General features: G+C 54.4%; 3 protein-coding genes across 6 annotated transcripts; 1 reads left to right on the top strand and 2 right to left on the bottom strand.

The window, feature by feature from the left end:
• Positions 1-33,870: 33,870 nt before the first annotated feature.
• On the top strand, positions 33,871-59,496 carry RCC2 (regulator of chromosome condensation 2). Of its 2 annotated transcripts, XM_048221981.2 has the most exons (13): positions 33,871-34,043; positions 35,083-35,371; positions 40,764-40,857; positions 44,160-44,303; positions 47,333-47,464; positions 48,095-48,183; positions 49,333-49,447; positions 51,406-51,572; positions 53,034-53,214; positions 53,473-53,578; positions 54,472-54,544; positions 56,283-56,360; positions 57,073-59,496. In XM_048221981.2, the coding sequence occupies exons 2-13, from the start codon at positions 35,090-35,092 to the stop codon at positions 57,175-57,177; spliced, it is 1,566 nt and encodes a 521-aa protein (XP_048077938.1). In that variant the 5' UTR covers positions 33,871-34,043; positions 35,083-35,089; the 3' UTR covers positions 57,178-59,496. The 2 variants fall into 2 exon arrangements, with proteins under 2 accessions (XP_048077938.1, XP_048077939.1); XM_048221982.2 differs by lacking the exon at positions 33,871-34,043 and having other exon boundaries at positions 34,962-35,371.
• A 1,275-nt stretch (positions 59,497-60,771) lies between these two features.
• On the bottom strand, positions 60,772-81,216 carry PADI6 (peptidyl arginine deiminase 6). The gene is made up of 16 exons (XM_044391470.2): positions 81,107-81,216; positions 80,121-80,304; positions 78,306-78,378; positions 75,811-75,878; positions 75,242-75,356; positions 74,313-74,438; positions 70,607-70,785; positions 70,253-70,356; positions 67,074-67,185; positions 65,678-65,785; positions 65,308-65,462; positions 64,601-64,757; positions 64,365-64,488; positions 63,251-63,321; positions 61,984-62,145; positions 60,772-61,222 (listed from the first exon to the last, which is right to left on the bottom strand). Exons 1-16 carry the CDS (start codon positions 81,196-81,198, stop codon positions 60,977-60,979), a joined length of 2,076 nt encoding a protein of 691 aa, XP_044247405.2. The 5' UTR covers positions 81,199-81,216; the 3' UTR covers positions 60,772-60,976.
• A 2,732-nt stretch (positions 81,217-83,948) lies between these two features.
• Positions 83,949-118,588, bottom strand: PADI4 (peptidyl arginine deiminase 4). 3 transcript variants are annotated; one of them, XM_057305410.1, is made up of 17 exons: positions 115,252-118,412; positions 114,333-114,463; positions 107,175-107,355; positions 104,990-105,056; positions 102,974-103,041; positions 101,689-101,806; positions 100,103-100,228; positions 98,390-98,568; positions 98,141-98,244; positions 97,074-97,185; positions 95,563-95,670; positions 90,135-90,289; positions 88,952-89,093; positions 88,624-88,726; positions 87,099-87,166; positions 86,337-86,477; positions 83,949-84,436 (listed from the first exon to the last, which is right to left on the bottom strand). In XM_057305410.1, exons 2-17 carry the CDS (start codon positions 114,377-114,379, stop codon positions 84,203-84,205), a joined length of 1,953 nt encoding a protein of 650 aa, XP_057161393.1. In that variant the 5' UTR covers positions 114,380-114,463; positions 115,252-118,412; the 3' UTR covers positions 83,949-84,202. The 3 variants fall into 3 exon arrangements, with proteins under 3 accessions (XP_057161393.1, XP_026375510.2, XP_048077950.1); XM_026519725.4 differs by lacking the exons at positions 114,333-114,463; positions 115,252-118,412 and adding an exon at positions 118,424-118,588; XM_048221993.2 differs by lacking the exon at positions 115,252-118,412 and having other exon boundaries at positions 114,333-114,518.
• Positions 118,589-139,491: the final 20,903 nt, after the last annotated feature.

Here is a 139,491-nt window from a genome sequence, read left to right as displayed (position 1 = left end):
TTGTTACTCCTCTGAGAAGTCCCGGCCTGTTCCCTGGATCTCAGTGCCTCCCGTGGACCCCAGGCCCGATGCCACCAACAGTTCCAATCCAACATGGCGCCCACACGGCAAACAGGGAGCCCCGGGCAGACGCCTCAGTCGAGTGGGGCATTTTGTCAAGACAAGGGGTATTTTCAGAAACCTCACCTCTCAAGAAATTCGGGTGCTCCCTGGAGTTCTGGAAACTAGAGGATCCTGCGGTCCAACCCCCTTCCTCTTGTGTCTGGGAAATCCCAAGTCCAGACCGCGGATTTGCCCAGCCTCACCGTCTGTCCAGCTGCAAAGCCAGTGCCGGCTCCGCGCCCGAGGTGCCCCCCAGCCCGCGGTGCCCCCCGAGGGGCTGCTGCAGGGCTAACGCGGCTGGGGAAAAGCCAGAGAGCCTTCAACAGGCCGTTATGGAGACGGTGGGGCAGGGGCCGACGCAGTGTGGACACAGCTGGAGTCCCCTCGAGGGCTCCCTGCAGGACAGCGGAGGGCGCCGGTGTCCAGAGAGGCTACCAGTGGCCTCCTGCCTGGTCCCCTCCTCACCCGCGGCCGCCAAGGGGTATTGGACGCCCCCTGCTGGCCACCAGGAGCACGTCCTCCAGGATGAGGACAGGAAGCTCCCGGGAACCACAGACACCCAGCGTTTTGCCAAGAGGCAGTGTTGGGATGCCAGGGGTCAATGCTAATGGGAGGGGCGCCTGGGTGGCTCAGTCTGCCTCTGGCTCAGGTCATGATCTCTGGGTCCTGGGATCGAGCCCTGCATCCTGCTCAGCAGGGAGTCACTTCTCTCTCTCTCTCCTCTGCCCCTCCCCACTGCTCGTTCTCTTTCTCTCTCTCAAATAAATAAAATCTTTTTAAAAAATGCTAACCAGAGCCTCTGCCCTATCCCATTAGGGCTCCACACTCTCTGTGCCACCATTTCGTGGCCCTGAGGCTGGCCTTGATGCCAGCCCCCTGGAGCAGTTTGCATCCACGTCCATAAATTCTGACTGTTCTCGTGGAAGGATAGGGTCCGGGCCCAAATCTGGGCAGCTCCTGGCTGGTTCTTGGTGGCAGAATGCCACAGAGTGATACTGCTGCCTTCAGAACAGGCCACGTGACCTCCGTCTTGTCCGCTGGGACGCTCACCTGCGGAGCCGCCGTGTGAGACACCGACAAGCCCGAGGCCACAGGGACGTGAGGAAGCCCAGGCTACAAGTCCAGCCACAGCTGGCACCGAGCGCCGGACAGGGAAGGGAGGATGCTTCCGAGGGATTCCAGGGCCTGGCCGTGGAGACACCCCCAGCTTTGCGTCTTCCAGCCCCTGAGGCCCCAGACATGACAGAGCAGAGACGAGCAGCCCCGCTGTACCTTGTCCAATTCCAGAGCCCGTTAGCATCCCAAAGTAGACGTGTTGGGGGGTTGGTTAGGGAGCAAGAGGTGATTGCCCACACTGCATTGCACCTGAGCCCCCGGGTGTGGAGAGGGTGCTATTCTTAAAACCAGGGGACCAGTCCTATGACCTGGAACTTGTCCCCAGACCTCAGACTCCACACTTGGAGAGTTGCTCTGCTCATCCCTCGGGTTTGGTAGTGGTAGTGGGGTGTATGTGTGCGTGTGCACGCGTGCGTGTGTTGGGGGGAAGGTCAGACAAGCTCGAGGATGTGAAAGCCCTTTATAGCACAGAGGTTACTAGTGAAGACCCGGGGCCAGACTCCCTGGGCTCCAGTCCTGGTCCTCACCAGCTGTGTGCCCTTGGATGGGACACTTCTCTGTGCATCCGTTCCCACCTGTGTAAAATGGGGATGACATGAGAGGGCTGCAGAGAGGCTTCCGTAAGAAAATGCTCAGGAAGAACTCAGTGTATGCGGGTGCGTATGATCCGGCGAGAGTGCGGTCGGTGGCGGTGATTGTCACAAATGGCTTTGCAAAGGGGAAGAGCCCGCATCCAGTCCAAAGGGGGTGAGACCATCCTGAACCTCCTGGCTCACCTCAGACCACACTGGAATCCCTCTGGGGAAAGTTCTTTTATGAAACTAGAGAGGGCAGGGGATTAAAAGTGCAAGGACAGATGGCTTTCCTGATCGTAGCTGACAGAAGTCCAGGCACGGCCTTGACTGGCGGACCCTGTTCATGGAAAGCCCGGTCCGGCTCTGGCTGCACCATCAACCTGGTAACACCAGGCTGGTCCTGGAGCTCTCAGCCACATCCCCTGCCAAATGGAGTTAAGGGCCGAATGACACTAGTAGGTGCTCAATAAATGCTGTATTCCTTCCATTAGCATGGCTCTCAATATTGTTTCAGTTTTCCTGCTCTCAGGACTTGAAAAGCAGAATCGCTAACATGGACACATGCCCTTGACCAGTTATTTCCTAGGCTCTCCTGGGACGAAGGATGGCACTTCCTGACGCCCCGGGCAGGTGGGGGTGGCAAGCTGTGAACGGAAGGGCCGTGTATGTCACTTCCGAGTTAAAGCATTCAGTTGGCAAAAGACCCTGCCCAGTCTCTCCGGCGCACCACTCAGGACAGGGAATGTCACCAGCCCAGGACTCTGCCCAGCCGCGATGAGCGGAGCCCCCAACCCACCTGCCATCCACATGCAGCAAGGGTGAGAAGCCGACCTTTGTTGTTCTAGTCATTAAGATTGGGGAGTGGATGGGCATCTGGGTGGCTCAGTCAGTTGGGTGGCTGACTCTTGATTTCTGCTTAGGTCATGATCTTGGGGGTCGTGGGAGGAGCCCCGGGTCGGGCTCAGCACTGGACATGGAGCCTGCTTGGGGTTCTCTCTCCCTCTCCCTCCGCCCCTCCCCCTGCTCATGCAGGCGCACTCTCTGTCTTTCAAAAAAACCAAAAAACAGATTTGGGAGTTGCCTCTGTGGCAGCACAACAGGCCCTCTTGCAGCCGACCTCTCCATGTCAGGCATCGTGCCAGGTGCTTGAGGTCTGTGAGGTAGCTTCACGCCTCTAGGACACAGGCTGTTCTCATGCCCATTTCACAGATAGAGAAAGTGAGGCTCGGAGAGGAGAAGCATTTAACTATCAACGGCTGTATCAACAAATGATCCCTGCATAAAAAGCACACCCAAACTTAGTGACTTAAGACAAGAAGCCTCTATTAGAGCTCATGGGCAGCTGTGTGGTTCCTCGGGCCGGGGCTACACTGCGGTGATCCCAGCTGGACCTGGCGTGTTCACGAGGCTGCCATCTGCTGGGTTAGGATGGGCCTGCTTGGGCCTCCGTCCTCCACGGGGTGCTCACCCGCCAGCGCTCTAGCATGGGCTCGGGGCTCGTGACGACTACGAGATCCGAAAGAGAACATGCAAGTGGGCAAGGCCTCCTGACACCCTGACTTAGAAGTCACATGTCCTGACTTCCAGCATGTTCTTCCGGTCAGAGCAAAACAGCAGAAAAACAGACGTCACAAGACTCGGAGGAATGAAGCATCATGGCTGTTTCTGTCGCTTATACAGTGGTTGGGCCAGGATTTGAACACAGCCCTGTCCCTTCACTATCCCAGCCTCTGAGTCTCTGTCCCAGCCCGAATCGCCAACGCTCATTTGGGATTGAACTTGAGCTTCTTCCTTTTCCGGCTCAGGCCCTGAAACAGTATTCTAAGGTTGAGGTGCCCCCCTGAGAGGCTCCGAGAAACAACTTATTTACATCAGTTTGCCCAGCCACCCACGTACTTATTAGATTCCTAATGTGCCTGTCTTCTGCCGAGCTCAGGGCCACCCTGGGAATTAAATTCACAGCACAAACAGCTGGGACACACTCAAGACACTGCAGAAACAGAAAGCAAGTTGAAGGCGGGGCTGGAACCAAAGACTTGGAGAGGGGCCCAGTTCCCCAGAGGCCAGCGATGGGCATAATTGGTCATTACCAGCTACAGCGCTGTCCTCACAGAACTGTCTTCACGGAAATCAGGAGTCAGATGCAGCAACAGCTCAATAGGACAGCCCCAGGGGGCCAGGGATCAGCAGGAGGGTTCTGCAATGCTCACAGCGCCCCCTGGCGTGCACTGAGCAGGACATCAGGATGGCGGGCAGTATCAAGGGCAAGACTGTGCATTTTCCCGTGCCCCTCCTCCATGCCAGAGGCAGCAGCTTCTGAGCCACCTGGTCTCGCAGACGGGGATCTTGAACAAGTCACTCCTCCTGGGGCCTCGGTTTTCTCACCTATAAATTGGGATGATGCTGCCATCTCTCCTGGCTGCTACATGCAATGGCTGTAGCCACAGAAGTAAAGGGCTAGCGAGCCAAGCAGCCTCCCCGCCACCCCGAGGGCAGTGGCTCCACCTCTCCACTCGGAGACAGGACCACGTGAAGTCCAGGGTCAGGTCCACAGCTCGATCGAGGCGCTGGCCCGAGAAGATATAATCGACCCTTGAACAACATGGGTTTGAACTGCACGGGTCCAGTTACAAGTGGATTTTTTTTTTCAATAACTACAATCCAGTGCTAGAAATATATTTTTTCTTCTGTCAGGGAGCAAGGATTCCTGTCCCTCTTGCAGAGTCCTTCCAGCTGGACTCAGATCAAACTGACATGAGACAGATTAACGGGAGAAAATCGAATTTAATAGAGTACATACAGGGAATCCACACGGACATGGAAATTCCACAAACAGTCAGGAAAAGGAGGTGTCCATGTCATTCTGAACTATGGAGAAGGGGGTGGGGGTCTGGGATTTCAGAGGAAAGGAGTGCACTTCACAGCGTAGCAAGAAGGGCAGGTGTGGGTAAGTAGATGTCCGTCTTGCTACACAGATGCGTCACTGAGAGAAAATTTATCTCTGATCATTGCCCTTATTCTGGGCAAGAACCTCAACTTGGATTCTTCTGCGTAGTTAAGGGAGGGGCAAGTTTCCCCTGAGCCTACAGGGTCTCAGGCATCTTCAGCTCAAAACACTCTTCATGCCAAAGTGGCCCCCCTTGGGGCAGCCTGCCCACGGCCCCTCCACTTCCTTACGATTTCCTCAACTTTTTCTTTTCTCTGGCTTACTTTATTGTAAGACTACAGTACACGGTACATACAACATACAAAACGTGTGAATCGACCGTTTCATTATCAGTAAGGCTTCTGGTTAACAGTAAGCAATTCGTAGTTAAGTGCCGGGGGGGGGGGAGTCAAAAGTTAAATGCAGATTTTCCACTGAGCAGGGACTCAGCACCCCTACCCGCCCCCTTGTTCAAGGGTCAACCATAATCTTGTATGGTTTGACTGAAGATAACACAGAAGCCCATTTGGTTTCTAACATCAGAAACAACAGCAAGAGTAAAACACACACGGATATAATGTTTTCTATCCTCCCTGCATCACTGAGGTTCAGAGAGCTTCTGTCACTTGCCCAATGTCACACAGCTGGTAGGAAATAAAGTCAGGGTTCACGGCCAGACCATCAGGCTCTAAGATGGACTTTTCGCCTGCATCTAATGGGTGGAGATGTTGCTCTACCAGCCTCCCCTGAGGGGGAAAGAGGAGACAGGGGGTTTTTTTGTCCCCATTATGTAGATGGACAGAGAGCAGCAGTCCAGCCCCACCCCCATCCCCCCAGTTTGGCTGTATGGCTGGCTTGGCCACCAGCCTCTCTGCGGCTTATTGCCTCCCTTCCCATCACAGAGAGTATGGCTTGCTCAGGGATCCAGGGCAGTCTTTGTTTTCTGGGGGGTAGGCTTGGGGGCATCCTGGGGGCACCCCAGACTCCCACTCCTGCAGTGAACGGCAGCCTGGCTCAGGGGAGCCAAGTTTCCAGATGCCAGATGCCACCTGGCACCCCAGCTCAGGCCAAAAGCCTCAACCAACCCTTCCCAGAAAAAGTTGGGACACAGATCCCAACCCCACCAGGAGCATTAGCTTGGGGGGAGCCGGGGAGCTTAGGAACACAGGGTAGCGCTGCCTTTCCTCTGGACCCATCATCGGCTAGAATGTGACAGGTGAAAACAGGGGCTTGATCTTCACCTTCAGCACCAAGTAATTATAATAATAAAGGGAAATGATCATATGGCACGACCATGCGCCCCGCACTGTCGTCAGTGTTCTCCATCTATATTAACTCAGTTTTCACAACAGCCCTGTGAAGAAGTGGTTAAAATTATCCCCATGCCACACATAAGGAAACTGAGGCACAGAGAGGTGAAGTCACTGGTTCATGGTCACCCAGCTAGTCCGCGGCAGACGCGCTAATCCTGAGCCAGGCTGGGCTAAGGCTTTCCCGGGATCGCTTTATTTAAACACAAACTCCTAAGACGCATTATTATACCCAATTCATAGAAGAGAAAATTGAGGGTCTGATGGGCAAATCACCAAGGCCACGATCACACAGTTAGTAATGTCTGGGCCAAGGCCTGGGCTCCTAACCACAGGTGACCTGATTCTCAAAGAACAAGGGAAGCCTCGCCTTCGTCCAGAGGCGTCCTGAGGTCAGGGCTCTGCCCACCGAAGGCTGAATCATGGAGCTGAGGCGCCCTCTGCTGGCCTCAGTGAAAAGGACACAAAGAGGACTGGGGACGCTGAGCAGCCCTCTAAGACATCATCCCGTCCCTAATGGGCTCACAGTCCCTTCATAAGAAATGGACTGTTTGTGAGAGGGGTAAGCACAGGGCTCAGGAGAAATACTTGACCAAGCCTGGGAGGTCTGGGAAGGCTTCCTGGAGAAGGTGCTCTGCATTGAGAGATGGGTAGCCCGATTCAGGAGGAGTTCAATTCACTGAGGCTAAAACGATCTAGGTCTGAGTAGCCAGAACAATTGGCAAGGCCACCCTGGGAAGAACGAGAAGGCATCCGTGGGGCCAGAAGGGTGAGAAGAACCCCATGTGTAAAGGTTCTTTGAAGACGAAAGGCAAAATCCGGGTCCGGTTGGGGAGGGTGGAGGACGCAGGTAGAAACTGGAACCACGAGTTGGAAGTAGCCTCTGAAGTCAGCAAAGGCGGAGACAGAGAAGTAGGTGCTGGGCTGGGAGCTGGGATGGCTGCTCGCCTCCGGCCACCGCGGAACTTGGTAGAAATGCAGATAATTAAACCCCCAGGTGCTCTCACAACTTGAGCACCACTGCTCCAGCCATCCCTGAGAGTCCTGGCTCTGCTCCAGACCTACACACCAATTCCCTGCCTGCTCCCTGCAAAAGCCAGGCACTGGCCCGCTCCGTGGGTGGAGCATTCGACGCTTGATCTCAGGGTCATGAGTTCAAGCCCCGCGTTGGGCGTGGAGCCTACTTAAAAGTGAATGAATGACCAGGCGAGCTCCAGAGAACACAGCCCGCCCACATTCTGAGAACCATATGGCCCTATTTCACGGTTTTGCGGGTTCCTAATAACATGCCGGCATTTGTTACAGTGTCATCTTGCGGGGCATTCACCCCCATCCCTTCACCAAGCGCCAGCAACGGCACACCTGCTTTCCAGACCGGGAGACAGAGACTCACCAAGCTGGGAACTCGGTCCAGTGGCACAGAGCGAGCCCTGAGGCCAGCAGCAGTTTCTAGAACACAGGCCTCCCCACCACTTCCCACCACCCAGCCCCGAACTGGACCCACTGCGCGATGGTGACGAGCTCTTCTCTCCTCTGCTCTGGGTTTCCTTGTTCTTACAATGATGGGGAGCCAGAGAGATCCTAATCCCACCTCCAGTTCTAAAAATAGTGTGAGTCCTACTGCCCGGGACTTAGAGCTCCATCCCTCCCTCCACCACCTGCAGAGCGGGAGACAGGCTGACAGGGTTGACAAGGAAATGCAGAGGGTCCGTGCAGAGCTGCAGAGCGGGAGACAGGCTGACAGGGTTGACAAGGAAATGCAGAGGGTGCCGGCTAATGGTAAGTGCTGGAGAGAAAGATATAGCAGGCAAGGGAACAGGTGGGAGCAGTTATGTTGTGTGGGCTGCCTGGAGGAGGTGACATCTGAGCAGACGCAGATGAGGGATCTGAGGAGCTCAGGGTATCTGGGAGCTGCATGTTCAGGCGGGACGGCAAGCTCTGAGGCAAGAGTTTAACCTGCTTAATGGACAGAAGGAGGCCCTGTGGCTGGGACAGAGTGAGCAGGGGTCCAGGGAAGAGGGAGGACCACAGAAGTATAGGGGGAAATGACAGAAGACTGAAATCCTGGGAGTCTTAACTAGCTGCCTACCTACACCTTTCTGACTGCTAAGGCAACTGGACAACTCGATCATAACACAGATTACTCGTGCACTCAAATGTAAGCTGTGTCCTGGGGATGCCATTGATTTAAAGGGTCAATGGCATAGAAGTTGGGCAGGAGCAACTGGGTCGTACGGAACTCGTTAGCAGGTGTTTTGCCCGGATAATACCACTGGATGGATGAATGGATGGATGGAAGGAAAGGAGGGAGGAAGGAGGGAAGGGAGGGAGGCAGAAAGGAAGGAGGGGCGGAGGGAAGGAAGGAAGGAAGGAAGGAAGGAAGGAAGGAAGGAAGGAGGGAGGGAGGGAAGGGAGGAAGGAAGGATGGAAGGAAGGAAGGAAGGAAGGAAGGGAGGGAGGGAGGGAGGGAGGGAGGAAGGGAGGGAGGGAGGGAGGGAGGGAGGGAGGGAGGGAGGGAGGGAAGGGAGGGAGGGAGGGAGGGAGGGAGGGAGGAAGGAAGGAAGGAAGGAAGGAAGGAAGGAAGGAAAAATTTGGCTCTTCAGATCTTCAAATCCATTCTCTTTCAGAACAAACTAGAACACTGGGCCATTTCTCAGAACCCAAAGGAGAAGAGGCCTCTCAGACAGACCAGCCCTGGGTGGCTAATTATTCAGTGGGTCTCACTCCCTTCTCTCAGTCAATATTAGTCAGGTGGAGACCCAACTTGTCTCTTTGCTACTTGTTCAAAGCAACTTCCACTCTTTTCTATGGCCACTGTGCCTCCTGCAAATCTAGGTGTGACACCCCCACCCAGAACCCCCGGGGGACCCTGCGTCGCAGTATAAGGAAAGGACGGGAAGTCCGGCACTTAAGCTCCTTTCTTCGGAAGCTCCCGCGTGTGCGTTCATGTGCGTGTGCTCGTGCGTGTGTGTTCCTTTAATCTTCCCCAGACATTACTGAGAAAACATCCAACTTTCTAAGAACGCTGGAGCCGGTCCAGCACGAAGCAACAAGTCATCAAAGGACCTCTCTGGAGTCTAACCCTTGGCTTCGTCTTCCTTCCAGAATTGGGCGCCTTGCTGGCTCTCAGCGCGGCCTGCACAGCGTCACTACCTGACATTAATTTGACCTCACGTCTGCACGGGGTGGGTGATCTTTCTGTTTGGCTCTGTCTTTGCAGAGTTCAACATCAGGAGGCTGTTAGACCTGCAGTCAGGCTCAGCATCATGATTCAGAGTTAAAACGGAGAGTTTGCATTCACTGGCCGGGCCAGCTGCAGGCCACACACACACACACGCACACACACACACACACACGCACACACACACACACACACACACGCACACGGTCTTCCGGGCACCTCCCATCCCCGGGGGCATGGGATCCTCGCTACCCGGAGAGGTTAAGTGGCCAGCTTGAGGTCACACAGCCATCTCCTACCAGCCAGGATTAGATGCCAGACTCGCCCCTCTTTCCCCTTCCCTGGGTAGACTGGGATCTTTCTTCGTCTACCAAGACAGCATTCCACGTCATCACCTTTCGCTGTATGGAGGGAGCCAGGTAACTCCCTTAGAATCCGCCCCCGCCCCGGACAGTTTGCAACAGTGAGAAAAAGCTGTCTCTGGGGCCCCTCTAGATATGAAACACGTGGCCATAAAGTAGGCTTCAGTGTAGTAATCAAAGTCTCACATCTGGTTCTGGTCACCTCCCCCACAGGGGCCCCTCGCTAGCACCCCCTTCCCGCTGCCCCACATGAAAACCATCCTGTCCAGTAACTCAGCGGTTCTCAGCTGGGGGCAGGCAATTTAGCTCCCAGGGAACATCTGGCAACGTCTGGAGACGTCTTGGTCGTCCTGAGAGGGGGAGGGAGGTGCTACCAGCATCTGGCGGGTGGAGGCCAGGGAAGCTGTTCCCCAGCCTCCAGGGCACGGCATGGCCCTCACAATGAAGGCTCGCCCAGCCCCCACTGTCCATGGGGCCCCCAAACCCTGCACTGCCCAGGCACATGAGTTCGGGCTGTCGGCACACCCAGGAAAGATGGTAATTTTCAGGAGCTAAGTGGGGAGGAAACATCCTTAGCAAAGAGAATGGTTTTGAGTGAAGACAAGCTTATCCAGTTTTATCCACAGGAAGAGGCTCAAATCCCTACCCTCACACCCACCCCTTGGCCTCGGGGTTGGGGAAAACCAGTGGACATCGCCTCCTTTACTTTCGGCTACAGATGCAGCATGGCCAAGACAAGAATGCGCGGCGTGAGATCCCATAGGCCGGGGCCATGCACCTGTCACCTTCCAAATCCTCCTGGGTCACTTGCGTGTCCCTGGTGCTGGGCTCGGCCTGGCACCATCGACAGAAATGACGAAGCTCAGGCATCCCACCCCCCGGGGAGGTTATTCCTTCAAGAAGATGGTCACGGAGAGACACCCGTCCTACAAGATGGTTTCTCCTGTAAAAGAAAAAAAATTATCCACGACACTCGTCAAAGAGCAGCAAAGCAGACTTTATTCAGGGCACTGCTGCTGTGAATGGAGGGCCCGGAACGCAGGGCTCTGCCACAGGGGACAGAGACTTGGCTCAACTCTGACACAGCAAGGGAAGGTAGACAGGTATAGACAAGGCACAGGGTGGGTGTAGACGGATGGGGAATTTCCAAGAGGAAACATGGGGGGAGTGGCGGGGCGGATTCTGGCTAAAGCCGCCATGAAGAAAAAACACACACTTGTTTCCGTTTACACACGATACCCTGAACCCTTCTGTGCTCTGGGCCCCAAACGTGTGGGGTGTTCCCCACGCCAAGCCACTCTGCGACGCCAGCTCTATGTCCTGCCACATAACTGGGTTCTGACACCAGCTACCTGGATGGCATGGCCTCCCAGGGTGAAGGGCTCTGTCCTACGAGACCACGCCCACTTCGGAAGCCCATGGCAGGCCAGGTTGTCCCCTGTGCTCCCGACCCGACTGGCTGCAGATTGGAGGTGCCTGCCGCCCCCTCCCTGGGTTGGGTCCATCGGCTAGAGGGGCTCACAGGAAGAGTTACTGTAACAGGATGCATCTCCGAAGAGCCAGAGGGGAGGGACGCACAGGGCAGGGTGTGTGGGAAGGGGTCCCTCTTCCCGCGGGCCGTCCTCCCAGCACCTCCAAGCCCACCAACCCGGGAGCTCTCTGAACCCCCGAGCTCCGAGCCCTGTCCTTTGAGGGGGCTATGGAGGCTTCGAGCCCTGTCCTTTGAGGGGGCTATGGAGGCTTCATTGCATTGGCCACGGGTGATTGAATTCCATCTCTAGTCCTTCTCCCCCGCTGAGGTTGTGGGGGCGGGGCTGAAAGTTCCAACATTCCCATCCTGGTTGGTTCCCCCCCAGCCACCAGCCCCCCTCTCAGCGGCTTTCCAAAAGTCACCTCATTAACATACACTCAGGTGTGGCTGCAAAACCCCGTTTCACCTGCATTGCTCTGACGTCACCTCAGGAGCCAAGGACGAAAGTAAATACAACCACAACAAAGAAACTGCAAGGGTTTCAGGGTCTCTGAGCCTGAACCAGAGGAAAACCAAGTACATTTCTCTCTCTCTCTTTTTTTTTTTTAAATATTTATTCATTTAAGTCATCTCTACACCCAACGTGGGGCTCGAACTCACAACCCTGAGATCAAGAGTTGCACGCTCTACCAACTGAGCGAGCCAGGTGCCCCAACATTTCCTATTATATGTCGCACTATCACACCCGCCAAAGAGTCCCACTGAAGGCAGGCCGGGGTGACCAGACATCACCTGGGTGGTGGCGGGGGAGGAGGGGGCGATCAGACATGCAGGATGGGGGCTCCTGGCTGAGCCAGCTCAGCGGGGTTCTCGCAGACAATGCGGGACAGCGCAGAGACCAACATGGCAGAACGCAGAGGTCAGGGCCTCATGCAGAAGAAAGTTCGGAGGAACCCGAGTAGAGTCTGGGCAAGGCGAGACTCTTTGTCACTAAGAGACGGGACACTAAGCGGCAAAGACCCAGAGCCCAGAGCCTGGTGAAAGGGGCAGAAGACAAAGGAGAGACTGGCTTCCTGGACAAGGTGGCACAGATGGGAGCGGGAAGCAAAGAGCAGAAGTCCTCATGCCTTCACCGGCCATGTGGCTGGTGGCGGCCATCCCAGCTCTCTCCGCTGACCCAGTGAGCATGTCGTGGTGTCAGATGACAAAGTGTTAGAGCCCCCTGGCCTTGTTCATCATAAAAAGGCACTGAGAAGGCTGGATGCAGGAAAGGATGCTGATCTTAGCAAACAGGGAATCGAGGTCTTAGTCCTAATTTTGCCCTCAGCTGGCTGTGCGACCTTGGAGCAGAAACCTGCCCTCTCTGGACCTCACTTTTTCTCCTGTGACATGTGAGCCCCGAGTGGGCGGAGCTGTGAGCGGCTGTCCGGAGCCACTATTGGAGATGCTGTTCCCTGGAAGATCCTATGTGGTTTCAAGGCTCTAATAACACGTCTACCCTGAAGCGGCTGACTCACATAGTTCTACCTCCAAGCCAGCCCTCTTCCCAACTCCAGACTCAAAGCCAGCTGCCTGCTCCCCATCTCCACGTGGATGTCTGGGGACATCTCATGTCCACATGTTCCAAACTGAGCTCCCCGGTGGTCCCGCCCCTCTTCTCATCTGCTGCCCTGCCGCCACCACTCCAACCTGCTTCTACCCAGTGGGTCTCCCCTGTCCTCTGATGACAGTGACTTCGTGCTTCTAGTTGCTTAGGCTGGAGATTATAGAGTCAGCTTTTTGCTTTTCTCCCACACCCCGCGATCAGTGAATCCAGTGGCCCCTCCTTCAAAATATATCTGAATGCAACCATTTCTCACCACCTGCCCCAAGCTCATTTCATGGTCACATTGGAATCCTAACTGATGGTCACATTGGAATCCTAACTGATTTCCCCGCTGCCTCCCTTGGCCCCTTCTCAACAGAGTTGAGCAAAGTGATCCATTTTTTAAAAGTAGGAAGAATCATGTCCCTCCTCTACTCAGGGCCCTCAGGGTTCCAGCTCAAGCCCTATATGACCTCCCCTATACCTCTTTTCTGTCCCACCTCATTTCCTTACCTCTCTCCCTCCGTGCCAGCCACACCAGCCTCCCTGACTGTGCATCCTTAATACAGTAGGCATTTACCTACCTCAGGGCCTTTGCACCTGCTTTTCTCACTGCCCAGTGTTTTCACCCTAGGTATCCTCCTGTCTCCCAGCTCGCTCCCTATCCAGAATGCCTCCTTCCCCGTGAAACCTCTCCTGCCGACCCCCTGTGTGCAACTGCAAACCTTCCAGCTGGCACGCTGTCTCCCCTTCCCTGCTATGGCACCCTTCCCTAATAGATGTCATAATTCACCTCCTTGTCTGGTTTAATGCGTGTCTCCCTTCAATAGAATGGAAGCCCCAGAAGGACGGGATCTGAGTCTGAATTGGTCCCTGCCATATCCCCAGTGCCAGGAACAGTCCCTGGTTCAGTCAACGCTCAGTAAATATTTGTAAAAGGAACACTTCCAAAAGGTGGCTCTTTGGAAGAATGGAACACTAGGGTGGGTATCTGAAGGAAAGCAAGATCAAATTAATTCTGAGATAGTCACCTTCGCCCTGAAGGAGAGCTTTCGGGTTCTGCCCTCTACTTTCCCCTCCCCCTGTCATTGCCTCCCAGCTTCCCCCCAAAAAACCAATTTACAAATGGGATCACCCCTCCCCCATTTGTAAAAAAACGTGCTAGATCCATCTCCCTGATCTGGCCTTGGGCAAATAAACGTCAGGAATAAATCAGCCGAGCCGCTCCCTCCCCGTCGGGCACTGATAAAGTAACGCCATTCACCCCCCTCGCTCTGCTTCTTGGCTGTAAATCCCCAACTGTCTGCAGGGTCCTGGGAGCTCGGCTGCTTCTCTCCCTACTGGTGCGACTGTCTCTCCCCACCTGCAATCGTCCGGAATAACCTTCCTCGCAGCTCTTAACAAGTGTCCAGCGCAACCCTTTTATCTTTCCCGGCGCACGTCGTCATGGTTGGGATTTACAAACAGACACACACACACTCCCGAGCAGCTAGACTGGGGGCGGGGGGGGGGGCGCTCCTCCACAGCCCCTGTAACTGGGAAGGCCCTCCGCTGGCTATTTCCATCTCTCAGAGCCGCCTGTCTCATTACCCGAGTCCCCACCCCAGGAAATGACCTGTTCCCTCACGGCTATGCCCTTAGCCTGCTGACTCCACGAAGGCCAAGACGGGTGTCCCTCTGCCTGGGGGGCCCTGGAGAAACGGTGTCCACCCCAGGGCCAAGCACTCAGCCTTAGGGCTGATTTAGCACCAGGCATCCCGTGAGTTTCATTGTATGCGAATTACACTTCAACGAACGAAGTCTTAAGGAAAAAATGATGGGGGGGGGGGACAAAAGAAAGAGTCCATTGTAAGAGGGATGGGTAGAGGGGCGCCGGAGTGGCTCAGTCGATTAAGCAGCTGACTTGGGTTCAGATCGTGATCCCAGGGATCGAGTAGTCCGCCGTGTCCAGTGTCCACCTCCCGCCCTGCATTGGGCTCCTTGCTCAACCCAGAGCCTGCTTCTCCTACTGCCTCTGCCCCTCCCCCCTGCTTGCACGCTGCTCTCTGTTTCTCTCTCAAGTAAATAAAATCTGTAAAAAAAAAAAAAAAAAAAGAGGATAAGTAGAACAAAGGGTTAACTTCACAGCCAGCCTGAAGGAACGGGAAGGTAGAAAAAGCTGTTTCCAAAAAGAGCTAAAACTTCTCTTAATGAGAAAGCACACATAAAATTCACATATGGGGGCCTGTGTTTTCACCAGTCCCGAACAGAGATTGTGGCCAAACTTGCAAACGTCTGTGAACCAAGCGCACACAATCTGGAGGACTCTGCCAAAAGATAACTGGTCCCCCCCTCCACGGAGGGGGGGGAGACAGGAAGGGAAGGGGGAGGGGAGGGGCGGGGTCCAGTGCCATTCTCCAGACAGGTGGCATGGTCTGCAGGGATCAAAGACGAATCCCAAAGGCCCCCTGTCCCAGTGCCCACCTGAGATCAGATAGTATCATTTCAAACCCCAGCCCCCAAGTCTGCATGTAATGAAATGGCTAATGTCCCCCGTGTACAGGGCAGCTGTGAATCAGCAAGCCGGTGGTGTGGAAGACCTGGGTTCAAGTCCTGAGTCCCCCACGGACTGGCTAGGCTGCTGTGAGAGAGAATGTTCCTCAGTTTCATCATCTATAAAATGGGGATGATCGTGAAAGTCACCCTCCCCTCCTAGCACTATAACGAGAATTATGTAACATTATATATACCTAGAGTGCATAAATCTTCGCCAGCACCTACTAAATGCTCAATACATGCTAGCTATAATAATAGTTAATAATAATAACAGTAATAAACTGGCATTATCTGAGCTTTACCACATACCAACTGCAGGAGCTAAAGCGAATCCATTCACCTCTTCCAGCTTCCTGCGGAGGGACGTAACAATGCCTACTCCCGAGAAGGAATAAAATCATGTGTGCTAAGTACCCAATTGTCCCTAGAAAAAGCACAAGAAATGGTAACTCTAATTATGATGATTTCTCCAAGCTGGTCTTTGTATGCCAGCTTTCTCTCTGGCCAAAAAAATACCCATGTTTAGATTTTAGATTCCTTGGGGGCGGGGACTCAATTGTTTGCCAGACAAGGGGCTCAGCCCCAGGGCTGTGATAATGCCCGGTTTACAGCAGCTGCTCTGGCCGGGATCAGCTCCTAAAGGTCCCCACCAAAGCAGAATCCCCCAAAACGGGGACTGGTTGTGTTAAAAATAAATAAATAAAGGCCACCCGAGAAAAAACATTGCCTGGCTGAGTTGATGAGGGAACAGAAGGCAAGCCGAGGACAAAGCAGAAACTGACACCCCACAACCCCCCCCCCATGGGATATTTGTGACATTCCTCTTGCACTCCTGGCTACCCTGAAGCGAATTGGAAAAGAAAAACAAAGAGTTAAACTTACAAAGATCACAATCCTGCAAGACAGGAATCTCCCTCAGTTCACAAATGTCTTAGCAATCGACACGAACAAAGCATTTCTATCGATAACTCAGCTTCCAGAAGGAAATGTTGATACAATTAAATGTCCTTATAATCTGCAGCCCATTGACAGATACTTGAGGCGGGCAGAATGTAATGCTCTTCCAGGAAGTTCCCCACTATCTTCACGTGAATGCCTTGCCAGAGGGAAAAACAAACCCTCACTTGACAATGGCGAGGACTCCGGTATCCTCGAGTCTTCTTTAGCATATGAAAATCCTTTCAAAACCTCCCTTTTTCCTTACCGCCCCCAACCCCACAGTATATAATCAGCCACCCCTCACAACCCGGGGCAGCAGCTCTTTCTGCCCTCGGGTCCTGTCCCCGTGCTTTAATAAACCACCGTTTTGCACCAAAGACACCGCAAGAATTCTTTCTTAGTCTTTGGCTCCGGACCTCACCCCCACGGGACCTCACCTGTATTCCAAAACGACATCACTTAGACAGTTTCCCCCTCCTTTCCTGAATGTCTCTACCTTTCCTTCAGTGACCCTCTGTGTTGTTTTCATGTTTTTCAAAAGACACTCGGGAAACAGCACCATGCCCGCGTCTACAGGTGGTTAGGGCAGTCAAACTCACGCGAAGGAGCAGGGTGGCCGCCAGGGGTGGAGGAGGGGGAGTGGGAAGTGGTGTTCTTGGGCTCTGAGTTTCCCTGCAGGGATCTTGACAAAGTTCTGGAGGTGGACGGTGGCCGTGGCTGCCACTGAACTGCACACCTAAAAACAGTTCGAGTGGTAGGGCACTGTTGGATAAGCGTCCAACTCTTGATTTGGCCTCAGGTCATGATCTCTGGGTCGGCAGGTCGACCCCGGGCTCTACACTCAGCGGGGAGTCTGCTTGGGCTTCTCTCTTGCCCTCAGCCCTTTGCCTCTCCCCACACTCACACTGCCTCTAAATAAGTAAATTAAACTAAAACAGTTTAAGTGGTATATTTTATGTTATGTATATTTTACCGCAATTTAAAACTTGTAATGAAAAAGAAAACACCATGAGCCAGCAAGGTGGAGTAATTGCTATCACGGTATAAGCCCCCATCATAAACAATCATAAAATTGAACAAAATACCCAAAGCCATGGTTTTCGGGCATTGAGCCACAGGCAGCATGAGCTTCGGTCCCCGAGACCCCGGGGAGCGACACGCACAGGGTGAGCCCCGCCCCTTGCCACCCCCACCTTCTCCCTGGGGACAGCTCCCCAAACACCAGACAGCAGCCTGTAGCCAGGCAAAGCCCAGAGGTCCTACTGAATGGAGATGAGTCTTTGGGGGCAGCAGAAACGGTTGGAAGTGGTGGGGCAGGGTGCCACAGAGGCACTCTCCCCGACCAAGCCTCTCAGCGCCTGTGCCTCGGTTTCCTGATCTGTAAATGGGGACAACAAGAGTCCCCACCTTTTAAACCTGTAAGTTAAAATACGCAAAGTATCAAGACCTGTACACGGCACGTGCTGAGCGTCATAGAGCTGCCCTCCGCGTGATGCATAAAGACGAGCCGAGTGGCGTGGGACCCAGCATGGTGGGGCTTAGGAGTCTGAAACACACCTGCCCAACCCAGGAAGTGAGGACGGTCGCGGTGTGCATGCTTCCGGCAGGGCCCGCAGCACCTCTGTTCTTCTGACGGACAGTTCGTGTCCACAGCCTCAGAACTGTTCCTGCCCTTTGCCTCAGTCACTCTACTAAGGGGAAACAGGCCTGAGATTATAACTAGCGAATAAAATACTCCTAAAGCCAAAAAGTTCCATGATTTGTTTAGTCCTTGATTCAGAAACCATTTTTAATACGTGCACGAAATGGTTTGGACAGGATGCAAGATGTAGTAAGGATTCGTGGCCAGGTTGAAGGACGTCCGCATTTTGGGTTGAGGTTCTTGTTGCAAGATGAACGCGAGGACGGAGAGATTTTCAGGCCTTCTCTGAGCAGAGCTGCGGGCGGCCTCAGGTGTCCACCCTCCGGGGCACGCCTTTCCCAAGCTCGGCTCCCCCGTGCAGGGGTTTTGTCTGAAGCATCCTGCTTGGCCCCTTGGCGTGGCCAGGTTGGCAGCTGGGAAGCCGGGGCCGCCCAGGGAGGGCCATGCCAGGCAAAGCAGGTTTGAACTTGGTGCCTCTCCAAAGGCCCCTCCCTTCCACTCTCAAAGGCCCACGCAACTCTCAGGGGCCAGGACCCAGAGTGTTCTGGGATGAGCTGGGCAGGAGGAGGGCACGGCTCCTGGGAAGCTGATTGGTTGCAGAGGATCTGGTAACCCCGGGAGCCACCTCGTGGATGGTGGAGGGCCCCATGGACCATGTTACACTGGAGAACCCTCCCAGGGAGGTTTCACAGGGATCTGGGGTTGATCTGGCTCGGCTGCCTAAGTGATTTCTGAACCTCTTGCTCACTTTCTGAGCGCCAATAAAGTTGCCAAGGTACCGAGAGTAAGACCTGCCTCTCGGGTTGTCAGGAAGAGTACATGCCATGTACTTGGTGAGGCATCTGGTAGGAACGTGGAACTTTTGAACACAGAGGCAGGAAAGGATTCATTCTTACTCTGGAAGCAGTAGAGTGTGTGGTTGAGATTGCTGACTCTGGAATCACCAGAAATTATGCTCAAATCCTGCATTACTAGCTGTTCAACTTTGGACTACTCACTTCACCTCTCTGGGCTTCAGTTGCTGTTCAACCTTGGACTACTTACTTCACCTCTCTGGGCTTCGGTTGCTGTTCAACCTTGGACTACTTACTTCACCTCTCTGGGCTTCAGTTGCCTCCTCTGTAAACTGAGGTTGGTAACAACAGTGTCTGGCCAAGGGGGCTGTTGTGGACATTCAACGCAAAAACTACACGGAACACACTGGACCTGCTCCATCACTACCCCCACCATCGTCATGGCCATCACTGGTACACCAGAGAATGCTTTTGGAAAGATGTGACCTTGGAAAAGGCTTTGAAGGGTGAATAGGAGTTTGAAGGACTCAACACAATCCTGGGCACATGGCGGGCACCAAAGAAGTATTTGTGGTTGCAAAACAGAGCGGATCAGGTTCCGTAGGACTGGGGGTATTGGGGAGAGGGGGACATCCCCACCTTCTAGAGACAGCCTGGTGTCCAGGAGAGAGATGGCTTGGATGTTGGTCAGCCTTGGGTTATAATCTGTATGAGGTTCTCCAGCGAAACAGAACCGATAGGCTGTACATCGATATACGGAAGGATTTATTGGGAAGGGTTGGCTCACTTGATCACAGAGGCTGGGAAGCACGGTGCTCTGCTGTCTGCATGCTGGAAAAACCGGCAGGATAGTGTCCAAACGCAAAGGCTGAGAACTAGGGGACCAACCGTGTGAGTCCCGGTCCGAGTCCAAAGGCCCAAGAACCAGGAGCGCTGATCACCGAGGGTGGGAGAAGACGGATGTCCCACTCAAACAGAGAATTCGCCCTTCCTCTGCCTTTCATTCGATCCGGGCCCTCTAGGGTTTGGATGATGCCTACCCGCACTGGTGAGGGTCCCCTTTACTCAGTCTGCCTATGCAAATGCGAATCTTCCCCAGAGTCGTGCTCACAAACACAGCTGGAAATAAAGTTTTACCAGCTCTCTGGGCCTGCCTCAGCCCAGTCGAGTTGACGCATAAAAGTAACCATCTTGGATTCCTAGCTCTGCCTCCTGCTGGCTGAGAGACCTTTCTCAGCCTCAGTTTCCTCATAGGAAAGCCAGGTACGGTACGAACAACACTCCCATTGCCTGCCAGGTGTCTGTAGAAGGCCCCCGGCAAGTGGTGGGTGCTGCGTAAATGTCGGTCACCGTGTAGGGTCCTTGGGAACGTGACAATGTCCTCCCCGCTGCCATCCTGCTCGCCTCCCCTGGCCACACCGTCCTCCCCTGCCCGGGGACACAGGATCTGCCCCCCGCCCCCGCGTCCTTATCGCTTTCTCCAGCCGCCCTCCCATCACCCCCACACTTGCACTGAGCTCCGATTTCCCTCCCTCTAGAGCCGGGATGGCAAACCTTCTCTGTAAAGGCCCAGACAGTAAATATTTCAGGCTTGGCCAGCCAAGAGGCACGGTGGCAGGTACCATGTGGCTACTTACATAACAAGGGATAACATGAATTTTCATAAATGCTTCCATTTGTTGTCCCTACATTTATAATCAAGGAGAATTTTTTTGTCCCACATGTCTACCAGAGAGCAGAATGACGGTCCTCCGGGGAGGGCATAACATTTTTGCTCAACTGAGGTTCAAATGTAAAACCCCCCCCCTTTTTTTTTTAAGATTTTATTTGTTTGAGAGAGAAAGAGAGAGAGCAAGCAGGGGGGAGGGGCAGAGGGAGAGGGAGAAGCAGGCTCCCCGCTGAGCAGGAAGCCTGACATGGGGCTCGATCTAAGGACCCTGGGATCATGACCTGAGCCTAAGGCAGGGGCTTAACCGACTGAGCCACCCAGGCGTCCCTATAAAAATTGTTCTTAACTCACCAGCTGGATCTGGCCTCTTGGTGCTTCTCTTTTTTGTTTCAGAAGGTCTCGGACCGCTCACTGATCACACACTCCTCCCTGTCGTTGGTTGTGATTTCTAAGATCTCGTTGCAAAAGGAGAATTGCCAGGACGCTTTGCCTGAGCTCTGCTGCCCGGTACTGTGCGAACCTACAGAGCCTTGACCGAGCATCTGCTAGGCTCTGGAAGCTGTGCAGAGAGCTGGGGAGGCAGGGTAAGCAAGCCAAACTTAAGGCATCCCTCTCAGCCTTTGGCTCTGGTCGAGGGAGACAGCCAAGTGAACAGGCAAGTCACTTGACCTTTCTGAGCCTCAGTCTCCCCTGCTATACTAGGGGCATAATAATCGGTGACCCGTGGCCTCCCCAGGCGGTGGGCAGGCCCAAGACAGAGGACAAACATGCTTTGCTCACTGAAAGACCCCAGCTGATGAGGGAAGGGATCTTCCGCATGCTACTATTTGTAGCTGCTTTTTCTCGTCTAAAACAAGAGATTTTGACAAGCGACCTTCAGGTCTCATTGCAGTGGGTAGGGATGGCAGAGAGTGGAGAGAGACATCAGTTCATCAAGGAGTCCGGGAGGTTAATCCTGTGCGGACACGTGCTGGGGGTGGGAGTGCAGGGGGAGCGCTCCTCATGCCCCTGCAGCCCTCAGCAGCTTCCCCTGCAACATCTGGGGGCATTCTGTCCCAGCAGCAGAGGGCAAGTATTTGAATTTGCATTGTGAAGCCACCCCCCCACGTCCTCAAGGCAGGAATGCCCTTGTGCATTCTTCCCCCTTAATGTTCACCCCCTCCTCCCAGTCCCCATTGCCAGCTCCTAATTGCTCCCCACAAGGGGGCTGCCTGCCTCCCCACAGGCCCATGCCCCCTGGCCAGGGGTGTCATTTGTCCCACTAATGAGTCTCCGGGCAGAGAGGATCACTCCTTCTGTGGTGAGAGGCCCCATCTGGGGAGGAGAGCCCAGATGGTGAGAGAGGGCCCGGGAGGGGCCTGATGCTGCGGCCGGAACCGGGAGTCCCTTCTCTGGGGGGCTCTCAAGCCGCTGCTGAGCTCCACGCAAACCTCCCCCAAGGCTTCGAACTAACAAGATACTAGAGCCAGGAGAGCATCTGCACCCTCTCGTTGCACACTTTTCAAACTATTTTAGCCACGACATTTTTTTCTTCAAACAAAATCCTGCAGGGAACACAAATACATAAAGCATCGAGGTGGCCAAGTGTCCGGTTACAAGTCCACGTTTAAAGAGGAAGGATGGCCTTTTGAACAAATGGCACCTGAGCGATTGGGGAGCCACAGGCTGAAGTGTGAACTTGACTTAAACCTTCTATCTCACATAAAAATTAACTCCAAATGGATCACAGACTTCAAAGTAAAACATAAAGCTATCAAACACTTAGAAGAAAATGGAGAAGAATGTCTTTGGACCCTAGGGCTAGGGTTGTTTTCCTCCCTTCCCCTGTCCCCCTCCCCCTCCTCCTCTTCCTTCCCTCCTCCTCCTCCTCCTCCTCCTCCTCCTCCTCTTTCTTCCCCTCCTCTCCCCTTCCTCCTTCCAATTCTTCCTCTTCCTCTTCTTCTTCCCCACCTCCCCCTCCTCTCCCACCTTCGCCCCCCTTCTCTTCTCTTCTTCCTCCTCCTTCTTCTTCTTCCTCTCTTCCCAGATCACTGGTTGATCATAAAAGGATATAACTCAAAAAAAAAAAAAAAAAAAAAAGATATAACTCAGAAACAGCCAGATGGCAGAGACGCACAGGGCAAGGGATGTGGGAAAGGCATGGGGCTTCACCGCCCTCCCTCAGACCTCCTGTTCTCCCCAGATCTCCACTTTTTCACACACCGGGGAGGGAGCTCCAGGCTAGGGACACGATGCGAAAGCATGACCCACAAAAGAAACAATCGGTAAACTGGACTGCATCAAAATTAGGAAATTTTGCTCTATGAAAAAACCCCGTTAGGAGGATGGAAAAATGAGCTACCCACCGGGAGAAAATATTGTTACCCCCCACACCTGACGAAGGACTCAGATCTAAAATATAAAAGGAACTCTCAAACCTCAACGTTGAGTCAAAAAAAAAAAATGCAATTAGGAAATGGGCCAAAGACATGAGCCATTTCAGGGACGAGGGCCCACAGGTGCCAAACGGGTACATGAAAAGACGTTCAACATCACCAGTCTCAAGGGAAATGCAAATCAAGACCCCAGTGGGACGTCACGACACACCTGTTAGAACACCTAACATACAGAAGACAGTGCCCGGCCAGACGCTGGCGAGCACGTGGAGAAACCGGATGTCCCGTACACGGCGGCGGGAGCATAACATGCTACAGCCACTCTCAAAAATAGTTTGGCAGCTTCTTTAACAAAACTAAATATACACTTACCCTATGACCCAGCGATGACACACTTGGGCATTTATCCCAGAGAAACAAAAACTTACATGCACACGAAAACCAATCTACGGATATTCGTAGCAACTTTACCTGTAGTAGCCCAAACGTGGAAACAACCAAAATGTCCTCTAATTGGACAAATGGTTAAGCGAGCTGTGACAGGTCACATCACGGAACAGAATGCAAGAAGAGGACAGAACAAACCACTGATACCCACAGCAGTGTGCACAGATCACAAGGGATTAGGCGGAGTGAAAAAGTCAACCTTAGAAGTGTACGATTCCATTTACGAAACAGTTCTCGAAATGACAAAATTACAGAGATGGAGAACAGACCGGTGGTTGCCGAGAGTTAGGGATGGCAGGTTGGAGGGAAGGCGGGGAGGGGGGCAGGCAGGGTGACTTTCAAGGACAGCCCCCAGGAGATCTTTGGGATGAGGGAGCAGCTGGGGGTCTGCACTGTGGCCGTGGTCACACAGCTCTGCACAAGTGACGTAAAAACGCCAGAGGACGACACGATACATCGTTGCCATGTCAACTTCCTGATTTTGATATTGTACCCTAGTTGTGTAAATATAACTATTTTGGGCAACGGGGCGAAGGGTATGGTATGTGGAAGAGCCGCTCTGTGCTATGTATGCAATCGCCCAGGAATCTATGATGATTTCAAAATGAAAGGATAAATAAGTAAATGTCCAGGTTCAGAAGTCACTCAGAATGGGGTTCAAATCCCAGCTCTGCAGTTAGCTTGCTGCGTGACCTCAGGCAGATTGCATCACTTCTCTGTGCTTTCCTGTCCCCTTCTGTAACATGTCCCCACCTCAGGAATTTGTAAGCATTAACTGAGCTAATGCACACATGCATAGAAAGTACTTGGCAGGTGGTTACGGGCCCAACAGAAGTGTGTAAGTATTAATTTAAAAATCTGATCGAAGTGGGCTGGGGGAGCTTAGGCACTGGGCACCTCCAAGGAAGCCTCATGGGAAGACCACCAATGAGGTTCCACTCCTCTCTCTACGGTTGCTGCAGCAGAGAACCCCGGAAGAGGGAGGGACTGGGAGCCTCAGACCCAGTGCTCCTGGCTCCTCACCCTGGGTCTTTCCCACTCTGCTCTTCCGCCGCCCCCTCCCTGCCCATGTAGCCATAGGCATTCACTCCTGTGGGTCCATCCTGAGCGCTCCTTGTGTGAGGTCCACAGGATCCCCACGATAGGTGGACAGACATCTTAGCTAACGCAAGCTCCTCTTTCTCGAGGGCTCCTTCTGGGCCAGGCTCTGGGTTCGTGTCCTTGACAGCTCCTAAGTCCCACCAAGTGAGCGCCGTCATCGCCCTGATTTTACCCTAGGTAACTGAGGGCCGGAGGAACGCAGGAAATGGCCCAAGGTCCTGGCCTGAGTACAATCGCAGCTGTGGTCTGACCGGGGTCTATGGATCCAGAAGCCACCCTCCTAAGATCTAGGATATGAGTAACCCAACTTGCTACATGCTGGGTACCATTCTAAGACCAGCCCACTCGGGCCACAGAATGAGGCTTTAAGGTAGATTTTATTGTTAAAATCCCCACTTTCAGAGGAGGGAAGTGAAGCCCAGAGAGGCTCTTTAACTTGTCCAAGGTCACACAGCAAGCAACAGGGCTGGGATGTAGACCTGAGCAGGCCGGTTCCAGAGTCTGTGCTCCCCATGTCCCTCCCTCGCTGTCTTTCACTGGGGTCCACCCTCTTCTGCCCCGCCTGCATTCCTGGGGTCACCTGTGCTCCCGGCTACCCCATGAGTCATCTGGAAACTCCCTCCCTGTCAGACTGGTTGCCCAGAGATCCCTAGCACCCTGTTTTGGACACAGAGCATTAGGTAATGGTGTGGGAGGAGAATGCTTCTGGGTCCAGCCAAATACCTTCCTGCCCTCCGAGGCAGGGAAGGGGAACCAGCCCAAGACCCAGGCCATTTAATGAGGTTTGGTAATAAACACGCTCTTTTGAAAAAACGTGGGCATAAAAATAGTTATTCAAACCATCCAGAAGATAAAAAATAATGAGCGGTTTAGTTGTCAAGGTGGCTCCTGGCCACGTGGTGGGGAGGAGGGCCCTGCTTTTTTTTTTGGCTCAGACTGGGAGACAGCTCACCTTCTCTGGCTTTCCGTTTTCTCATCCCTCAAAGGAGGGGACTGGATTCCAGCTAGAAAATGATACTTTCCAGAGCAACCTAATAGACATAGAAACGACTATATTTCACACATACACGCTAGACACGACACGCCTAGATCAGGTTCCCACCTGCAAGGCTCTTCCTCCTTGGGGGCCAGCTTCCTGCTTCCTAAGCCCCATAATCAGGCTGGTGTTTGATGACGGGTTGCACACCTGGTCACACATGCAAAGCCAAGAAGTCTTCCATGGATCAGGTCCAGACCTGTGTGATTCAGTGCGTACATTTAAATAGGCTTGCTTTCTCTGCCACTACCCAGTCTTTCTAGATCGTCAAGATCCACGGTGCATCCCAGACCGAAGAACACTAGAGGTGGGAGAGCACAGAATCCTGATCTCTCAAGACAAAGGGATTTGTGGACCACTTGCTGCAAGATCTACATAACACCTGATTGAGCAGCTCGCTTTAAATCAACACCTATTTTAAACCGAAATGAGTAATTTTTAAAAAGAAACTCTACAGCATTCATTATTGAAAGCATGGCTTTGATTGCTCATTATACACACATACACGTATCTCTAACTTGCCCTGAAATAAATTTGTAGCAATTGGAATTTTTAAAATGTTCATCTGTGTGCCAGCCCAAACCACCTCCAGGTGCATTGCCACGGTGCCCGCCCACGAAGCATGTCTATAGTGTATATCCGCAGAGCACGTGCAGGAAGCATGCCAATGGTACGTGTCTGCAGTGCACATCCGTGGTACCCGTCTACGGCGTGCATCCACGGAGTATATCCATGGCACATGCCGACAGCCTGTGTCTAGAGGACCCACCTCTAGGGTCTGGCCGTGGTGTGCGTCCACACAGCACATTCAAGGGCGTGTCTGAGGGGCATGTCCCTGGAGCACAGACCCATCCCCTTCATTTTGCAGTGAGGACGCCCGGGGTCCAGGCTTCCAGCCGAAGCCGTTGTTGAGGCATATTCTGAGAAGGGGCCCGGGTCTCAGGGTGGAGGAGTACTGACCTGTGGCAAAGAGAGAGTGGGTTTCCAAATCACAGAGTCCCAACCATCACCTTGGAACGTACCGGTTGAGCAATCTTGACCCCCAGAACCTCTCCGAGCCACAGTTTACCCTGTTCGTTATGAAATTAACTGCTCTACCCACATAGAACACCGTTCACCGAGCTGGCATCTTCCTAGCACTCGGGTCTATAGTCATTCTCTTCCTCCTCCACTTTGCCCAAGAGAACAGAATGCATTCTCACCTCAGGGTCTTTGCACATGCTGTTCCTACTGCCTGATGCGCTGAATGAAGAGAGGAAGCTGAGGCTTGCGGTCACGATGCCTCCGTGTTGATTGGGCCAAGGGGCCTCTATCTAAGGCCATGATAAGGTGGCTGACAGGCCTGGCCTTGGGAGGGTTCTGCACAGAGCAGGGCCTCAGCCCACACTGCACACTTGCCAGCACACACAGTCCACGCCCCGAATAGCACGGACCTGGAGTAGAAGCTGGGTCCCAGCACTATCCGGCTCCATGCCCAGCACTACCGTGGCCCACAGTGGAGATCGTGTTTTCAGATGGCGCCTCTTCTCAAGGCTCAAAGCCTGAAGAACCACACGCATTATTGCTACCGTCCACCTGCGGTTTCCAGCCACGGAACCAGCTCCTATAGGGATGGCAAGATAAGGCATAAAAAACAAGGGGTCCTAGAAAGAGGGGGGCTTCAAGAAAACAAAGGCACGCACAGGGTGGGGGGCAGAGCAAGGAAAGGGCTAGTGGGTGACAAAGGAGTGGGTACAGGAATGGCTTGGGTGGAGCCCCTGGGGTCAGCAACAATTCATCTTCGTCTCTGAAAATAGGCAAAAGTTCTGTAAATGTTATATCGTTATTCCTTACATTATTATATTTTATCTTCACATTGTTACATCTCACGTGGAATGCTAGTGAACAGTAAGACATCAAGTCATTGTCCAAGCACTAACAGGTACTGAGTTAAGCTATGCTAATGACTGCACGACAGGGAAACTGAGACATGAACAGGTGCACTCTGCCAGGCTCTGTGGACACAGTGGAGTGCGTGTCTTTCTTGCCGAGTCTCCCGAGAGAGGGTCAAGGAGGAGACACAGAGAGCGCGACATTGGCCTAAAGCCACTAAAGCCACCACACTGCTATCCCCGCACCCCCCAACCCCCCCCACCCCTGTTTCCAAGGCTCTCCCATTCTTGGGAACAACGCTTCGCAATTTAGGGAACATTTCAATGTGCCAGCCCTGGGAGCAGGCAGGGCAGGAAGCGCTAGCCCCCTGAGAGCTGAGGAGCCCACACCCTGGAGAGGGCAGTGGGAGGGGGATGAAATGAACCCTACTGCACTCTTTCCGCACACCAGGGACCATGCTGCCTGCTGGACCACAGTCCTGCGTGGAACCCCGTCTCCTTCTGCCAGGTGGCCGTGCCCACCTCTGCTGTACATTTGTGGGACCTGGGGTTCACAGAGTTTGTCCTGCCTGAGGCCCCATGTTGGGTCTATCCCACACACAAGAGGGACCAGGTTGGCAGTCACCTGCTTGGGGGAAATCTTGGCTTTACCACATCCCCCTGTGAGACCTGGACCAACTCAGGGGACCTCTTTTTGTCTGAGTTTCTCTATCTGTAAAATGGGACCGTTGTGGGATGAGTGTTGTCTCCCCTCCCCTCCCCATCAAATGCTGCAGTCCTAACCCCAAGTACCTCAGAATGGATCTTCGGGGTCTTCCAGGAAGGAAGGAAGTTAAAATGGGATCACTAGGTTGGGCCATAATCCAATGTGACTTGTGTCCTTGTAGAGGAGATCAGGACGCAGACAGGTACAGACAGAAGCCCCAATGACAACAAAGTGAGCGGACAGCCATCTACAAGTCAAGCAAAGAAATGACATATCTAACCAAATGAAGAAACTGACTCTGCTGCCACCATGATTTTGGACTTCTAGCCTCTGGAATTGGGAGACAATAAAGGTCTGTTGTTTAAGCCCCCCCCCCCGCCCCCCTCCCTGCCCGGGGCCCGTGGTACTTTGTCACACAGCCCCGCGCAGATTAACCCAGGGACCCACAACAGTATCCACGCTGTAAGGAAATTCTAAAGATTAAATCGGCATTTCTGTGGGAGCATATGGCCTGGTGGCTGGCACGCGGTACGTGCTCAAAAAATGCCAGAGCATCTTGGTTCAGTTTAAGGCCCCTTTGCGTCACGTGACAGCCTAGGTGTTGGCGTTACGGGGTTCACGCTGGCTCGTTTGCTCACCTTCCCGAGAGTCGTAGTTTCTCAGGACGTGATGTGGCCTGAAACGCAGTGGTCCCCAGCCACCAGCACCACCTGACCCCCAAAACAGGCTCCTCTCCTTTGCCTTCTCATTAGCTACCCAGGCAAATGAGCCATTCTGTCCCTGAGCCCAAAGCCGGGGTTTTTCTTGTCCGTTCAGACTCTGTGTCTTCTCCTCACCAGAAAGCTCCCTGGCTTCTAGGCTCCATTACACAGCGGATGCTGGACGAACATCTCTAGGACCTGCGATTCATTTGTCCTTCTATCTCTTTCTCTGCCTCGACACCGTACAACCAGAGTGCCCACTGCCGGGGCGCATGGTATCTCTGCAGAATGTGGCTTTTATCGGCAAGCTTGGAGGAGGGGCAGTCTTCAAAAAATGACTGGAGAGCTATTGATTAGAGACTGATTCTATAAAGTGTGGCTTTATCACGGTTCTAAACAACATGAACGCAAACACCCGGCTCGGGGCGGAGGGACTGGTGGGTACAGACTCGCACGCAGACATTCACAAAACTGAGCTCGATCCTGTTTGTCCTGGGTCTGAAAAGCCGCCCCCCCCCCAAGGCACACTGCTGTTTTCCATTTCACACTTCTCCTGGACTCCTGTGTAAAAGTAGGAACACTGGGACCAGTTGGTGGGGGGGGATCGTGAAGGGGCTGTTTCTTCCTTGAGGTGCCGGTGACTGGGGCTACAAAGCATAAGCCCCTCAAGCCCTCAGGATGAGAAGCAGGGCCATCGGCTCCAGGTGCCGGGCAGAACTGAGGTTCAGTAATACTTGTTGAATTTCCCTAAATTCATCATCAGCCAGCATGGGAGGCTTGGTGTCCAGCATCCTCTGTCTTCTTTCCCTGGGATGAGGCTGGGAATAACTCCTACGGGGCATAGACAGCGAGGCTTCCCTTGAGAAAAAGGGGATGACGTTTCATACTTTAAGACACACAAGGGGCGCCTGGGTGGCTCAGTGGGTTTAGTGTCTGCCTTCGGCTCAGGTCATGATCTTGGGGTCCTGGGATCGAACCCTGCGTCGGGCTCCCTGGTCAGCGTGGAGAGTTGGCTTTTCCCCCTCCCTCTGCTTCTCCCCGCCCCCTGCTCATGTGCACTTTCTCTCTCTCTCTCATAAACAAATGTATAAAAATAAGACACACAAAAATCACCTGTGGTATCTTGATAAAAATGCAGATTCCGGTTCAATAGATCTGGGGCCCAGCCTGAGAGTCTGTGTTTTTAAGAAACACCCAAATGGGGGCGCCTGGGTGGCGCAGTCATTAAGCGTCTGCCTTCGGCTCAGGGCGTGATCCCAGCGTTCTGGGATCGAGCCCCATATCAGGCTCCTTCGCTGGTAGCCTGCTTCTTCCTCTCCTGCTCCCTGTGCTTGTGTTCCCTCTCTCCCTGGCTGTCTCTCTCTGTGTCAAGTAAATAAATAAAATCTAAAAAAAAAAAAAAAGAAAGAAACACCCAAATGATGCAGCTGCTTCTGGCGCAGGGACCACACCAAGGGTTTCATGAACGAGCTTACCTAACAGCCACTGTGCGGCCTTAGGGGGTCTCAGAGCCCCTCTGGGCTTCAATTCTTCACCCCAGTATTACATAGGTCAACACACATAAACTGACAGCATAATCATGTCAGGCTGCCCCTGGAGCTTGCTGGAAACACAAAGGTGAATAAAGCCCAAGCCTGGGAGGCTTAAAACTCCAACGACAATATTTAAAGATCCTACGGGCAGAAATAGAGTTAGAAGAATTTCCTCTCCCAGAAAACACCTTTCCAGACACTACAGCAAGGATCCTTCCCCCACCAATTACTGTTCTCAGAATCAGGGATTATTCTTCCAGAAGTAACCCCGAAAGAAATTTAGTACAAACTCTATCTTGCCGTTTAACAGGTGGGAGCACTCAAGAACAGAGGCAGAAAGTGTTGGGTCCAGAGCAAATTACCCATTTTCCAGCTATGCTTTCAAAGGCAGTGCCGTCCAACAGAAATAAAATGTGAACCACAAAATTTTAAGTAAGTAATTAAAAATTTTGCGGTAGCCACATTGGAAAGAGTAGAAAGAAACAGGTGATGTTAATTTTAATTCTCCATTAACCTAACGCCAAAAATATGATCATTTCAACATGTGATCAGGATGATAAAAAATTATTAATGAGATATTTCAGATTCTTTTTTGTGGTACTAAGATTTTGAAATTCGGTGGCGGTATGCTCCCAGCACACCCTAATTTGCATTAAGCCACATTTCCAGCCCTCAGTATAGCCCGTGGCTACCATGTCTGCCGGTGAAGGGGAGATCCAAGTTAGAGCACCCCACCCTAACCTAACTGTGCAAACACAGACCATCAGGACTAGTTTTCCATCGGTCAGTAGCATCGTTCTCATGATCCACGATCAGTTTTCTGTAGATCCTGGAATTCCAGCTTTCCGTAGCCAAGGCCAATGGCATTCCACTCCTGGGAGGGACCTTCAATGCTGCCTAATCTCACGTGACATACGACTTTGCCCAACAGCAGAAGAGGCCAAACAGCCTGTCGTGGGGCTCGGTGATGGCAGGCTGGCAGCTGGAACCCACATTTCCACAGTTCCTCGTGTGAAGTGCTTGTAACACAGGGCCAGCCGCCTAGGAAGTGCCCGAGAAATCTCAACCACCTTCTTTGTTTCTCCCCTTCCAGTTTTGCATGGAACCGGTCTGTCCCCAGAGGCGCTGCTCCTCGATGAAAGTGAGATACAATTCTGAGCGCGTTTCGGAGGAGGAAGTGTCATTTCCAGCCTGCCTGGTGGGTGCGCCTCCCCAGGTACCGTTCATTACATAAGCGGCAGCGTGACACGCCACCTGATGAGTGTCTCCAGCACACCCCTTTCAGCCAGGAAAGCCACACCGCCTTTCCCTAGGAGCATAGTGGTGGGGAACCCAGGCATGTACATGCAAAAATTACTTCTGCCATCTAACGAGTAGGGCCAGTTCTTGGGTGTTATCCCCGAAGTGCTTTTCTACTGCAGCACAACCTCAAGAAAAACCAGTTTCGGGAGCACCACACCTAGGATCACATGATGCAATCTGATATTAGCGTCTCAATTGCATCAGTGTTTCTGACGCATGTGTCTTCTGCGCTGGCAAAAAGCCTTATAATGGGGAAGGAGAAAAAAAAAAAGGAAAAAGACTCACGGGCTGAAATCTACAAGTACTATCAGTACTTCTCCTAATTGGCCACACAGGGTGTTTGGAGGATAAACACCCAACCAACCACGGAGGCCTGGCAGGCATCAGCATGCCGTTTCCTGAAGGGGACTTGATGGCATAGTTAGGCAAAATTCTTTTCTGGTTGGTTCAAATTAGGTTTTATTTGAAAGCATCAAGGTTTAAGCTCCTAAATCTTTTTTAATGCAGGTCTATTAAGAAGAGACTTTCAAAGGGTTTTTCTATTCTCTGTCTTGACCTATCTGGAAATCTCTGGAAAGTGCCAGTTGATCTCTCATTTCTAAAGTTCTCTTACATAAGTGCTCTTGGCTCCCTGCACACACAGACTTGGCACTGATCAAATACCTTCGATTTGGGACCCCTGGTGTCTCTGTCTTCCTTTAGACATTTGTTGCCTCCGGAATCCTGCTTCTTGCTCTAACAATTAAGGAATGAATTAATTTTTGCAAAAAGCCTAGAACTCTACCCATCTTCGGGAAGTTGTCTAAAGAAGGAACTTCTTGTGGCAGTCTGTCTAAGACAAAAGGAAGCAGGTAAAAATCTTTGGTAGGAGACCACGTGTTATTCAGATCATAACGTCAGAGGGGAGACCAGTAAGTCATCCATCTCCCAGGACAAGCAAACAGATTTTCTAAGAAAAATCAATCCTTAATGTGGTTCACTAGGCACTGCATGGTCTAGCTCTTGCCTACTTCCCCAGTGCTGGGCACATTGCTCTTCTTGCCCGGCCCCATGGGACACTTACCCTCAACATGGCAGGTCTTTCAAGGCCCCGGGAAGTTTGTATGTACTGTTCCTCCACATGCCCTGGAACAGTCTTCTTATCACTCTTCATCTGGTGGGTCTTATCCATCCTGAAAGTCACTCCGTTTCACTTTCCAAAGGAGGCCTTCCCTGAACCCAGAACGGGAGGAAGTCCACTGCTGTAAAGGTCCCACGCAGGTATTACTTTGCAATGCTTTTGTAGGACAGGAGAAAGCTTTTCTCCTCAATGCTCTTTAGGGTCCCTGGCTGAGTCTGAAAATCATACCGACAAAGACAGATTAAAAGGAGACAAACATAAGAGTTGATGTAATTAAGTTTTATGTGACATGGGAGCCCTCATAAGGAAATGAAGACCAAAAGAAAAAGGCCTGGGCATTTTTCTCTTATGTTTGATGGAGAGGGGACAGTCCTGGAGGACTAGCGTAGGTCAAAGAGTAAGAGGTAGGTGTAGGACGCGGGGGACATGTAGCAAGGGTCATTTTTTAGGATTCTTCTTGGTGTTCCTTTGTCTTCAGAGAGAACGGTGTTCCTTTCCTCCTGGCATGAAGCAGGCACCTCTCACCTGAGGGTTTTATGAACCTGTTTTAGGGAAGAAGGGTTGGGAGGGAAGGGGTGTAGGTGGTGTTGGGGGAGGTTGGGAGAAGGGGGTGGTGCTTATCAGTGACCTTAAACGGACTTCTGCAGGATTTCTGGAAACTTTCAGCTTACAATATTCAACTCATCAAGGTGCCTGTTTTGGAGTAGCGTGTCCTGACCCCATCACTTATCACACTTGAAATTTCTTGCTTCATGATCTATGTCTCCCCTTAGAGCGTGCGTTTCACTAGGACAGGAATCTCATCCTCTAGCTTTGGATCCCCAGCACCTAGCACTGTGTGTCTCGCAGGTACTGGGGGCTCAGTAAATATTTATGAAAAATTTCCATCAAAACTAGCTTCTAGTGCATCCTGGGCCTGCATATTAACTAGGAGCCAACTCCCTAATACAGCAAATCTTTATGTAACTCTTACCATAACAGCACCTTGCTACGTTCTGGGGACACATAGGCAAATAAAACGCAGCTTCCCTCGGCACAAGAGAAAATTTTATTCACACTGTATTCATCTTTCATTCCAATCACTCAATTAGGGCACGTCCCTTGTTGGCGGATGCGTGAGCAAAGTAACTATTTTCCGGCGAGTGTCCTCAGGTGACCTGTCTAGACGTGCCCAGGGAAAAACAATCTAACATTCTCCTAAACCCGAAGAAATATGGGGCGCGCGGGACGCGCTGCGCAGAGGCCCGGGGCGCGCGGCGCAGCCTGCGGAACGCGCAGGACCGGGTCGCTTGGAGTCTGGCCGCGTGGCGCCCGCCGCAGGCTCGGGTGGGCCGGCCGTCCCGCGGGCTCCGGAGCGGGCGGGGGCGGGGCCGGGCCGCCGCGGGGTCCGCCGGCCAGCAGGGGGCGCGCGCGCCCCGGGCCCTCAGCCGCCCGCTCCGTCGCGCGCTCGCTTGCCGCCCGGCAGCACATGTGTTTCTGTTTTGTGTTGTAGCATTTGTTCTGGAAGCTCGTATTTACATTTTAAGTGTATCTGGTGAGTGGGTTGGATCCCTGGTCTGGGCCGAGGGGGGAAAAAAAGCCCTCCGGTTCATCTTTTAGTTGCTCCTCTTCCGTTTTCTCTCCGGTTTCTCATCACTCCAACCAGGTAGGGACTGAAAATCAAAATCGACAACGTTCAGTTTGTGGGATCTGGGAAAGTTTTTTTTTTTTTTTTTACCCCCTTTTTTTTTTTTAAAGGAGAAAAGGTAAAAAAAAAAAAAACCTAAGGAAGGGGGGTTGGGGGATTGAATGAATAAAAAGGGGAAGGAAGGCGGATCCACGTGGTTTAATCGGAGACAGACAGAGATCCCATTGTTCAAAATCAATAAAAAAAAAAAAAAAGGCAGACAGGGCGAAAGCGCAGGGACGCTGGGGGAAAGTAGCGGCGGAGCGGGGCACTTCGCAGCCGGGATCGGAGCGACAGGCTGGGCCGCACGTTCGGGGAGGGGCCGGGAGAGTTGGACACCATTAAAGTTTTTATTTTTCGTGTCTGTGCGAGCAGGTGTTTGGGGCTGGGGGCCGACTTCATTGCCCCCCCCCCCCCCGCCGGGGGCAGCCCACCCCGAGGGATTAGGCTAATTAGAGCCAGAGGTCGGAACCCCCAGGCTGGCGGGGAATTGGGGGCTCGGGCGGTGGAGGGGGCGGCAGAGAGAATTGCATTTAATTGAGTGGGCTCGGGGAGGGGGGCGCGGAGACAAAAGCAGCAGGTGGGGCGGCCAGGGAGGGGGGAGCTGTTTCAAAGGGGGATCTTTGAAGTATCCCGGAGCCTTCTGTAATTAGAAGCTAGGGGATCGAAGCCTCCTTTTTCTTTCCCTTTACTTTTTTGGGGACCAGGCTGCGATGGTGATGCGATGTAGGCAAACCTAACTCGAGGATGGGCCGGGGGGGGTCTCCATTTTTTTTCTTTCCCTAAGCGGATTGCAGTCGGAGACTTGGGCTCCCGTGCGGGATTCCCCGGAGGAGGCGCGCCGGGGCCCGGGAGGGGCGCGATTTCCTCCCGGCTCGCCCCCTCTCCGCCCACCCCGCGGCCGCCACTTTGGGGAGGGCAGGGGAGGAAGTGGAGGCCGGTGGCTCGGCTGCGCTCCCCTCCCCCCGCGCAGTTTATAACCCGTCCATTGTGCGCCGCTGCCCCGTGTCTCCTCCAGCGCGACCATGCCCAGGAAGAAGGCGGCGGCGGCGGCCTGGGAGGAGCCGAGCTCGGGCAACGGCACGGCCCGTGCCGGGCCCAGGAAGCGCGGCGGCCCGGCCGGCAGGAAGCGCGAGCGGCCCGAGCGCTGCAGCAGCAGTAGCGGCGGCGGCAGCAGCGGCGATGAGGACGGCCTGGAGCTCGACGGGGCCCCCGGCGGGGGCAAGCGCGCGGCGCGGCCGACAGCGGCCAAGGCGGGCGGCGCGGCCGTGATCATCACCGAGCCCGAGCACACCAAGGAGCGCGTAGTGAGTGCGGGGCCGGGGGGGGGGGGGTCGGGGGGCCGGGGCCGCGGCGCGTCACTGCGCGTCCTGGCCGGGGGCGGCGGGGCCGGCGGGGCCGGCGCAGGCCGCGGGCTGAATCATCGCCGCCGCCGCCCAACAAAAGAGCGCGGGCCGGGGGCGGGCGCGGGCCGCGGCCTAGCCGACCCCCGTCGCCCCCGCCCGCGCGGCGGTTGGCCGTTGGGGCGCGCGCCCCGGGCCCCCGCCGGGGGAGGGGCGGCCGGAGCCCGCGCCCGCCCGCCCGCGAGAGGGGGTCATGGCCCCGCCCCCGGCGCCGCGCGAGCCGACTCCCTCCGCCTCCCCTCCCCCTCCCGCCCCGGGAAGGGAGACTTTTGCAAGTTGTCTCGGGCCCGAGGAGGGGATGCGCGCGCGCCGGGTCCGGGCCGCGGCGCCCGGTGCCCTCGCCGTCCCCAGTCCCCCTCCTCTTCCCCACGGCCGCTGCGCCGCCGGGGCGCCGCTGGGGGAGGGGGCCGCCGGGGCGCTGTGGGGAGCGGCGGTTTGCGCCGGGGCTTTGAGGTTCCCGCCGCCTCGGCTCCGGCGCTCCGGGGGGGCGGGGCCTGGCGGCCGCCGCGCATGCCCCATACGGCCCTGCGCCGTCTCGCGCCGCCGGGGAGGCGGGGGCGGCCGGCGCCGGGGCGGGGTGCGAGGGCGCATGCTCCGGAGAGTCCTCCCCCTGAGGTCGGGAAGCCCCCGGGGCTGAGAGGTGTTGGGGCTTTGTTCATCGCTCGCGGTCGGAGGGCGCGGGTGCTCGGTGAGGGCTCAGTGTACCCCTCCGGGGGGTGGGGAGCATCTCCCGTCCCTTGAGCGGGCTTCAGTTCACTCGTTGGAGTTGGGCCTGCAGATCTTAATTGAGGTCGTGACCAACTCAACTCCCGGTGCCTGCAAAACACTGCAGAGCTAGAGATCTTAGCCCGGGGTCTGCGATCCTCGAAACCCACGGGCTTCGTGTGGGACGTGTGTTCAGGAAAGGATCAGAGCTTTGGCCAGGTTTCAGGTAGCCCCAGAAGAATAAGAACTTCCATTTAGGGTGTAGACACTCTCGAGTGGCCCTTTTCTGTCACCAAAGGGTGTGTGAGGCTTAGCAGTATCAGAGTGCTTTCCTCCGAAGGCGCTGAAACAGTGTTTAAATGGTTAAAAAGAATGCGTTTCTTCATCCGCTTTACAGATGAGGAAACTGAGGCACAGAGTTTAAGGGCTTGTCCCAGCATCCCATGGCAGTCAATTTCCACATGGGCTCAGGTGTCTTCTGATGGTGTCCTTAACCCCTGTGCAAAGTGTTCATGTGAAAATGCTTCCTAACTGCCGTCCCGTTGAAAGGGTCAGCACGGCAGACGGTGGAGGAGAGCCCCTGTCACTGAAATGTCTGAACCTGGGGCCTGGGACCAGGACTGTGCCAGGAGCTGGCCAGAATTGAGAAGCTGGAGCGCGGGAATGGTTTTCCTTTGACAGATCTAATTCTCTGTGCGGGACTCCAGCCGTTTGCCCTTCAGTCCCTGCGTGTTAGGAGGGAAGCGGAACAGAATGGCCAGCGGGTCTCTGCCTCTGCTGTGTTCTCTGTGCGGGAGCGCCTGTCAGCTGCAGGGCTGCAGTCCGCCCGGTTAGAGCAGCGCGTTTTCATGTCCCAAAGTGAAGGAGGAGCTCCTTACCCCAGCGCTGAGGTTCACCCAAGCATGTAGTCCCAGAGAGAGTGCAGAGGGACGCCCAGCTCTGCAGCGGCTCTGCACGCGGCTGGCTTGTCTGACGGGAACGGCACTTTCTTAGTCTTACCGAGAGAGTCCTCTGCTCCCCAGGAGCAGACAGACCCAGCAGTGCTTGCAGTTTGCATTTGCTTTGTATTTACGACCCGCTTACCTTGTACGTCCTGGATACGTGTAGATACATCTGTACGTACCTTCCCCTACCCCCTTAAAAAACGAGGGCCTGTGAAGCAGTAGCGCGATTTCCTTTGGACTAGTGAGCACATCCAGGAGCCTGAGCGTCTGGATGCCCCGGGAAAGTGCTCCCCTGGAGTTCTCAGGTCTTGTTAGCATCTTTTGACTTTGGTCCAGAGTCAAGGCCAGGCCCATGCTGTGCTGTCCTGCTGCTTTCCCACAGGCCTAGGTCCCGGGTGGGTCCCCCGCCAGGTTCCCGGCTTCCAAGGGAAGCATCGGCTCTGCTCCTGCCAGGCAGGCCTGTCCCGGGCGGCCCGCAGTCCCTAGCTTGTTTCCGGAGAGGCTTTTTGAGGAAGAATTTTGCAAGCCTCACCACCGTGGAGGGCTTCTTGAAGGAGGTGTGTGAGAGCAGCTGCCTGGCGTTGTCTGGAGCTAAGCCGAAGTCGGGGCTTGTGAAAGGTGAACCCAGATACTCGTGGGGTTGAGGGGCCAGGTTGCCTTGAATAAAGGTGTGTATTTTGTAAAACATTTTTAGGATTTCAGCCTCAGGAAATGCTCTGCCCCGTGTGGTTTTGTCAGATGAGCATTTTATGATGGTCCAGGGCGAATGACGAGTGAGCTCCACGACCCTGGAGGTAATGCAGGCGCCTTGGCAGAGTTCTGGAAAATGGGAGTGTCACCAGCACTCCGGGTCTTCATGGTTTCTTCAGTGTTGGAGTGCTAAAGTCTTGTGGACCCCAAGACAAGTCTGTCCCGTCTGCAAGGGTCAAACAAATACGACCAAAAAGCGAGCTTTTGAAGTCTGTTCTAGTTGATAGCCTGTTAGGGAATTTGTCGTTGCTGGCACTTCTCTGAGCGGCCCTCTCTCTGCCGAGGCTAGCGGTTTTCTTTTCTTTTCTTCTCTCTTTTTTTTTTTTTAACATTTTATTTATTTATTAGAGCACATGGGGTGGGGCGGGGCGGGGCGGGGGGGGGCAGAGGAAGAAGCAGGCTTCCTGCTGAGCAGGGTCCTGGGATCAGGGTGCCCGGGTCACGGTTTTCTAAAAGGACGTAAGTTAAAAGGTGGTCTCCCAGCCTCATAAACATGCTCTTTGCTCTTGGGCAATAATTCAAAAATCGCTTTGAACAAGAAATGCCGTTTTGTTGATTGAAAAAGCGCAGTGCATTTTTCTGTCTTGGCCATTCATTTGGACCAGCTCGTGACCGGGGCGTTGGGGGACAGCAGGTGTAATGAAATTCACTCATCCTGTTGGGGAGACTGTGGGACCGTCTTCACTGCCACATAGCCTTTAGTCACAGCACTCTCTTGGCCCATCAGAGAAGGCTGGATTAGACCTCGAAGGGTCACAAAGCCTCTGGCCCTCGGCCCTGACAGCCATCCCTGGGGTTCCTCTGGGCGGAGCCAGCAGACATCAGGGTCTTTCCCACCTGACGGGCCAGCTCAGGTCTGCGACTGAGAGGGACATGGGCTGTGATTGAAAGGGTGTTAGGAGTCTTGTTCCTTATTTGAATTTTCTCTTTCCTAGAAGGTAGAGGGAAGAATTACATTAGGGAGAAATACAGTAGGTGGCCTTGGCAAACAGCTGTGCAGATCATAGCATGACGCCTAGTCAGTTAGTTTTATCTGGTGGGTGAGAACAGAAGGCCCAGGACAGGAAAACCTGAGAAAGAGCCACCCCGGCGCCCCTCACAGTTTTGTGTTTTAAATTCCTCTTTGGAGGAATCCCACGGCGGTGACTGGGGTAGACTCCGTTGACGACGGCTTGCCGCAAGCCTGGCATCAGGAAGGTCGGAGTTTGGAGAAGCGCTCCGCTGGCTTGACCCAGTACCCACAGGCCCTTGCTCCCTCGTGCAGTTGCTGGCACCTCGGGTCACAGAGGAAACTCGCTCCTGCCCGGGGCCATCGCGGAAGCCCTGGCAGTCTGAGGGCACGGTGGCCGCCTGTGAGCTGCTGCTCTAGCAGATGCCCCTCGATCGGTGTCGCGGTGTCGCGGTCACGTCGCCCCCGGGGGTCATCTGCTGCCCTGTCCGCACAGACCTGAGGAGCCGTGGAGGGCCGGCTGGGGACCTGGGCAGAGACCCAGGGCCGCTCCTTCCTTGGGGAACTTGACAGAACGCACTGGCTGTGGTTCATCCTCTGTTGCAGATCTGTAGAATGTTCCAGCCAGGCCCGCCAGCTACACAAAGAAGGGGAGATAACCGAGGGAAACTAGGCTCCCATTCAAGTAATCCGAGTCTGTGGGTGCTCTGGGGTGGGACTGCCCTCCTATCAAGGTCGTTCTCTAAATAATTTACACGTGGTGAGGTCCTTCTCCGTTCCTGGCTGTTGGGTTCCCCTTCGCGTGTGGCCTGCAGGACGTGCCCTGTAGATGGACTGGCTGCCTGCAGCCACGGAAACGTGGGTGAGCGTGACGGGGTGTGTTCTCTAGGGTGCCCGTGGCCTCAGGTTGGGTCACACAGAGTCCCCGTGGAGATGTGTTCCTCTTAAAAATGCACTCACTGTGCACCAGGGCAGGTGCCTAGAGGTTAGAATGACGGGGGCCGGGTGGCTTTTTTTTTTTTTCATCAGGCCTTCTTCCAAGAACAGTTCTGTAAACAGAAGGAAACCGTTCTTTTGGGCCTCTTGGGGTGGTGAGGTCAAGGACGAAGGCAGAGAGGGAAGTCCCCCTTCCCCGGCCCCTGCAGGGACCTGGGTGCGTGGTTCAGAAGCGAGTCTCTGCCTGGCGGTCGACTTTCAGAAGCGTGTTTGGGCATTGCAGAAACACAGCACACTGCTGCGAATATTCTACCGAGTGCCACCCCAGATTGGACGGTGGCCTTTTTGAGTGGCGTGTCCTCCCCTTGACCACCCAGCAGTGTGTGGTCCTGGCGCTGTTCTGCGTTGGGAGCCTGAGGGTCTGGACACACCGTCCTGGGGCGGGGAACACAGCCTCTCCACCCAAGGGGCGGGCAGCGGGGACAGGCCCAGCCGGGATCCCCCATGTCACACGGTGCTCTGATGATGTCCCCCCCCCCCCGAAAGGCGCCAGGCACAGCGGGCAGCACGTGGAGGGACAGTCCGAAGCCACGGGTGACGCAGGGCTCCGGAGGCTTGGAGTCGTGTGCGGCGCTGTGCTGGCCCCCAAGGTCAGCCGTTTTAAGACTCCATGTGCGCCACGCCAGGCCTCTCGCAAATACCTCTACAGGCAGTTTGCGGAGTGGAGGGACACTCCATGTATGTGGCTGACTTTTTAGTGTCTTGCAAGAGATATTTTCAAGAGAAGTCAGTGGATAAAAGCGAGCCTGAGCCTCACCAACCAGCCGCCTGGGGATTACGTACCCTGATGGTGTACCACTTTGGGCCTCCGTCACTGTGCGAGCCGCCGGGGGAGGCGCGAATAACGAGTGATGATTTTTCTTTTGTTTCTGGCTGTCATTGGGCAGACGGCAAAAGCTGGAAGCAGCATTGCAAGCTAATCCTTTCTCTCTCTTTTTCTCTCTCTCTGTAGAAACTTGAAGGGTCTAAGTGCAAAGGGCAGCTTTTGATTTTTGGGGCAACCAACTGGGACTTGATTGGTCGAAAAGAAGTGCCTAAACAGCAAGGTATGAGACCCGGTTTCTGAAACCGTACGAAGCTACTGTTTGTCGGGTGCTTCCTGTGCGCTAGGTGGCCCGCGTGGTTGCCGCCAGCAGCCACCAGGTAGGTATTCTCTGCGTTGACAGAGGTGTTCAGAGAGGCCAAGCAACTTGCCTGAGGCCACACAGCCCCTCTAGGGACAGGACAGGACTCGAACCCTGGGCTTGTACCAGTCTCTCATTTCACAGTTCTGTATGTGTTTATTTTTAAAGATTTTATTGATTTATTTGAGAGAGAGCAGGAGGGAGAGGGAGAGAGAATCCGAAGCAGCCTCCATGCTGAGCGCAGAGCCGGACTCAGAGCTCAGGCCCATGACTGTGAGATCATGACTTGAGCCGAAAGCAAGAGTCAGCCGCGTAACCGACTGAGCCACCCAGGCGCCCCTCACAGTTCTGTGTTTTAAAAACCCAGTTCCGTTTAGGATTAAACGGGAAAAGTATAAGTAGTCACAGGTAACACGGACACCTTCTTCCCATCCTCCTCCGCACGTCTGTTACTTTCGTGAACACGAAGAGGCTGGTCCTGTGGGATGTCAGAGTGTCGAAGACTTTTGTCACATGTCACACGTCCAGCTTGGTAGACGTTACAGAGGAGTCCACGGTTCTTTGCATGCTGCCCAATTGTTGCAGGAACTGCTCGGACGGAGCGAGTAGCAGTGTGTGGAGTGGAGGGAGCACAGAAGTCCCAAGAAGGAGCTTTTGTGTTCCCAGTGGCTTTTAGAAACTCGCTATCTTTCCTCAGGAGGATACTGGCCCATCTGAGAGAAGTGAAGCTGGCCTGTCGCCACATTTTATGGCCTCTTGATTTCATCTGGAAAGGTTCCCAAAGTACTTTCCAACATTGCCCAGCGAACAAATATTTGCGCACGGACACTCCCTTGGTGCCTCAAGCCAGGCGGAGGAGATCATCGTATTCCGTGAAGGCAGCAGGACTTCTAGCAGCGCCTGGCGTGCGGCAGAGCTAGAGGGGGGCCTAGCGCTTTGCCTCCTGTCGTGGAGAGGACCACCTGCCCCGGGTCTGGTGTCCAAGAAGCCCCTCCCAGGGTGTGATGGCCACCGTCTCCCTGCCGGCCCCACGCGTGTACCACATCATGTGTCTGAGCTGTTCTCAGTGAGTGGCCCGCACACGGTGACACACGCTCAGAGGAAAGCAAGCGGGCAGAGCATGGGCCATCTCCTGCGGACCTAGGGTGGGGTGCGCTGAGGCCAGGCAGGGCTCCCCACACCCCGGTGAGGTCTCGGAGGAAGGAAAACCACCTTGTGGTTTAAAATCTGCTTTCACACTCTGGTTGAAGACATGCTGGGCGCATTTTAAGAGTGTGTTTTTGTCTTCTCCCATTCGGATCTTTGCTTCCCTGATCAGTCTCCCTGCGAATGAAGTTTTATGTAATTAACAAGCCTTCTTTGTAAGTATTTTAAAATAACTCTCAGTCCTCCATTACCTTGCCCGGAGACCACAGGAGGAGGAGAAGGATTTGTTGTCCCACTGGTGCAAGCCGAAGGGAAGAAGGATTTCTCCTCCTGCCCTGGCCCTTCCCAGTCTCCTCGCACCCTGGGAGGGGGAGCCGGCCAGCCCCTGGGTGCCCACTTCCGCGAAGCTCCTGGAATCCACGTGATGCCTACTTTGTTGACAGCACGACGCAGTGGCTCTTGCTCCAACCCCTGACCGCCAGGCTGCCCGAGGAGCAGCCGCTGCTGCCGGGCACTGAATCTGACTTGGATCACTGGGACGGTTCCTCGGAGGCCGGGACAAATCCTGCCCCTCAGGCTCTTGGCGTCTTGGGCATTGATCTTCCTGGAGCCGCCATAGGAATGAGGCTTTGGCAAAGCAGGGCATCCGGCCACCTGTGAGACAGGTCTGCTGGGAGAGTTCCCTCCGCGGTGTCCCCAGAGATGACATGTGTCAGTCCTGCCACCTTCGTGATAAACAGCCGTGGACAGAACCTGTGAAGGCCGTTGTCTTCGGGGTGCTCTTTCCCAGACGATCGTCGGGTCCTCTTCCGCCTTTGAGGAGAGTGGAATATCTCAGGGTGGAGCAGCTCGGTGTTGCTGTTTGTGGGCCGCTGACACTTCTGCCCAGTGTTCCTTGGACCGGTAGCCCCGTAACTGAATGAGGACGCACCTGGGCGCCCTCTGCTGGTGGGGCGCGGGCAGGGCAGGACTGGCCTCGAAGAGTTGCACCAATGCTTTTCCGCTGGAGCCCAGTAACGGAGCAGTTTCTTAATCAGTTCGGACATCCAGATTAACGTGACACGGTTACGTGGCAGCCGCTAGCATTTCATAATGGTCCCTGCAGGCCTAGAAACGTGGCTCGTGTCTCTGTCCTCCAGAGCTCCAAATTGAAAATACTAAGCAAAGTGTGGTCCATGCCCTGTCCATGAATGGGGAGGAGAGGGAGTTTGGAAGGAGGCAGCTGCATTCTTCCCACCCACACACCTTCCAGTGTTCCTGAGTGCTTCCTGGGTGCCTGGCACTGGCAAGGCCCTGGGGTTGCTAGGGCCTGGAAGGAGCATGAGTTTAGTAGGCTTGAGTGCTGTGATCAGCCTCACGGTGTGCGGGAAGCCATGAGCTAAAAGGGGATGTGGGCGTGGAGGGCTTCCTGGAGGAGGGGGTGCTTGACATGAGTTTTAAAGAACAAGCAAGGGTCAGGGAAGGGCATTCTGTGGGAGGGGATGCATGGCAAAGCATGGGGCCATGACCTGGCCACTACAGTGGGACCCCTGAGAAAGGAGGAAATTGTGTGGCAGGGGAGGGGTGTCAGCTGGGCCCCCCACACGGGGTCTGTTAGATGTGCATGGGGCGGGGGGGGAGCAGGTGTTTTTTGGGGAGGATGGGGACACTCAGACTTCACTCTGAAAGGAGCCTCTGGCTGCAGGGGCGAGGCCGAGGTGGGTGGAGGGCAGGCAGGGGAAGGTGAGAAGGGGTGTGGGGAAAGAAATACTGGGTTCACCCCAGCTTTCCTGGGTTGGGCTCCCAGCAGGAGGGAGAGCACCCTGCCTTTGTGGCCACCTGCGTGTGGGCGTGCTCAGGCGGTGCACGAGAGTCTGAGGTCCCCACGGGTTGGGGCCAGAGACAAGTGGGCCGACAGCAGTTGGTTTGATTCAGTTGCAGACTTTCGCCTTGGACAGCCTCCGCTGCCAGGCTCATGTGGCACCCCGGGGCTTCTGTGTCAGAGGAGAGTGGACCCCTGGTGACTACTGACATTTTTGGGGTGCTTTTCACCTCCCTCCGTCATTGTGGGTGTTTGATTTGCACTCTTCCCTTTGCAGCTGCCTACCGCAATCTCGGTCAGAATTTATGGGGGCCCCATAGATACGGCTGCCTGTCGGGGGTCCGGGTGCGGACAGTGGTCTCGGGTTCGTGCGCTGCCCACAGCCTCCTCATCACCACGGAAGGGAAGCTGTGGAGCTGGGGTAAGTCTGGGGTCGGGTGGGACAGGGCAACTCATGGGGGTTCCCCCCCCCAACACCGTGGGGCTGACTTTCTCCTCCATCTGCCTGGAAGGGCAGCCTTTTTGCAGCCATATTTCTTCTCCCCGATTTCCAGCTGGTCCTGCCTGTTCCCTGCAAGTGTATCCCCTTCCTCCACCCTTCTGCCATTTGCTCGTACACCGAACTCTTTGAAATCTTCTTTTTTGGGGGAAAGATTTTATTTATTAGAGAGCGCTTGCACAGGTGGGAGAGGGGCAGAGGAAGAGGGAGAAGCAGGTCCCTGCTGAGCAGGGAGCCTGACATGGGGTCGATCCCAGAACCTTGGGATCATGACCCGAGCCGAAGGCAGACGCTTAACCCACTGAGCCACCCAGGCGCCCCTGAATCCTCTTTTTTAAGCAGCCTTTTTCTGAACGTTCTGACTGAATCTGGATCTTTCTGATCTTGAGGCACCTAGAATTGAATTCCTATTTTAGACACGCTGTCCCCTGGGCAGACAGTCCCCCCTTCTTGCTTCGTGGCACAGTGTTGACGTAAGACCTCTGTTCTTGCCACTTTAAATGCCACCGGCCACGTCACAGCCTCGGCCACCATGTCTCTGCGATCCTGTCCCTGTGATTCCGGGGATCACACCTGTCTGCAGGTTTGGTTGCTCGATGCCTATTTCTTAGATTTCCCGACAGTTGAGTTCACTTTTTTCTTTCTCTTTTTTTCTTTTTTCTTTTAATTATATTTACTCATTTGAGATAGAGCATGAGCCGGGGGAAGGGCAGAGGGAGAGGGAAAGGCAGGCTCCCTGCTGAGCCAGGAGCCCGATGTGGGGCTAGATAGCAGGACCCTGGGATCATGACCCGAGCTGAAGGCAGACGCTTAGCCATCTGAGCCACCCAGGTGCCCCGGGTTTACTTTTTTCTGAGTGGAGCTGGTCTCTGGTTGCTGGCCCCCTGGCCTGGGTCACTGGGAGGTGGCGTCCTTGCCCTTGGTCCCCTCCTGCTCCAGGGTCCCCTCGCCGGGGCTCCCACGCACCGCTGCCCGTTTCCTCCTTCCAGATTGTTGATCCAGGTACTGACTAAGGCTCTGTTTAGCCCCACGCCCTCTGGTAGCTCCTGGACTCTTCCTCCAGCTGGGTATGTTGGCAGTTGTCCCCGCCCTTTGTTTCTGGTCTTTGGCTAGCTTTTAGTCCATATGACTGCTTTTTTTATTTCGGTCTGTTTGAACCGTTTTTTGCAATTTCATGAGCTGCTGTACCAAAGTCCAAATATATTAACATCTGTTGTCTTCGCTGCACTCTGCTAATTTTGTAATGCTGGTGGAAAAAAAAAAAAAAAGCTAACAAGTGTGTCTGGCCCAAATTTAAACTTTATAGTCTCTTGATGACATGCTGACATTGCCACGGTTTTCATTTTCCCCAACTGGCGCAGAGGTGTCCTTCCCCCGGCGCACCCCCTCCTGCCTAGTGTTCCGACGCTGAACACAGCAGTCTGTCAGAGCTCCCAACTTGAAATATCTTCCTTCTGATCTCTTTACCGAACTGCATTTACGTGGGGCTTCTAAAAATGTGCCCTGTGCTGGCCCTGTGGGCAGGGAGTGGTGCAGAGGGCCGTGCAGCCAACCTGGCCCCCGAGCAAAGACATGTGTCCCACGAGCAGACTTGGTGGGTGGGGGGGGCGGGGGACAATGACAGACGCGTCCCGGTGCCACAGTTAGCTACTTGAAATGGCCCGGGCTGTTGTCTGGTGTCTGGAAGCTTCAGTGCTACAGCACGTCACTCTCGAGGGGTCTGCATCTGTCCGCCACTGGGCCTCTCGGGGGTTCCAGAAACCAGGCCTTTCCCGGTGAACTTGGACAGCTCCCGGTACAAACTCGCGTCTGCTGCTCTTGCCAGAGGGCTGGAGTCCGAGCGCGAGCTTGAGGATGGTTTTTCTCGTAGCTGGCCGTTCCCTTCCTTCTCCGGGCCTCAGGATGCTTGGTCCTCGTCCTTGTGGCTCTGTTCTCCATGTGTCTCGTGATGGAAGGTCAGAAGGTCATTGTCAGGGAAGGGTGTGAACTGCTCCCCTCCCCTGCCCCCAGGTGCCCTGACTTTTTGACCTTATAAAATCTCCCAAATACGTTTGGTAACCGCTGTGTGGTGGTCCCCTTGGCCGGGGGGACCTGTGAGGAGCCTGCTGAGCTGTTTGGTTTGAGAGCTGTGGTAGCCCGTGTTGAAAACCAGGGGCACCGCAGGGGCTCCTCCTGGCCCACCCTGCCTGCCGTGTCTGCCGTGGAGCCAGAGGGCCTTGCCAGAAGCCCTGTGCCTCGGGGCTCCCAGCCCGCACGGCTCCAGAGGCCGAGGCAGCCTCGCAGGAAGGGCTTGTGGTCCGAGCAGTCCTGTCCTCGGCTGAGGGTCCTGTGGAGGGCGGTCCGCAGCCGGTGGGCTTGGCACTGCTCTGTGGGCATCGTTTCCAGGGCAGGTAAAAGGGGAGAAACGACGATTAGAAATGAACCAAATGGTCCACGGAAGATGCCCAGGGCCCTGAGGTAACTAAACTCTGTGAGGCAGGTGTCAAAAATGGCTCCCCTTCTTAAAATCCATCTCAGAGGGAAGGGAGCGTGGGAATTGTTGTCAGGCAGGCAGAGTGAGACCTGGGAGTTTCCATGAGCTCATCTGCTTGTGCGGGGCACCTAGCGCGACCCGAGCACTGCTTGTCTCCCTTGGTAGCACAGGGCCACAGAAGGTGCTCCCGGCTGGGTCCCAGCCGCTGACCCAGAAAAGCAGGTCAGAGAAGGTGAAGGAGGTGGCAGTGGCCCACGGAGCTGTCTCTGGGGACGGCACCAAGTATCTTACCCTGGTCACCCGGCCCCTCTCGCAGGCCTCGAGAGGTTGGCCATTGACAGAGGCTTTCATCCGCCTCGTTCTCGGCTGTTTGTGTGTGGAGGGCGCTTTCGGGGGGACCCAGATATGTCTGCCTTTCCCAGGCCGCTGCTCCGGCCACCCTCTCTCCTTCCCACTGTATCTTGCTCTTGATCTGCAGGTCGAAATGAGAAGGGGCAGCTGGGACACGGTGACACCAAGAGGGTAGAAGCCCCCAAGCTCATCGAGGGTCTGAGCCAAGAAGTGATTGTGTCTGCGGCCTGCGGACGGAACCACACCCTGGCGTTGACGGGTAAGGCACGGCTGGTTTCTTCTTCTTCTTTTTTTTTTTTTTTTTTAAAGATTTTTTTATTTATTTATTCGACAACGATAGAGACAGCCAGCGAGAGAGGGAACACAAGCAGGGGGAGCGGGAGAGGAAGAAGCAGGCTCACAGTGGAGGAGCCTGACATGGGGCTCGATCCCAGAACGCCGGTACCACGCCCTGAGCCAAAGGCAGACGCTTAACCGCTGTGCCACCCAGGCGCCCCACGGCTGGTTTCTTCTGAACCGGGCAGGAGGCCGCGTGGTCCACCTTGGGTCTTGGGGTGGAGTCGCCTCTGTGGCTCTTAGTCAGGATCAGAAAGGTGCCCAGGGAGCCCCAGTGGGTGCTTCTCCGAGCTGCTGACGGCCTCACCCACCTGTAGGCAGACCAGGAGGCAGTGGCCCGGGGCTGTGCCCAGTGTCACCCCGCACGCTCGGCCTCGGCGGTGAAGGGCTTCTGCTTCGAGCTGCCCGCCCCACCTCCGTGTGCGGTGCCGTCTCCCTTGTGCTCTTCCTGGCAAAGGACCTGTTTATTATCATTTCGGAGCCTTTGATCCCAGCTCGAGTTCAGAACCCTCAGTGTTCTTTTCCCTTTTGTGATAATGTTTTTTTCTTCCAGAAACGGGCTCCGTGCTTGCGTTTGGAGAGAACAAGATGGGGCAGCTTGGCCTCGGCAACCAGACAGATGCCGTCCCGAGCCCCGCGCAGGTGCCGCCCGCGCCCCTCTCTGGGCTCCAGGGCCTCTGTCTCTCTCTGCCTTTGCGCTCGATTTTCTGGGCGGAGACCAGGCACTGCTCCTGGTAGTTGAGTCGAGGCCTTGTGGAAGCGGTCTAGGTTCTTAGAGTGGAAGTCATGTGCTGTAGTCTTTAAAGTATGCTTCCTAGGTGCCCACGGTCAAAAAAAACCTCCCGAGAACTGATGTGTCTTTCTCTGCAAATAATTCTTGAGTTCTGACCTTGGATGGCGTCACCTGCCAGGGCTGAGCTCCCAGACAGGAGGTCGGCAGTCTTTTATCCTTGAGGAATGTGTGCCTACGTTAGAGAGGTGGGGATCACACCTGAGCGTGGCCAGTGATGTAAGGCGACCACGTGCCAGTGAGGTTGAAGGATGAAGGCGGGGCTCCCATTTCCTGGTCTGGAAAAGAGACCGTGGGCAAGCTTACCTGTGGTTTGAAGGATTTTTGAAATGTCCCTGTTGTGTCTGCCATTTGCACTAAGGAGGAAGTGACAGTTTCTAGAGGAAGCTGGGAGCGATGGGCAGGGCCCAGGGCTCACGCTTGTTGGGTGAGATAATAGCACAGCTTCCAAGGCCTGTCTGACGTGTTTCCAGAACCCACGTCGAGTTCCTCGGGGGGCCTTGGCTCTCTTATTTCCTGACTTCGAACCGTTTTATGTCCTGTCCGCACCTTCCGTGAAGACTAGTTAGGCTAGTGTGTCTGCAGAGGGCAAGGGGAACGGGACAAAGTTTCTCTGGTCCAAGTTGAGGCTGAACTGCCTGCCAGGGACGGGGTGAGGTTTGGGGGTTATGTGTGGTCTCGGCTGTTTCTTTCCCCCTCCCGCCCGGGCTGCTCAGCTGAGGTCTGTGCTGACCGGACGCGGTGTTGGGCATTTTGGGGGATGCGGGGCTGGGCACACCATGTGCCCTATCTTGGGAATTGACTCTGCTGAGAAGGTGGGGGTCACAGGGTGTTTTCTTCATGTACACTCTAGGCTTTGGCCTTCAGAATTCCTGGGTCTGTTCAGCTTCCTTTGCAATCTTAATAATTGTTTCACACCGATCTGCAGAGCAAGGGTGTGGGGGGAGGCTTTTTATCAATCTTTTAAAAATGTCTGAGCGTCTCCTGTCTTGTCTTTTCAGATAATGTACAACGGCCAACCAATTACCAAAATGGCCTGTGGGGCTGAATTCAGTATGATAATGGACTGCAAAGGGAACCTCTATTCCTTTGGGTGCCCTGAATATGGTCAGCTGGGTATGCAAATGTTTTTTAAAAGCTCTGTAATCTAACTGCATATCTGGAACCAGAAGTCAGTGTGGGCCCGCACACACGTGTTGGAAATGTGGGTAATTGATCGCAGATAATAGCCTTGATCCATTAAGTGGATCTCTCGTTTCCTGGGACAGCGCGTCCTAAATCACAGGGCCGTAGAGCATTACAATGGCTTGGCCTTAATGAGTAAGTCTGGGGCTGGAGTCTGACAAAGGATTCTTGTTTCTGGGAGGGGAATTCATTTATATGTAAAAGGATTTCAGAGTTGTAAGAAAAAAAAATTAAACCACCTTCATTCGGTTTCATATTTAAAAATTTGCCTTTACCGGAAGTGAGAACATTACACAAGGTAGAGGTTGTAGTGCAGACCCTGGGCTGGGCGACCCCCTCTGGTGCCCACCTGGGCCCCCCTCCCTGCGACCAGGACCCCTCCCGTTCCCGTCCTTGAGCAGAATGCCCTCCTCCAGAAACACATTCACGTCTTTCTCATTGAGTAGAAAGGGAAAGCTCAGAAAGTAAGTGGAAAATGTTTCTCGATTCTGATTTTACAAGGTCTCCATTTTCTTTTCCCATCTGACACCAAAGTGTGTTGTTTTTCTTTTTTTTTTCTCTTTTTCTTTTTCTTTTTTTTTTTTTTCCTTTCTGGCGCCTTCCCACAGCCCAGCCCCTGGCGAGTAGGAGGTGAGGAGTGGGCGCCCTCTGCTGGCGCCTCAGCTGCATGCCACTCCGGATCCCCGCGGCCCCCGTATCTGGGTTGCCGGGTCCCCACGTCATTAAGAGCAGGCAGATGGAAGGAGGTATAAATAGAACAAGGAGCATCGCGCTGGCCTTAGACTTCAGGGAACAGTGACTTTGTGAAACTAAATATACCGCAAGTCAGAAGTGAATAAGAACGAACAGCCCCTTACGCACATGCAGTGTTGGTTGCCAGGGAGTTGCCAGAGACTGTTGGAGAAACCGTTTCCATGGCCACAGGCCCTGGTGCCATCCCCAACCCCGGGCAGAACACCGGAAGTGTGTTTCCGGTCTCCTTCCGGGAGTGTGTGGGGCTCCCTTGCTGCCTTGCATTTGCAGACGGGCAGGGGATTTTCCTTTGGGGAAAACTACATGACCTTGGTAGTAATGACAGTGGCTGGTCCTTGAGCAGGGGCCGTGTGCCACGCACTCTGAGCGCTTCGTACAGACTCTCGGGGGCCCGGTGTGTACCTGCTGAATGGGAGTTTGACGTGCTGGCTTCACGTGTATCTGCGGGATCAGTCCTACTTCTCGGCTTTCTTTGAAACCCACCTGGAATCTCACTGTCCAAATCCAGACAGATCCCTTTTAGAATTAGAACATATAAATGTAACCTTGGGGAAGTGTATCCCCAGCACACGCGCTCGCCCCCACCCCCTCTCTGTCATGACGCATTTTACTGGGTCAGGCAAGGCAAAGACGAGCGAGTGCCGTTAACTGTATTTTAACACCCGTGATGATATATTTAGGTTACTAGTAAGTCCTAAAAACTCAAGTCTCGGGATTGTGTGTTGAACTTTTTCTGTCCCTTCTTGACCCATCCAGGGGCCAGGTGGGGCCCAGACCATACTCAGTAGGCCATTCCTTTGAATCCGTGGTCTCTGGCTTCTGTGACCGTGGCTCACAGTCAGAACTGTGGTCTGTGTTATGGCCTGATCCAAACGTTAGAGGCACATATAAAGAAATTTTTACAAAACGACATCCTTGTTACGGACGGTATCCTCGGTGTTTCCTATTCTGTCTCGTTCATTTCTTAAAAAGAATTCGTTTCATCCCCCAAAATCGATTTCCTGGTACTGATGGGGTTGTGCCCCAGATGGGAAGATGTTAGGTTGGTTGACAGACGTGTCCCGGCGAGGCCCCAATGGGCCAGGCTGGGGCGCGCGCGCTCGGCTGCCGCTGACTGCTGGCTCTGGTCGCCCCAGGACACAACTCAGACGGGAAGTTCATCGCCAGGGCGCAGCGGATAGAGTATGACTGCGAGCTGGTGCCCCGGCGAGTGGCCATCTTCATCGAGAAGACGAAAGACGGGCAGATTTTGCCAGTCCCAAACGTGGTCGTCCGAGATGTGGCCTGTGGCGCTAACCACACGGTAAGGCTTGAGGGTTTCTGGCTTCTCCTCTTCCCGAGCATCACCTTCTGCAGAGAAGGGTGTGTGTATGCTCCCGTGTCCCAACACTTGGCTCTGGCCGGGAACCCATCCCGGAGATCCGCGACATCCTGCCCCCCTCCCCCCCCAAGGCTTTGTCCCATTCGGTTGGCCATAGGGCGCTTACTTTCATAGTTTCTCTCACTTCCGGAGACATAGCGAAAGGATGGACATTCGGACATTTCAGGTCAGAATCCTACTGTAAGTGTCTTTCTGGGTCGGCTTTTGTCTGCCAGAGCACCACAGACCCCTTTCTAGGTCCACAGACGATCCCCCATATGGAGGGTGTTGAGTGGTTTTCAGCTGCGAAGGCTGTTCCCTTAAAGATCACTTGAAATAGGTGGCAGTAGTGTTTTTGTGTATATGCTGTGTTGTTTGGTTTTTTAAGATTTTTATTTTAAGCAATCTCCACACCTGTCATGGGGCTTGAACTCATAGCCCCGCGATCAAGAGTCGCATGCTCCACGGACTGAGCCGGCCGGCGCCCCAGTATTGGTGCCTGTGGAGCTTGGTTGCCTCTTTGCAGTTATTTTGCTCGAGAATGCCTGCGAGTCAAAGTTGGCTCTCTTCTCTGTGGAGAGAGCACTGGGCTGGGAGTCCAGAGACCAGGCTGGTCGCCTGGTGTGCAGCTGACAGTCAAGTGACCTCAGGCGCGGCCTCGTCCCTGGAATACGCCCTGTCTACTTAGTGCTCAGTGACGGGGCTAGGAGATTGCGGTCTCCCGGAGTCTGAAGTCTGTGGTCCTCTTCTGTCCAGTCCGGGGAAGCAGAGGTGGATCTTGGGCAGACCTCTTATGTCAGATGGTTTCAACAGGTCGTACATTCACACCACTCAGATGCTGAACGTCGGAGATGCCGTGAAGGAAAAGTTGTTTGCTCTACACCCAGCGCGGGGCTTGAGCTCATTGATTACCCTGAGAACCAGACCTGGGCTGAAATCAAGAGCCTGATGTGTAACTGAGCCACTCAGGTTCCCCGAAGATCCAGTTTTAAATTGTTCTCAGTCCACGTGACCAGATGGAGGTCCCCTGTGAACGGGGTGGGGTGGGGGGTGTCTAAGAGTCGTCCTAGGCAGGCAGGCCTTCCCTCGGTTCTCTCTGCAGTGCCGTCTACACCGGGGTGGGGGAAACCAGTGCATTGAGCTGCCCTCTGGAGGCTCCCACTCTTGCTTCTGATGAGAAACCAGGGGGACTTGGGACTAAAAGGAGTAATTCAGGATGGAAAGGAGCGTCCATGGCAGAGGAAAGAGGAAATGCGCCGTCGCCTCCCCCAGCTTGGGGGCAGGTTCAGCTTCTCCGCAGTGTTTTTGCCTTTTACCATGTTGTTCTTTGCAACAGAGCGATGCCCCTCTTATCCCCTCCTGTTGGGGGCCCATCCCCACGCTGTGTGTTCTCTCCGCCCGCAGCTGGTCCTGGACTCTCAGAAGCGCGTCTTCTCCTGGGGCTTTGGTGGCTATGGCCGCCTGGGCCACGCCGAGCAGAAGGATGAGATGGTCCCTCGCCTGGTGAAGCTGTTCGACTTCCCCGGGCGCGGGGCGTCCCAGATCTACGCCGGCTACACCTGTTCCTTCGCTGTCAGTGAAGTGGGTTAGTGACTTCCCCTGTCTGGGCCTCGGGAGAGGGGTGTGGAGAACCCCCCTGGCAGATGAGGGCTCTGGTGAGTGGGGAGCCACAGAGTGCTTCCGCGTTCCCAGACCGAAACCTCGGTGTTCTGTCGGACAAAATGTTCCTCTGTTGTCCCCAGCGTGCGGCGTCTTGCTTTTCTTGTTGTTGCTGTAAAGGAGAATTCAGTTCTTGGCATGTGTGGTCACAGTGGGAATGTGGAATGTGTCTGTCTTTCCCCAGGTGGCCTGTTCTTCTGGGGGGCCACCAACACGTCCCGCGAATCCACTATGTACCCGAAGGCCGTGCAGGACCTCTGTGGCTGGAGAATCCGGAGCCTGGCTTGTGGGTATGTGACAGTGTCTCCTGGTGAGGACGTCTGTCCCCTTCCTGGGGCTGGTGGATACCCTAAGGTGGGGGCCTCTTCCCTTGAGAGGCTCCATTTCCCCCTCCCCCCCAGCTCCCCCCAGCGGGGCATCAGATGCACGAGAGTTCAGGAGGGGAGGGACTGTTAGGGGCAAGAGGGCTTGGTACGTTCTAGAACAGATGATGGCTTGTCTTCCTGCCGTCACAGAAGGAAAGTCATCTTGACGGTTTCTGTTCTTCAAAGGCTTGGTGGGCTCTGTTCATCTTGCGGGTTAAAATGATTTTAGCTGAACATAGTGATAGGATTTTAGTAACTCTGATAAGCTGGAAAGAAGAACTTGTCTTTAAGCCTGTGCTTTTCAGTTTATTTTGAGGACACCTGTTGAGCTCTAATACTTCCTGGGGAGGAGTTTGGTTATATTAATCAACTGCCAGGTTGCCGGGGGTGGGGGGGTGGGCAGGGGGACAGCGTCTTGGGCTAGGGGTGCTATGGCTTTAATCTCTGCTGGAATGTCTAGCCCTGTCCCGGGTATTTTTTGTTGCCTACCCCCCCCCCCCCACCTTTGGAATGAGCTCTCCATCCTGATTCCATGACCTCTTTTCCTGGTGGGAAGGTCTGGGGTAGAGAGCCTGGTTCCTGCCGTTGTCTCGGGCTCTGTCTCAGGGCCTGCACGGGGATGAGGGTTTCGGAGAAGCCCGTATGCCCCATGTGTGTTGTGCGAAATGTGTGCCTCACGGAGTTTTTAACGGGACGGACTTGATCTTCATGCTAGCGAGTCACACCCGCTCTAGAGCAGGCAGCCTGCAGGAGGCGTCGTGGTGGCCGGGGCTGCTGACGTGCCGGCCGCGCTGGTGACAGTCCCTGCCTGTTTGCAGGAAGAGCAGTATCATCGTGGCCGCTGACGAGAGCACCATCAGCTGGGGCCCGTCGCCGACCTTCGGGGAGCTGGTAAGCGCGGGGGGGGGGGGGGGGGGGGGGGGCGTGGCAGGGGGCGGGACCCAGTCCAGGCACACCGGGGCTGCCTCTCGAAAAAAACGGGCAGAAGGGAGACGGGCATCTGCATGCGAGGCTGTGACGCTCCCCAGTCTTTGGGTCACCCCGGCTCTCGGGATTCTGTGCCCGTCAAGTCACGGCGACAGTCCTTCACGACTGCGTTGGAAACACGGGGACAGGGAGGTTGCAGATCCCGTTTCCCTGTGGTTTTGTCAGCGTGGTTGAGGTGTGCTGGTGATGCGGAAGGGGGTGCTTTCTCTGCTCCCCTCCGGGAGGGCTTTGTGAGCCAAAGCAGCGGGGTGTCGGGCCCCGTGCAGCTCCCGAGTTTTCTCCTGCGCCACGGGGCCAGCCTCTCACGTCACTCAGGGACATAGTTCCCTCATTTTTTCCTAAATAAGTCAAAGTCTCTGTTGCCTGCTTTTAATCTCCGTTGCCTGACTGATAGAATCGATGGCCCTCAATTCCTCACCCATACTTGGCCTTCCCCAACCAGCTGTCTGATTCTTCAGTTCTGGTCTTGATGAGTCTTTAACTTTTAATTTCTTCATCGAGAACAGCTTGGCTGCGGAGCCCGGCGGGCGGTCTGCCCGTTCTAGTTGCGATTTGATCCCCAGCCTCTTTGTTATTTCCTGTGGGGAAGGCGGTCTGTTTCCCTTCCCGCCTCGCTCGTGGGTGGGAGCTGAGAGGTGATGGAGAGGAGGGAAGGGAGGGGTTCTCGGTCCCTTGAGCCGTCTCTGGGACTTGGTGGCCTTGTCCTCGGGGATCTGCAGGGGCCCTCGGGCCGCAGATACTCCGGCGGCCCCTCAGAGGCAGCCTTGAAATTAGGAGACTGAACCTGGCCTGGTTTTTATGGATTCTGCTCAGAGAAGGGAAGGTGTTTCTAGGGCCTATCGGAGAGAGACTCCCAAATACCAATTTAGAAACCAGAGGGGAGGGCTGCCTGGGTGGCACAGCGGTTAAGCGTCTGCCTTCGGCTCAGGGCATGATCCCGGCGTTACGGGATCGAGCCCCACATCAGGCTCCTCCGCTATGAGCCTGCTTCTTCCTCTCCCACTCCCCCTGCTTGTGTTCCCTCTCTCGCTGGCTGTCTCTACCCTGTCGAATAAATAAATAAAATCTTAAAAAAAAAAAAAAAAAACCAGAGGGGAACGAGGGGGACTTCAGGGCGAGGAGGAGATGGCAGGGCGTCTGGGAGGAAGCACTCGCTGTGCGGGAAGGTATGAGGAGGCATTTGGCGGCAGATGGGACTGGGAAGGGAGGGTCTGCTGGCCCTGGAAGCCCCCATCCCCGCCCTGTCTGTGTGACTCCCTCCAAGCATTCTCTGGCAGAGCCCGCTGGCTCTGGGGTCCTGGAGTCTGGTGGGGGGATGGGGGCTCTTCAGTCTCCAGCCGGCAGGGTGAGAGTGGGGACGGCCTGTGTGCTTCGTGATGATGGTGTCTCCCCAGTGACCACCCCCGTTACCACACAAACCCCCCCAGGTGACACTTCAGTGTCAGGATCTTCCTCGGGTTGAGGGTTAGTGCCCTGTAGGCAGCACTTCTGTGGGTAGGGTGGCTCCCCAGGCCAGCTGTCAATGTCAAGCATGGCGGGGCTCTGGCCCCCGGATAGCGGGGTCCCCACAGGTGTCACCATGTTCCTTTTTCTGGACTGTACCGCGGTGACCCCAGGTCTGTGTGTGTGTTCGCTTTGCCAGGGCTATGGGGACCACAAGCCCAAGTCGTCCACCGCCGCTCAAGAGGTGAAGACGCTTGACGGCATTTTCACAGAGCAGGTGAGCGGGGCCTCCGGGCCAGCGAGAAGCTAGGGGAGCAAAGAAGGGCCGTGCCAAGCCGCACCTGCTTTTCCCCGCTCCTGGGCTTGTGAACCTGTTTGAGGCTGCTCTCGTCTCCCTGAGCAGCTTTTCTGCTGTGTGGTCTTGAGGTGTGGTGGGGAACGGCCATCAGGACGCGGTGGCACGGGGTCAAGCCGGCCAGGCTCGATGGCTGTCTTACCCTGAATGACACTGGCTCCAGTCCAGCCATGGCGGATTTGTTCTGGGGACAAGGTTTCTGCTCACATCTGCTTTGTACTTTCAGCCGAGACTACACATCATTAGGCTGTGGGGCGGATGGGGGGTGGCGAGTCTCCTGCTTTTCTCTCCACCCGGCTGTCCTGCCCGCCCTTGTCTGCCGACGCACAGATGGGGTGTGCGCCCTCACACAAGGCCGGATTGTGGTCCAGAGAGGCAGAGGGAATGGGGGCAGGATCCCCACGTCCCTGCCAGGCTCTGCTGACAGCGTTGACGCCATCCCTACTTGGTGGCAGCTTGGAAGGCTTGGTTGGCGGGGCGTCAGTAACGGGTCTCGTGGACACTAGCGCTGTTGAGCAAAGGGCGTGGAAGCGGTCCCGGCGCCCGGTGCCAGGTCAGCTGACCCGGGGGCCCGTTGTCGGCTCCGCTCTCCGTGACGGGCCCTGGCACATCCAGCTCTGATCTGTTCCCCCAGGTGGCCATGGGCTACGCACACTCCCTGGTGATAGCTCGGGACGAAAGCGAGACCGAGAAAGAGAAGATCAAGAAACTGCCAGAGTACAACCCCCGGACCCTCTGATGGTCCTGGAGCCACCCGCAGCTCCACACCTCCCGCGGCAGCTGTCAGTTCCACGTGCACTGGGACGGGACGTCGAACGAGGAATTTAAGAAAGCAAAAGTTGACCGAAGGTGCATTTTTGTCAGACTCCCTGAGGTTCCGTTTTATAAGTGATTCAACGTCAACTACCTTTTCTGTATGCTTTCCAAAGTGGGTTTTTTTCTCTTAATGTTTAATTAAAATATTTGCTCATAGTTGACTTACCATTCCTACAAAAGAGGCAGAAACTTTGAGCAACCTAGGTGGTTTCTCCCCCCCCCGCCCGAGTTGTTTTTCTTTTTCTTCCTGCTCTTAAGTACACTTCTCAGAACACCCCTTTCCAGTTGTAACTAGCGTTGTGATCCGAGCGGGTGCTCCCTGGGAGAGGAGACCCCGTTGACGCAGAAAGAAATGTCCCTCTGGGAACCGGCAGTGGCTGGATCAGAGACAGTCCTGGTGGTGGATCTCCATCCGAAATCATGCCCGCCTGCTTCGGAAGCATCTGGGTCACTTTCTTTCCCGCTTTTTTCCCCTCATTGACCAGCTGAGGCTGGCAGTTCTGTTCCTCTCCTTGGCTGCTTGTAAGCCCCACCGCCTTTTGGCTGCCACGTGACTAGAGTCTGCCGTTTTCCCCCCTGGTGGGGGCTCTGGGGTATGTGTTTAGCCATTTTTATCTACTTTAGCTGTAAAAGAAGTCCAAATGAAAATCAGGTGATTGTGGACCCAGTGGGGACTTGGGGGGCGGGCAGACGTGGGGACAACATGTCGGGTTCACAGGCGGCTCTGAGGCTCCTCTGACGAGCCAGACCCACCTGGCCAGCACTCGCCATTAGAAATCGATCAGCCAGCAGTTTAAAAAAAAAAAAGTGCATTCTGGAGTCCTTGCAAGGAAGGATCAGCCCTTTCCGTACCAGCCTTTATCACCTCTGTGCTTCTGTCCCTATCCGCCGCCGGATCCTGCTGGAACGGGCCCTGTCTCTGAGACACGGGGTCCCGTTCTGCTAACCCAGCTCTCTGGTCGCCTTGCTTGTCTGTGGTACCAAATAGTTGGGATTCCTGAAGAAGTCCCCCTTCCCCGCGTGTCAGCGCAGATCTGTGACTGCCACCCCGCTCCCCGCCACGTGCCCTCTGCCTGAGCTCGTCACCGGCGTTGCGCTGCTCCGCGTGAGTTACGAGGTGCCTTTCCCGGACCCCTCCGCTCACTTGGACCCAGGAGAGGCGACAGCTCTGGCTGGGGCTCTTGGTTTCGAGAGGGTCTGGACTGGTTTGGGTGCTTTAAAATAGATTTTTTAGTTCCGTGGTGCTTCTGGGGGAAGGTGGGGGTGGAACTTCGGTGTGACACTTGGGTGGATGGGAAAGGTGAATATGGGTCTTTTTTTTATTCTTTGCTTTGCTGTTGTTACCACTTGTCATTGTCTCGATGTTAAAATGCCAAAAATGATCGAGTCGTCGTTGGTTTTTTCCCTGCCCGTCCCCTGTCGCACCTTACGGCGGCTTCTGCCTTTCCAGGGCATGTGACAGGATCTGTCCTGGCTGGTGCCGAGGCCTCGCGCGAGGAGAGCGGCCCGCGTCTTCCTAAGGTTTAGTCTGACTTCACGCTCACCTTTGCTGTCCTGTGTCAGTCCGTAGTCCAGGGGAGAAGCTTCTGCTAAACTAACCTAATTAGTCCAAATCACCCCCAAAGCCGCCTCTCAGGCTCTCCTGTGCGGGGCACCCACCCGTTTTCCCCGACACAAGTCTCTCTCCTGGAATGGGGCTTCGGCGCATGCACCCCTTGGACCCGCACAGCTGCCCCGGGGTCCCCTCTGCGGGAGCTGCCCTGGGGCAGGCGGGGCTCCGGTCTTCCAGGGGACTAGTCTGAAACCCGCCACCAGCCTACTTCAGGGCCCCTTGCCAGGGGCTAGAGCCGCATAGGCTCGGAGCTTCCCAGTGAAGACGGCCCTCTTCTCCGCCACAATCACTCCTTTTGGCTTAGAATTTTAAAATGAACTTCCTAACGGGGAAAAATCCTTCGTGACAAGGAATTAGGGGGTTGTCCTGCACTCCCAAGACAAAGACAGAGTGGCCCTGGCCCCGGGCTGAGAGAGCACTTTGTGCCGACCCCCCGGGCCTCTGACCTGCCTTCCAGCTCTGGAAGGAGTCTCTGGAAGAGGGGGCTCAGGGCAAAGGGGAGCGAACCCAAGAAGAGGTTGTGATTTGGTCGAAGGTGCCTGGTTTAGTGCTGTAATTGTCTTATTTTTTTTTTATATATATATTTCTTGGAGTAAACATTTTAAATAAACGACATCATTGTTTACTCTGTTTTGGCTTTTGTGCTTCTTTTTCAGTAGAACCAGCATATAAGACGTTAAGAACACGGAGCAACTCCGTTTTTCTCCGCTCCCTGCAGGCGCCTCCCCCGCCTGCTGCCCACGTCTAGGCTGCCCGGAGAAAGATGGGCTTCAGGGGAGCTCGGTTCAGTTTCTAGGCTTAAACCTGGGGGTGAAGGTGAGTGGAGCGCCCAACTCTCCCTGGAGACCTGTGACCCTCAGGGAGGTCCCCCTTAGCTGACCCAACTCAGAAAAGGGGTTTGGATTGGCCACACTGAGGTGCTGAGGGTGAACGCCCAGGCTCAGAAAGCACTGGAACAGTGCCCAGAGATGTCCGACTTCATCCCTCACCTCCCCCCCCCCCCCAGTCCTTCCCAGGGGAGCCCGAGCCCGAGCCCTCCCATCAACAAGGCACTCCAGGCCCTGCCGGCCCCCTTCCGGCTGTGCAGGGAACTGCCCACCAGGGGGCACCGAGGAGCCAGCCGGGCGCTCAGAAGCCCCAGGCACATGGCGGTGTCGGTGTCGGCCCTGACAGCCATTGCTCCCAGGCTGCTCCCCGCTGACTTGGCTGAGCTCTTACCCGGCCAGCGGCCAGCGCAATCGCCAGCACCCAACACCCATCAGTGCGTGTGGAGCCTGAGATGCTGCTCCAGGTCCTCAGACCAGCCTCCCCTCCCCTCCTAGTCTTGGCTCCGCCCCCTTCCAGTAGAGCTTCCCATCAGCCGCAGGAGGGGCAGAGTGGGAACGGCAGAGGTGGTTAAACCTCAGAAGCACTTACCCTAATAGCATCTTTGTGCCCTCAACCCAGGGGTTGGCAGACGGGGGAAGAGTCCACTTTGGGTCCCAGGATGGGCATTTCTTCTCTCCTGGACACTTGAGGTTACCAAAGGCAACCCCCCCCCCCCCCACCCCGGCCTGCCCCTGCTGTGTCTTGCCCCGCAGACCCCAGGGGCTGAAGCTGGCTGCCCGCAGGGTGTGGTGCCCCTTCCCCCCGCCCCCGGAGCTCCTACCAGGCCCAACGGGGAGCCCTCTCCCTTCCCCGAGTCTGGAGGCCGTCACTGCGCTCCACCACGTAGACCCAGCACGAGGAAGGTGCTTGCACTAGAGACACACTGAAGGAATCCGAGTCTGGCCTTGTCCCTGCCCCGGTCCCTGCCCACGTGGCGCAGCCTGCCCCCAGGAGTCCCAGGGACTCAACTTTCCCTCCTCAGCGGTCGTCCCCAGCCTCAAAGCAAGGCGGCTGCTACCAAGACGCATTTAGAACGGCTAGAACTTTAATGGAGACTGAGGAACCGCTTCTCAGCTGCAGACCATCTGCCGACGGGGCTCGAGCTGGCGGCGTCTGCCACCCCGTCAGGACGCTGAGGGACAGGGGTGGCCGGTGTGAGGAAGGGGGGTGTTGCTCTCCGGGCAGGGAGGGCATCGGAATGTTGTGGAAGGGTGAGCAGTGGGCCGTTGACGCTCGGGCAGGGCTAGGCCTGGGGCTCGGGCACCATCCTCCACCATTTGAAGGCAAAGGGCACCCGGCGGACGTTGGCACAGGCGCAGAAGTCCCCGATTTCAGTCAGGTAGCAGTCGAAGTCCTTGATGAAGGTACACTGGAAGCCCAGGGGCTCTAGCAACTGGCAGATCTTCTCCTCCAGGCAGCAGGTGCCCTTGACCTGGGGCCCAAAGGGCTTGGGGATGCCCAGGTGCTTGTCCATCACAATCATCTGCAGCTGTCAGGACGGACAAGGCCGAGGTGGGGGTCAGAGCCGCGGGAGAAAGCCCCCTCGGTCCCTCCTCTAGGTGCCATCGGCTTTGACGCAAGGGGAGGCACGGCCGCCTCGGTGGCCGGGCTCGACCCCACGCCGCAAGCGGGGCAGCGTTCTCGAGGCTGCACCCCTGCGGACACCACCCATCCGCCTCCACAAGAGCCAGCTCACTTTTGCTTAACCTGCTCGTGGCCCTGACGTGTTCCAGCAAAACCGAAATCCCGTCAGGCCGCGGGCCCGTTCTGCAGACTTTCCCGGCTCCTTCCTCTACTGCGCTTCTCTTGCTCTGGACAGGGAGTTTGCTTTGTGCCCTCATCTGGGCGCCTCCCCTGGAATGCCCTTCCCCCCAGCTGTCGGTTGACCTCTGTCCAGTTCTCGTTTCTCAACTCCAACCTGTCTTCCTCAAGCACATTTCCCCCGCTGCTACCCACGCCTGCTCCCAGGGCCACGTTGTGCCAGAGGGCCCCCTGGTCTTCTAGAATTCAAAGCTTCCCATGTGCGACTGATGAATGCCAGGCTTGTGTCCCCAGGACTCAGTGTCCTGGGACCTGCCAGTCCGCTCCCTGAAGCGGTGTTCCCTAACTGAGAAGGGAGACAAGAGCTTCCACCTCCCTCCCTCAGGCAGGTCCGCTGAGCCCCAGCCTCTAGCCCGGCATCATGGAGGTCAGGAGACCAGCCAGTTAGCAGAACAGACCCCCGCCCAGCCCAGCCCCTGGGCGCCTCACCAGGTTAGGGAAGTAGGGCCTCGCGAACAGTTTCGCCATCTGCTCGTTGGAGGGGACGTTCGTCAGCTGCTCCAAGCAGAAGAGCTGCGGGAGGTCAATGATGTCCCTCTCCACCAGGCCCAGCTCCTTCTTCAGGATGGCGCGGTTCAGGTTAACGCACTTCTGCGGGGCAAGGAGGAGACGGGAGTTCGTGGGCAGTGGCGAAGCCCGGGGCCAGGGCCTGGACAGCCACTCTGTGTTCATCCCTCACAGTGGCGGGCAGCCTCTCCTGGCAGGCCTGCCCTCCGATGAAGTGCACACGGTTCCCCTTGGGGGAGGGGAGTAGGGCTCCGAGGAGAGGCCAGGATCCCACAGCTGCTCTGCGTGGGGCGGCTGCTGGTCCTGATTCTACTGTAGCATGGGGGCGGGGGGGGGGAGGGGCGGCGTTTGGCCCTCAGTCCCGGCCAGAGTGGAAGAGCCAGGCCAAGAGGAAGTCCTCGTGGGCATGCTGCTTCCTTCCTCAGAAGGAACATGAGCTTTTGTGCCCCCTCCCCCTCCAACCTTGGAGCTGGTTCTCCGCTCTGACCACCTGTTCCTCGGGCCTTGATACAGGGCTCATGACCTCCACCGTCAGGCTAGGATGGGGCCGAGATGCCGTTTTGACCCCATACCTGGCCGGTACCCACCCTGCTGTGCCAGGAGGCCTTCCCTGTTCAGCGAAGGTCAGCACCACGCACTGGGACACAGAATGCCCCTCGGCTAGGAGCCCCGGGGGTAAAGAGGTTTGTGCTGTCCCTGTGACCTTGGACAAGTCGTTGCCCTTTTCCAATGTTCCCTGTTGGAAGTTGGATAGGCTGTTCTGGGCACTCTTCTAGCCCGTGATTCACACCGAGGCCTGAGCTGCTGAGTGGCCCAGAACACAGTTCCATGGGCCACTTCAGGAAGTATTGAGACAACCCCGGTCCAAGTCTCTGGAACTTCGAGCTTAGGAGAGTTGTGGGGGAAGAGGGTTCCTCTATTTTCTGGTCAGAAGCTAGGCAACTTGAGTGGCACAGAGCATGTCTTTGGGGGTCAGACCTAGGATCAAACCCAGTTCCCCCTATTTCTCGGCTTACGTTCATACCTGGGCACTAAGCCTCACTATCCTCCTAGGCTTCAGGAGGTGAGCAAGGACGATGCTATCCTTCATGATGCTTGGGCTAAGTCGTTGCTCAGTTAGGACCTTGTCTGCATTGTCCATACCTCCCCCCACTTCTTGGAGAGCGCCCCTCCCCGCCTCGTCCCCTACCTCTACATAGTTGTTCTGCTTCCTCATGTTTTCATCAGCCAGAAGTTGACTGATGCTGTTGGCCTCCCGCCCTGTAGGAAGGAGGAGAGGGCAGGCAGGAGGTAAGGCCAGGGAGCGGGTCTGCCCAGGGCTGGGCCAGCTGGGTGTATTGTGGCCCCAGTAACTGACAGGTGACCTGGCCAGTCTCCAGAGACCTACCTAGGTCACCTGTCACATCTGGGGACTGACATCAGGGTCCTTAAAGCCCAGGGAGGACTTTGCCCCCAGCCTCTCTGGCCCTGATAGGAGGGGAGACAGCCTGGAACAGGTTAGCAGGGCCCTCCAGCCCGCACTCACCTCTCCCCGGGGCAGCTCTGTGCATCGTGTGACCCGAACTTCCCGTCCACCTCCTACCTGTGACCTCGACCAGATTATTTAACTGCGTTCCTCAGTTTTGTGTTAGGGCAGGGATTGCCCGCTCAGGCCACGGCTGAGGTAACACAGTCTCGGGCGTGTGGGGTGTGATACACCTTCGTACTCAGTCAATGTCACCTTCTAGAAGTGCTTCTAGAACCCCATGTGATTCCTGGGCCTGACCTCAAAGGTTGATGCAGCAGGTCTAGCGTGGGCTGAAATCGTGTGTTTCTGACAAGCCTCCGGGTGACCCTGAAGCCGCACTCGGAGGAGCGCAGGGTCTAGAAGCTTCCCAGCACCCCCTCCCTGGGTTCCCACGGACTTTCAGACAGAAAGACTGTGCCCCAGCCTCACAATCTCTGCCTGTCCACGTAGGTTTTCCACAAGGTGCCCCGGGGACCCCTGAAGCCCCAAAACCCAGGCGCTTGACTCCGCATTCCCCGAGCAGGCAGACAGGAGTGTTGGTAGCAGCTGGTTTTGCTCCCCGCCGCCCCCCACGGAGTCCCCTTCCCATACACTTGGCGGCCCCTCTGCCATCCCCAGAACTTCTGGCCGATTGGCCCGGGCAGCCCTAGCATGGCCAGAAGAGCCCCGAAACAGGAGATGTGCTCGTGTGCTGCACGTTAGGCTTTATGCTTCCCTGGGACTCCGCACCAGGAGTCTAGAAAGGACATCAGGGGAAGGAGCTGGCGTCTGCTCCAGTGCCAGGGGCTTTGCTCACCGGTAGACAGGAGCTGGTCCTCCTGCACCTCTTCAAACAGAGTCATGTCTCCATAGCCCTCCTTCTGTTTCTCCTCGAACAGTCTGTAGCAGGAGCTGGGGCTGGCCAGGAGCAGCCGGAAGCCCTGGGAAACAACTAGGGTCAGATGCCAGCTTCCCCTCCAGAAGCTTCCAAGGGGCTTTAAAAGGGGGGAGACCCCTCCCTCTCCAGCCTGCCCCACCCCCACGCCCACAGACCTTGCCACCTTGACTCTTGTCCTGCGTGGGGACGAAGCACATGAACTCATCCACGTGACCGACCATCAGCCAGTCCGAGAACAGCTCCACCGGGGCCTGGACTCGCTGGGCGTACAGGAAGTCCCGGAGGGCCTTACCCATGTCTCGGCCCTCCTTGCTAAGGGTAAGACGGAACGAACAGCCCTGGAGCCAACACGGTGTGGGTTGGCCGCCACCTGCTCCATGTCAGGCTCCCTTCAGCTAACTGTCTGTAACCACTGGGCTCAAGGGACCGGTCCATAAAGGATGGGGTGGCTAAGAATCCCTTCCTCTGGCCCAACTCTGGACTGAGCCAAGGGATTCTAGCTAGATCAACTCTGAACCCGGGGACATAAGTATCTCTTGGATTTAGGTTAACGGCCACCAAGAAGTCCACGCAGCTTGTAAGATAAGCTCCTGCTGGTCCCTAAGCCATCAAATTCAGCATCCTTCCAATCTAAACCCAGGAATCACCACTCAGGATGAAACAGTTCATCTGCTTTTTCTACCTGTAGTCTCCCTACAGCAATCGAAGGCTCAAAAATCCTTTTTTGGCAGTTGAAAGAAAGGTCCAGAGCAGATGACCTGCTGAGTTGTGGGGGAGTCAGGTGGGGCCCGGCGAACTACCAGGTCCCTTCAGTTAGACCTTCAGTTCATCCTAGACGCCACCACCTGGACTCTTGCCTCACCTGGGGTAAAAGCAGCTGCCAATGAGGATCCTGCCTAGGGGGTACTCTTTCCCTTCCACTTGGACAGGTGGGGACACCATCAGGTTCCCAATGGAGTCCATGCTGGCCACCCTGTGGTCCTTGGTGCCTTGGATCATGTAGCCGACCCCTGGGCTCTGGAAGGAGACCCAGTGGGGCAGGGGCGTTAGGAAGGATGGGCTTTAAGCCCCAGTCTTACTCCTGATCCAGACTCTCGGGTAGATTCCCACACCGCCTTCCCCAAGAGGCCACTTGGGCCCTCCCTCTCCCCCTTGGCACCCCATCCCTTCTGGGCAGGCGCCAGGCCTGGCACGTTGGACAGAGTTGAGATCAGTCAAACCGAGTCCCACACCAAGGAGTATTTCATGGGGATGTCGTCCAGCATGAGGACCCGAGGGGTGTCAAGGACCAAGGAAAGTGTCTTGTGGGGAGCCTGGGTGTAACAGAAGGCCATCTCATCCTGGAGGGGACAGGAAAAGCAGTTGAGTCTCCTTGCACCATCGGCTGCGTTCCTGCCCGTGTCCGGCAGGCCAGTCACCACCACCACCACCCGCCCCCCCCCCCCCCCCCCCGCACACAGGCCACCTCCAAGGTGATGGCGGGAGGGACTGGGCAATGGAACCCCGACTCCTGCTTGGCCCTTGACGCTCCGCTCGGACACCCCTTTCTTTGGGGGCTTTTCCAGACCCGTTCTCCTATATGCATCACTTTTAAAACCTGGGTCACCTAGACTCTTCCTTCTCTTCCTTTCCGCACCTAGTCCGTGAGCAAGCCTTGGTGGTTTGGGCTGCAGGGGGACTCGTCTGTGTCACCATTCAGGGGGAAGCCACCATGCTCTCTGCCCCAAATCACCACATTTCCCTGAGGCCAGGGCACTTTCATTCTTGCCCCTTCCTAAGACCAGTTCGCTAGTTCTCAGCCAGAGGGGGCTTCTTAAAACCTGAATCAGAACATCTAACTCTCGCTTCACACCTTTTGACGTCATCCCACCTTGTGAACTCCTTTCTACCCCTTACCTCGGCTTAAAAGACCCCGGATATACGATCCGGCTCTTTCCTACCTCTGGCCCTTCTACTCCGCTCTGGCCACACCAGCCCTTCTGTTCTTCAGACCCTCCAAGTACACCCCCACACTCGGATCTTCACGTCCGCTGTGCCCCCACCCGAAGAGCTCTGAGGTCTAATGTAGCGCCTGCACCCCAACCTTTGTATGGCCAGCTCGGTTTCCTGAATTGGAAGCTTTTCCTGACCACCCCAACATGCCTTGCTTGGGGGACTCCCTATGGCATCTTGTTTCACAGCACTGAGAGCCCCGTGTCCTTGCTAGAGCGGGAGTACGGTCTGTCCCACCGTCCTGCAGCTCTAGGACTTAGAATGGTGGCCAGCGTGTGCTCCTCAGAACACCAGACTTCAGGACTCCGCCAGGTCGGGCTGGACGCTGGAGGGGGAGCCCTGCTCCCACAGCCAGGAGGGGGAGGTGCCAGACCCGTTAGCACCTGCGTGTTCTGTGGTCCCGAGCAGGCGCATCCTAGAACGGGAGGAAGCCAGGCTCTAAGCTACGCCTTAGTGGCTAGGACTTGCGTCGGCCATTCCACCTGAGCGTCTAGTGAAGTTCTAGAAACAGACTCCTCTCGCTCGTCTGAGCTTTGCTGGGCAGGTGGAGCAGACGTGTGAGGCTGGACAGACGTACCACCTGCAAAGTCTCCCAGCCCCTCCCCAACAGGTGTATTTCCCCAGGTGGGGCATTACCTGGAGCCACCTGCCCAGGCGGTTGGGGTCTTCGTAGACAGAAGCCACCTGGCTGTTACTCTTCTCGCTCAGCTCCATGATGGTGTTCACGAAACCCTGGACCTGCAGCTCTCTGCCATAGGAGAGAAGCCAACTCTGGGGAGGCCTTTGAGGCTCCCTGCACCCCAGTCAAGGCCTCACTCTTCCAGGGGCAGGAGGCATCTCCCTCTGGTCAGGAGAGATCATGCCCCCAGCCCCAAGGTAAGCAGAGCTGCTGTCCTCCCCCCCCACCACCATGGAGCCCAACCTGGTACTTAGAGTGTGTCTCGCTCAGCAGCACTCAGCTCATGGCAGAGGCAGGTCAAGAATTGCCAGGGTCAGCCCCTGCTCTGGTTCCCCAGGACCCTGCTTTGTCCCTACCCTGCAGTCACACCCCGTGCATGTCTTCTACCCCCACCCCAGGCTCTACCACCTCGGCCTACCCAGAGGGGGCTATATTTTTCTCCCAAGAAGCCAAGCAGCCGAATGCCCCCGCCCTTGGGTTGGCCAACGAGGTTGCCATATTTATGTGTTTTGCAGGGGGCAGGGCTTGGACCCTGGGGATCTCCGTGCTGTCGTGCACAGCAGCAGGCTTACGGGACCAGGACGTACATCTGTTCCTTGTTGGAGATAATGTCTGCCTCAAACATGCCTCTTTAAGACCACTCATTTTATAAAAAGATCCCCAGGAGTTGAATGCTAGCAAGGTCACACTGTTGGGAAGTATCAAAATTGAGATTCTAGTCGGGTTCCAGGTCTAAGACTTGCTTTGTTATTCAGGGTTCCTAAAGAACCTATTTCTCTGGTCAACACAGACAAGGCTGCAGCTAGCTGACCAGCCTGACAAGGTCTAGAACAGTCTAAGGATGTGTGCTGGCAGAAGGCTTGTGGTCAAGCTGGGTCAAGCTGTGCCTGCATACCACCTCTATGGGAGAGTCCTAGAGGACCAGGCTTTCAACAGATGCCGCCTATGAGTCAACTCAGTCTTCAGATATAAAAGACAAAGTAGAAAAATCTGGCGTCTGGGTATCTGTTATCTGCAAAGTCCCTCAAGCTCTTGCCCTTATTCTGAAACCTGGTGTTCCTTCAGGGACCCTTCTCCCGGGATCCCTCCCATGGAAAGGCTATCTTTCTTCTATCCCCTAGTGGGCCTGTAGGAGGGTAGAATTCCCCTCCTTGCGCCACCTCCAAGATCTCCGCCTGGCAGCGGGTTCTGACACCTCCAGTTCTGGCTCCCCCTTCCCCTCCCCCTGGACCTCTGGTCCTCAGCTGCAGTCATCCCCATCTTTCCGGTTCTTAGCCTTTCTCTCACTCAGCTTCATAATTCTCCCCTCGCCCCTGTGCTTGGCAGAACCCCAACCCTGGTTAGCCCAGTTCCACATTTCCTCTTCCCTAGAACTCAAGTTACTGGAAATAGTTGGAAAAGAGCCCCTGGGGACAACCTGAACTGGTCCTTAGCACCAGGCAGCCATCTTCCCAGCACATCCTTCTCACCTTGCTCCACTCTCCCTCCTGGAGCTGCTGGTGAGCAGTGCTCGTACCTATCAGCAGGACCTGTGGACACGTCCTACCAGCTTGGCTCCTAGAGCTGTCTCTCCCCTTTCTGATTCTTCCTCTCTGCTGGATCATTCCATCAGCATCATTCTCAGCTTCCCACCTTAAAAAACACCCTTCACTTGGCCCCATTACCCGCTCCTTGCTTCCCATTTCTGTGGAGTTTTGCAAAGTACTCCCCTTTCCCAATCGTCCTTTCGGGCTTCCGAACCCACCACGTGGGATTTCTTTCTGCACAGTGAGTGGCCGCCATCCTGCCAAACCCAATGGGCATCTTGTCCTCCTGTTGGGGTATCACACAGCCGGCCCCTCACCTGGTCTCCCCCCCCTTTAACCTCCGGGTCTCCACTCTCCCTTCCCGGCTGCCTTTGCTACATTCTTGTCCAGAGCTGAGGGTTCGATCACCCAGAGCTCGCTGCTCAGCTACCTTCCCTGTGTAGGCTACCCCTCAGATGAGCATAGCGAGGCCTGTGGCTTTGAACGTCCTCCACCTGCCAGGGGCACCCAGACTCGTCTCAAGCTTCCCAACTGTCCATTGAGCCCCATTGAGCCCTCAGCAACAGCACCACCACTCATCTTACTGCGGACCCCAAACCCAGGGGACAGTCTTGTCTCCTTATAGCCCATGCACCACTCCCCCAGGTCAGGGGGAGGAGGTCTGCCTTCAGTGCACCCCTGAATCTAACTGTGCTCCCTCCCCCCGCCCCTACCCTGCATCACTGCTGCGTCAGGCTCACACCATTGCAGCAGCTGAACTGGGTCCTGCCATCTGCTCGAGCCCCTGGCTTTTCAGCTGGCCAGAGTGATTGTACAGCTGGGACCCTTGATGGTTTCCCATGGGTTTTACCAGCCAGCGTCCTTTGCCCTTTCTTCATAGGTATGTGGCCACCTAGATAGGATGCCAGTCCTGGCCTCCCTGCAGCTGGGAGTGGCCCTCTGTAGGCCCTGAGCACACGAGAAGTGGCTCAGGAGACTTCCAGACCTCAGCAGTGACACAGGACAGCTCTGTCCGCCTTTCACTCTTCTCTTTCCTAGGGCTGGGACGCAGATGTGCCTGGGCCCAGCCCCTGTCACAAAGATGGAGATGCCACCCCAGGGAAGCCATTGAATGAGCCAGGACCCCTCCGTGACCGAAAATGCAACCCTCCTACCTGTGGGCCTCTAGGTGGGAGATCGGGGACTTCAAACCACTGCATTTGGGGTCTCTTACAGCCCCCGAGGCCCTGCTGCCTTGGTCCTGCCTTCCTCCTGCTCCTGCCCGCTCTTTCCTGGCTCTCTGGGCCTCCCTGCTCTCCCCGGAGCATGTGGGTGTCCTTGCCTTTCCGTCCTTCACCCTGCTTTCCAGCACTGGCCACTATCTGAGGCCACGTTGTCATCCACCTCCCCACGAGAGCAGGGGAGGGACGGTCACATTCCCTGCTCCGTCCCTGGCACCATAGGTGTTAAACAGGACTCCAGCAAGGACTATCTTGGGGACAGGACTAGACAGTTCGGGCAGCAGGAGCTCACTCTGCATGGGAAGAAGTCTAGTCATCTTGACTCCTGCTTCCTGCCCTGCAGACAAATACCAGGAAGGACCTGGTGCGGGCAGGCTGAGGGTTTCTTACCTGCACAGGTAGACCTCTAGAGGCATCTGGGTGCTGGGAGTAAAGATGCAAGGGGCCACCCGGAACACTACCGTGTCTTTGTACACCAGGGTCTCTGGAATTGACTGCAGTGTCACACAGGCTCCCATCAGCGAGCTGGTTCCACATCCCCCCTCCCCCCCAGCCTTCCAGCTGTTCAGCCCTGCCCACCTCTGGGCCCTCCCCTCTCCTCTGCCCAGTGTTTTCACAGGTGGCACAAGACTCAAGCTCTAGCTGCAGCAGGCCTGGTCTTCCCCGTCCCTGTTCCCCGTGAGACAGGCTTCCTCCCCACACGGCCCCTGGCCCCAGGGCTGCTGGTCTACCTGGGGGACATACCGGGTCTTGTGATTCTTCCACCAGGGAGACCGAGTAGGAGATGAGGCCTGAGAAGTCGGCAGACGGGAACTCCACAGCTTCAACGTAGAAGGTTTCCTTCAGGGGGTCCTCGAGGGGGGCGAATGTATAGGCGTGCCGGCCAGGCCCCAGCAGCATCTCGAAGGTGCTCGAGCTGTTTCCTGAGGACAGAAGGGACGGGCCAGCTGCTGACGTGGCTCGGTGCCTGTCACCACGTCGGACGGTCGGGGTGCCAGCTCATTCCTCTGGACAGAGACCAGGCTCGAGCTCCAGGGGAGAAGCCAAGCCAGCTTTTCTGTCCCCGCATTTCTGGTGTGTAGGGCTTAGGGGACAATCAAGTATTTGTTCATAAACAATGGCCAGAGCTCACCAGCGCTGTTCAAAGACCTAGCACACATCAAGGGTGGGGGCTCGGATGGAGATGCCGGCCTTCCAGGCGCTCCGTCCAGGGTGAAGGCCTGAGGGAGGCAGATCTACCCTTGGACCAGCTCTCGGGAGGAAATCATAAAAAGCCTCAAAGGGGAGAAGCTGGGCTTGTGCAAAGGTGGGCTTGGCAGCCTCGTCTGAAAAGCCAGACCCTGCTCAAGCAAGGGCTAGGGAGGCATCCTTGGGAACGGCCTGTTGGACGGGGCAGACCGCAGAGGGTTTCCTGAGAAGCTCAGGGAAATTCTTATCCGGTGTGCAGAGCCCAGCTCCTGGCTTCTTGGGTCGCAAAACAGAAAACCATGCACAGAAAAGAGAAGTTGACCACACCCTGAGGTCGTCTCTAGTTCATTCAACCCCAGATCCGTTCGCTGTCCATTTGCAGAGATCATCCTGACCCGAGGCCACCACGCTTCCCCAGCTGACCTTCCTGCCACTGTCCTCGTCCTCCCAGCCATTCCTGGTGTGGCCGCCCTTCCCTGATAACAGCTGCTCCTACTTAGAGCCTCCAGAAGGACTCCAGCTCTAGGAGACCCCGGTCTAGGTTTCCCTGGCCACCGAGGCCCTGAACCATCCGGTCACCGCATCCTCGGCAAACCTCCCGCACAGCAGGGCCAGCTGCCTGGGCCTCGGCCTCCAACATGCCAGCAGCTGGCTTCTGGGGCTGCTGCCGTCCCCAGGGCACAGGCACGGCTCCAGTTCGTTGGCCTCTTGCTCTGGGTTACAGCACTGCGGTGGCCCGCCTGGGGGCTGTACGTCCGGACACACGCTAGCTCCCAGGCGCTCTCTGCAGGAAAGCCTTACAGGCACTGCGGGTACCGGCCTCAGGGGGCCCCAGCTGCTGCTGGCCACGTATGGGCTGCACCGGCTGGACGGCTCCAGCTAGGAAAGCTCCCGGGGACTCCTGCCTGTAGTCGGCCTGAAGGCTTCCTCGCTGGCCCGGAGCCAGGCCTCGAAGGGACAAACCTGGACACCAGGACCCCCGAAGCTGCCCAGCACAGCGACACAGCCCTTTCAACGGGCCACAGAGATTCACAGCTGGTATGCTTGGAGCATTGTGGGGTTCCCAACTACCCCGACTAGACTGTGCTGGCCACCGCTCGGGACCCCAAAAGCATCTAACACCTTCAACTGTGCCCGGGCCCTGGGCTCCTCATGGCCGCTCCAGCCCAAGGGGTCTCACCCTGGAGTGGGGGTGGGAGGCAAGAGCAGCCCGGGTCTGCCTGCCACGGGCCCCTTCCCAGCCCCTCAGCCCTGCGGTTGACTGTAGCCACAGCCACGCCTCCTCTCTTGCACACACGCCCTCCACCCCCACACCGAGATCTCCACTCTGACCGAGCCAAGTCTGTAGAGCTCTCCTGTACCCAAGCAGCCAGGGCAACCACCGTGCTGAGACACCCCACTTCAGGAGGGGACCAAACCTCAGCTGCTGTTACCACCACTCGGGAGGGACCACTGTCACACTCCCGTCCGTTAGCGCTCCTGCTTCTTGGGTCCTCTGAGTGGGAAGTTCTCTTCCCTAGTTTCCTCCTCCGAGGGGCGCTTCCTCACCTCCATCAGATCATGCCTCTGGCTTTCTATTTCCTCTGGAAATCTCCCCTCGGACTCCTTTGCTATATCTTGCAGAGCAGTGTTCTCAAACGTTAGCCTGCCTCAGAATCATCTGGAGGGCTTGTGAAAACACAGTGCGCTGTGTGTCCCTGCCCTGTATTTTTATAAGTCAAAAAATTTTTAAATTACGCTCTACCTGCAACATGAGACTCGAACCCACAACCCTGCCATCAGGAGTCACATGCGGCACTGACTGGGCCAGGGCACCTGGCTGTCCTGTATTCCTAAGTTTTTAAATTTTTAAGTAACCTCTACACCCACCATGGGGCTCAAACTCATAATCCCAAGATCAAGAGTCCCATCTTCGGGGCACCTGGGTGGCGCAGTCATTAAGCAGCTGCCTTCGGCTCAGGGCGTGATCCCAGAGTTATGGGGTCGAGCCCCACATCAGGCTCCTCTGCTGTGAGCCTGCTTCTTCCTCTCCCACTCCCCCTGCTTGTGTTCCCCCTCTTGCTGGCTATCTCTATCTCTGTTAAATAAAATCTTAAAAAAAAAAAAAAAAAAAAAGAGTCCCATCTTCTTCTGACGGAGCCAACCAGGCCCCTCTAAGTTTTCGTTTTTAAGTAAAAAACCCGACAGTTAGAGAAGGGTGAAGTACAACATCTGTATCGAGCTACGCAAGTCCCTGCCTCTATTATCTGCACACAAGGGGCCACGCTGGCCCGGAGCATCCTCGCGGCTGAACCAGAGGCTTAACCCACGGGTCGGAGGCGCACTCCCAGCCCACACGTGGAAGGGCCGCATACGACAGACCTGGGCTGCCTCTTGTGGCTGGTCCCACCTCACTCCCCAGTTCAGCTGCGGTCTGCAGAAGAGACAGGGCAGAAGACGGCACAAGGGCCCCTGCGCACAGGTGCGGAAGCAGCCGGGGCACGCTCTCCAGCGCTGGACACCGAGACGGTCGTTCTATACCAGAGCCTTCCCTGGTCGCCCAGCTGAAGCTGAACTTGGCCTTTAAGAGAAGGGAGCATGGCACATGCCTCCAGAAGCAGCATCCGACGTCAGTTTGAGGAATTCCGAAGTACTGAATACTAAGCCAGTTTAGATACACCAAAATGTACTCGTTCATGAACATTCTGCTGGACACGTCCACCTCCACTTCCTAAACCAACGACCCTCGTGCCTTGTTCTATAGAACAGGAATGTGCAGCCGCCTCCCAGGGGGGCTAGGGCTCCAGAGGGGTGGGTGTGGTGTGGTGCCCGGGATGGACGTGTTGGTACAACCAGCACACCGCCCCTTGGCCCCCAAGTTCTGGAAACTCCATCTGGTGGGGCCTTGTAGAAGGGTGAAGACGGCCCCTTCTGGCAGGAGTCATTGGGAGGAGAGCTTGGCCGGTCTGCGAAAGACAAGAGCTTTCCGCCAGTATGCGTTCCTTGTCCCCCAGCTGTGAAAGTCCTGCAGGATGGGCACAGTTGTCGTCCCTACCGGGGAAGTGGCTGGGAGGTACGGTGACTCACCCTCATGTGTAGGCTTAGTCAGTGGAGGTGGCAGCCAGAGAGTCCCAGGGACGCAAGTGTGGCCACACCAGGCCCCCACCTGCAGCCCAGGTCCCAGCAGGCCTCCGACAGGGTCCCTGCTGGGAACGACGTGGCCACACTCCCCCTGGCGCGTTGGAGGAGTGGGCAAAGCTGGAGCTGCTGCAGGAACACTCACTTTGGGGCCGGTAGACTCTGGCCTTCTCGGCCTCCTCCTTGGAGGTGTGGAGAACCAGTCGGTATTTCTTTAAAGTGTCGCCGGGCCCTTGAACGTTCAGGGTCATCTGGGACAGGCTCTTTATTTCTGGGCAAAAAAATAAAGGTTCAGGGGCCTCCAAAGCCCAGTACTCCAGGGGTGGAGGGAGAAGCAGTAGGGCTAGGGGTGGGGCTCCTATATTGGGGTCCCGGGGACCCTCTGCCTCCCACTCTGGCCCAGCCCCACAACCGGTCTCTGCTACCTGCTTCCCCACACGGCCACAGGCAACGTGCCATCCCCAGGGTCTGCTGGGAGTTAGGACGGCACTTACGCCATACGGCTGGGGAGAGTACACAGCCCCCCCAAACACGGAGAACAGGGCCTGGCACGGTCAGCTCAGGGAGCGTCCCCCTCCAGCCTTGGTGTGAGCCAGGACATCCCTTTATACTGCTAAGACCCAGAACCTTGGTCCCAACCACAAGTGAGGACCAGATCCAAGACTGCTCTTGCCTAAGACAGTCAGGGTTCCTGGCCCAGGTCACCAGGGGGTTTTTAGGAAGATGCTCGCAACTCCCTCATGTTTGGCCTTCTCAACTACTTTGTGAAGCCAGCTAGATCGTCCCCACTTTACAGATGGCAACGTGAGACCAGCGAAGTTAACACGCTCGAGTCCACAGCCAGGAAAATAAATTTGTTATCCGACACCAGGACCCACGCTACTCCCACGGAGCCGTGTGGCCTCTTTCTTCCTAGTTACAAGCTTCAAGCCTCTGACAAGAGACTTTAGGCTCAGAGCGGGGACACCTTGGCCTGGAGTCCAAGTTTGCTGAGGGGTGTGGCAGCAAAGCTCCAGGAGGGGTAGATCGCGGGGAAAAAGCGGCAACAGTCCCAGGACAGTGGCCAGCTCTTACCCTCTGGAAAGAACACCTTCGTGGTCTTCTTGTCTACAATCTGGCCCTTGTCAGCAGGGCTGCAGTTCACAAGCAGGATGGCACCCCAACCGCTAGGACCCCAGACCCATTTTTTCTGCAAAGAAGACAGGAACGTTGATTACGGAAGAAGCCAGGGGAATCCTGCTTCCCAGATGCTACGGCACTTCAGGAGCGGAGCCGAGGCTCTCTCCAGGGTGGCAGGGACCTCTTGGGGAACTCAAGCACCTAAAAGAAGCAGGCCACGTTAGGGGAGTGGGTGGAGAGGCAGGGAGGAAGCAGGTGCCGTCAGAGCTCCCCACCTAGTTTCAGTGCTGGGGCAGCAGGGCTGGAGGCAAATAGGAGGAGGAGACCCGTCCCACGCAGGGGGCCGGTTGTGGTTGACCGCACGGCCAGGCTAAGATGGGGACCTAGTGTCACCAGACTTTTTTTTTTTTAAAGAGCTAGACATGGACTTCATCAGTTCCGATTGTATTGGGGCCATTGGACTTCAGAGACACTGTGGAATCTAGACAGTCCGTGGGCACGTGCCCTTCCCCAGGCAGCCTCACCTTCGCCTGCTTGTCACTCGCCATCTCGACCTGCCCACTGCGGTAGATGTCCACGTCCAGGGAGACCACTGAAACAAGAGGGAAGGTCTCCACCACGCACACCAGCTGGACGGAGCCTCAAAGCGCCAGGTAATCCCAGTGCTGCCCAAAGCTGGGATCAGGGATGCCCAGCCTTCCAGGTATGCGGTCAGCTTCAAAGATTCTCCAAGGCAGACTGCTTCTCTGAGCAAGCCTGGAGAGGCCCCAATATCCGCGGGTCCCCCGCAACCCCCTGGGAATTTACAAAACAAGTCCACTGGGGTCCTGATGCCAGCTCGTGCCTCTTGGACTCTACCCAGGTGATGCCTGCCTGGAGGCACCAGCTCTCAAGCCTTCTGGAGAGCTCCTGGCACTCTAAGACTTCAGAAGGGCTCAATCCATGGCAATTCCAAGCCCCTTAGAGCCGAAGGATCCAGGCTCTGCCCGAGTCGCCGCACAGAGGCTCCTCCTACAGTCTCTATGCTCCACGTTCCACTCCTCCCCACCGCACACTGACCACCGTGCGGCTTTGCCCTGGTTTTATTTTTGTTCAGAGCGCTTATCACCTGATGTGCTTTATCCCAACGGGAACGCCGGGGCCAGGAGAACAGACCACAGTTGCCGCATGTACCGAGCACCTAGTACGGAAGCTCAGGGACAGGATCCCTGCTGTGAACCAGGTACAGCTCTGGTCCCAGGGATACGGCAGCACGCGAGACAGGCCCGGTCTTCAACCTTAGGGAGCAGCGTGTGAGCACGCACACACCCAACAGTGGCGAGCGGTAAAGAAATAAGTACAATGCACATTGCGTCCAATGGTAAAAGTGCCGTGGGAAACAGGGAAGGGGATGGGGAGGGCTGTTTCCATTTCGGATGACCAGAGGAGTCTTCTAGAGAGTTGCGATACGAACAGAGGCCGGAAGGAGGCAAAAAAGTGACCGGTGTTAATATTTGGGGTAAAAGCAATTAGAACAGGAAGTGCAAGGGGACAAGGTCAAGGGTCCAGAGGCCAGCGTGCCCAGAGCAGAATGAGCACAGAAAGGAGAGAAACGGGCCACGGGCAGAGCTCGTAGACCAGCTCACGTAGCTTTTGTGGGTTAAAGGGACACCAGCTTTAATCCAAGTGTGTAGGCTTTGCTCTGAGGAGACCTTATCAGATATCCTTCTAAAGACACGCCGCTCTGGGAGTGGTGGACGGTAGAACAGTAAGCACAGAGCAGGGACTCCCCCCACCCCGGGGAACCTGTGCAGTGACCCAGGTAAGAGGACGGTGGCTCGGACCAGCCGAGAACATCAAGGTGGCTTGTGGCTGGATTCCAGGCGACTTTGAGGCAACAGCAACAAGACCTATGGAGGGGCGTGGGTGGAGGGAGAGGGAAGAGGGACACCCAGGGTTTAGGCCTGACCAGCTAGAAGGGCGGACCACAGTCCACTGCAATGGGAAGACCATCAGGAAGGTAGGCGCTGGAGGAAAAGAAAACCAGTTCGGGTCCTCCTACTCCACAGCCATCTTCCCCGGAAGTAGAGCCAGCTCTGTTTGGGACATACTGAAGATGGGGACGTTGGTTAGACACCTAAGAAGTTATGCTGGGTCAGCAGATACCCGAGTCAAGTGTGTGGGAGGTGCCTGGATGGAAGAGTTTGGGGGAGCCCTCTCCCTGCAGAGCCACAGGACCGGCTGCCTGAGCCTGAAGCACTTCCGGCAGGCTGCGGTGGGTGGGGGCGGGGGCTGAAGGATCCAGCAAAGGGGCCCAAGAAGGAACAGCCGGCTGGGTAGGAGGAAAACTGGGTGCAGGGTCCCTGAAAGGTTTCGGGTAAAATGCATCCAGAAAGGGTGAGCAGTTGTATTAAACACTCCGGCCAGGTCAGGGCAGGGGAAACCCGAGGACCCTGGGCTTACTGCAGTAGAGGCCGTTAGGGTCTTCCATAAGGGCAGTGCCGCTAGGGTCTGATTTGAGACAGGAGGGAAAGGGAAGAGGAACAGAGGGTGCAGAGTTAGGGGAGTAGGGGGTCAAAGACGATCCAGAATCAGGTTTAAGAGACCAGAGGTTGTATCTTGTTCCTTAGATAAGCAGCAAAGCGAGCTCCTATTTAAAGAGAGGTTCTGCCTTATTCTGGAATGATCCAGAAAAGGAGTTGGGGGGCGGGGAGTGGCTTCCTACATCAGTAAGTTGCCGAAGGAAGGTTCTGAAGGAGAGGGGAAAGGACCTAATGTGAGGAGGTTAACTTTGCACTAGACACACCACCAGTGACAACAGAGGTGGCAGGATGCAGGGGGGCCGAGGGTCAGTAGGTAGGACAACGGGAGCTCAGGGAAGCTCCCATGCCTGCTCTCGGGGGACGAGGTCAGCAGTGAGGGCGCAGAGAAGGGACTGTGAATGGGCAGGACCCAGGAGGTAGATTACAGGGAGAGCCCCTCAGCTCCTCCTCCTGCAGCGGCGCCCCCTGCCTCCCTCCCGGGGTAGGGGGACACTCACTAACGCCAGTGACGTAGAGCACAGCCGTGGCCACGGGGACGTCCTCGTCAGGCAGATAGTACGAGACCAAAACCTGTGGAGATAGCACCCAGCACACGTGGCAGTGGGGGGTTGAGGGGGCAGGAACAGGACCTTGGACTAAGTACCCACAGCCGGCCATTGGACTTGTGGGTCTCACGTTACAGCTTCTGAGCTTCTGATGTCGGACTGTGAGCTGGGGCGGGGTCCCCCACGTGGAGGCCTGACCACAACCCTCCCAGGTGGGCTCTACCCCAAGGGGAGAGAGAGATCAAGGCACTTGCCCTATGTCATTCAACCAGGAAGGGGTGACACGAGATTTAAGATCCAGGCCGTCTGGCTCTAGAGGTCAAGAGTAGACCACGCTACACGTCCTCCCCACTCTACCCCTGCGCTCCTGGGATCCCACCTGTTGTCCCGGAGATGGGCAGTGGGGAAGCAGGGGGGCTCCCCGTGGTTCCGCTGCTCACTCAAAAGCAAGGAGGACAGCGGGGTGGGGCCTGGAATCGGAACGCAGTCTTTCCTGGGTCCTGCACCGCATGGGCTTCCAGAGGCCTTTAGACGTTAGGCAAAGGCCTGCCCTTCAGCAGCTTGGCCTGGATCGCAAAGCCTTCGTCACAAACCAGAGAACTAGCCAGCCGCTGGGGCCACGCTCTCAGGCATGGGACCCACCGCCTCTTCCTCAATGGAAACTTCTGTGCTCCGAGGTCCAGCATCTCCCTCAGGGGACCGCTCCCCACCGTGCTGGAGGCTGAGCCCCCGGGTAGAGAACACTTCTTCGGTCCTCTGGGCCCAGCCAGGATGATCACAGCTGTGAGTCTTACCTGTGAGCTCTGCCACTCTTCAGCGAGCTACCTGCCCCCCAGGGAGACACCTGCCCTGGGCGAGGGCTACCCATCTGTCACCTGCCTGTCACCAGCAGACCATTCCAGCAGGTTCTGCCGGCCCGGTGCCCTCGTCCTGAACGAGCCTCCGTGTTCTCCCCCCCACTTCACACTGGAGTCAGCTGGAGAGCGCTCTGGGCCACAGAAGCCGGGGGCCCACCCCGGAGGCTGATTTAATTGGCAGGAGGTGTGGTCTGGGTGGTGCGTGTGCGAGTCCCCGGTGGTTCCAATCACCCCGTCTGAGCGATCAGCTGCCGCCCCAGAACCACCACCCACGCCAAACCCAGGAGCCGGCTTTACCCGGAGGTCGCCCTCCCACTACCACCGGTGCCCCATTAGGGAGACAGCTCGCCCGGGGGGAAAGGACACGCCTTGGGCTCAAATCCTAGATCTGCCCCCTCTCTAGTGCCGTCATTCAGGTTGAGAGACGCCATCCTGTGCCTCAGTTTCCGCGGATGGGAGATGGGGGTCAGGCCGCCCTCTTGAAGCTTAACTCCAGAAACCCCATACGCAGCATACGCACTCCCTACAAGTCATCGCCTCAGTGTCCTTAAGATCTCCATACCCCAAGACCAGCCTTAGTCAAAAGGCCCATCTCAGTTTTGCTGCTAAAACCTTTGAGCCAGACTTGGAAAGCAGCTTGCTGGGAAGCTAGCCCGGAGTCGTGGTCAGGAGCACAGGGAGGAGACAGACGGGCCTCGCACTTAAATCCTGGCGCTGATGCTCACCCCCTCCCTGCCTGCTTCTTTGTCTGTATCCTGGGGTCACGGAGCGCCCCCCTCAAGGTCTCGGTGCAAAGCACTGAGCATTCAACGTCAGGCAAAACACCTGCATATTTCACAGACTTGGGGCCGGGAAATAACAGCTTTCGGGTTGTATCGCCCCCTCCCCCAGCCCCCATGCCTGGGCTTACCTTGTCACTGTCGATGGCAGAGCTGGGGGAGGTCATCTTCACCAGCACGTCTATGGGATGCGACAGAGGCCATCGGGTCGGGGCTGCCTCCTCCCTGCTCACTGCTGGGACCGTGCGGAGGATATCCACCAAGACCCCCGGAGAGCCACTGACGGTGAACGACTTGCACTTCTCCGGGGCACACCTGGTTGGCCCAACGAGGAGACAGACTTTAGGGCACAAGAGTCTCCCCTTCTCGGCCCACGGGGCAGCTGGCTTGGTGGGGGATGGGCCCTGACCGGCGCTCTCCTGCAGGTGTTGAGCCAGAGGCCAGCTGGTCCGGACAGTTTTGTGGTCCTCACACAACTTCAGCCTGCTCCTACCTTCTCCCTCTCCAAGCCCCCGTGTCGTCCCCCCAACGAAGGCTCCCGCTCTAGCCAGTCCCCCCCCCCCCCCCGACTCTGAGCTCTCGCCCAGACCCCGCCCTCCCACCGAGGCCCCAGAAGTTACCAAAGCTACATCTTATTTGTAAGCCCATGGAGGGAGGAGCTGTTTGTCTGAGCCAGAAGGGAGAAACAGGACCTGGGCCTCGGGAGGTCCATGCAAAGACCCTGGGGAAGATCCGGCCTCAGGAACAAGTCACCCCCCCCCCCCCACTAAGGCTCCAATTTACAGGAGCCCCCTCCACGAATCCTCATGGCCTCCTAGAGAGCCAGCCTCACCCCCACTTCACTGGTAAGAGGACAGTCTCAGCAAGGCATTTGCTTCTCTAAGGTCCCACAGCCCAGAGGCAGGATTTAGGTCAGACTCCTGCCGTGTCAGGGCTGGGAGGCCCATTAGAGACCCCAACCACACTCCTGGAGAGGAGGCAGGAGCCACAGATGCAGAGAAGGGAGCCGAGCCCCCCCACATAGCCTAGGGGCAACCCCAGTATGGGAGTCAGGCGCCAGCCTCCCTGCCCAGCCTCGCCCCCTCAGCCAGCCCCAGCAGAGCCCCCAGCTCCTCACCCATTGAGATCCAAGCATATTTCCATGCCCAGCACACACAGGGCATGGACAGGGCTGTCCAGGGACAGGTGGACGAGGCTCTGGAAAGACATGGCGCGGCCCTCCAAGCTGACTACCCTCAGACCTGCGCAACGCCCCTGACTCAGCACGGCAGCCTCAAATAACCCCAGGACTCACGTGCGCCCTCCCCGCTTATGGGCTCAGGGCCTCCCCAGCCCACCCCCTTGTTAAGGAGGCTTCAGCAGCTGCCCAGGTGTGACTGATTTTCTCTATTGAGACTTGCTGGCGTGGGGTGGGGGTGGGGGAGGTACGGAGGAGCAGGTGGGGTCTGAGCCCCGGGGTCACGAATATATCAGGTAGCTCATTCCTGCAGATGTGGGCCATCTGAGGCTGGCTGCTCAGGCCTCTGGCCTTCAGCTGGGAGCAGGAGGGGCTCTGGGGAGCTGGGGGGGGGGCGGCTGGGCAACCTGGCCATGACCCTGTAGGACTGACTTGGTTGGAAGCTGCTGTCAGGAGCACATACCTGCAGGGGCCGTGAGGGGTGGGGGTCAGGATGGCAGCGTGGCAGCCTCGCCGGGCACTGAGCCAGGCCAAGTGCTGGACCAGCGGTTCTCCACGCGCGGTGGTTGCAAAACGGATCGGGAGGCTTGTTAACATTATAGATTCCTGGGCCTGGCAGGTCTGGGGTGTGGTCCAGGAACCTGCGTCCCATCCTCAGGGGACTAGGGGGCACTCCTTGTTCATCGTGGTGGCATCAGCTCCCAGAGAGGGCATGGTGAGTGTTGGTGGAATGAATGAGCGGAGGAGCCCCCGCTGAGCCCAGTTCACCAGCTGCTTCCCATCGTCCCTGAGCTCACTGGGCAAAGAAATGAGAACGGCTCCAGCCCAAGGGACCCACCAGCTAACTTGAAAGCAGTGTTCATTTTATGAGGGTTTATGGTTATTCTTGAACAGATACCACATTCCCATGGTTCCCAGTTCAACAGGGGCTTGCAACAGCATCCCTCCTGCTCTGTCTCTCACCCCCCCCAGTTCCTTAAGGAGGCCGTCAGTGGCGTTGGTTTCTTCTGTGTCTTTCCATAGACACGTAATGCATGACCAAGCAAACACGTATGCCTATCCTCCCTCCTTATTTTTTGGTAAGTGGCGTAGAGGTTGCGTAGTATCTGTATCTTGCTGTTTGCATTTCTTAGTACAGCTTGGAGAGAAATTCTTCCCGGTAGCATGTGAAAAGCATCCTATCCTTTTTTTAAAAACGGCTGCACGAGGCTCCCAGCAGAGCAGCGCCGTAATATGTAGACACGTTTGTTTTCGGTCTTTGGCCCTGACACCCACGCTGTGATGGGTAACCAGTATGTCACGGCACAGGGGACGTAAATTGGGTCCTGAGTGAAGTCTGCTCGCTCAGCCAGGCTTGTTAAATTCGGGATTAAAGTAGGATTATCCCTCCTTGGAAGCGTTAAGCCTTCAACATAAGTGTCAGGGGTGGCTTTACTTAGGGGGCCCTTGGAGACAGCGGGTTGGCCAGGAAGACCCGAAAAGCCCTTCTGGTTGGGCTGAAAGTGACAAATATTAAGCAGGCTGGAGGCTCTCCGCCCGCACCTGCCACCGGCCTGCCCCGCTGCTCGCACACAAGCCGCTGGAGGTGGGCTGGAGGGAGGGGACGGTCAGACTGGGGAGGGCTTGCTGAGGGCTGGGCTCTGGCTTCTGGAGTCAAACAGTCTGGGAGCTCTGTCCCCCCTGACCTCGGACAGCCCTGCCTTGTTCAGGGCTGTGAGCGCAGTGGGGGAGGAGCACTCTCAACCTGGAGGATGGAGACCCCTCTGGGCGTGGAAGGGACTTGGAGAGATCTAGAGTGGGTCTTGCTCCTTCTCCAGGGGGTTTCCTGCTCACCACTGAATCCCCAGCACCCACAAAAGGGTCCTGGACATGGTAGGTGCTCAATACATTCTTGGGGTGCAAATGACATGACCTCCACACCCCTCAAAAAGATACCCCAGTGGGCTTCCATCAGGCTCTCCAACCAAACCAAGGGCTTTGTGACCATGAGGCAAGTTTACCTAGACTCCCACAGCTCCCTGCATGTTTGCTCGGTGTAGACGGTCCCCCTCGGCTCCTCAGTAAGTTTCCTTCCTGCTATGAGCCACTCCCAGCTCTAGGCACCCTGGGGACAGCATCAAACAAGCCCTATCTCGGGGCTTGGAATGGGAATGGCAAACTTGAGGGACACAGAATTTGCAGGTGTCTGGATAGATCTCACGTAACAGTCAAATCCCCACGCTCACACCCCCTCGATTTCTAGCACTGGCTGTCGGTTGCCTTTTTCTCGAAGGACAGCACGAACAGAAGGGCAATTCCTGGCCCCACCTTTGCCCTCGGAACTTTGTACACATCCCCGTGGGGTCTCCCGAGAAGTCCGAGGCTGCCATGACTGTCCCTGCTGCTCTTCCTGCCGACGTGCTCTGAACCCAGTGTGCCTCCTGTAATTTTCTTTCTCACGAAACACACAGCAGAGGTGTGCCTGTCACACACACACAGCACAGTGCGTCATCAGACGGGCATCCGTATGCCTCGGGACGTTGGGAGCTAACTTCAATGCAGCTTAGAGGAGGGACGTGCCGCGTCCTCGGTGCTCAGCCCTCCTTCCCACCCCCTCCCTCCGTGACTCCGTGGGACCTTAGAATCAGCTGGGCTCAGATCACAGAAGACTTCATAGACCCAGTATAGACCTGGGAGAAAAACACGGGCCTTCAACTCGTCCCGTAGCACCTTTGAGTTTGCAACATTCAGTCTGACCGTGACAATGAGTGAACGCACAAATGAGAGCAGTGACAGCTTGATCTCCCTTACAAAGAGATTACAAAACTTTATTGCAGTGTCTCACAGCAGAAACAAGTTTGCAAGGCCAGGACTATCTTGGCATCTTTGGCGGGGGGGGGGGTGCCCAGGGGCTCCGGGGCACAGCGGAAGGGAGCAAGCCGCTGCTGGGAGGGTGGCCACACCCAGGGAGCCCACCTGTCCCCCAGACCTCTTGCTATGCCACACTGCAGGGGACCAGAGCCTCTGGCCAGGAGCTTCCGAAGGCAGGGGATGGGCTCAGGGCACCATGTGCCACCACTTGAAGGAGAAGGGCTGCCGGCGCACGTTGGTGCCGCAATGCACCTCCCCGTGCCTCACGTGGTAGGCGTAGAAGTCATCGATGAAGGTGCAGTGGAGGCCCAGCGGCTCGAGCAGGGACCGCACCTTCTCCTCCAGGCAGCACTGGCCATTGATGACAGGCCCGAACGGCTTGGGGATGCCCAGGTGCTTACCCAGCACCAGCATGTTCACCTGCAAAGCAGCAAGGGCCCAGCTCAGGGCCAACGGCGCGTAGCCCGCTTCACCACCCGTGGGTCCCCTTTTCTTTCTGACCTTTCGAAAGAGCCCCACTTCACAGATGGGAAAACAGAGGCCCAGACGGGTGAAGTGGGCTACCTCTAGCTACCCTGCTGGTCTGGGCCTTATACCCAAGTCTGCCAGACTCCAGGGCCCACATTCCCAGCACTACACTCTCCTCCCCCATCTGCCACCTTCCGGCAAACTCTCTATTACTCAAGGCCCAGCTCAAATGGCACCCCATCTACGAAGCTGCCTGTGAGACCCCGAACTCTGGCAGTTAGTGGTCTCCCTCTGTGCTCCTCCTACAGCTGCCAGCCCGGGGCCTGGCCCCTAGCAGGCTTGTAAATATCCATTGAATGGATGAATGAATGAATACGTTTTTGGGAGCACTCCCTGTGTATTACCATTTATGTGAATGACCGTTTCCTCCCTTACACTGCGAAAGGAAGAAGGTTCTGGTGCTAGGCTAACGTGGGTTTGAATCCCAGGCCTGCCCCTCAATAGCTGTGTGACCTTAGGCAAGTCACTTCACCTTTCTGAGCCTCATCAGCAAAACGAGCCCAAATGGGTTTCCGTTGCTGTGACGATTAGACGTCATGCTCATGGGACAGGTGCGGGGTCCGTCTCCAGGGCTCAGGAGTTGGGGAAGGGCCTCTCGTTCTGTTCTCTGTCACGGCTCAGACAGCCCCTCCTGAGTGTCTTGCACCCTGAATTTCTCTGCCTGTTCCACACCCACACCCCCACCTCCCACTGCGGGCTCCTGGGGTGAGTCACGGCTCATGCTCTGGCTCCTTCCAGAGCCTCCAGCAGCCAAGGCACAGAGTGGGGCCGATGACTTTGTTCGCGATGCCTCATCACCTGGCCGCCGGCCTCAGCCTTCTTTCCTGCCTGGGAAGCCTGGCTGGGCTAACGTGGAGAAACAAAACGCTTGGGGCCAAGGAATTTTGAGTCAACGTGTTCCCTCCTGCCTCGTTTTAACCACAGAACCTCTTCTTCTAAACAAAATCTTCTGTGGTACCTTGATGCCCCAAACAGAACAAATCCAAACCACTGGATTTGAGGCACCGTCTTGGAACCCCAGGGACCTGGGGAAACCAGTTTGACATCCTCCGTGCCAGGGGCTCCCGGCTCCTCCCTGAACCTTCACCTCCAGCCCCAGCAGGAGGGGGGTGCTGAGGGGACTCCAGTAGAACTGGGTGAGGTTTCTGCCTGGCCCTCGGGCATCCTTTGGAGAAACAAAGTCAGGGCACAGGGATGGTAAAAATACAATAGATGACTTTGAGAGAGTGCTTGGGGGGCAGGGGGAGGTCACAGTTAAAAATTCTTGACATAGGCAGGATCCCCCTCAAGTCCAAACTTCCGAGGAGAGAACCCACCCAGCCCAGGCAGTGCTAGTCTCGCGCTCAGAGAGGCCTTCCTGGACCACCCAGTCTGCAATGGTGCCCCCACCTCTACCTTCCAAACACCCTGGGAGCCGGTGTTAGCTGCTCGTTCTGCCCACTGCACACCCACGGCGCCCCTGCACCGGGAAGCCTGCAGGGGGCAGTGCCACGTGGTGAGGGCATGGGCTCTGCAGCCAGACCCCAGGCTTCGACCCCCAGCTCCAAATCCCACGTTACCAGCTGTGCGTGCTTGCGCCAGAGACCTGACCTCTCTGTGCCCCATCTGTGGAGTGGGAGCGGTGAGAGGCTCGGGCTCCCAGGGCGGTTGTGAGATGCCCGGAGCTGCCCTGTGAGCTGCCCGCGGCCACGCGGACCCCGAGCAGACAGCCAAGCCCCCGGATCCCCGCCCAGGGTCCCTGACTTAAGGCCACTGGCAAAGGCGGGCCGACCCCGCAGACCACCATCCTTACCATGTTTGGAAAATAGGCTTCGGCCTTGAGGATCCCGCTGACCTCCTCGTGGAGCTTGAAGAGCTGGGGGATGTCGATGATGTCCCGCTCGGTCAGGCCCAGCTCCCGCTTCAGCACCTCCCGGTTCCAGTCGATGCAGCTCTGCAGGGGGTGGGGGGTGGGGGACTGTGAGCACGGCGGGGCCAATCGGTTGGGGCTGGGGGGGATGATGAGGGGGTGGAGGGCCGGAGTGGGGGTGACGGGGCATGGCAGGCCTGCCACGAGGAGGGGGTGCGGACCGCTGTGGGGGAGAGCGGTCTGGGGCTGAGGCCTGGCCAGGGGAAGGCCCGAGGACAGGGACAGGAAGTCAGGGATGGGCTCCTCCTTTTCCTCCCTCTTTCCCTCGCTCTGCTCTGCTCCGTCCCTCTGCCTCTGGCTTCTGCCTGTGTGTCCCTGTCTTTGCAGTCACTCTGTCTCTCCAGCACTTGGCCTCTCTCCTGCTGGTCCCTCTGTCTCTGAGAGCTTCACCTGTCTTGCTGTGGCCCCAGCTTTCCCGACTTCACTTCCTCTCTTTTCCACGCATCACTCGTGTGTGTTCCCACAGTGGTGACTGATGTCTGTCTGTCCCACACACATTTACCCAAATCCCAAAGCCATTCGCCACCAAGCCAACACACAGCCGGTGGGAGGCTCTGCCTTGTGCCTTCAACGGAAGGGACGGCGGTGGGGTGGGTGGTTCAGTCTGCCCGGGCTGTGGTGTCTGCCGGGCACCCAGGCTAGTACCTCCACGTAAGAATTATGTTCTCTCAGGTTCTTGTCTGACAGAATGTCCTTTATTTTCCGGTTTTTTTCTGTCATGGAGAAAAAGAAAAAAAATGCAGATGAATTCAGAGGTCGATTTCCCTCTTCCCGGTAGACACAGCGGGGACTCAGTTTTCCCATCTAGAAAATGGGTGCAGTTATAATTTCTAACACATGGGTTCGTTGTGAACATGTAGGAGGCAAACGCCTTTGACCCAATATTTCAGCAGCGGAAGTTCTCCTTAAGAGTGTTTCTCTCACTCCCTTAAATTACCTCCAAAGGGATCCCATCTACCAAGAGGCAAACAGAGGCCTGATCGTCGCCTGATGCCACACAACTTACTGTGGGTATTAGGTAAAAACTCTCAGCCTTGGAGACCTACCAACCTCCGCCCGGCCCATGTCTGCGGACTCGAAGATTTCCTTCCGTGCTTCAGGCAGACAGACCTTCCCTTCCTCCCTCCCTCCCTCCCTCCCTCCCTCCCTTCCTTCCTCCTTCCCTCCCTTCCTTCCTTCCTTCCTACCTTCCCTTCCTCCCTCCCTCCCTTCCTTCCTTCCTCCTTCCCTCCCTCCCTCCCTTCCTTCCTTCCTTCCTTCCTCCCTCCCTCCCTCCCTTCCTCCCTTCCTCCCTCCCTCCCTCCCTCCCTCCCTCCCTTCCTTCCTTCCTACCTTCCCTTCCTCCCTCCCTCCCTTCCTTCCTTCCTCCCTCCCTCCCTCCCTTCCTTCCTTCCATCCTTCCCCTTCCTTTTCTTTCTTTCTTTCTTCCATCCTCCCTCCCTCCCCCCCTTTCTTTCTTTCTTTCTTTCTTTCTTTCTTTCTTTCTTTCTTTCTTCTTTCTTTCTTTCTTTCTGCATTTGAGCCAGACCGAACTTTCTTCGGGTCCTCAAACACATTTCGCTTTCTCCTGCCTCTGCGCCTTTGCGCCTTTGCATTCGCTGTTCCGTGTCTGAGTTATCTCTCTTCCTCTCATCCCACTGCCCCATTGGGCAAACTCCTGCTCGTTCCTCATGCTGCTGCTTGGTCTTTGCCTCCTCCAGGAAGCCTCCCTTGGACTCCGCCCAGATACTCCCAAAGTGCCTGTGCCGTCGTTGTTTACTTGACTCACTTCCCCAGGCCCGTGAGCCCCGACACTGACAGCGGGGAGCTACTCTGCCCTGTTCACACAGCACCCCCAGCCCTCTGCACAAGGCCTGGTGCACAGCACGTGCTCAGAATGCCTCCATCTGGCCATAGGAGACTTCGCAAAGGCAGAGAAAGGACCCCGGATGGAAGACCAAGGCAGAGGAGCGCCTGGGTGGCTCAGTCGTTAAGCATCTGCCTTTGGCTCAGGGTGTGATCCCGGGGTCCTGGGATCGAGCCCCACATCAGGCTTCTCCGCTGGGATCCTGCTTCTTCCTCTCCCACTCTCCCGCTTGTGTTCCCTCTCTCGCTGGCTGTCTCTCTCTCTGTCAAATAAGTAAATAAAATCTTTAAAAAAAAAAGGAGGACCAAGGCAGAGCCGACTTACTCTTGATGCCTTCAAATAGCACAGCCTCGCCGTGGCCCTCCTTCAGCTGCTCCTCGAACAGTCTGTAGCAGGACCTGGGGCTGGCCAGCAGCAGCCTGAAGCCCTGGAGACAGAAGCAGTGGGGTCAGAGGTCAGCTTTGTCCCCAGGGCTCGCAGAAGTGCAGGCGTGGACCCAGGCCACCTCCTCGTGTCCCCTCCTGGGGTTGGGGGAACGGTGGTCAGGCATATAAGGCCGGCATATAAGGACAGGCATGTAAGTGCAGAGCAATGCGTGGGAGCCCAGGGAGCAGGCATGTGGCTTCCTTCAGGCAGCCCCCCCAGACTGCACCTTCTTGTGCGCAGGGACGAAGCTCAGGAACTCGTCCACATGGCCCACGAGCAGCCAGTCGGAGTAGAGCCTCACCGGGGCCTGCACCTGCTGGGCACTGAGGAAGTCCTGCACGGCCTGGTGCATCTCCTGGCTCTCAGCGCTGCCAACACAGGATTAACGCAGCATTATGGGGAGCCGGGGAAGCAGGGAGACCCCCGAGGGAATGGAGGCTTGGCAAAGGGTTCGAGGTGCTCCTTCAGCTGGGGAAGGGATTCAGAAGCCTGGATACTGTCCTCAAACATTGGAGGAATTTATGATTTGCCATTTCAGCTTTTTTTGGGAGAAACTGAGGCACCAAGTCAGTACAGTGAATAAGACCAGAGCTTAGCCTCAGAAAGCACTGCCCATTGACTCAGCCTGGATGCTGGTGCTGTGGGTAAACATGGGGCTTACCCATATTATCCACAGTGACATGGCGAGCTGGTCCAACATGAGTGGGTAATCCCTTGTTAGCAGTGTAGCCCTGAGGACATTCCTCCACCTCTATGGTCTTCAGTTTTCTCCTTGCCCTGGCTCCAAGGGCCTTCCTGATCTAGTCCTTTTCTCTCTCTCATTCAGTCTGTTCCAGCCACTCTGGCCTTGAACACACACAGTTCAGTCCTGCCACGGGGCCTTTGCACATGCTCTTTCATCTGCCAGGAACCCTCTACCCCAGACCTCCCCGCAGCCATATCCTTATTGTCATCGGGCCTTCGCCCAAGAGCTGCCTTCTCAGTGAGGCCCTCCCTAGTCATCCTAACAGTTCCCACTCCTCTCTGCCCCTCTCCTTTTTGTTTTCTTCACTATTTGAAATTATCTTTTTTGTTTACCTTTGTGTCTCCCCCGCTAGAATAGCAGCAAGGCCTTGTTTGTCATACTCATGGCTGCTGTCCTTCCCAGCACCTGCCTAGTGCCTGGCACACAGTAAGTGCTCAGTAAATAGTCACGGACGGAGAGAGTGTAAGTGACAGAGCTGGAATTTGAGCCTGGGTCTACCGGGCTCCTCAGCTGTATTCCTCGCTCTGTACTTTGATTTCTCTCCAAGTCCCTACAGTTTGTCAAGGCTCTTGGGTTGGGAGCAAGTAGGGAAGGCTTCCATTTGCAGCCTCTGCTTTTCCATGGCTTCCCTGGGTCTCCCCCTCCGCGCCCCTCCCCTCCTCACCTGGGGTAGCTGCTGCTGCCAATAAGGATTCTGCCCAGGGGGTATTTCTTCTTCCCCACCGTGACCGGGGGGCTCACTTCCAGGTTTCCAAAGGAGTCAAAGGTAGTCACCTCTCCTGTTTCGGGTCCTCGAGTCACGTAGCCGAAATCTGGACCCTGAGACGGGAGAGGCACGGGCCAAGCATTAGAGAACGTGGCCCCGCTTGGGGACAGGGTGGGGCCAAGTCGCAGGCAGGATTCGGTCGTGGTCAGAGCTGGTACAGAGCGGGCACAACATGCCGAAGGAGCGCCGACTCAGGCGGTAAGAAGGGGGCTCAGCGGTAATAACGACTGTACCAAGTATCATTCTGTGGGCAGAGCCCCCTGGTGGAGGGATCTGAGCTGTCTCTCCAGCAAGCCCTCTAGGACCACACCGTGCATCCTGACTGGGCTGGAACCGGCTTCACCAAGTGGCTGTGATGTCCCCGCGTGGATCTTCATGGGAAGAATGGGTGGGCGACACATCTCACCCCCTCTATGCATTTCCTGTGGCTGCTGGAACACAGGAGTGGCTTAAAGCAACACACATGTATTCTCTCTTGGCTCTGGAGGTCCGAAGTCTGAAATCAGTCTCACGGGGCTGACACCAGGTTGAGGTGGCCCTGGTTCCCTCTGGAAGCTCTGAGTCTGTTTCCTGGCTCCTTCAGCTTCCAGTGGCTGCGGTGGCTGGTGGCCTCTTCCGTCATCTTCAAGGTGCATCGCTATGTCCTGTGTTTCCATCATCACGTGCCTTCTCCCAGTCCGTTGTCACTCTTCCAAGGAGCACCATGATGGTACAGAGCCCACCAGACAACCCAGGGGGCACCTCCCCATCTCAGGGTCCCTAACTTAATCACATCTGCCAAGTCTTTCTGCCACAAGAAAGCATCAGGTCCTGGGGATTAGCACGAGGCCGTGTGAGGGCCACCACTCTGTCTACTGCACTAGGCCTAGCTTTCTACCAAAGGGGGATCCTTCCTAATCCCTCTTCTCCCTTTCTCCCTAACACCCATGCCAGCCTGATTCCCATGCCCACCGTGCCCTGGAAACTTCACGACCACACAGCTGAGCCCAAACGGCAGTGCCCTCCAGCGTCAGGGGGAATCGGCTAGTCACACCCATGTCCTCCGCACACTCTCTCTGCTTGGCCTTCCCGACACTGCACGCTCTTGGGTCCTCATTCTCAGTCTCCCGTGCATGGGACGGGCTGCCCCCAGCCTAGTCCCTAGTCTCTTATTCTCTACAATTCTCTTCCTCCTGGTGCTGTCACCCAGCCTCACGGAACACGGACCAGGTGCTGACAACCCACATATTTATCTCCTGTCTGCGGTTCCCACCAACCCCAGACGGGCATCCAGTGCTTGCCTGACTTCCCACCCGGATGTCCAGCAAATACATCTAACACTTGCCCCAAATGGAACGGCCGACCCCTCTTCCCTCATCCCCTGTCCCTCCCACAGTCCTCCCCAGCTCAGGGAATGACAACTGCTGCTCACCGATGTCAAAGCCTGCTGTCACTGTCAGCTTCCCTCTCTCATGGGGGCCAGGGAATCCCGTTGGCTCGGCCCTCAAAGCATGACCGGAAGTGGCCATGTCCCGTGCCCAGCCCTGCTCCCCAGATCTGCACTCCCCTCGCCTCGCACCGGGTTACTGTGCTTGCCCCCACCTCCACACCTGCCTGCCCCCTCCGCTGCCTCCTCCCCATACCACCTGCCCCCACCCCCTGCCCCTGCCCCCTGTCACCCATTCTCAACAAGGAGCCAGAGCTTCCCTTTCATAACACCCGTCAGGTCATAACCCTCCTCTGTTTAAGACCCTGCCACAATCCCCCAGTTTCCCAGAGTTCAAACAAACAGCCTTCAGTGGCCCATAGGACCGCCCCCCCAGTCCCCATCACCTCTCTGACAGTCTCCCCTTCCACCCTTCCTTCATCCCCTCCCCCCCATCAATACAGCTTCTATTGAATCTTTCAGATCTCACAAACACGTCTGAAAAATCACCCGGTGTCTTGCTGTGTCTGTAGCTGGACAGCTTAGATCTTATCCGTCAGCCCCCCGAACCCTTCCCTCTCCAGAAACATAGATACCGTCCCCCAATTTTCCGATATCCTTATTTTTAACTCTTGTGGCTTGTGAATCAAAACAGCTGAGTTCGATACAAGTTCAATGTTATTTCCTTCAAGAATTAACTCATCTTTCTGGGCTTGAGATACTGAACGAGCAGCACCCGGCCTCATCTGAACTCTGCGGATGTATTTTTCACCCAAGAAATTTTAAACCACAGAACCATTCTCCTGAATAACGACGTTGATGGGGAAGTGAATGTACCCAGACCTCATCTTGCAACAGAAGCTCGGGGCAACGCCCTTGACCCTGTTCTGTACACAACTACAGAGAGAACAGAGAAGGCGAACCAGTTATGTTCTAGTGCCCACCATTTGTCCACGTAGGGCCTCTTCTTCTTCTTTCCAAGGAGCCTGACTTCTATACTGATGAGATTGAAGTCCCCCCGCAGGTTCCCCTGGGCCCTTCACAATAACAGCGCGTCCCTTCAGAGTGACGTCAACATTTTCTGGAACTGACGATGGTCTGATCGCTGCGAATGGCCTTCATTCTCAGCAGATGAGGCTCGGAGATCCCACCCTTCCTCTCGCTCACTCCGCTCCACCCCTTCTGGCCTCCTCGCTCTTCACTGAACATGCGAGGCTTGCTGCTGCCTCAGGGCCTTTGCACTGGCTGTTTCTTCTGCCTAGAATACTCTTTACCCAGACATCCATACAGCCAGCTCTTTCACCTCTTTGGAGTTTTTGCTCCAGTGTCAGCTTCTCAAAGAGGCCCTACCCTGACCATTGTATTTAAAACTGCAAAATAATCCCCCCACTACTCCGGCACCTGGGAGCCACTTGATTCTGGGTTTTTTTGTCCTACGGCACTAGATTCCACTTTCCAACATACAATATCATTCGTTTATTTGCCGTACTTATTGTTTATTGTCTATCGTTCTGGGCTAGAATGTCACCTCCGTGAGGGCAGGATCCTTGGCATTGCTCACTGGTGTATTCCAAGTGCCGAGAGCAAGGCTGGGCACAGAGAATGGGCTCAAAGAATATTTGATGAATGAATGATAAATTCATATAAGTCACTGCCTTGGCCGTTGCCATGAGACAGGCTCAGTTCCGCAGCCTGCAGGCTTGGATTTCTGAAGGCAAATGGAAGGTGTGTCCTTGGCCGAAGTGGCCCCCCAGGAGTGGGAGGCACAGTCCCGCTCCCACGTGCTGCCTGATACAGCTTTCGGCACAGACTTAGACACGTGTCACCCTGTTCGCTCTCCTTGTCTTTCTGTTCATCAAAGACCCCGAGTGTGCAAATCCATTCTCGAAACCTGCTCATCTCCCATTTTAACCACCGGAGAGCAACCCTTGGCTCAGCTCTTGCACTCACTCGTATCGAGCTGGCTTTAATAGCATTATTTTGTTTTAATTCTGTTTACCTTCACGGTTGCCTTCTATTTACGGTAAATGCCGCTGGTTTTCCACTTACAGGTGGTATAAAATTTACTGACATATTGTCTGATGGGGAGAATACCCACTGCGGGTCAAGCTGTGCGCTAAGCGGCCCGTGAGCAGTGATGGGCACCGTGGCCTCGGACCCCGCCCTCCTGGTGTTGACGGTCTAGCGGGGAAACAGACAACAAAGGGGAAATAACAAGTCAGTGATTTATAACAAAAGACTCCGGAAGAAACCAACGAGGTGCTGTAGCCGAGAATGCCAGGGGCCGAGGCGAGGCGTCCTTCAGCGTCAGGGATGGTCTCACTGAAGAGAGCCCTGCAGCTGAGACCTGAAGGCTGGGACACAGTCAGCCGTGTGAAGTGGGAAGAGCATTGTAGGCAGAAGGAACAGCATATGCAAAGGCTATGAGGTGAGGAGCTGTTGGGCACATTTGGACAACAGGAAGAAGGCCCATGGGGTTTGGAGCTGGGTGAGGGACAGGGGAAGTGGCCCATGATGAGTTTGGAAAAGCCAATGGGGACGTCGTCTGGTGACAAGTTTGACTTTTAGCCCAATCTCTTCCTGAGTGATGAGGGTCAGAAAACCGCAGCCATGCTTGCCTAAGAACACATCGCAGCCCCTCATCCGAGGCTGGGTGTGGGAGAGGTGAGGACACCTGTGCTGGGGGGTCTGTCTGCCTGGCAGGACTCCAGAGATTTGACTGGTGACGTCGGAGTATCTGGCCTGTGCCACACTTGAAATATGGAAGCGGGAGACAGGCCACTGAGCAGAGCAGGGCTGAGGACAGTGGGAGGGACCACGGTCCCAGCGGGCAGCTGGCTCATTTATCCCGGTGGTGGTCCTGAAACAGGATTAACCCGATTCCGGGCTGGACCCAACCAAAGCTCTTCCTCGGCACCACTCAGCGCAGGAGAGTGAGCGAGACTCGGACAAGTTGCTAAGTTGAACCCAGATTTCCTTTTAAAGCCTCCTGCGTGGGCAGGGACGCCTCACCTTCCCTGGGGCGCACGGTGCTCCCCGGAAAGCCATTCATTGGAGCAAACCTTGCTCCCCACACCCCACACTCTTTCCTCCGTGCTTCCTCAGCGCCTGGAGTCAGGGGCTCTCGGGGCCAGGGGTGTGCACCTGGCGGCATGCTGGGTACGGAGCTCGCGGGGCCAGATCCGCCTGGTTTCAGTGCCAGCTTCTCCTCTCTTTTTGTGCGACTTTGGAAAAGTGGCTGCCCCTCTCTGAGCCTCGGTTTCTTACTCTATAAAATGGGCCTAGTGATAGCATCTAGATTAAAGGTTGCTGGACAGATTAAATGAGTCAGTGCATGTAAAGAATTTGGCATCATGTCTGACACAGAATGCGCGCTCGACAAATGTTACTATTCCTAACATCATCATTCTGTGCCGAGTTTCGCGGACCTGCCGGGCTGCTGCAGCCTGATTCACCAACAAGTCACCCCCACCCCCGCCCCCAAACACATGCAGAGTCACATCTAGGATGACCACTCTGAGCCCCAAACCCACCCCATATCCCAGATGGACCTGCCACGAAGTCCAGACCCCACCCAAAAGACAGAGCCTCCAGCCAGACGTTTGGGAAGGTTCCAGTCCTGGTCCCACCCGCACCGTGCAGCAAGAGCATCTTCAGTGGGACAAGGATGCCACAGCCTGACCTGACGTCCTTGGCAGGGCTATTTTGAGGACAAGCTGAGCTCATGGCTGGAAAGAGCTTTGGGAAAGAGAGAGCCGGATCTCATCTCAGGAGTGACAAAAATACCACGGCCCACCTGCGCGATCGCGGACCCAGCAGGAAGTGCGCCTACTACGGAGCCCGGGGTGCTCAGCCACGGGTGGTGAGGAAAGAGGCCTGGGGGGGGGTATCTCAGCAGCCGCAGGCCCCACCAGCACGTACCAGCATGCATTTGATGGGGAACTCCTTCAGGCCCCTGTTCCTCGGAGAGTCAAAGACCACAGGCAAGGTCTTGTGCGGGGCTTGGATGTAGCCGATCTCTATCTCGTCCTGTGCAGAGCGAGGGGAAGGAGGGCTGACGGGCGTGCTGTGCGAGTCGTGACACCCAGTGCAAGGAGGAGGGCGTGGACCCATTCACTCTCCCCCTGTGGTCAAGGGCAGATTCCTGTGCAGTGTTCGACCCCAGAGAAGGGGCTCTGAGAAAGCAGAGCTTATTACCCCGTGTACACAAATGGGCCCACCCCTGCTCCTAGTGAGCTTTGGTGCCGGGGACCCGGTGAGTGAGCCGCAGGCCCTGTCCTCAGGGAGCTGGTCACCTAGCACCCAGTGTGAGGAGGTGATGGGCCAGGAAGGAGGGGCTCCTGATGGGGTTGGGACGGGCAAAGAAGGGGGGCAGGTCAGACCCACGCTTGCCCATAGGGCAAAAGTGGGAGGGCTCAGAAGTGCACCTGGGGCGAATCCTATCTGTGCTCTGATAGATATGATGTCGGATGTGACCCCTCTTGGGCTGAACCCCCGAAATGGCCACTCTTATAGGTCAAAGATGGGGCCACCAGCAACTTTATACCGTTCAGTCCAACTTAACACAGACAGGACTTCGAGAAAGAAGAGAGGGTGTTCTCTGTGGGTTTAGGAGAGGGATGAGAGGTTTTTGGAGGGGAAGCTTTGCAAGCAGGGATTGTACAAGCAGGACCTGGATGTGGGGGATGGGAACGGGAAGGATAGTGGAGAGAGGGAACAGCGTGAGCAGAGGCCCGGAGGAGGTGGGAGCAAGGGGAACGGCATGGAAGGGCAAAAACCCCGAGAAAGCAAGGGAGTGGCGAGGAGGTTTGGTTCTGTCCTCCAGGCGCCTGCAGCCACTGCCCCATGCCGGGTGCTGGGTGCTGAGCTGAGTAAGACTCAGTCTCTGCCCTCAGGGAGCTCGTGGCATGATGGGGGAGCCTGGTACCGAGACAGAATAGTGATACGGTGTGGCCAGCAGGCTGGCAAAAGGTAAGGGGCAGCCAGGTTGGGGAGGGCGGGGCTGGAGGCAGGCTGAGAGGGAGGAGATGGGAACCATGGAAAGTGCTGGAGCAGGGGTAAGGCCTGGTGCCGTGGCTGAGCCCAGGAAGGCTGGCTTGGAGGGAGGGTCACTGGAGGGACCGGTTGAGCTCCGGCCCCTTGATCTTTGCATCATTTCCGGAGGTCATCTGAGAGTTTTTAGGCAGGAGGCTGGATTTATCTTGGTGACCATGGCAGGCGGACAGTGGCTGGCCGTAAATGTCGCTTTAATCCCTTGCCTGAGCCCCCGCATGCCCGGACCCTCTGGGGCTCCTCACTTCCTGTCCATCTGAAGAAGGGTGACCAGCAAGCTTCTAGGCCCGGCCCCAGGATCCTGGGGCCCCCAGTGTCCCTTGGCCCTCAGGAAGATCCACGCTGTGTGTCTCACCCCCCCGCCCCACAGGGCCACATGCCTGCATCCACCGGTCATCCTTGCTCTGCTCCTGGGAGGGGATGGTCAACTTGCACTTGGCTTCCTTGGCCAGAGCGATCACTGACTTCAGGAAGTCCGCATTTTCAAGTACCCTAGAAAGAGCAGAAAAAAAGCTCCTTACTGCTCTGGATTCAGGGGACAGCGCTTGGCCAGGCTCTGAGGGGCAAGCCGGACCCCTGTAGAGTGCCTAGGGGGTGGGGCAGGAGCTCAGGCCTGGACGGAGAGGGGGAGGGGCACAGTCGCTGCTCAGGAGATGCCTGTGGCCTGGACAGAGAGGCCCGGCTCATCCTGTCTCCCTGCTCTCAGCGAACATTCAGTGAACTCTTGCCACCACCCATGAGGGGACTAGCGGGCTCCCCTTCCATCCGGGAGAAGCCACCATGAGGAGGTCAATGCACAAGGTCCTGCCATCTGGTGTGTGTGTAGGGGGGAGACAGCACTGGGATTTGAACCCAGGCCTTGCTGGCTTTCGGCCTCCATCCTGACCTCCAGGCAGCCACCAGGTTAGCCCTCACCCCTTCTGCCTGGAAGACACCGCAAGAGAAGAGCGGAGGGTCCCCTGAGACCCCAGCATATGCAACAGGTGCTCTCAGATGGCCAGGCGGAGGCAAGGCTCCCCAGGGCAGCTTGTTAAAAGGCAGATGGGCCCCCTCTCCAGACCCCAGACCCCACAGTTCTGAGGTTGGCAGGGAACAGGCATTTGAAATGGTTTCTGGTGCGGAAGGTCCACAGGCTGCCCACTGAGCCCTGGCAGGCTGGCTCACGGACTGCGGGTTTTCATCTGCCACGTCTAGGGAGCGCTATGGGCCTTCGGGACAGAAAGCCGCCCTCCTCCTGCGTTAGGGCAGGCGAGCGAGGACAAAACAGCAGCAACAGGAATTTCCCTGCCTTTTTATTCCAAAATGGCCAGAAGCCCTCGGGATCTTGCAGGAGGGGTCATTTTTCCCCATTTACACAGCAGATATTGGGGGGGGGGGCTGTGGCCAGAACCCAGGGCCCCTCCCGGTGTGTCTGTGCCCTGCCCCCCGGGGACCCCCGGGCCCTCACCTGCACACGTATACCTCCTCTGGGGGCTGGGTGTTGGGGGTCATGATCCAAGGGGCCACACGGAAGACCACACTGTCTTGGAAAAGCAGGGCGGCAGGGAGGTCCTGTAAGGCGTGGGTAAGGGCAGAGCTGTCACTGCAACCGGAGCCTCACCCCTACCGCTTCCCAGCTGGGCTCTGCACCCCCACCCTCGAGCTGGACCAAGGCCTGGTAGCTCGGGTCTCCCCTTGGGCTGCCATCTTGGCCTACCGGGTTGGACGTGTCCAGCAGGGAGACAGTGAGGGAAATGAGGCCCGGGAAATTGACGTCTGGGAAAGCCAGGCCCTCCACGTAGAAGTCCACGCTGTGCTGGCCACCCGGGAGATCCAGGCGGTGACTGGGCTGCTGTGGCCCCAGGACTGCCCTGTACCTGGAGATCTGTTTGCCCCCTAGTGAAGAGAAGGGAGGCTCAGGTCTTAGTCTCCCCGGTGCTGTGAGGCCTTCCCAGGGCCACCACTCTCAGGATGACATGTCACAGCTAAATGGGCCACCATGGGTAGGAGAAAGAAACTAAAGTGTCAGCTGGGACATCCCCCACTGGCTGGGGGTCCAGGGATGGAGTAATGGGGGAGGGGGTGGGGGTGCCTGAGCCATTCCCAACCATATACATACAAGTCCAATACACATTATGGTTCATTCATTCATTCATTCATTCGTTCCTGAGCACCTGCTCTCAGCTGACACCTGGGGACACCAGGGAGGTAGTCACTGTCCTGGTCCCCAAGGAGTACAAGTCTCCTGGGTGAGGGAGGTGGAGCAGAGACAGTCAAAATCACAGACGGTAATGAGTGCTGTGATGGAAAGAACCCCGGAGGGCCAGGGAGGGCTTCCTGGAGGAGGTGATGCCCCAGTGGAGGCGAGGAGTTGGTTTGCCCCTCAATCAGTGCGAGTCTGATCGCTTAGATTGAGAATGGAAGTAAGTCAGATCGAGTTGTGTGTCTGCAAAAGCCCTCAGGAGGCCTCCCCCACGTCGCTCAGACTAGAAGCCAAGGTCATCCCCTGCCTGCCTGAGCTGGCCCCTTCCCTTTCTTCTCCACCCTCATCTGCCACCTCAACGCTCCCGTCCTGCACTCCGGCCACACTGGCTTCCCTGCCTGCCTTCCTCAAGCCCACAGGCACGATCGCACCTCAGGGCCTTTGCACTCGGGGTTCCCTCTGCCTGGAATGCCCTTCCCCTGGGTGTCTGCGTGGCGGTTCCCACACCACCTTCTGCTCAAATGACACCTAACGGGGGAAGCTTTCCCCAGCCCCCTCTCCTCGTACCCCAGACTCTACCCCTCATCTACGCCCCATCCCTGTTGCATCCTTCTGCGTAGTGTTTAACGCCACCAGACACACTAGATGATTGACTAATTATTTTATACATGGTCTCTCTCAACCCGCCAAGAGGGAAGTGCCACGAGGACAGGAGCTTTGTTCCGTTCTTTGCTCTATGCCCTGTGCCTTGTACGAGCCCGGCCCTCGGTAGCAGGCCCTCGTGAGGGGCTGAGGAGGTGATGCTGTCTTCGACGAGCCCGATGCTGGAGGACACACTGTTACGTAACACATGCAGTCAGCCCGGATTCAACAGTCTCCGTAAACAAGAGTCCCGTGTGTGTGTGTGCGTGTGTGTGCGTGTGTGTGCGTGTGTGTGCGGTGGCAGAGAGGTGGACACAGTCACAGTTCCAGCAGTCCCTGGGAGGGAGGCTATTTCCTCCTTGGTGCTCACCAGCACCAGACATCAGTTTCTTGTCTGTTGGCATTTCGTCTGTGTGCCCTTTCTAGAAGGGAGTGGTAGGGATGTCCGTCTTGCTCACTGCCATTTCCTTGGTCCTTAGAACGTGCTACAGAACAGGGGCTCAGGAATTATTTGCCGAAGGGGGTGCGAAGGGGCTGTGCTGGGGCGAGAAAGGGACCCCGAGGTGAGGGCTGAGGGCGACTCACGGCTGGCTTGGAACACTCTGACTTTGTCCATCACCGATTTGGCTACGTGGAGAAGCAGCTGGTGCTTGGTGAAGAAGTCCCTGGGGGTGTTGGTGGTCAGGGTCACCGGGGACATGTCCTGCAGGTCTGGAAGGAGAAGACCCTCTCTTCTCTCACTGCTCCCCTCAGATCCCCCTCCCCACCGCCTTGACCCTGTCTCCTGGTTTTATTTTCATCATATTCTTGCCAGTATTTAAATGATGATTTTCATTTTGGAATTAAAGTTAATTATGTTTTTGGTTTTCTCCCATGAAAACGTGCTTAGGAGGCAAGCTCAGGGAAGCAGAGGCCATGACTATCTTGTTATGGCTCTGTCCCCAGCCCCTGGAGCCTTGAAGCATCTAGAAGCACCTAGAACAGGGACTAGTGCATGGCAGGTTGCTTGATAACTATTCGTGGAATGATGAGTGGATAGGTTTCTCCGCTGGGCCTGCATGGGAAGTGAACCAACCCGAATAATGGCCAAAAAAGGCGTCGGGATGGTGGTCCCCCCTGGGCATTAGTCCCTGGGTGAAGGGAACTGGCGGCAGTGGGTTTGAGCCCTGGGTCTGCGGGAGCCTGGGAGTTAGCTCTCCGTGCCTCTGCCTCCTTGTCAGTAAACAGAGCTAAGAGTGGTGTCCGGGCAGCGGGAAGAGTGGGGTCACAGGCATGAAGCGCTTGTTGCAGCGGCCGCCATCCTGCAAGCGCCCACGGAGGGTCCTGGCTACTCGGATTATTCCTCTGTGCAGGGCACCGCGTAGAGGCTGCCCCCTGGCCTCAGGCGGAGACCACTGCTGGCTACTTCAAAATGCATCCGTTTCTCGCTGTCCTAGCAACCCCCTGGGAAGGCCAGAGCTGCCGCCCTTGCTGGCCAGCCTCACTCCCCCGGCGCCCTCCTCCAGGGCAGGTGGGCCGTGTGTCTTCCATCCTGGCCGCACCTCAGAGGGGTGCCGGCAGAGACCCTGCGCCCATCACCATCCTTGTGCCCCCAAACCTGCCGCGGTGACAGGATGCCTGGTTCCAAACCCTGATTCCATGACTTACTGGCTTAACTTCCCCATGCCTCAGTTTCCCCATCTGTAAAATGGGACTGAGGACAGTACATACTTCCAAGCCTTATACTTGAAGGAGCAAATGAGTTAGTAATTCTGAAGTGGTCAGTGTCCAGCATGTGGCAGGGGCTCGGGGCTGCTCTGACAGGACTTTGGGACAATAGTCCGGCTTTCATTTTAAATTATTTGGGTCCCAGGTTTGACCCGAGAGCAGAAACTTAGGTTGGGCCGTGGACCAGAGCATGGGGCCCGGAGGAGGCGTTGGGAGACTCAGCGCTGGTCCCAGCCCTTCTCTGGCTGCTGTGTGACCTTGACTGAGTCACTTTCCCTCTCAGAACCTTGTCCACTCTTCTTATGCAATGGACAAGCTAGCGAGAACATGCTTCCAATAACCCCCGTCTCTGAGGGCTCTTACTAAGCTCAGGCTGCACAGACAAAAGGGCTTTACAAAAAGACAAAGCTCTACTTCCACGAGCTCTTTGGGCAGGGGGGAGGCTGGGGAGTGGGGGTCCTTACCTTTGCTGTCAAGCACCTCATCATCCCTGCAGTCTATGGTGGAAGATTTGGGATTGTCCTTGTCACAGTTCACCAGCAGGATGGCACCTTGCCCGCGGGGGCCCCAGGTCCAGGTCCTCTGTGGACGCGCAGAGGAGACAGGGCGTGTTTAGAAACCTGTGCGTGTCCCTCCAGCTCTTGGGAAAGCACAGCCGCTCTCCCCAGCACCCGCTAGCCTTGCGTGGGTTCTACACCTCGCTGCCACGTCAGCGAATTCTTTAGCCCCGAGAGGGGACTGTTTGCCTGCTCCAAAAGTCCTAAACGCATTCACCAAAAATGCAATTCATCCACTTGAAAAGAGGACCCCCAAGGTAGTAAAATGGATTTCAACACCTTTAAAAAACTGTCAGATTGGCAAAACGCACTGAGCTAAATATTTATGTCGAGATTCTAATCTTAATCGTGACTCTTACGTGCACTCGTAATTACTCATTCACCAAAGTGTGGGCACTGTTCTTCGCAGTCAGCTGCTGTCTGTCCAAAGATTAAAGCAAATTAAGCAGCCCCTCCCGGTAGGGATCTAATAGTGATGACATCTTCTGTTTGCAGGACAGCGTTGGCCCCCAGGGAGGACTGTGTTCTGGGTGGGACAGAAAGACGGATCCCACTCCCAGAGTTATAATCCCTCCCTCCACTCTCAGCTGACCCCACGGAGGAATCTTCCTCTTTTGACAGGTCATAGCCTCCTAACGTGCACACCAGCACTGAACAGTGTGGGCGGCTTTGGGATTTCAGGAACACCCTGGGGTTGATCCGCAGACCCAGAGAGGGCTACCTGTGTGCCCCGTCTCTCGCACACCACTATCTTTCAGCAACAGACTTTCCCTGCCCCGCCTGGCTCCTTCCCTCTTCTGCCCCCTGCCAGTTCTCCCTTTCTCCATTCTTCGCTCTGTGTGGGCAGTACCGTGGGAATCTCTCACACCAGCCCAGAAACTCTGGGGCAGGGGAATTTTTTTTACCCCCAAGTTAAGAACTGCCTGTACGTTTTTTCTCTGCCGTGCACTAACCGGATGATGCTGTGGTTTCTAATTTGCACAGCACATTCTCTGAACTCACAACCGGCGTGAATCTAGTTTTGCAAAAGAGTTGGGAAATACATAAAACGCTAAGGGTGATTTTAGCTTTCTCCTTTGACTTTTCCCTTGTCAAGGGACAGGCGGCCATTTGCGCCATCACCACCAGGGGGCGCCAGAGGAGAACCCAGCAGAGGTACAGCACCTGTGAGTGTCAGGTGGCTTGAGCGTACCTGGCCCTTCTTGGCTCCAGCGGGATTCACTTTGCCAGTGCGGGTGATGTCCGCGCTCAAGAAGATTTCTGCAATCCCACCGAGTAAAAGGAGAGGGTTGGTAAAGGTCAAGACACTCAGCATGGTCCCCGGGAGATTGTCTGCCCCACGCTTTTCTCCCTTCCCTTCCAAGATGCAAATTCAAAGACACCCCCATGTCCCCAAAGAAGATGTTTGACTGCAACTCAGATAACAGAGCTGGGCCTGACCACACCCATTTTCCTTTGAGGGGGGGGGTTTGCCGCAGCTGTGATGTCAACCAGACCCTACATGTCTGGCTACCTTCAGGGGTTCAGAATGGTTTCCCGGCCACCCCAATGGGAGGCTTGGTGCAGAACTCCTGCAAAGACAACTAGCCAGGCTCTCAAAGGCCTCTGGCCCCCCAGTGACGTTGGGGTGGGGGACAGCGGTTACTCCAACCCACCTGGCTCTTCCTAACATGCATTATGGCTTCAGTAGGGACAAATCATGGCCCCAAACATACCCCATTCTATTCAGATGTCAAGGCTGAGAAAGTATACATCTGTTTCTAAATCCTTCCAACCTGCATCAGAACAGGTGATCACAGTCTTTCCAGTGACATAGATCTATGTGCCCACATCATAGGTAGTGACCTTGTGAGCTCAGTGTGAGACAGACCTGGATGACCTTTTAGACACACCCACAGCCATATATTAGCGTCGGACCAGAACAGCATAGAGTTTAGTGCTCTGGATTCACCAGCTCCTTCATTCACCAGCTGCATGAACTTAGGCAAATCTGTCTACCTCTTGTGCCTCAGTTTCCTCATCTGTAAAATGAGATATAACTGTACCAATTTCACAGAATTACTATAAGGTTTAAAGGTAAAGTCTTAGGGGCACCTGGGTGGCTCAGTCATTAAGCGTCTGCCTTCAGCTCAGGGCATGATCCCAGATCCCTGGGATCGAGCCCCACATCAGGCTCCTCCACTGGGAGCCTGCTTCTTCCTCTCCCACTCCCCCTGCTTGTGTTCCCTCTCTCGCTGGCTGTCTCTCTCTCTCTGTCAAATAAATAAATAAAATCTTTTTAAAAAAATTTTTTTAAAAAGGTAAAGTCTTAGCACAGTACCTGGTATAGAATTAGTGCTCTATTATTCATATTATTTAAATGTGTCCTGATGAAATAAATGTGTATTAATGAATGAAATTCATTAATAAATGAAACCTGAACTTTTCACATGCTGTTTTGGTATTTAATACACATTTAAATGGCAATGATCATCTTATAATATTATTGTTCAAGATGAGGTGAAGTCAGAAAATTACTTTATTTAAAGATGACTGTTAAATAAATATGAGTCCAGGCAGATCATTGATATGGCAAAACGGTGACGATGGGTTGTAAGTCATGGCATTTGGGGACTATCAGTCTACATATTATTGTATAAGACAGTGTCATCACCCACTTTTCTTAGAAATATAAATATTTGAGGGGCACCTGGGTGCACAGCGGGTGAGCGTCTGCCTTCGGCTCAGGGCGTGATCCCAGAGTTCTGGGATCGAGCCCACATCAGGCTCCTCCACTATGAGCCTGCTTCTTCCTCTCCCACTCCCCCTGCTTGTGTTCCCTCTCTCACTGGCTGTCTCTATCTCTGTCAAATAAATAAATAAAATCTTTAAAAAAAAAGAAATATAAATATTTGAGGTGTCAAAAAGGTATAGAGACTCCTGCGGAAAATCCATGTAGCACTTCCTATGTTGAGAAAATATTAAGATGTAATTGAACTCCCTGTAAATGCCCTCCCTCTCTCCCCAGCTGAATTACTTTATGGTTCACTGACTGAGGAGGAATAATTATGAACCATCGGATGTACAACTAGCTAGAAATTGTCCCTTTTCCCTGCTCAGTCTAAAGTAATCTCCAGAGTGTAGTTTCTCCTGGAGAGAGACACTTTGCAAGGGTGTGTGTGTGTGTGGAGCGGGGCAGAGGCGTCCCAAGATCCTGGTCATCACTTACCGACACCGGTGACATAGAGCAGGGCTTGGACTGGGTTGGTCTTGGGTCCATAATATGAAATCTGAACCTAAAGGACAGAGCAAACCACAAAGGTCTTCTCTTAGTCATTCAGCAAACACTAACTGGACTCCTGCTCTGTGCCAGTTCAGGGTGGGACAAGGAGGCGTGAAGTGGTGCCAGCCTACAAGGACCACCCCCACTGGTGGGCTTGGAGGGGTAGCAAAGTACTCAGATGCCTATGATACTTAGGAGAGGGTCCTGTGGGAGCCCAGAAATGGAAGGACTGAGCCAGTCTGGGTGGTATCAGGGAGATACACTTTGAGGTAGAGCCTGGAAGAGGAGTAGGAGCTCAGCAGCTGGAGATGCGGTGGAAGGGGCATCAGAAGGAGAGCACTGGCTGTAAGCCACGGAAACTGGCTCTGGCAAGCCAGAGGGGCGGAGAGGACCCAAAGAACCAGACCTTGGAAAGGCTGGAGCCCGAGCCATCTGAGGATCTGGGGAGTGGGAGGGTTTGGATGGGAGCTGGTTCCTTCAGGGCAGGTGCTGTGGAGATCCAGAAGCACCAACCCCCACTGACCAGACTTCAAAATCCAGGAAGAGTGGATCTGACTGGCCTGCGCTGGCCAGAGGAGGGCAGAGCATCTGGATGGAGAATTTGAAGCAAAATGGCAGAGGGGAGTTCCCCAACACAAAACCAAAGAGCTGCCACCGGAAGAAGAGGCACTCCTGAGGGGATGGACTGAGGTGTTTGGGTCTGTCCTATAGGTACTGGGGATCCACGGAAATGTCACAGCCACCACCACCTCATGTCTAGACCACGGCATCAGTCTCCAGTCAACTGCCTGGATCCAATCTACTCAGGACACTGCAGCCAGTGGGGTCTTTCTAAGACAAATGCAGACTCGTTACTCCCTGGATGACAGGTTTTCACTGGCTTCCTGTTGCCCTCAGAAAATGAGGTCCCTGATGCCAAACTCTCGAATACTGGCTCCCTCTCTCCCCCACTTCCCTCTTCACCCTCTTTTCTTGCCATACATATCTTCCTCAGTTTCCCCAACACATGCCTGACCATCTCCTCGTCTAGAGTGTGCACACAGGCCACATATCCATGTAAAGTTCTCACTCCACTTTCCCTCCCTCCTACCATCCTTCAGCTTGCCACTTCTTTCAGGATGTCTTCCCTGATTGCGCCCTCATCAACCTACTTTGATGCCCAAGCTCTATGCTCCTAGAGTAGGCAACAACTCTCTGTCCCAAGGGCAAGACTGCTTGGCCTGCCCTTCTGGAAACAAGGGCTCATTGGCCCAGAACTCTGTGGGAAGCCCAGAGGCTCCTGTTGAGTTTATCCACAGTCGGAGGGGCTGCAGTGGGTTGAGTGGTGGTCCCGCAAAAGATATGTCCACTTCCAAATCCCTGAAACCTGTGAATGTGACCTTATTTGGAAAAAAGGTCTTTGCAGTTGTAGTTAAGGGTCTTGAGATGAGATCACCATTGATTATCCGGGGAGACCTTAAATCCAGTGACCAGTGTCCTTATAAGAGTGAAGCAGAGGGAGATTTGACAGCCTGGGGAGGGGGAACGAGACCACGGAAGCAGAGAGTGGAGTCTAGGAAGCTGAAGGAGGCAGAGAGCTGGTTCTCCCCAGAGCCTTCAGACGGAGTGCTGCTCTGAAGATGCCTTGATTTTGGACTTCTGTCTTCCAGAGAGAATACACTTCTGTTGATTTAATCCAGGAGTTTCTGGTCATTTGTCCATCAACCACAGGAAAAGGGCATGGAGCAGAGCTTCCCAGGGCTGCCTGGCTGTGGCCTCTTAGCACTCACCCCACTTATAATGGCTTATCTGTATTTTACCCATAGGTTGTAAGTCCCATGCAGGCTGCAACCTCACCTGTCTTGTTCCTTTCTGTGTCTCCAGTGCCTGGTGGTGCCTGGCATGTAGGAGGTGAATACTAAACATTTGCTGAATGGATGAATTTAGTGAACACCCGGCTTCCATAACCCCTGGCATCCCTGTATCATCTGTGAGGATGCTATGGCTGGGACAGTCTCCCTAGTATCCAGAGAGGAGGAAGCTGTGCCAGGGCTGGGGCTGTGGATCTGTGCAGGACAGACCGTGTGCCGCTGACCTGCTGCCACCTGCTGACCTCCTCCCACACATCCCACCCCACGGCTGCCACACTCACCTTTTGGTCACCTGTGCTACTGCTAGCAGCTTTCATCCTCAGGCTCACCTCCAGGCTAGGGTCCAGGGACCACTTGGAGGAACCTGTGGAATTCTTCTTGGCTGGAGGGCTGTGGGCAACATCCACGACCACTCCTGGGGAGGCATTGATGCTGAAGGACGTGTAGCCCGTGGGGGCAGAGCTGTGGAAGAGACAGGTGGGGAGGACAGAGGGGCCCAGTGAGGGAGGCCTGGCCCACCACTGCTCTCCCAGCATTCTTCCTTTTCCCCCAACATGCATAAACCCCACATGGCAGCCAGTCGACCCTGACCCCGGGAGTAAGTGCTGCAAGGTTGTCGGGAGGTAGTGAGCAACAAAAAAGAAAATCCCTGACCTGAAGCACTTACACTTGAACTAGAAGAATTGCAGAGGGATGTGCACAGCAAAGGTGCACACATGGATGTAAGTGTACAGAAGATGTCATGCCCAGAGATTTACACCACACAAATGTGCACACAGAGGATTGTGCATATATAAACAGTCACACAGACTTCTGCTTCCGGAATATGGCGTACCAGTACTCTGAAGGACCTTCCTCTTACAAAGTAACTAGATCGTGATTAAAATATACTTTTTAGAGCACTGCTGAGATCATGAGACATAAGAGAGACACCAAGGACACACACACACACACACACACACACACACACACACACACCATGGGGGTTAAATTGAGGAACACCAAAAACAAAGAGGAGATATTAAAGGTATCCAGAAAGGAAAGTCAGATCACCTATGAAGGAATTACTAGTAGATTGAAAGCAGGTTTCCCAATAGCAACAATGAAATCCTGAAGACAGTTGAATAACATCTTCAAAGTATTTTGAAAAAAATAACTGTTAACTTAGAATTGTATACCCCACAAAATTATATATTTTAAGAAAGATTTGGGAGAGTGAGAGAGAGAGAGAGAGAGCATGAGTGATGGGGAGGGGTAGAAAGAGAAGGAGAAGCAGACTCCCTGCTGAGCAGGGAGCCCAATGCAGGGCTTGATCCCAGGACCCCAAGACCACGACCTGAGCTGAAGGCAGATGCTTAACCGATTGAGCCACCCAGGTGTCCCAAGAAAAAATTGTAAAAGTAAAAGTACCACAAAAGTAAAAATAAGTCCAAATATATGTATAATCAAAATAAATGTCAATGTATCAATGTTACTAGTTAAAAGAGAGTTTTGACTAAGATAAAAAAACTCAGCTATGATATTTATAAGAGGCACACCTAAAATATAAGGATCCAGAAAAGATGAAATTTAAAGGAAAGGAGAAACATACCTTAAGCCAATACTGACCAAAAGAGGACTGGGGTGGGTATATTAATATTGGACAAAATTAATTTTTAGATGAAAAACACACTATTAGCAATAGAAAGGATCACAACCTAATAATTTAAAGTTGAACTCACCCAGAAGATATTCTAAACTTGTATGCACCTAATAACATAGCCCCAATATACATATAAGGCAAAAGTGATAGAAATACAGGGAGAAGCTGACAAACCCATCATCATAGTTGAAGACCTCAAATCTTCTTTCTCAATCAACAATAGATTAAGCAGACAAAAAATTAATAATGCAATTAACAAGCTTGATTTGGTACACATATATAGAATTCCTTGCTCCACAACTAGTAAGTATACATTTTCCCAAGCAAAGTGCACATGGATCAATAAAAAACATTGATCACATAGTTAGCCGTCAAAGCAAGTTGCAACAAATGTTAAAGGATAGGTCACATACAGTGTAGGTAGCACAGTCTAGATCAGAATGTAACTAAGTTAGGAGTCACTAAAATAAAGTCCATTTTTAACCCCCATACATTTGGAAATTTTAAAACCAGATTTCTAGATAACTTACAAGTCAAAGGACAATTAACAGAAATTAAATAATAATACTTGGACTGAGCAATAGTTAAAATAATACATTTCAAAACTTTTGGGGGAGCTAAAGGTGTTGCTTTGTGCCTTAAATGCCTAGATCTTTAAAAAGAAGAGAAAAGCTAAAAAAAAAAGTATATAGGAAAAAAAAACAGAAAAAATAGAATGTAATCTCCCAAAATAAAGAAAATAAAGATGGCAGAAATCTGTGAAATATAAAACAAGTAAATCAACAAAGCCGAAACAGACCAGTACAACAGGCAAACCTCTGGCAAGATTGATCAAGGAGAAAAAAAAATAGAAAAATGAAAAAAAATCACTACAGGAAAAGCAGATTATTTTGTAGATAATTAATAAAAGATAACAAAAAACCCACAGCATGATTATCTGCAACATCCCCCCCCCAAAATTTAAACTTTAAATTTAAAAGAAATACTAATAATTCAATAAGATAGGTAGGTAGTAAGGTGGAGAGGCAAAAATCAGTTGCATTTCTGTACACCAGCAATAAATAGTTAGAAAAATAATTTTTACAAGCAGATATAATTTACTTAGGAAAAAACACTCTAAAGTATGTAGGATCAATCTAACAAAAGATATGTAAGGATTTTATGGAGAGAACCAAACCTATTGAAAACATTAGAGAAGACCCAAATTAATAAAAAGAAATACCACAAACATGGTGAGGAAGGCTTACTATCATTAACATATGAACTCCCTCCAAATGAATTGATATATTCAATGGAATTCCAGGGCATTTCATGGAACTTGACAAGTTGATTCCAAGATTGACATGGAAAACCAAGGGGCTAAGACAGTCAAAGTACTCCTTAAGGAAAAGAAACAAAAGGTAAGGGACTTACTCTACCAGGTATGAGTTACCAGAAAGCCATGGATGGTGCTGTAATGACTCAGGCAGGGACAAATGACAGATGTAACTTAAGAGAGATTCTCCTTGACCTGTGACAGAAGTGATCTTGCGGATAACTGAGGAAAGGGAAGTTATGTAACAGATGGTGCTGGGACAGTTGCTTGCTCATATGGAAAACAGTTAAATTGGATAAATAATTAAATTGATCCCATCCTCACACCATATACAAAAACAAGCACCTGGTGGATTTAAGAGTTAAAAATTAAAGGCAAAAATTCAAATATTTTTTAAAATAGATTTTATTTTTTAGAGAAGTTTTAGGTTCACAGCAAAATTGAGAAGAAGGTACCAAGATTTCCCATATATCTCCTGCCCTCCACCCCCATGCACAGCCTCCCCCATTATCAGCATCATCCACTGAAGTGGTACATTCATTCAAATTGATAGGCCTACACCAATACATCATAATCTACCCAAAGTCCACAGTTTACATTGTGTTTTGCTCTTGATGGTGTACATTCTATGAATTTAAACAAATATATGCATAACAACATGTATCTACCATTATGGTGGATGACAGAGTAGTGTCATTGCCCTAAAAATCCTCTGTGCTCTGCCTATTTATCCCTCCTTCCCTCAACCCCTGGCAACCACTGATCTTGTCCTGTTACGGTAGTTTTGTCTTCTCCAGAATGTCATACATTCAGGATCATATAGTATGTAACCTTTTCAAATTGGCTTCTTTCTTAGTAACATGCATTTTAAGTTTCCTCCATGCCTTTTCATGGCTTGATAGCTCATTTCTTTTTAGCACTGAATAAGATCCCATTGTCTGGATGGACCACAGTTTCTTTATCCATTCACCTACTGAAAGACTTCTTGGTTGCTTCCAAGTTTTGGCAATTATGAACAAAGCTGCTATAACACCGGTGTGCAAATTTTGTGTGGACATAAGTTTTCAAGCTCTTTGGGTATATACCAAGGAGTGTAATTACTGGACTGTATGGTAAGAGTATGTTTAGTTTTGTAGGAAACCACCAAACTGTCTTTCAAAGTGGCTGTACCACTTTGCATTATCACCAGCGATGAAATGAGAGTTCCTGTTCTCCCACATCCTCTCCAGCATTTGGTGCTCTCAGTGTTCTGGATTTTGGCTATTCTAATAGGTGTGAAGTGGCATCTCATGGTTGTTTTAATTTGCATTTCCCGTATGACATATCATGTGGAGTATCTTTCACATGCCTACCTGCCATCTGTGTATCTTCTTTGGTGAGGTGTCTGTTACGATCTTTGGCCCATTTTTCAACCGGGTTGTTTGTTGTTGTTGTTTTAAAGTTCTTTGTATGTTTTGGGTAACAATCCTTTATCAGATATATCTTTTGTAAATATTTTCTCCCAGTCTGTGGTTTGTCTTTTTTATTCACGTGACAGTTTTTTTGGAGCAGAACTTTTAAATTTTAATAAAGTCCAACTTATCAATTCTTTCTTTTCCTTTCTGGATCATGCCTTTTGTGTTGTATCTAAAAAGTCATTGCCAGGGTCATCTAGGGTTTCTCTTTTGTTACGTTGTGAGAATTTTATAGTTTTCTGTTTTACATATAGGTCTATGGCTTATTCTGAGTTAATTTTTGTGAAGGATGTAGGGTCTGTGTCTAGATTCCTTTTCTGGATGTGGATGTCCAGTTGTTCCAGCACCATTTGTTGAAAAAAACCTACTTTTTTCCAGTGTATTGCCTTTGCTTTTTGTCAAAGGTCAGTTGACTATGTGGATCCATTTCTGGGCTCTCTATTCTGTTCCTTTTACTTCTCTATTCTTTTGCCAAAACCACACTGTCTTGATAATAGCTTTATAATAAGTCTTTATAATATAGTGTCAGTCCTCCAACTTTATTCTTCTCCTTCAATACTGTTAGCTATTCTGAGTTTTTTACCTCTCTGTATAAACTTTAGAATCCGTTTGTCAACACCACAAAATGGGATTGCATTGAATCTATAGGTCAAGCTGGGAAGAACTGACATTTGACAATGCTGAATCTTCCTATCCATGAAGATGGAATATCTCTCCATTTATTTACTTCTTTGATTTCTTCCATCTGAGTCTTGTAGTTTCCTCATATAGATATTATATATATTTTATTAGATTTATACCTAGGTATTTAATTTGGGGGAGGGCGAATATAAATGGCACTGTTTTTAAATTTCAGACTCCACTTGTTTGTTGCTGGTATGTAGGAAAATGACGGACTTTTCTATATTAGCACTGTATCCTACAGCCTTGTCATAACTGCTTTTTAGTTTAGATGTGTTGTTGTTGTTGTTGTTAATTTATTTGGATTTTCTACATAGATGATCACGTCACCTGTGAATGAAGACAGGTTTCTTTCTTTCTTTCTAACTGGTATCGCTCTTATTTCCCTTCCTAGTCTCATTGCATTCGCTAGGAATTTTAGTATGACGTTGAAAAGCAGTGGTGAGTGGGGACATCTTTGGCTTTCTCCTGATTTTAGTGGGAAAGCTGCACGTTTCTCACCATTACGTTGATGTTAGCTGTAGGTTTTTTGTTGATAGTCTTTATCAGGTTGAAGAAATTCCCCTCTAAGTTTACTGAGAGTTTTATCATAAACAGGTGTTTGCATCTTTTAAAGGAAGATGACACCGGTATCTTTACGCCCTTTCTTAAACAAGACATCAAACGAATGAACATTAAAGAAAAGATTGTAAGTTCAACTAGCTGAGAATAAATAACTTCTGTTTGTCAAAAGACATTATAACGTGAAAAGACTTAGCATAACCTACAGAGAAGTTATTCACGACATAAAACCAAAAAGACTTAGCAGCTTGAATATGTAAACAACTTGGGTTGGTCAATATGAAAAAGATAACTCAATAGAAAAAAAAGAGCCATAGAAATGAACAGGCATTCACAGAGGTTGCCACAGAAGAGGATGATAAACATGTGAAGAGGCGCTCCATCTCACTCATAAGGAAGGAAATGAAAATATCCAGGCCATAGTGGGACAGGGGAATACACCTGCTGGACTGGTGAACAATAACACTGTGTACTTTACAGTTCTAAGGCAACCCCAACACACTGCTCACGGGAGTATGAAGTTTATCACTCTGTAAAACAACTTGGCGTTCTCTTATGAAGTCAGACATACTCGCCCCAACCCAGCGAGCCCCCGCAAGGCAGACACCCCAGAGCATCCCTGGCATGTGTCCGCCAGGAGACACGTCCGGGAACGTTCAGAGCAGCCCTTTCTCTAACAGTGAGTGACCCACAGACGGTGGAAGGACTAGTGTATCCTAGCGGATCCAAACCATAATGGAGGCTCCCTGGGGAGGCAGAGCTTGCCCCCCAAGGTCACAAAGACATGAGTGTTATGTATGATTGTGTTTTCTATTTTTATTTTCGTCATAAAGTTCTTAGTCTCTCTTTCAAAAGCTACATGTGTTCCTTACAGAGAATTAGGAAGACACAGGAAAAGTCTGTGAGAGGCAGACTTCAAAGATGGCCCCCAAGAATCCCCACCTCTGGTGCTCATGCCCTCCTGTAAATCCCTCCTCGCGAGGGTGGGAAGGGCCTCCTGACGGCCTTCTAGCCAATGGGAAATGGCCAAAGGGATAGGTTGTCACTTTTGTGATAAGGTTACAAAAGGCCCCTTCTCTCTGTCTCCCTCCCTCCCTCCCTCCCTCTCCTTGGCTTCCTCACCTTGATGGAGTAAGCTGCCAACAACAACGTGGGTGAGCTTGGAAGCAGAGCCTGCCTCGGCCAAGCTGCAGCAGGACTATAGCCACACCGGCACCCTGACCGCGGCCATGGAGACCCGAGGCAGAGGACCCAGCTAAGCCGCACAGCACTCCTGGCCCACAGAAACAGTAAGATAATAACCACTGCTGTTTCAAGCCACAGGGTTTGGGGACAATTTGTCCCACAGTGATCAATAGCTAATATAGGACTAACAAGGAAGACAAGAGGAAAGAGGCAGACAGGGAGGAGGGAAGGAAGGAAGGAAGGAAGGAAGGAAGGAAGGAAGGAAGGAAGGAAGGAAGGGAGGGAGGGAGGGAAGGAGAGAGAGAGTGGGGGAGGGGGGAGGGAAGACTTGCCCAGAAGAGAATGGAATCTTAAACACTTAGGGACAATCGTTGATGGACATTTTGATTATTTTCTTTCAGGAGACAAATTTTTGAAGTCAGTTTTGAAAAACCAAGAAGTAGATGAAAAAAGAAACCCATTTCCCCCAACACTCTCCTAGTCTCTGTTCCCCGAATTCCTTTCATGTGTTGCCCCCCAACCCCCACCCCACTCACGCCCTCACACCATCCACACAAAGTCAAGCTCAAGTTCTTAGCCTTCAGGGACCACGAGCACTTACAGAGGCTTCGCTCCGCTCCAGGCCCCGCACATGTTCTCTCCACACATCAGCTCACTCAGTGTTCACCGGCAGCCTGCCAGGTAGGTGCTGTGCCCCTCTCCACTCGCAGCTGGGGGAACTGGAGCAGAGGGCTGAAGACACCCCCAAGCTCGGCTTCAGGCTTTGCGCTTCTCTGCTCCATCACCAGGTCAGGGTGGTGCCAGAGCCCTTCATACACCCGCCCCCCCACATTCTCCCCACACTGCAGTCAGACTGAGCCCCTCACAGCACCCTACCCTGCCCCCCGTGTGCATGGCCACACTGTGTGCCAGACCTTGAGCTGGGGGAACAGGGTCGGGGGGCAAGCTCCATGGTCCCAGGGGGTCCTGGCTAGGAGGAGGGTGATTTCCTCAGCTGGAGGATCTGGGGTCCCCTTGTGGGCTCCCCCAAGTCTTCCTTGACCAGGACACCAATCCGCACCTACTAAACTCCGCTAGTGGGTGTCCCTGCCTGTCCCCACTCCTCAGTGGAGGCCCTGGCTTTGCCACCTCCTCCCAGCCTGGTCCCCCCACAGTGGGGGCCAGGGAGCAAGATGACTGGGTTCTCATTCCCTGGGGGACCCCGACCTGGGCCTTGACGTGTTGGCTCTCGCAATTGAGGAGAAAGCCAGGGTCAGCGTGGACAGAGTCCTCGAGCTACCCCTCCCATCGCACTGCATAGCCCAGCGCAGGGGCCGGTCTGTGTATACTAGCCAGCCTTGGGCTCGCGGCTGTGGTGTCTCCAGCAGGCCCGGAGCAGCTTGTGCTCAGACACTCGCCTGCAGGCCAGCAGGGGCGCCCCATGGGAAGCGCTCCCAGGCCAGCCCAGGGGTGGGGGGGCCCCAGGCCATCTCCAAGGGCTGGAGAGTGGTGACCAGCTCAGGCCACTCCGGACAGGCTACCTGATTGAGGTCTGGCCGCTGACCCTCCCTGGTCTCATGGGAATGAGGTTTCCTCGCTTCCTAGGGTGTTGTGAGGTTTGGGGGCTGCTCGGTCTCCAAAGTGGTGATCGCAGCCACAGCGACGGGCCACTCAGCCTGTGCCCGACAAGAGTTCCTGGCTGAGGGGCGCCACACTGGAAGCAGGTGCCTTTCTGTGGGTTACACACCGACCTGGACAGACCGAGACGTAGGAAGCGCCATTGTTTCTCTGCCAAAGCCTGTGCACAGCTGGTCGAGTCATGCCTGCAAAGCCGAGGTGAGAAGCCAGGCCTCCCCAGCTGCCCAGGTGCCACGGCAGGAGGGGGACAGGAGAGAGACACGCTGTGGGTTTGCTACAGCAGGAAAATGAATAAGGCACTCAAACAACAATGGGAAGCCCGAGACGGGGGGCCAAGGTGGGGACAGACGCAACGTCTGGCCTGTGGCCTGTTCACCTCCACTGGCTTGGCCCCAAGTGGCTCACTCAGCAGGGGTGGGGACAAGAGCGCAGACCGGTGGGCCAGTCACCTGCCAGGGCTTCATAACCACCCTCTCTGCCAGATGGGGAAACTGAGGCTCAGAGCAGCGAGGCCCAGCTGGGAAGTGGCGCCACTGGGATTGGACCTGGAATGTATGTTCTTTCCTTTGGCTGTTTTTCAGACCTTCTCAAGTCCCTAAGCAAGGGACTTTCATAAGCATAAGGGGGTTTTCACTGTGAGTGGGGGGAGCAGCCCTGTGTGCTAAGACAATCTGGAGCTGCTCTTCCCGTAATTTCTACCAGCCTCTGCAGAGGCAGCACTGAGAGCTTGAGCCCCAGACAAGTGACGATATCCCTCCCACTCCTGAATCCAGCATTTCCTTCTCAGTGACCCCAGGCTGGATAGCACTTAGCGTCTGCAACTCTCACGTTCAGTGGCTCACACAGTCCTTACGGGAAGGGGGACTGCTCTGCAAACACTTGGCATCCCTTGTGTGGTTTAATCCTCACCACAACCCAGCAGCGTGGATAGTAATGTTCCCATTTTACAGATGGGTAAACTGAGGCTCAGACACTTGTCCATGCTCCCCACTGCCACACTGAGTGGCCTTCTGCTGAGAAGGAGACACTGGGAGGAAGAGGACAAACCCCCTGATTGCCTGCTGTCTTCCATGGTTGGCGACCTCCAGACCCTCCCCACCCACAACATTCCGGGCCTTCCAAGCCCTCTGGGAGCTGCATGAGCTCCACCAACCAGGCAGCAGTGCCCAGCGAGGCCAGCGCCAGGGCACTCAGGGGCCATGTGTGCAGGGAAGCAAGTGAGTTTGGAGTCAGACAGTCCTGGGTTTGAATTTCCTGGCTTTGTCACCTTGAATTTGTAGGACCTTGAAACCTCAGTTTACTCATCTCTAAAATGGGCATGATGCTCATTAGAAATCACAGACAGAAGGACCTGGCACCTAGTAGCCAGGGTCATGATACCTCCCTGACTCCAGCCACAAGCATCACAGAAAGCCCTCGATGCGTTTCAATATTCATCTCAGGTCAGAGGGATTTTGTATGAATATAATCAATGTATTTCCCATTACAGGAAAAGAACTTTCCAAGCGCAGAATGAAAATCACAAGCAGCGTTTGTAAGGGCAGCTCTGGAACAGGTGGCCACGCCCCTGGGTCTGCTCCTGCCTCTATGGCCCTGTCTTTCTAACCCTGGGGGCTCGGAGCCCAGCAGCAGAGTGCGCGGCTCCGGCAGGGGTGTGGAGGCCTGCCTGTGCTGGGAGGAGGCGGTGCAACCCCATCCGTGGCTCCGGAAGCGAATTCAGGCCACGGTCGGGGTGGCGGCTGCACAGAGAGGGGGTGAAGGTGCCAGCCGGGGGCTGCTGTTAAGAGCAGGTAGGAGTGAGGGGACAGGGTCCCAGAGCCAGGCTGTCTGCGTTTGAATCCTGGCTCCCTCACCTATGAGCCAAGCCTTGCGGCTTCGGGTGGTTCCTGGACCTCTCAGAGCCTCAGCTTCTCCTTCCGTAAAATGGGAGTAACAGCACTGCCTGCCTCACGAGGCTGATGAATGAGTTATGTGTAGGCAGTGGGGTGGAAATGCCAGCCATTGTCGTGGGAGATGGGCAGGGCGTGGAATGTCTCATGGAAGGAGGAGCTCAGTCTCAGAAGAGTCAGGTGGCCTCAGATGACATTGGCCTCTCTTTTTCCTTCATCCCTCAACCTCTCTGTCTCCTGCCTCCCCTCCACAGCTCCAGACGGCACCCCCCCAGACCTTTCCCGCTGCTCTACCATGGCCCAGGGTCAGGCCGTCAGTGACACTTTGAAGGAAATGTCCCAGACACTCCTGCAGGCACCATAGTAGGACCACAGATGTCCAGCCTGGGAGGGAGGAAGCCAGGGGCGGCCGCTACTATTACTGACAACAACGACACTAACCACGCATTTGCCAAGCAGCCCTAGACCATCCTGTGTGACCAGAGCCTGGTGTGGGTTTGGCACAGAGTGGGCGTTCACTTGGTTGTTGTTGGGTGAACGGATGGGTGGATGGCTGAAACCACCAGCAAGATGTCCAGCTCCGTGCTCAGTGCTTACACACTCCCACGGTCTGTCACTTTGATCCCTCGAATCACCCTATGAAGTGGGTATTATCCCCATTTCACAGATGAGGGACCTGAGGCTCAGTTGGCCAAGGCCACCCCACTGGCCAACAGCAGACAGGTTTCCTGCCTCAGCCTCTCCCGCACTAGAGCCTGTCCCATCGCACGTAGGTTATTACACACCCATGGAGGGAGTCGTGGCTGAGAGGTGGGGGGTAACAAACCGCACCATGAACCAGGTGTGGGTCATGAAGTCCAGGGCCTAGCCTTCCTTCCAGGGCACACCTGCTGTGTGACCTTAGGCAAGTCACAGACCCTCTCTGAGCTCCATTGCCTCAATGGTGAAAGGAGAGGGTCCTGTTTGCCCGGTGATAATTCATCTGTGGTGAGGCCCTGGGGAACCCTCACCTTGAGTCCAGGCACATCCCAGGACCACGCAGGTCTCACCCCTCCAGGTTCTCCCCAGGCCGCGGCTACAGAGGCTGCAGCCCGAAGCCGGAGCCAACCACACGTCGTGTGTCTGCAGAACCTGCTTATCCAGCGTCAGTGGGCCTGTCCCCCGCCCCCAGAATGTCCCAGCTCACCCGTAGACATCCAGCTTAGTTTCGGTGCCCAGCACACACACAGCATAGGTGGACTGCTCTGGGGCCACATGGATCACTGTGCCCTGGGCCATGGTCCCGCCAGCCCGTCCCTCCAGCTGCAGGAAGCCCCTCAGCTTGTTCCTTTATACGGCCCAGCAGAGCTATGAGTCAGCACCTGTGGTTTACAGGCTGCATAGCCCCTCCCCACTCAGATCCCGGGCGTGTACTCTTCACTCTTCCTGCCCAAGAGCTGCCCCTCCAACCCGCGTGAGTGACAATGTCAGAATCACGGCAGGCGGGCTCTGACAGCCTCCTGGGAAGGGCCAGGGGCTCAGGAAGCCTGGGGGTGGGGGTGGGGGTGCAGGTCTGGGTCCTCATGTCACAGCCCCCTGCGTGCCTGGGGCCCTGAACACCTGGGTCCATCCCACGTGGGTATCGGAGAGGAAGAGGCGAGAAATGCAGGGCGCTTGGGAGATTGTAGCTAGGAGGTCACCCCTGGGCTACACACCCGAGGACCAACCTGGTTTGGGACGGGTCTCCCCAGGCTGGGCCACCCACGTGACAGGTCACCCTCTTGGGTCTCTTCTGTGCACCAGGCAGCTCTCTCTGCCCCTCACGTGGACTAAAGCACTGAGGCAGGCCCGTGGGGTGAACTCTACCATTATTCCCCCACCTGGTCCCCACAGCAGCTCTCTGAGGTCAGAATCACTATGATTCCCATGCTACAGGAGAAACTGAGGCACGGAGAAGCCAAGTAATACTCCCAAGGCTCCACAACCCATAGAGTGGGTATCTGGGCCCCAGACCACCTTCTCGAGGCTCAAAGAGGCCTCGAGATGTGGCCCCCTGACGCTCGGGCACGTCCAAACAGCAGGTCTTAATAAACCCACTTTCTCCAGGTGCTCACAGGGTTAGGACTAGTTTGAGCTTCAGGTGGAAGCTGGGGGAGGGGGCTGTCCCCTGCCAGACTGGAGAAGGCCCTCAGATCCGGTCATCCAGGGGACGGGAGACCAAGGCACAGACGAGAGGGCTGTGGCGCGCCCACTATCACAGCGAGTCAGCAGCAGGGCCGGGCTCTACCCCAAGCCTTAGGTCTCCTGGAGTGATTTTCTATTTTTCCTTTCTCCCCCATGTTTCTTCAGCATTGTGGGGTTTGCGTTTGCTATGAATAAGCCGCAGAGAGAACAAGCCCAAAGCAGTTTTATTAATTCAACAAGTATTTCTTGATCGCCTACTGTTGGCCAGGCCCCGTTCGGGGCACTGAGGATGCAGAGAGAACACAGTAGACAGATATCCTGCCTTCGTGGAACTTTTTTTTTAATAGAAAGAGACAGCTAATTGACAATAAACATAATAAGTGAATTACATAGTATGTTAGTATCGTGGAAAAGAGAAACAATAGGGCATGGCAAGGGGGGGATTGCCGTTTCAAATAGGGTGGTCGGAGGAGGGGACATCTGAGCACATTTGAGAGAGGTGACAACGTAGATATTTGGGGAGAGAACATTCCAGGTTGAGGGAATGGCCAGCACAACTAGTGCAAAGGCCCTGGGGCAAGGACATGCCTGGAGGGTGGCTGGAATGCAGTGGAGGAGGAGGGGAGAGGGAGGGCACTCGAGGAGGTTGGGGGCAGATCACAAAGGGCCTTGCAGGCATTGTGAGGACTTTGGCGTCTACCCCAAATGACATGGGGAGACATGGGGACATTTAAGCAGAGGAGACCCACGGTCTGATCTCTCTGGCTGTGGCGGGAGAATCAACCAAGGGCAGACCAGTGAGGAGGCTGGTGCCCTCCGGCAGGGGTAGGTGATGGGGGTCAGGGCACAGTGCTGACAGTGGAAGAGGAGAGAAGCGGTCAGATTCTGGACATACCCTGACAGTGCAGCCGATAGGATTTGCAGATGGACTGGATGGGGGGGGGGCATCAGCAAAAGCGAGGAATCAAGGAGTTCTCCAAGGTCCAGGGAGGCCTGAGCCCCAGGAGGGATGGAGCTGGTACCAACGGAGGTGGAGGGTTGGGGAGGGGCTTGCTGCAGGCAGTGTGGCTCTCAGGAGTTTGGTCCTGGCCATGCTGAGGGTGAGCTGTCTAGTCGAGTCTGTGTGGGGACGCCCTGTAGGCTGTTGGTTGGACACATGATTCTGGAGTTTGAGAGAATCAAGCTGGAAATGATAAATCCATGGGATGTCAACATCTAGACATCTAGAGCTTCCCTGGGGGATGAGTGTGGATGGGCAAAGGAGAAGCCCTGGAACTCTCCCCCAGAGACTGAGAGGAACCACCAGCAGGAAGGGAAGCAAGACAGGTGCCTTATTGCTATTCACTATTTCACAGGGTCGCGCCTTGTCAAACACCCATGCCTGCACGCCCGCACACACGGAAAGCAGCCGTCCTTCGGAAGCAAAGCCTTTTTGCAGACTCATGTGCTCTGGCATGGCAAAGCAGGGACCACAGGCTCTGCAGTGGGCAGGGGGGTGAGGGCACTGCCCGCACCGGCATCACCAGTGGCGTCGAGGCCCCACTGCTCCCTGTCAGAGCTCGGCTGCATCACAGAACAGCCTAGGCTGGGGCCTTAAACATCAGAAATGTGTTTTCTCACAGTTCTGCAGGCGGGGAGTCATAGATCATGGTGTCAGCGCGGTGGAGTTCCGACAGGGACCCTCCTCCTGGCTTGCTGTGCCCTCGCATAGCAGGGGGAGAGAGGAGAGAGAGACACGGTGTCTCTTTAGGGGAGCCCACCCTCACGATGATTTACCTACCCTGGCCCCTCTCCGAAAACCATGTTGGGGGGTTAGGGCTTCAACTTAGGAATTTGGGGGAAGCCACGATTCAGTCCGCAGCACTGTTGGATGCAAAGGCTGTTTGCAGATTTCTGGTATATAAACCATGTTGTGATGCACAAATTGCCTCCATGTCTGGGTCCCTGGGTGGCTCAGTCAGTTAGGTGTCCGACTCTTGGTTTCAGCTCAGGTCATGATCTCAGGGTCGTGGGATCGAGCCCTCCATTTGGCTCCATGCTCAGTACATGGGCTCAGTACATTGGGCTCCATGCTCAGTCTGCTTAGGATTCTTTTCCCCTCTCCCTCTGTCACTCCCTCTGCTCTCTCTCTCTCTCTCTCAAAAAAAAAAAAAAAAAAAAAAAAAAAAAAAAAACCAAATCGCATAGAAGTCTGCGGTTATTTTGCAGGAACTTCCTGGGTTGATCTTTGCTCCTCTTTATTCCCTTACAGGGCATTTTGGTTTTTTCCTGAAATTTGCTATAGCTTATCATTATGTGTGTGTGTTTAAATGCCTGTCCACCAATCAGCCATGAGGGCAGGGCTTCCGTAGGTCTCAGCTGCACCTCCGGTGCCTAGAACAGCTCCCGACTCCTAGTAGGTGCTCACTAAACACTGGCTGAAGACCAGAGTGTTCTCTCGTACCCAGCCTAGCACTGAGCCCCGGGGCAGAGCCCCTGAGACAGCTTCCTGCAAGGATCCCTCAGAACCCAGCCTGGTTGTTACTTCATGGAAGGCAATGACCTCCGGAAGTTTGGGAAGCAAACTGGTACATGAAGACAGCTGGCCCAAAGCCCAGGCCAGAAATGCTGCCGGAAGGGGTCGCTCTCCCCGCAGAAAGGCAGAATCACTGGTGGAGCTGCGCAGTGGAAGGAGCAAGGCTGTGCTGGGGTTGCCCAGAGCCCTGTGGCTCCTGAGCTGATGCCCCGTGACTAGCCTGGATATATGCCCTTCCTCCAGGAGATTGTGATGACATCATTTTGGGAAGAGGCGCTGGCATCAGGGACTCTCCCTGAGCCCCCCAGACTGGGTGTAGGGCTGCATCGTGTTTGGAGTGGATGGCTGAGCCATTCCTTCAGCGCTGGTCATTTAGGTAGAGTTCATCAGATCCATTTATGTAGCTCTTCACTCAATAAATATTTACCAAATACCTCCTAAGTGCCTGGCGTTCTTGTAGAGGCTAGGTTAGGCTTTACTTAAAATAGATTTACAAGGACCCAGGGTGATAACAGAGACCACAGTCTATTATGCATCTGCCGTGTACCAAACTTGTCACCAGGTCCTTGGCTATATTATTTCCAGTTATCAAGATAACTCAGTGGGCAGGACTTATGATCTCGTTTCTAAAGAGGAGTGGAGTCCTGCGTTCAAGGCCACCTGGGTGTTCAAGGTCACCCGGCTCCTGAGCAGGTTTCAAACCCAGCTTTCCCTAACACGCTCTGATTTCCAGAGCAGCCCTCGCCCATGCCAGGCCACGGACACTGATCCTCGCATCGACTTTAATGTCTGAATTGAAGAAATCGGGTCTTGGAAGGCTTACGTAACTTGCCCAAGGTTACGCAGACCGGAAGTGGTGACACTTAGGTCCAACTTTGTCCCTTGTCCCACTCTGCCTGCCACGCAGCTGCCTCCTGGTCAGGTCGCTTGGCCGAGGAACTCTGAAACCCCTTCCAACACAAAGAACCCCCAACTTCTCCAAAACTTCAAGCAGACAATTGGGAGTATGTCTAGATCATCCAGATTGGTAGAAACTGGCAAATCTTCCCTTCCTACTAAGGTATTTGTTGAAGTACACCATGCAGGTAGTGGTGGGGAGTGGGGAGAGGGTCTTTGCTCCCTCTCTCTGCTCCCCCAGCTCTCTCTGGCCCAGCACCTCTCTGCTCTCCTTCACAGAACGCTTGTGGGCTCCGAAAGATTCATGGGCACACAGGGCAACATGAGGACTGACTGCCAGGCCCCACCCTACACCATTTTTACTGTGCCCATTCAGGCAGACCCCACAGCAGCCTGATGAAGGGAGGACACCTACTAGTCATTGATGGGCAAGCATTTTGCCAGGGGGCAGACAAGGGAGGTGGGTACAGGTCTGTCCGCATGGATAGCCTACAAACTTCCATGACGCCATCTTGGAGGAAAGGAAGGGGACCCAGCCAGATGAGGGTCAGGGCGTCTGCATGCCTTTTCTAGAGCTGGTTTCTACCCTGTCTTTGATCCCAGGTGCCCACATTCCTTCTCTTGCACCCAGAATTTCTCTTGGGGACCATGATTGTGAGAATATCAGCACCCTAAAAGCAGGGACTTTCCTTTGTGTTCATTGCTATGCCCTAGCACTTGAAGTAATGTCTGGTGCAGAAGTGTACAAGAAATACTGTATTTTATTGAATCGAAAACTGTTTATTTTAAGATACATCCTTTGCTCCATCCACCATTTGTTGAAAAGACTTTCCTTCCTCCATTGAATTGCCTTTGCAACTTCGTCCAAAAACCAGTTGGCCATACTTGTGTGAGTTGTTTCAGGGTTCTCTCTTCTGCTTTATTGATCTATGAGTCTATCCTCCAACCAAGCCCAGACTTGATTACTGTAGTTGTATCTTGAAATTGGGTGGACTAATTGCTCCCACTTTATTCTTTTTCAAAAGCATTTTAGCTGTTACAGTTTCTTTTTCTTTTCACATAATTTTAGAATAATCTTGTCTGTATCTGCAGAAAATCTCACTGGGATTCTAACAGTCACTGCATTAAAACCTGGATAGCAATTTTCAGAGGATTGACACCTCACTACACGGTGTTTTCCAATCCATGAACACAGCGCCCCCCACATATATTTAGAACTTCCAGCATACGTTCCAAGTTTTGTACATATTTTTTTAGACTTCTACCTAAGTGTTTCATTTTAGTGGAGGGACTGTAGGTGGGTCTTGTATTTTTATTTATTTCTAAGTTTTATTTAATTACTTTAGAGAGAGAGAGTGCACACATGTGGCAGGGAGGGGCAGAGGGAGAGAGAATCTTAAGCAGACTCCCGGCTGAGAATGGAGCCCAACATGGGGCTCAATCTCACAACCCTGAGATCATGAACTGAGCCAAAGCCCAGAGTCAGATGCTTAACTGACTGAGCCATACAGGTGCCCCTGGACTTATATATATATATATTTTTAAAGATTTTATTTATTTATTCGACAGAGACAGCCAGCGAGAGAGGGAACACAAGCAGGGGGAGTGGGAGAGGAAGAAGCAGGCTCATAGCGGAGGAGCCTGATGTGGGGCTCGATCCCAGAACGCCGGGATCACTCCCTGAGCCGAAGGCAGACGCTTAACCGCTGTGCCACCCAGGTGCCCCTGAACTTATATTTTTAATTTCAGTATCCACATGTTCATCACTAATATATTAAAATACGAGTGATTTTTATGTATTGGTCTTATATTCTGTGACCTTGCCGAATTCATTTATTAGTTCTAGGAGGTTTTTTTGGGTAGATTCCTTGGAATTTTCTATGTAGATAATAATGGCATTTGCAATTAGAGGCAGTTTTATTCCCTCCTTGTGGGATGTTCTGATTTCCAGGATGCTATTCCCTCCTTCCTTGTTTTCTTGCTCTATCACACTGGCTAGAACTTCCAGTGCTAGATTGGTTAACAATGGTGGGAATGGTCATCCTTGTCTTGTGCTCAATCTTGTGAGGAAAGCATTCAGTCTTTCACTATTAAGTATGTTGTTAACTGTAGATTTTTTTTTTTTTGTAGATGCTCTTTATCAGGTTGAGGAAGTAGTGCCTCTCTATCTCTAATTTGCAGAGTTTTAATCATGAATGACTATTGGATTTTTTCAAATGCTCTTTTGACGTCCATTGATACAAGGATACGATTTTTCTTCTTTAGCCTATTTGATGGATTATATTGATTTTTGTCAAGTAGAAGACTGGGCATCTCGACTATCTTATCTGCCAAGTGGGGGTGACAGTAGGACCTACCTCCAGAGATTGTGAGAATTTTGCAAAATCATGTCTATTTCATGGGATTACTGTAGTGCTCCAACATTGTATGCAATAGTGTTAGGCACCCTAATTATTGGTAGTGTCAGAAAAAACATATTTAGAATTGCTTCACCAATAATCAATGCGGGGGAGGACGCCCACTATGTGGAGGAGAGTAAGATCGTCACAATGCCAGCCTCTGAGAATAGAAGTCCAAACACTTCTGCCCATGCATCTTGGGATCGGAATTACCAAGGAAAACACGACATAGTCAAACACCTCTTTTCACTTTATAGGTCTCAGACAACTTTCTGTCTTGTATGTATATATCTGATTTTTTCTTCTTTCATTCATACATTTAAATTGTAAAAGACGTATGCAGAGCAAATCATACCTAAGTTAATCCCTTTCCATGGGCAATGATTACTATGACCACCCCCATTTATTGATTTTGCCATTTCACAGATCACTTCCTTTTGTAGCCAATTTTTTTTTCACACAATACAAGAGGTATTTATCTCGTGACCATAAAATCCCTGGAGGTTTCCTACATGGCATCAAATGGAGGTCCTGCCATTTTCCTACCCATTCCCAAATGCTTTCACGTTTTGACCAAGCACAAGTCTCATTTTTTGTATTATGAATCCTGAATAAGCATTTGTCTTTGAGTAGGATTGCTTCCTTGTTTATTTTCCTAGAGGTAGAATTCCTAATACTTGAAACTGCTTTCCAAAGGACTGTGTGATCAAATCAGATCTGTATAAGAATTATACAATCTCTGTAAGCAATTATATCTGTATAAGCAATTTATTGCTCACCTCATTCACCTTCCCGACAATCTTTTTGGGGGATTTGGTTTCTGCTATTCTTTTTTTTTTTTTAAAGATTTTATTTATTTGACAGAGAGAGACAGCCAGTGAGAGAGGGAACACAAGCAGGGGGGGTGGGAGAGGAAGAAGCAGGCTCCCAGCGGAGAAGCCTGATGCGGGGCTCGATCCCAGGACCCTGGGATCACACCCTGAGCCGAAGGCAGACGCCCAACGACTATGCCACCCAGGCGCCCCTGGTTTCTGCTATTCTGATGGTGCTATTTTGTGTTTATTTAGTTCCTAAGGAGGCTGATAAACATTCCAGATGTTTGCCATCCAGTTGCTGATGTTGTTGAGCAATTCTGATCAGCAGAGACATAGGGAAGGAATGAGCCAGAGCCCGGAGCCGGAGTCCTGCTTTGCATCTTCTCAGATTCGTTGCTTTGCTTTTTTCTGGTTAGACCATGATCGCATCTCTCCAGCGGGAACTTGCAGGTTAAACCTGGAGCTGCATTAAAATAACCTTGCCATATAAACTTGAACCTAGCACCGGTATAAAATAACACTGACACCTCACATTCTTCTCAGCCAGGCTTGGGTGATGATCTTCTCCAGAATTTGTTTGCTCAGTGGATTCACACCCAACCAGGAAGCCAAAAGGCGGGGCTGGGCGGCTCTGTTGCAGAGGTCTTGGCAGGGCCTGACTCTTTGGTGGCCGGCCCTTCTGGTGCTCTTCTTCCCGGTGCTCCAGACCTCTGAGATGTCCCTTCTCACTAAGGAGGGCTGCCCAGGTGCCTTCAGGGGCCACTCAAGGGCCCTGTGACATGCCTCTCGGTCGTATCAAGTCCAGGAGCCATAAGGGAGGATGCTTAGGCGTGGGATTGTCACATGTCCTTGTCCTCGTATTTTGGTGCTCTCGGCCTGTGTCTCGCTGCTCAGGGCCTCAGGAGGCTGCAACATACTATTTGTACACCACCTCTCTGTTCAATTTACTGAGTACTCACTGTGTGCCAGGCCGTCTTCCCAGGTGTGGGTTTTTCTGGGATGTTCTGATTTCCAGGATGCCATCCCAACATAGATCTTCCTTAAGCACCTTAATGCAAAGAATGTTACGGTCCTGCTGTCTATGTCTCCAGCCACCAGCATAGACGACAAGGGACTGAGCTCTGGGCAGACCCCAAACTAAGCCACTGACATGCACCACCTCACGTGATCCTCGGGGCAACCCTATGAGGAAATGAATTTGCAGGCAAGGAAACTGAGGCTCAAAGAACTTGAATGACTAGAACAAGATCACAGAAGTGGTATTAAGAGAAGTCAGGATCTGAATCCAGATCGAGGTGATTGGAAAGTCTTAACCACAAGGCTTTACTGGCCAACGGATAAGAGCTCCCAGTCTCTCTGGTCTTCTGATTTATGTTTATTCAACAGACATCTGATGAACACCCCATTGTGCCCGGCGTCGTGCCAGGAATTAGGGACACAGAAAGTAGAAGGGTCCTTCAAGGAACATGAACCAAGAAGAGATCTCTCTCTCACTCTTTCTCAGAATATGTATATTCTGGGACAAGGATTTGAGTGCCAGTCATTTATCTGGGAGGTGCAGGATACACTAGGATGGAATGGGAAAGTGAGACAGGGAAGGGGAGCCACTGAAGGTGGGTTAGTGAGCTGGTTACCATGGTTGCCACCATGGTGGTAGAGCTTAAGCCACTGGGGAGCACTGGAAAGTATGGAACCCATGCCCCAAAGCTAACTCACCCCAGCAGCAGGGGAGCTGGGGCATTTATACACCCGTTCCCATCACTTATTGGTCGAGGGCTGCTGCTGGGGGCATCAAGGCTCTGGCCTCTGGTCAGTGGGCTCTGGTGGGCAGAGAAGGCCTCAGGCAGAGTGCTAGTGCTGGAACTTGGAGGCCAGGTCTCTGTGAATTGAAGAGGGAGGGAGTTGTGGCGGGGGGCCTCCTGACAGCATCTGCCACAGGAGGGCAGGGGCATCTCGACCCCTTCGAAGAGCAGGAGAGAGCTGGGAACACATCCTCCCTGAAAAATGCACATAGACCATGTTGCATATAGTGTGATGGGTTTGTGGACCCCTGAAGCCCACCTGGGAACCCTGATTTAAGACCTCTACCTCCTGTGACTCGTCCTTCCTCTTTCCCCCATTCTGCCCACCTGCTCCCACCAAAAGATAGTCAAGGCTTTCCTGACACAGCTGCCCGCCACCCACGTACACTCAGGGACTCTTCCGGAGGGATGATGGCATTGTGATGGCATTGTGGTCCGGTCACCAGGGTGCAGGCACCCTCCGCTTCTCTGACCTTCAGGACTTCAGAGCTGTTGGCTCCCTGGCAGCCACCTCCAGGGGCCCTCTTCAAGGGGCGCCAAATCCTCTGCTATCTGCCTGCTGGAGGCAGGGATCGGCTCTTCTTCCGGCCAGCGGGAGCTGTGTTGGTGAACTAGACCCACTCATGCATGCATTCTGTGGTTGCCTCTCTATCGTGTGCATTACTTCAATGCTTGTGTAACGTATCATGCATCTGGAGGAGTGCATAAACGCAATCATTTTAAGGAATAATAAAGTGAACACCGTGGAAACACCATTCAGGTTAAGAAATAGAAACTCTTCAGTATCTTTGAAGCCATTTGGGGACCCTTCCCTCACTACATCCCCCTCCCAGCCCTGAACTAACAGACAAATTTTTCGGTCATCATTCCTTTGCTTTTCTTTATCGTTTTTACCGTATTGGTTAGTTCGGTCTGGTTGGACGTGGTGTCAACAGAAGCACGCGTCATTCCTTTGTGACTTGCTTCCTTCACTCAAGGTCATGTTTGCGAAAAGCTTCCACGTGGCCGTGTGAGCCCTAAATGGCTCTTCTTCATTGCTTTCCAATATTCCATCAAATGAATGTCCGGCAATTTAGTTATCCCTCCCACTGGCGACGGGCGTTGTTTCCAGTCTGGGGATAACTTGACTACTGCTGCCATGAATCTTCATGTCTCCCGGGGCACAGTGCAAGACTTTCTGCAGGCATGTACTTCGGAGTTGAATTTCGGGCAGAAGGGTGCGGCATTTTTAATTCACTGGGTAGTAACCAACTGTTTTTCCAAGCAGTTGTGCCAATTGCATTCCCATCAGCAACTTAGGAGTGTTCCGATTGTTCCACAACCTTGCTAACAGTTCCCCTTTACGTATGTATTTATTTTGGCCTATCTGGTGAGTGGGTAATAGTATATCGTTGTGGTTTGCTTCTGAATTTCCCCCACTACGAATGAGGCTGAATATCTTTCCATCTCTTTATTAGAGACCTGTGTTTTCTGTTTTGCAAAGGGCTTATTCACTGCTTTATTCTTTTTTCCCGTGGGATTGTTTCTCTTTTTCTTATTTTTATTGAATGGTAGGACTTCTTTATATATTCTAGATAGTGGTCCACAAAGAACAAAATGATGAAAGGAATGGTTAACTATATTAAAATGAAGAACTTCTACTTGTTAAAAGACAGATAAAGTGAATAAAAAATTAAATCGCAAACTGGAAGAAAATAGATCTGCAACACATGTAAATGGTGATAGACCAGTACATGGGGTTTATAAGCAACTCCTATCATGTGATGATAAAATGTCTGACCCTCTGGTCTGGGTATTGGACTATTTGTCTATCTCTGCGTGAATTCACATCGCCTTCATGACTGCAGCTTTATAATGAGTCTTAATACCTGGGAGAGCACATTCTCTCATCTTGTCATCTTAATGACTCACTTAGCTATTCTTGGCTCTTTGCACTTCTATATAAATTCTAGAATCAGCCCTTAAGTTCTACACACACAGACACACAGACACACCCTGCAATGGTTCCGATTGGGTTTGCAATAATTTATAGATCTTGGGGAGGAGTAACACCTTTTTTTTTTTTTTTAGATTTTATTTATTTATTTGAGAGTGAGAGAGAGAGAGAGTACGCACAAGTGTACAAGCAGGGGTGTGGCAGATGCAGGACTCGGTCCCAGGACCCTGGGATCACAACCTGAGCCGAAGGCAGACGCTTAACCGACTGAGCCACCCAGGCGCCCCCAGAATACCATCTTTTCAATATGGAACTTTCCATCCATGAGCTTGGCATCTCTCTGCATTCATTCAGACGTTCTCCAATGTTTATAGTTTGGTCGTGTAGCATACCCCATAGAGGTTTTTGCACATCTTTGGCTAGATTTGTTTTTTGGTTTTTGTTTTATTTTTTACTTTTTTAAAATTGCTATTATAATGGGCATATTTAACTTTAGAATTTTCTATTTATTGTTCGTATACAGAAATACAATTTGTCTCTGTGTGTTGGTTTTATAACAATAGACTTGCTAAACCCTCTTATCAGTTCTTAGAGCTTGTAGAGTCTTTTGGAATTTCTGTGTATATAATCATTCCTTTCCAGTCCTTAAAACTTGCGTTTCTGTCCCTTGCCTTACTGTCCTGCATGAATTTTCGGTTCAAGGCTGAATAGAAGTGATGACAATAATGCTCCTGTCTCGTCCTGACCCTCTCTGATCCCACGAGGGTAGTTTCAACATCCCCTCATTAAGTGTAATTGTTGATGTGGGTTTCCTGCAGACCAGTGGTTCTCCAAGCCCAGCTGCACTGGGGTTACCCAGAGGGCTCATTAACACGCAGCCTGCTGCCCCCCTCCACACCCTGACCCCAGAGTTTCAGATTCAGCAGGTCTGGAAGAGGCCCGAGGGCTTCATTTTGGACAAGTTTCTTAGCTGCTGCTGCTGCTGCTCTGGGGACCATGCCGTGAGAAACACCGTTGTCGATATTTCTTTATTGGGTTAAAAGAGCTCCTTTTGATGCTTAGCTGAAGTTTTATTTTAAAGTTATACGGGGAAATTTTATCAGCTGTTTCTTCCTGATTTATTGAGATCATTGTGCAAATTGTTTCTGATTAATCTATTGAACTGATTTTCCACGGTGAAACTTGGCGTTCCTGGGATCCATTTCATTTGATCCAACAGTGTATCCTTTTTGAATTTCATTTGCTACGGTTTTGCTTATAATTTTTTGTGTTTATGAATTTGTGGCTGTGACTACAGGTGTCCTTTTTCCTGTTACTATTCTGTCCAGATCATTGTACTTACACCATGAAGCATCGTCCGCCCGCCTTGCTTCACTAATAATCCCAGAGCTTCGAGAAGGCGGGGTCCGCACCTGCTCCTTCAGAATCTGCCCCTGAGCTGCACACACAGCAGGGATGATCGTGCCCATGGAAAACAGGGGTGAGGATTAAGTAAGCACTGTCGGGAGGATAAGGCACGAATCCTGCAGGGGGTGGAGAATGGAAAGGAAAGAAATGAACATTTGCGGGGTGCTCACAGTTTGCCAGGCACGGCTCTAGTCCTCAGACAACCGGGAAGATGAGCTCATTTGCATTTTACAGATGAGAAATGGAGGCTCAGGCTTAGGAGATCTCTCATTAGGTTTGCTGCTGCAGGGGTTTGAGGGCATGGACTGCTCCACATCCTCTTACAAAGGCCCCGGTGTGGGGGGAATCATTTGGCGTGCTGCTTTCCTTCTGATAATGAGAAGGAGTTGGCTGGTTCTGCTTCCCTGCTTGCATGGGCTGCTGGGAAGCTCAGATCCTAATTCTGAGCTTAACCATGCTCACACGAGCTTGGTCCCCATCATCATATGTTCATTCGTCCTCTCCTGTGGCCTTTATTTCTTAAAATCTTCCTGCTTCGGTGTCTCTATTTTTCTCTATTTTTTTAATTATCAGTTTGCTGACTGTTTCCTTATGATAAATGGTCTCGAATCCCTTAAGGATTAATTCCCATCAAGGGAATAAAAAAAAGAAAAGAAGTAACTATCATGAATGAGCTGTCAAGTACCCTCTTGGGTAGAGTTACTCACATAAAACCTCATTTCTGAATCACGCCCCACCCAGCCCTGCTCAGGTCCCTGCTTGCCGGAGTCCTGGGAAGTCCCTGGGGCAGCTGTAATTTCTGTGATTGAGATGTTTCAGATTAAGATAATTAATGTTGAGATGCAGTTTCTCAGGATGCTGAGACGCATAAAGACCCGAGGAGAGTTCAAAAACGAAACTACGGAGTGAACTTTAATGCTGGTCTTAAACTTTCAAAGACAGTATTGCTTCAGAGAGCTGGCTTAACGGCGGTTTCTTTTTATCTGCTGGTTGATCACACGCACGCACGCACCCCTCTGTTGAGCACTCATACCAACTCCACTCGCCCTGGGTTTTCGAGTGTGCATTCCTTTCTAGGAACTTCAAGGGTGACTCCTGCCCCCTGATATGCCATCAGAAACCATCTCAAATCCTCCCCACCAACATAACAGGAAAAAGCTGAGAAGCAGAAGGCCCTGGTCCGGTGCCCAGGCAGGGGCGGCAGACTTGGAGGAACAGGGAGCCAGCCCCCCTGCACCCCAGCCTCATGAATAATTGCCCCCTGCCTTTTCAGCTTCAAGTCACCGGGGGTGGGGGAGGCAGCCACTGGCACATCACGGCGGGCAAACGGGAGACACCACAGCCCCCCTACCGCCCAGTGGGCCGAGGGTGCCTGGATCCGCTGTGTTCATCAAAGCTTTGCTGAAGCCAAACTTCTTAAGTGTCCAGCTTTAACCCAAAAAAAATCTTATTATTAGGAAAAGGTAGGGAAGAGACTCCTTAGGGGGCAGCACAGAAAAATCAAGGCTTTAGAGCCAAACAGCATCTGTCTTCTAAGTTACTCCATGGTATGGCTCCCATCACAGAGCTGCCATTTACTGAGGCCTCGGCCCTTTGCCAAGCACTGTAGACAATCTCTTACACCGCTCACACCACCGGCCTGAGATCGGTACTATGACTACGTATCGCTGGGGTACACAGTATGTGCTCAGTAAACACCAGCAGGGTCAAGGACAGGGTTGACCTTGAGCAACGGGCAGAGCTCTCACCCATGAGCAACGGGCAGGTGGAGGCTGGCGGGGAAACCTCAGCCCGCTTCCGTGTGGGCACGCCGGCTGCTTCAGGCCACGAAGGGGGAAGCAGGAAGGACAGAATGAGGCACGGTCCCACACACCTTCATCTGTCACCAGGTCCTTGGTGCGGGGCTTTTGTCTGCTTGCACCGAAGGAAACCCTGACTCACCAATCTCTGTCTGGGAAGCTGCTTACTGTGCTCTCCATCAGCGGGTGAGATCCCGAGCCGCAGCCCAGCCGGCCCCCTGGAGAACAGGAGGAAGGGGCTGGAAGCTCACTGCTGGGACCTGGGAGGGCTCTTCAGTGAGAGAGTTTTCTCCTGGACTACTCTCTTTCTCCTCTGGCTCTGGGGAGGTTAGCAGGCAGCAAGAAACTCCTTTTCCCTCATCTGTCATGTGGTCACGACTTGGCAGGCAGCTGCCCCAGCAAGGACCGTGTTCCCAGAGTCCCTTGCATTCCCATGCAGGGGCTGTGTTTCCATGGTGATGCGGGACCCTGGTGTCATTGCTCCTGCCTCTCTCTTCTCTTTTCTGCTCGCTCAAGGCCAATGTCTAGGGTGACCTTGGAAACCCCAGGTGCAAGACGGCAGAGCCTCCATCAGCCTGGGTTCCTGAGTGCCTGTGTGGAGCAGAGCTCCCCACTCCACCCCAACACACACACACCTGCACACCTCAGACTGTTGGCCCGAGAAGAAATAAACAGGTGCCATGTCTGAGCCCTTACACAGTAGAGTCTATTCATTAGAACCGCCAGCCTCCCCGAACATACGTCCCCCCAGACTGGTCCTTTCCCTTTCTTCTCCATGGCATCACCATTCCCCCACTTTATGAGGCTAGAAACCTTCTAGATACAATCCTAGAGAGACTCATGAATGCGCACGCCAGGAGACACCTGCCGGCATGGTGATAGCACCATTATTTGTGACAGCAAAGCGTGGAAAGAACCCACCACTGACGGAAAAAACATAAATTCCACCCACAAAATGGAATCCTACACAGCCACGGAAAGGAATGAATGCTGGGGACGCGCAGCCTGAGCGAATCTCGCCAACACGGTGTTGGACGAAAAGAGCCAGTCACAGAATAATGCCAGGACGATGGTCGCGGGCTATAAACTCTGAAAACGGGTGGCGCTGACCGGGAGGCAGGCCAGAGATGCTGCCGTACGCGGTACGGTTACAAAGAGGGAAAGAGATGCGAGGCCCAAGGCTCAGGTTAGTGAGAAGCCCTGGGGGCAGGAGAGGGCTGCGAAGGGTCACCCCACAGGCCTGCAGAGGGGTTTGGAATGCTCTTTTTTAGAAAACAGTGCTGACAATACAGGTTTTCATTTCGTAACCAATGCTTTATTATTAATTAATTAATTAATTAATTTTTAAAGATTTTATTTATTTATTCAACAGAGATAGAGACAGCCAGCAAGAGAGGGAACACAAGCAGGGGGAGTGGGAGAGGAAGAAGCAGGCTCCTAGCGGAGGAGCCTGACGTGGGGCTCGATCCCACAACGCCGGGATCACGCCCTGAGCCGAAGGCAGACACTTAACGACTGAGCCACCCAGGCGCCCCCCCGTAACCAATGCTTTAAATCCTACAGAAACATTGTAAAGACTCGGTGGTATCCTTCATAGTACGTTGTTAAGTAGCTAAGCCTGGAAATCTGCAGTCACTGGGGCCCCGCGTCCCTCCGTCCCCGGCCTCGCCCCAGTCTCCTTGTTTCCGGCTTCTATACAAACGGTGAACGGAGCGCAGCCACTGCTCGCTGCCTGACAGTGTCCTTGCTCCCCACCGTGTCTCTTACCCCCAAACCCGTTCCTCATCTAGAGCATTCTCTTAAAGAATGTAGACCAAGTCACACCAGCTTAGAGAGCTTCCCCCCGCCTCCGAGCCACAGCCGAGCTCATCCCTGTGGCAGAGATGGGGCCTTGCCTTCTATCCCCGCACCCTCCCGTGGTAGCTCGCTCCCTCCGTTCCCACCTGGAGGCTTTGGGCCAGGTTCTAGAATGCACACAGCCAGCCCCCACTCGGGACCAGCTGCTCTCTCCACTGTGGCTCCTTCCCATCCTTCTGATCCGGTCTGAGATGTCACCTCCTTGGAAGGCCCCGCTGACCACTTGTCTAAGCCAGGTCTCCTGGGGCTCCCAGCCACACGCCCCGTTTGTTTCCTTCATGACCCAAGCGTTATTTGGTGCTGGGTTACTGCATTGTCTGCATCAGACGCCAGACGGGGAGCTCCACGGAGGACGGGCCTCCACGATGGCCTCAGGTATGGTGAGCGCCATTTTCCCTCTACACTCTCCTGAATCTTCGACTTGTACGGGACTCCCCAGTGTGGCCACAGTCTGCGGCCCAGAGCACAGCTCATTTTTTATTACAAAAAAGAAAAAAAAAAGGTTTTCTATGTATACACACCATACGTAATTATAATAAATCACACATGTGGTCAAATCACACCCACCCTTTAGTGTATTGTTTATCCCTTATTTATCTGCTTGGCTCCTTCCTACGCCCCCTCGCGCATGCCCGTGTTAACAGCCTAGTGTGTATCAGTCCGTATCTTTCTCCATGGCCGTATACTCATAAAGCAATGTGCACACACACACATGCAGTGGGGGGACTGTGAGGTCGCCATGACTCCACCGACAACATACCTACACACTGATTCGTGTCTTGGTGTCTCACTCAGCACCTTGTGGAAATCCCTCCGAGTCAGTTGGGTTTGTTCCCGTTCATTCTTGTTAAACGACAGTATAATGGTCCAAGGTGTGGATCACACCAGAATTCCAAGATACCTTCTAGATAAATGTTCGCGCTGTGTCCAGATGTTGCCATGATGAACAGGAAGTAGCTGGAATTTTAAGCCGGAACCATGAGAACCATCAGAACCATCTGGGAAGCTTTACAGCATGCAGATAGCTGGGCCCAGGGATTTGGCTCGGGAGGCCTGGCCGGACGGGTGGGGGTGCCCAGACATCTGTATTTTTAATGACTCTCCCGGGAAATCTCGTATGTGCCCTCGGAACCACTGGCCCTGCAAGAAAACTGGAATGTACCGGCAACCGTCTGGTTGTTGACCGTGCCACCACCGCCCGAGTGGTGTGGGATCCCAGCCCCCGCCCCCCCATCTTGCTGATTCTAGGCGGCAGAGAGGAGAGTCGGGCGGGGGGAGGGGCAGAGAGGCTTAGGAAGGCGATATGGCCTGGGTCACCGATGCTCTACCCTGATCGCACATCAGCCGCTGGGCCACACTGTAGCAACTTTCCAATGTCCAGACAGACCCTCCAAGCATGGAGACCTCGCCCTGCTAGTTTCCAGCCTCCCAGGCGACTCTCGGGGGCCGATGGGGTGAGAACCACAGCAGGGGCTATGTGAGAACCCAGGCTTTGGAGGTCACCTGTCTAGGCTCAAACCTGTCTTCCCCACTTAATGGCTCTGGGACCTAGGCAAGTTCCATGATTTCTCTGTGCCTCAGTTTCCCTGGCTATAAAGTGAGGGTAAGAATAGTAGTAATTCACTGTTCACCTGCTGTCAAGAGCACATGAGATGACATGTGGCAGGTGTCTGGCCTGCGCGGGCACATGGCCCACGCTCACCGCCATTAGGCCATGGGAGATGGGCAGGACGCTGATTTTGTAGGGAACACTGGTTCCCGCTGACTGTCCAGTAGACCAGCTGGAGCCCCAGCTGCCCCCGCCTGATGCTCCACCCTCCAGGGCAGCGGGCAAAGATGCAGGAGACCACAAAGTTGGGCAACCTTCTGCCAAGGCCCTGCAGTTACTTATTCCTACTCGGAACAAAGCATGAGTCAGGCGGGCCCAGTGACGCCCAGAGCTGTCGGTCCGCACAGGAAAGACAGGCCCTGGCTTCCTGCCTGGGCCGGAGCCTCCTCCTGGGTCAGTCTCATGCAGCTGAGATCAGCAGGACATCATCTGAGAGCTGCCTCTCAGGGACCGCCTTCCCTACCCTTCCTCCTGAATCTGACCTCTGGGTCTCAAAGGGTCTCTGTCCCCTCGTAGAATGCAAGAATGAGGGGCTCTCTACACAGCAGTGGCTCGAGGAGAGCCTGGGGAGGTTATACGACAACAGGCAACATTTATTGAGCACTTAGGACGTGCCAGGCGCTGTGCTGCTGAGCGTCTCACGGAAGCCACGTGTAAACTCAGTGAGGTGGGCACAAGTATTACGCCCATTTCACAGAGGAGAAAACAGACCCAGAGAGGTTCAGAGCTGAGAAGTACCAGATCAGCATCGGATCGTCCATCTCCAAGGCACGTGGCCTTTCCACCGTAGCGTGCTGCTTTGCCCGGGGAGGGGGGGCTGCGGTGTGTGGACACTCTAACTCCATCCTGCCCACCCCCAAGTCAGACCCTGCAGAGGGGGAGAGGGGAGGGGCAGTGTGTTCCAAGGTGACCGTGGTAGGGCTCTGGGGAAATGAGCGTCCTCCTCACTCACCCCACTCCACACCCCTGCCCTGTCCTGGTCTTTTCAGCCCGCTATGCTGCAGACGCTCCCCTACCTCCCCTACCTCTGGGCTTCCTCCTGCCCCCATGCCTGGAAGCCTGTTCCCTTGCTGGCCCATCCGTGAGATTCTTCAGTCTCAGCCCAAATATCCCCGCTGCTGGGTGGAGTCTGCACCTTGCTGACACAGGCCCCACCCCGAGTCCCTGCTCCTCGTGCTCTGCTCCATGGCACTCGTCACAATTTCTAGCGACCTAGGTCTCTTTGCTTGCTATCTCCCTGGAGGTAAGCTGAGGTTAGAGATTTTGCCCGGCAAGCAGCAGGTGCTCGTTAGAATAGATTTTGAATGAATGAAGAATACATCAGGGTGCTGGAAAAGCTTTTGCTGGGATATAAATCACCGGGCCAACCTAGCAGCCGCCTTCCGCCTCCCTTAGGACACCCATCCTAACCTTCCCAGGGCAAGGCTGACTTCTGTGTTAGAGAAACTGTAGTGTGTTGTGCGGGAGCGGGGCTTCCCCCACGAGAACCTGGCCCTCATCCTGGTCCTCCTGGGGGTCTCCGGCGCTGAGAACCAGGCCCTGGAAGGGAGCACCCAGTGCAGCACGGGCAGCTGTCTGGGGAGGCCCTGGGCCTCAGGTTCGATGAAGCAACCAACCCCCAATGCTCCTAAGAGCCACCAGCCTGAACTCACGGGATCCCGGGTCTCAGCCTCATGTCACCAGGGGTCCGGGACTAAACACCAGTCCTGGAGGGAGGGCCCACCGAAGGCATCTTTCTCCTGCAGACCCCATGACACTCATCGAGGAGCCGAGCTGGATTTTGGAGGGGACATGGGTGCTCCAGCTCGTGGAGACCAGAAAGCCTAGTCGGGGAGTCTGGCTGGCCGTGGTAGGCAGAATAATACTCCCTCCGCCCCTCAAAGATGTCTGCATCCTAATCCCCAGAACCTGTGACTATGTTATCTCACGTGGACAAGGGGAATCAATGTTGCAGGTGGAATTGAGGTTTTGAATCAGCTGACCCAGAGGTGGCCAATTATCCTGGCTTATCCGGGTGGGCCCAATGTAATCACAAGGGTCCTTACAAGTGGAAGAGGCAGGCAGAGGAGTCAGAGAAATAGTTGGAGAGGCCGCGTTGCCGGCATTGAAGATGGAGGAAAAAGAGGTTACTGGCCAAGAAATGCGGGGGGCTTCTAGAAGCTGGAAAGGCAAGAGCACGGATTCTCCTCTAAAGCCTTCAGAAGCAACACAGTTCTTCTGATACCTTGACATTAGCCTAGTGAGACCCATTTCAGACTTCAGACCTCCAGACTATAAGATAATAAATCTGTGTTGTTTTAAGCCACTACATTTCTGGTAATTTGGGACAGCAGTAGTGGGCAAGACATATACCGGCTCTATCCTTCCTGGTGTGGACAGGTGAGTGCCATCATTGGTGGCCCACACGAGAGCTTTTTTTGTTTCCTCTCTGCATGGGGGTCAGGCTCCTGGGGCTGTTCATGGTGCCACCCACACCAGCCTAAAGCACAGGAAGCAAACTGGAGAAGCAAGAAGTTTCCAAGGCTTTCTGTTGGGTCCAGCCTGAAGGCATGGGGGTGGGGTGGCGTGGGGTGGGGTGGAGAGAAAAGCCTACTTGCAAACTCATCCCAGTTCTCCTGATTTTCAGCACTTGGCTTCTAGAAAGTCCCATTCTCCGCTACAAACCCTTTCAAAAAATAGGATTTTTCTCAGCATCATTTGGGCCAGCTTCCCTGGGAGGTGGGCTTAGTTTGATAAAATCTGGCCACGTAGGGGCATTGGAGTCTGGTCCAGGGAATCTAAGTAAATCGTGGTAAAGAGGGGGCTTGGTGGAGAGGCTGCGGCACCTTCTCTAACCACCCAGAAGCAACCCAGTCCTGGGGCCGGTCTGAATGTGTCTCTGTTTTGCACCTTGGTGGGGGTTGGAAGGGAACCAAACAGAGGGCGTGATTTCCTAAGGCTCTGGAGCAAGCCCACCTGGCCTTTTATGGGGTGCCCGGGGCCTCCCATGGGCAGGAAGGAGGATGCTGAGAAGGGTATGCTGCAGGCGCCCCATGCTCCACACACCTCGGCTTCC

This window comes from Ursus arctos, unplaced genomic scaffold, assembly GCF_023065955.2.
Source record: "Ursus arctos isolate Adak ecotype North America unplaced genomic scaffold, UrsArc2.0 scaffold_32, whole genome shotgun sequence".
Lineage (NCBI taxonomy): Eukaryota > Metazoa > Chordata > Mammalia > Carnivora > Ursidae > Ursus > Ursus arctos.
This window is presented reverse-complemented; position numbering and strand designations above follow the sequence as displayed.

Bases quoted from the DNA above. Each gene is read 5' to 3' on its own strand.
- RCC2 (XM_048221981.2), top strand. From the start codon at position 35,090: ATGCCCAGGAAGAAGGCGGCGGCGGCGGCCTGGGAGGAGCCGAGCTCG. The intron at 40,858-44,159 runs GTATGAGACCCG...TTCCCTTTGCAG, and splicing joins AGAAGTGCCTAAACAGCAAG to CTGCCTACCGCAATCTCGGT. The intron at 53,579-54,471 runs GTATGTGACAGT...GCCTGTTTGCAG, and splicing joins ATCCGGAGCCTGGCTTGTGG to GAAGAGCAGTATCATCGTGG.
- PADI6 (XM_044391470.2), bottom strand. From the start codon at position 81,198: ATGTCTTTCCAGAGCCTCGTCCACCTGTCCCTGGACAGCCCTGTCCAT. The intron at 74,439-75,241 runs GTAAGAGCTGGC...TTTTTTGCCCAG, and splicing joins GAAGGTGTTCTTTCCAGAGG to AAATAAAGAGCCTGTCCCAG. The intron at 62,146-63,250 runs GTAGGGGACGAG...CTTGCCCCGCAG, and splicing joins AGCAGAACAACTATGTAGAG to AAGTGCGTTAACCTGAACCG.
- PADI4 (XM_026519725.4), bottom strand. From the start codon at position 118,515: ATGGCCCAGGGCACAGTGATCCATGTGGCCCCAGAGCAGTCCACCTAT. The intron at 98,245-98,389 runs GTAGGCCAAGAT...CACGCCTTACAG, and splicing joins TGCTGGACACGTCCAACCCG to GACCTCCCTGCCGCCCTGCT. The intron at 87,167-88,623 runs GTAAGTCGGCTC...TCTCCATGACAG, and splicing joins GCTATTTGAAGGCATCAAGA to AAAAAAACCGGAAAATAAAG.